Below are 144,179 nucleotides of genomic sequence, written 5' to 3'. Positions count from 1 at the left end.
CGGGATGGCCGAGGTACAGTACCTGGGCCACCGAGTGGGCTGTGGTAAGCAGAAGCCGGAACCCGCCAAAGTAGAGGCGGTATCCCAGTGGCCTACCCCGACGACCAAAACCCAGGTGTTAGCCTTCTTAGGGACAGCAGGGTATTATCGGAAGTTTGTCCCCAATTATAGTGCCCTGGCCAAACCCCTCACTGACCTGACCCGTAAAAACCTTCCCCGCCAAGTAACCTGGACCCCGGAGTGTGAGCAGGCATTCCAAAACTTGAAAGATGCACTGGTTAATGCCCCTGTCTTGGCCGCTCCCAATCCAACTAAACGTTTTCTTGTCCACACAGACGCTTCTATGTTTGGATTGGGGGCAGTATTAAGCCAAGTCGGGGCCGATGGCGGAGAACATCCCGTGGCTTACATCAGTCGCAAACTTTTACCCCGGGAAGTAAGCTACGCCGCCATCGAGAAGGAATGCCTGGCTGTGGTGTGGGCCTTGAAGAAATTGCAACCCTATTTGTATGGACAGGCTTTTTCGCTGCTCACGGATCACAACCCGTTAGTCTGGCTGAACCGGGTGGCTGGGGACAATGCCAGGCTGCTGCGCTGGAGTTTGGCGCTACAGCCTTTTGACTTTAACATTCAATACCGCCCGGGTAAGCAAAATGGAAACGCCGACGGGTTGTCGCGACAAACTGATCTGGAGAAATGATCCGTGAGCACCCCGGTCATCCCCAAGCCGATCCGTGTGGGATCAGACTGTGTATGCCGGCTTGTGGGCAAGGGGGAGCAGTGTAGCGGAATGCAGTAAGCCTGTCCTGCAAAATGCCTGTGTGACTGTGTCCGTATAATTTTTCCCTATGTTAAAATTGCTGTTCGTCTGTTTATTATGTGAATTATATGTTATTCGGTAGTTTCCATCCGTACTACATACTTATGGAAACTACCGAACGGAGGGGCCACCCCGGAGAGAAGTGTGCCAGCAATTAAGGCTCACATTCTTTCCCAAACCACAAGTTAACCGGCATTAACCTTGTGTCTGGGTGGCCGCCATTCGGCATGCGTACACGTGGCGGCGGCCATCTTACGCATGAAAATCCCAGCGGTGTTTGGTCGTCGAGTGCCTGGAACTCAAATCGGACACTCAGACAACCAAACACCGCTGAGACCTCCAGAGCTCCGTAACTGCCGAACGGAGAGACATAACGAATCCCCATTCGGTAGTAATAAAGTACCGAATGAGGGAATCACTATCTAGGCGAATGTAAATGTGGATGGCAATTGTAAATGTCTATTTTAACTACTGAACGGAGACCGACCGCAGGGCCCATTCTCATGGAACCCTTTTCGGATACCAACTCGTGTGCGGTCGGTCAAACTTCACTTGCCGGTAACTGCCGAACCCCTGGTCCGATCTGGGTGAATTTTGGATATTATATTCACCCAGATCAGGGCTACCCAGCGGTACCCTGATATTAAAGCTATATGATATTTTAGAGGTACATCCAAGTTTGGGGTAAACTACTGTACAACTTAAGGGGATTATGACCCACTCTGAGGGGAGGAGATGTGTGGGAGGTAACAAGAATGTTATTGGTTACTATCATAATTGTTGTAGTTCCCTCCCTTGCATGGGAGCAGGCTTTATAAGAAACCCTGGAATAAACGATTGCTAGTTCTACTCCTGAAACTGTGTGTCGTCCAGTTATTGGGAGTGCTGTGGGGATATTGCTGTACCGTTTTACCTGCTGGAAACTCTGCTGTGGATTTACTAAGGACTTGTTCCTGAGCCTTCCTTGGATCTAAAGTGGAGAATAGCTGCGAGAAATCAGCCCTCCGCTACAATTGTGTTATTACAGCTCATTGTATTATTACAGATTACTGTATTATTACAACTCATTGTATTGTTACAGATTTTTGTATTATTACAGCTCAGTGTATTATTACAGTTCATTGTATTATTACAGTTTATTGTATTATTACAGTTTATTGTATTATTACAGCTTATTGTGTTATTACAGCTCAGTGTATTATTACAGCTCAGTGTGTTATTACAGCTCATTGTATTATTACAGCTTATTGTGTTATTACAGCTCATTGTATTATTACAGCTTATTGTGTTATTACAGCTCAGTGTATTATTACAGCTTATTGTGTTATTACAGCTCAGTGTGTTATTACAGCTTATTGAGTTATTACAGCTCATTGTATTATTACAGCTTATTGTGTTATTACAGCTCAGTGTATTATTACAGCTTATTGTGTTATTACAGCTCATTGTATTATTACAGATTATTGTATTATTACAGCTCATTGTATTGTTACAGATTTTTGTAATATTACAGCTCAGTGTATTATTACAGCTCAGTGTATTATTACAGCTTATTGTGTTATTACAGCTCAGTGTATTATTACAGCTCAGTGTGTTATTACAGCTTATTGTGTTATTACAGCTCAGTGTATTATTACAGATTATTGTATTATTACAGCTCGTATTGTTACAGATTTTTGTATTATTACAGCTTATTGCATCATTACAGCTTATTGTATTATTACAGCTCATTGTATTATTACAACTTATTGTTTCAATACAGCCTATTGCATCATTACAGCTTATTTTGTTATTACAGCTCAGTGTATTATTACAGCTCATTGTATTATTACAGATTATTGTATTATTACAGCTCATTGTATTGTTACAGATTTTTGTATTATTACAGCTCAGTGTATTATTACAGCTTATTGTGTTATTAAAGCTCATTGTATTATTACATCTTATTGTGTTATTACAGCTCATTGTATTATTACAGATTACTGTATTATTACAACTCATTGTATTATTACAGTTTATTGTATTATTACAGTTTATTGTATTATTACAGCTTATTGTGTTATTACAGCTCAGTGTATTATTACAGCTCAGTGTGTTATTACAGCTCATTGTATTATTACAGCTTATTGTGTTATTACAGCTCATTGTATTATTACAGCTTATTGTGTTATTACAGCTCAGTGTATTATTACAGCTTATTGTGTTATTACAGCTCAGTGTGTTATTACAGCTCATTGTATTATTACAGCGTATTGTGTTATTACAGCTCATTGTATTATTACAGCTCCGTGTATTATTACAGCTTATTGTGTTATTACAGCTCAGTGTATTATTACAGCTCTGTGTATTATTACAGCTCAGTGTATTATTACAGCTCAGTTTGTTATTACAGCTCAGTGTATTATTACAGCTCAGTGTAATATTACAGCTCAGTGTGTTATTACAGCTCTGTGTAATTTTACAGCTCAGTGTATTAGTACAGCTTATTGTGTTATTACAGCTCAGTGTATTATTACAGCTTATTGTATTATTACAGATTATTGTATTATTACAGCTCAGTGTATTATTACAGCTCTGTGTGTTATTACAGCTCAGTGTGTTATTACAGCTCAGTGTGTTATTACAGCTCAGTGTATTATTACAGCTTATTGTGTTATTATAGCTCAGTGTATTATTACAGCTTATTGTGTTATTACAGCTCATTTTATTATTACAGCTTATTGTGTTATTACAGCTCAGTGTACAGCTCAGTGTGTTATTACAGATCATTGTATTATTACAGCTCAGTGTATTATTACAGCTCAGTGTGTTATTACAGCTCATTGTATTATTACAGCTCAGTGTATTATTACAGCTTATTGTGTTATTACAGCTCAGTGTATTATTACAGCTTATTGTGTTATTACAGCTCAGTGTATTATTACAGCTTATTGTGGTATTACAGCTCAGTGTATTATTACAGCTCAGTGTGTTATTACAGCTTATTGTGTTATTACAGCTCAGTGTGTTATTACAGCTCAGTGTATTATTACAGCTCAGTGAATTATTACAGCTTATTGTGTTATTACAGCTCAGTGTATTATTACAGCTCAGTGTGTTATTACAGCTCAGTGTATTATTACAGCTCAGTGTATTATTACAGCTCATTGTATTATTACAGATTATTGTATTATTACAGCTCATTGTATTGTTACAGATTTTTGTATTATTACAGCTCAGTGTATTATTACAGCTTATTGTGTTATTAAAGCTCATTGTATTATTACATCTTATTGTGTTATTACAGCTCATCGTATTATTACAGATTACTGTATTATTACAACTCATTGTATTGTTACAGATTTTTGTATTATTACAGCTCAGTGTGTTATTACAGCTCATTGTATTATTACAGCTCAGTGTATTATTACAGCTTATTGTGTTATTACAGCTCAGTGTATTATTACAGCTTATTGTGTTATTACAGCTCAGTGTATTATTACAGCTTATTGTGGTATTACAGCTCAGTGTATTATTACAGCTCAGTGTGTTATTACAGCTTATTGTGTTATTACAGCTCAGTGTGTTATTACAGCTCAGTGTATTATTACAGCTCAGTGAATTATTACAGCTTATTGTGTTATTACAGCTCAGTGTATTATTACAGCTCAGTGTGTTATTACAGCTCAGTGTATTATTACAGCTCAGTGTATTATTACAGCTTTTTGTGTTATTACAGCTCAGTGTATTATTACAGCTTATTGTGTTATTACAGCTCAGTGTATTATTACAGCTCAGTGTATTATTACAGCTTATTGTGTTATTACAGCTCAGTGTATTATATAGTTACATAGCTGAAAACAGACACGCGTCCATCATGTTCAGGCTTTCTCACATCTGTTTTTTGCTGTTGATCCAAAAGGCAAAAAAAAAAAAAAAAACTCAGATTGAAGCGCTTCCAATTTTGCAACAAACTTTTTCAGAAACTAAAGAGGTTTACATTAAATGTTCCATTCCTTTTATTAATTTTATAGCCCGCCTCTGCACTATTTCTAGTGCCATAATATCCTTCTTTAGAACAGGTGCCCAAAATTGCACAGCATATTCAAGATGTGGTCTTACCAGTGATTTATAAAGAGGTAAAATTATATTCTCATCCGAGAATGAATGCCCTTTTTCATGCATGACAATACCTTACTGGCCTTAGCCACTGCTGATTGACATTGCACATTGTTGCATAGTTTGTTGTCTATAACAATTCCCAAGTCCTTCTCATGTGTTGTTATCCCAAATATAATTCACTGCCATTTAGGGTGTAAGTTGCTTGTGCATTCTTTACCCCAAAGTGCATAACTTTGCATTTTTCTACATTAAATTTAATCTGCCATTTGAGTGCCCAGTCCCCAAGTCCATCTACATCCCTCTGCAGCAAAGCAATATCCTGCTCACATTGTGTTACTTTACAGAGTTTTGTGTTATCTGCAAACACTGAAACATTATTACAGCTCATTGTGCTTATTGTATTATCGTGGATTATTGTAATATTACAGCTCATTGTATTATTACAGCTCATTGTATCGCTACAGCTTATTATATAATTACAGCTCATTGTATTATCACATTTATTGTAGTATTACAGCTCTGTGTATTATGACAGCTTATTGTATTAGGACAGCTCATTGTAGTATTACATTTATTGTAGTATTACAGCTCTGTGTATTATTACAGCTTATTGTATTATGACAGCTCATTGTAGTATTACAACTTAGTGTATTATTACAGCTATTTGTATGATTACAGCTCTGTGTATTATTACAGCTTATTGTATTATGACAGCTCATTGTAGTATTACAACTTAGTGTATTATTACAGCTCTTTGTATGATTACAGCTCTGTGTATTATTACAGCTTATTGTATTATGACAGCTCATTGTATTATTACAGCTTATTGTATTATTACAGTATATATATATATAGATATATAGCACCATATCACAGAAAGGGCTAGTTATAAAGCAGGTAAGTTAAAAAGGTGTTTTAATGCACCCCACAATGTTGAAATATGCCATGACGAGATGTCGCTCTGAACTGCGTGGCACTGGTGGTGGGTCTGGAAACTATATGTGCAGTTAACTCCTGTTTGTAAATCTTATAGTGCCATGCCACCCATGGCATACTGAGAATAAGACCACAGCACCATCTAGTGGCAGAGTAAGGCAATACACAATATTGTTCTCAATCATTAATTTTTCCTCCATTAAGAAACTATTTAAAAACATAAAAAACACAAATAAGATTCACTTACTACATATTTGTGATTTGTTCATCTGAATAGGCTTTCTCATGCACATTAGCTGCTCTGATTAAGTGAAGCCTAGCCATAGCACACTGTGCACAGCTGAGAAGGATGGGTGTTAATAGATGTTGGGGTAGTGATGAGATGGGGAGTTTGGTAAATTAGGGGCATGGCAGGCGTTATAATACAGTGACCCCGACTGGGTACATTTACCCCTATGCTGGATACAGTGACCCCGACTGGGTACATTTACGCCTATGCTGGATACAGTGACCCCGACTGGGTACAATTACCCCTGTGCTGGATACAGTGACCATCACTGGGTACAGTTCTCCTCCACGCTGGATACAGTGACCATCACTAGATACAATTACCCCCCACACTACCTCCATTTGATACTGCTATATCACGAACGTTTTCTCTGCTCAGAGGCTGGATTCAGCATGTTATCTTGTGCCCATTTCTCTGTTATGACCAGGGCCGGACTGAGAAAAAAATTAGGCCCGGGCATTTTTCAATCAGAGCGGCCCCCTAAGAAGGCGGCGGGGCCAGAGAGGGTGTGTTTTGTCATCACTAATGACAAGCACAGCCCCTCTCAAAGTGAGCATGTTAGTTCAATGCGCAGAGCCCCACTGAAGAGCACTGGCATTAGAAAAAGGCCCTGAATTTGTTCTGCGCAGCGCAAGCAAATTTAATAACATGCTTGCGCTGAGTTGGCTTTTAAATTGTCTCGTGTCTCCACAAGTGGGATACCAGAGGACAAAAGGGCCAGTAAAGTGCATGGTGCATATGTTTGGAGCCTGCTTGTGGGATTGCGTGTGTGTTGAGTGAGCTGATTGTGGTGTGGTATTGTGTAAATAGGTCAATTTAATTTGTGTTTGCGGTGTAATATGTGTGGCATGGGGCTGTAGAGAGTGTGTGTGTATAGGGGGCATAGTGTTATAGGGGATGTAGCGAGTGTCTGCATTCGGGCTGTAGTGTGTGTGTATAGGTGACGTAGTGTGTGTAGGGGTTGTAGAGAGGGTGTGTTTAGAGAATGTTGTATGTGTTTGCTGACAAGGAATGTAGTGTGTGTAGGTGGTGCAGTGTGTGTGTAGGAGATCTAGTGTGTAAAGGACGCAGAGTGTGTATAGGAGATTGCGTGTGTGTGTGTATAGAGGATTAAGAGTGCATATAGGGTAAGGGATCTAGCGTGTATCTGGAGCGTAATGTGTGCAGTGGTGCAGTGTGAGGGGTGCTGTAGTGTGTATGCATATATATATATTTGGACGTATTGTACGTGTGAGGGGCGCAGTGTGTGTGTGTGTATGTAAGAGGGGTGCTGTGTGTGAGGGTGTTTTTATTTGCCGTCACATTCTAGGTTTCTAATTTTCTTTCTTTGTTAACTCACTGAGGGTTATTTTATATATATATATATATATATATATATATATATATATATATATATATATATATATAGTGTGTGTGTGTGCTGTATATGTGTGGGAGTGTGCTGTGTGTGTGAGTGAGGGTGCTGTCTGTCTGAGGGTGCTGTGTGTGTTTGGGTGCTGTGTGTGTCTGGGGGTGCTGTGTGTGTCTGAGGGTGCTGTGTCTAAAGGTGATGTGTGTGCCTGAGAGTGGTGTGTGTGAGGGTGGTGTGTGTCTGGGTGCTGTGTGTGTCTGAGGGTGCTGTGTGTGTCTGGGGGTGCTGTGTGTGTCTGAGGGTGCTGTTAGTGTGAATGTATTTTTTATTTAAATTTAATTATATATTTTTATTTAATAATTAAAAAAATATATATATAACCCCCCCCCCCTCCCTTTTTATCTTTAGCCTGGTGGTCCTAGTGGTGAGAGTGAACTCTAACCTGCAGGCTAGAGTTCACTCTCGCGAGATCTGAGCATTGCCGCGGTAACCACGGCAACGCTCAGAATCCCTCGAGAGGACCCGGCGGAGCTGCTGGCTAGAGCTCGCCGGGTCCTCTCCTCCCTCCCTTACACCCCAGCAAGTGGCCCCCTGTAACTGCCTGTGGGCCGGTGAGGGAGATCTTTGATCTCCCCACCGGCCCATGAAGGCACACAGCGGGGCCGGCGCTCGGGTAGCGCGGGACCTGCAATTGCCGGCTGGGGAGATCCTGTGATCTCCCCAGCTGGCCTCGGCCCCACGGCCATCGTGGCCCACCGGGCATTTGCCCCCCGGTATGCCCGATGGCCAGTCCGGGCCTGTATACCATGCACAATGACATGCAAATAAAATAAAACTATGAAAACCAATACCATTTAAATGAGATGTTATGTTAATGTAGAAGAGGCGCTCGAGGCACTGAGCCAGGGGTGTCAGGGAGAGCCCTGTTTTTCTCAAATTACCCCAAACTAGTTGGACAAAAAGAAAAATGGGGGATGGTACTTGTAGACCTAGAACACCATAACCACTACAATGAGCTGTAATGTGTTAGAGCGTCTCTTTAACAATGCAATCAATTGCACTAAACTTTCCCAACACAAAGAGGGTCATTCACCAAACTGGAAACTACAAACCGCCGCGGTAGGGAAAGGGCTCCGCTGGAGAACTGGGCTGTATCCGTGTACAAATTGGTGATTAAATCTGTGTACCCAGGCTGAGCTGTGATAGGCAGACACACGGCTTATTATTCTATAAACATGATGAATATGAAATAAATCATGGAATAAAGACGGAGCTTCGGGGCTGGAGCACGAGTATTGACGTCTTCTCTTTTATGGTGTTTTATCGCTCCCTCTCCCTCCATTCTCTGGGTGTTCTGCATGATAATACATCTCTCCATCTCTCCCAGCTTTGTGAATTACTGGAATGTGAGGGGAGCAGATGGTCTCCATTCACAGGACATCACGTCCCCCCCCCCCTTTCTCCTTCCAAGTCTCTGCACATTCCTGGGCTGGCTGCCAATGCTCCATCCATTTCATCACTTTCTCTGCATGTTAGAAGACAAAGTTTAAATCCTGCCCAATGCAGGGCGCCACACTCCACAACACTCCCAGAATGCCTTGCTAAATATGCAAATGAGCAGAGATTTCGTGTTCCCGTTTCTTTAGGTTACATTATTTATATTATTATTATTAGATATTATTATTTTATTATTTATATAGCGCCTGCAAATTTCATAGCACTGTACAATGATGTAGCTTTAGGGCCAAACAAGAGTCTAGCATTTAAATAAACCATTTATTCCACAGGCGGCCGCTTCACCCCGAGACTGAGAGATTCATCTAATATTGAGTAATATGATTCATTCAGCAGCCACATATTCCGACTGTGCTCAAACACGAATGAGTCCCTCAATGCGGGATGTTTTCTAGAATGGACCCAAACCCATCAAAGGGGAATCTTGCAAATCTTGTTTTTACTGCATGGAACTAATCATTGAGAAAAAATGCATTTTGTGAAAAATATTTCTAATGCCTTAAAAACCTGCCTATCATTCGCTGCAGAACCTACCTAGACGGGACTTACCTCCTCGTTACCCCTGTACCCCGAGAAACATTGAGGACAAATCTCGGGTCCGAAGCTTCTAGAAAAGACGGCAGGTTTTCTTTAAACTGTATTAGTTAAATGGCCATTTTAAGTATTATGTATCTCTTACAATGATGACTTGCTATATAAAGCTCAGCCAAACACTGGATCAGGCTGATTGCAGTTGCATTCCATGTGTTTGTGTAAGTGTTTATCTTACTATCCCATTACAGCAAATGTATATTTTAACTCCCACCAACCACAGCCAGAATCTAACTGAGCAGCATAGGAATTGTAATCCAGCAAAGTCCAGTCAATTTATTGCATTCGATTTGAGACACAAGTTTCCAAGAGTGGCCGGTGTGTTGTTGTTTTTGTGGGTTTTTTTTTCATCTAGGCAGAAGACAAGAACCAAAACCAATGTATATTTTTTCCTTAACATGAAGTTAGAGGAACACTCCGAACACCACAACCACTGCAGCATTCAATGTAAGGAGTCAGACTGGTGTAGAATGCTTTAACTTCTTAGCTGGAGTCCACTAAGTGCTGCGCCTGTCTCCACAACAGGGGAGCTTCCGTTAGTTGTCTTGAGCTAAGCTCTGCAATGCATCAGCTGCATACTCTCAGCCAGTGAGCTAAGCCCTGCATTGTATGGCTGATCACTCTCAGCCAGTGAGCTAAGCCTTGCACTGTATGGCTGATCACTCTCAGCCAGTGAGCCTAGCCCTGCACTGTATCGGCTGATCACTCTCAGCCAGTGAGCTAAGCCCTGCAATGCATCAGCTGGATACTCTCAGCCAGTGAGCTAAGCTCTGCAATGCATCAGCTGGATACTCTCAGCCAGTGAGCTAAGCTCTGCAATGCGTCAGCTGCATACTCTCAGCCAGTTAGCTAAGCTCTGCAATGCATCAGCTGGATACTCTCAGCCAGTGAGCTAAGCCCTGCATTGTATGTCTGATCACTCTCAGCCAGTGAGCTAAGCCCTGCACTGTATGGCTGATCACTCTCAGCCAGTGAGCTAAGCCCTGCATTGTATGGCTGATCACTCTCAGCCAGTGAGCTAAGCCCTGCAATGCATCAGCTGGATACTCTCAGCCAGTGAGCTAAGCTCTGCAATGCATCAGCTGGATACTCTCAGCCAGTGAGCTAAGCTCTGCAATGCGTCAGCTGCATACTCTCAGCCAGTGAGCTAAGCTCTGCAATGCATCAGCTGGATACTCTCAGCCAGTGAGCTAAGCCCTGCATTGTATGGCTGATCACTCTCAGCCAGTGAGCTAAGCCCTGCACTGTATGGCTGATCACTCTCAGCCAGTGAGCTAAGCCCTGCATTGTATGGCTGATCACTCTCAGCCAGTGAGCTAAGCTCTGCAATGCATCAGCTGGATACTCTCAGCCAGTGAGCTAAGCTCTGCAAAGTATGGCTGATCACTCTCAGCCAGTGAGTTAAGCCCTGCACTGTAAGCTCTGCAGTGCGTCAGCTGGATACTCTCAGCCAGTGAGCTAAGCCCTGTACTGTATGGCTGATCACTCTCAGCCAGTTAGCTAAGCCCTGCACTGTATGGCTGATCACTCTCAGCCAGTGAGCTAAGCTCTGCAATGCGTCAGCTGTATACTCTCAGCCAGTGAGCTAAGCTCTGCAATGCGTCAGCTGTATACTATCAGCCAGTGAGCTAAGCTCTGCATTGTATGGCTGATCACTCTCAGCCAGTGATCTAAGCACTGCACTGTATCGGCTGATCACTCTCAGCCAGTGAGCTAAGCCCTACACTGTATCGGCTGATCACTCTCAGCCAGTGAGCTAAGCTCTGCATTGTATCGGCTGATCACTCTCAGCCAGTGAGCTAAGCCCTGCACTGTATTGGCTGATCACTCTCAGCCAGTGAGCTAAGCCCTGCATTGTATGGCTGATCACTCTCAGCCAGTGAGCTAAACCCTGCACTGTATGGCTGATCACTCTCAGCCAGTGAGCTAAGCTCTGCAATGCGTCAGCTGTATACTATCATCCAGTGAGCTAAGCTCTGCATTGTATGGCTGATCACTCTCAGCCAGTGATCTAAGCCCTGCACTGTATCGGCTGATCACTCTCAGACAGTGAGCTAAGCCCGGCACTGTATCGGCTGATCACTCTCAGCCAGTGAGCTAAGCCCTGCATTGTATGGCTGATCACTCTCAGCCAGTGAGCTCAGCCCTGCACTGTATCAGCTAACCACTCTCAGCCAGTGAGCTAAGCACTGCATTGTATGACTGATCACTCTCAGCCAGTGATCTAAGCCCTGCACTGTATGGCTGATCACTCTCAGCCAGTGAACTAAGCCCTGCACTGTATCGGCTGATCACTCTCAGCCAGTGAGCTAAGCCCTGCATTGTATGGCTGATCACTCTCAGCCAGTGAGCTAAGCTCTGCAATGCATCAGCTGGATACTCTCAGCCAGTGAGCTAAGCTCTGCAATGCGTCAGCTGCATACTCTCAGCCAGTGAGCTAAGCTCTGCAATGCATCAGCTGGATACTCTCAGCCAGTGAGCTAAGCTCTGCAAAGTATGGCTGATCACTCTCAGCCAGTGAGCTAAGCTCTGCAGTGCGTCAGCTGGATACTCTCAGCCAGTGAGATAAGCCCTGTACTGTATGGCTGATCACTCTCAGCCAGTGAGTTAAGCCCTGCACTGTATGGCTGATCACTCTCAGCCAGTGAGCTAAGCCCTCCACTGTATGGCTGATCACACTCAGCCAGTGAGCTAAGCTCTGCAATGCATCAGCTGTATACTCTCAGCCAGTGAGCTAAGCTCTGCAATGCGTCAGCTGTATACTATCAGCCAGTGAGCTAAGCTCTGCATTGTATGGCTGATCACTCTCAGCCAGTGATCTAAGCCCTGCACTGTATCGGCTGATCACTCTCAGCCAGTGAGCTAAGCCCTGCACTGTATCGGCTGATCAATCTCAGCCAGTGAGCTAAGCTCTGCACTGTATTGGCTGATCACTCTCAGCCAGTGAGCTAAGCCCTGCACTGTATCGGCTGATCACTCTCAGCCAGTGAGCTAAGCCCTGCATTGTATGGCTGATCACTCTCAGCCAGTGAGCTAAGCCCTGCACTGTATGGCTGATCACTCTCAGCCAGTGAGCTAAGCTCTGCAATGCGTCAGCTGTATACTATCAGCCAGTGAGCTAAGCTCTGCATTGTATGGCTGATCACTCTCAGGCAGTGATCTAAGCCCTGCACTGTATCGGCTGATCACTCTCAGCCAGTGAGCTAAGCCCTGCACTTTATCAGCTGATCACTCTCAGCCAGTGAGCTAAGCTCTGCACTGTATCGGCTGATCACTCTCAGCCAGTGAGCTAAGCCCTGCACTGTATCGGCTGATCACTCTCAGCCAGTAAGCTAAGCCCTGCATTGTATGGCTGATCACTCTCAGCCAGTGAGCTAAGCCCTGCACTGTATGGCTGATCACTCTCAGCCAGTGAGCTAAGCCCTGCACTGTATCAGCTGACCACTCTCAGCCAGTGAGCTAAGCACTGCATTGTATGACTGATCACTCTCAGTCAGTGATCTAAGCCCTGCACTGTATTGGCTGATCACTTTCAGCCAGTGAGCTAAGCCCTGCACTGTATGGCTGATCACACTCAGCCAGTGAGCTAAGCCCTGCACTGTATCGGGTGATCACTCTCAGCCAGTGATCTAAGCCCTGCACTGTATGGCTGATCACTCTCAGCCAGTGAGCTAAGCCCTGCACTGTTTTGGCTGATCACTCTCAGCCAGTCAGCTAAGCCCTGCACTGTTTTGGCTGATCACTCTCAGCCAGTCAGCTAAGCCCTGCACTGTTTTGGCTGATCACTCTCAGCCAGGGATCTAAGCACTGCACTCAGGGCCGGATTAACATAGGGGCTGATGGAGCTGCAGCTCCAGGCCCAGGCCCATGGAATAGGCCCATTGATTTAAACATTTTTTTTTTTTTTACACACACTACTCTTAGGGTTGCTAGGTATTTCTCATGTATTTCTTTTGGTTGCCAGGTATTCCTTTGAAGTATTTCTCCGGTATTTGAGGCTGCCTAGCCGGTGCCGATATTGCAGTAATACCGGCAATACAAATGTCTGTCTCAGTATAAACAGAGATTATTCTGCAATACCAGCGCCGGCCAGTAGGGGTCGATGTTTGTGTGGAGAGAGGCAGGGAAGAGAAGTTACAGCATCTCCCTCCCTGCCTGTCTACTCACTGATCCGCAGGGAGCAGCTCTGCACAGAGAGTCCAGACAGCAGCTCCGAGCCTGCGAGACATGGGGACTGTGAGAGACTTGGGGACGCTGAGACATATAGGGACACTGGGGAACATGGGGACCCTGAGACACTAGGGACACAGTGACCCCATGTCTCCCAGTGGCCCCTAGCCTCTCAGTGTCCCCATGTCTCCCAGTGTCCCTGGTGTCTCTCGGTGTCCCTGGTGTTTATGTCCCCTAGTGACATTGGGACACTGGGAGACATGGGGACACAGACTCTAAGGGACACTGGGAGACATGGGGATACAAACACTAGGAGACACTAGGGGACACTGAGACTCTAGGGGACACTGAGACACTAGGGGACACGGGGAGACTTTGAGACCTGGGGGCTATCCCAGTGTTCCCATGTCTCCCAGCCAGTGTCCCTAGTATCTCCGTATCCCCGTGTCTCTCAATGTCCGTAGTGTGAGTGTTTTCTAGTCTCCCAAAGTCTCCTTGTCTCCCAGTGTCTCAGTACCCCAATGTCTCCCAGTGTCCCCATGTCTCCTAGTTTCTCATTGTCCCCTAGTATAAAAGAAAAAATATCAGGCACTCAATGTTTCGACCTGTCTCCAGTGTCACCTATGTATCACAGTGTCCCCTATGTATCAGAGTGTCTCAGTGCCCCATGTCTCCTAGTGTCCCTGGTGTCTCAGAATCCCCTAGTCTCTCAGTGTCCCCATGTCTCAGTGTTCCCTGGTATAGAAGAACAAAAAATCTCAGGCACTCACTGTGATAGATTTAAGCAGGTTTATTGGACAATGTTTTGACCTGTACCCAGGTCTTTATCAAGTCTCTAGTGTCCCCTATATATCAGTGTCCCCTATGTATCACAGTGTCTCAGTGCCCCATGTCTCCCATGTCCCCTCGTGTCCCAAAGTCAACCAGTGTCCCCATTTCTCCATGTCTCTCAGTGTCCCCAAGAGTCGGTGTCCCCAGGTCTCTCAGTGTTCCCTAGTATCTTGGTGTCCCCATGTCTCCCAGTGTCCCAATGTCTCTGTGTCCCCTAGTGTCCAAGTGACTTGGGGACACAGACACTAAGGGACTGGGAGGCATGGGGACACAGATATGCCCCCTTTTTGTGTATGTTCGCCCCTTTCGGCAGATTTGTCAGTGGCCCACCCTTTTACCCATAGACTTCCTTCTTTACTGGACACTGCTGTTAGGGGACAGATTAGAATAGGGTATGTGTTTTCTCATAGCTGCATCCTATGAGTTTCCCTCCAGCACCATCTACATCAGATACTTGACGCTTAGGAGGTAGGACTGTTTTAGTGCTTTTGGTAAATAAGATTTTGTAATTAGGCCCATCATAATTGTCAGCACCAGGCCCACTGGGCTCTTAATCCGGCCCTGACTGCACTGTATCGGCTGATCACACTCAGGCAGTGAGCTAAGCCCAGCAGTGTATGGCTGGTCACTCCCAGCTTGTCAGCTAAGCCCTGTAATGTGTCAAGTGATTACTCTCAGCCAGTCAGCTAATCCCTGCACTATATGGCTGATCACTCTCAGCCAGTGAGCTAAGCCCTACATTGTATGGCTGATCACTCTCAGCCAGTGAACTAAGCCCTGCACTGTATGGCTGATCACTCTCATTTTTTCCTTAACATGGAGTTAGAGGAACACTCCGGACACCACAACCACTGCAGCATTCAATGTAAGGAGTCAGACTGGTGTAGAATGCTTTAACTTCTTAGCTGGAGTCCACTAAGTGCTGCTCCTGTCTCCACAACAGGGGAGCTTCCGTTAGTTGTCTTGAGCTAAGCTCTGCAATGCATCAGCTGCATACTCTCAGCCAGTGAGCTAAGCCCTGCATTGTATGGCTGATCACTCTCAGCCAGTGAGCTAAGCCCTGCACTGTATGGCTGATCACTCTCAGCCAGTGAGCTAAGCCCTGCATTGTATGGCTGATCACTCTCAGCCAGTGAGCTAAGCTCTGCAATGCATCAGCTGGATACAATCAGCCAGTGAGCTAAGCTCTGCAAAGTATGGCTGATCACTCTCAGCCAGTGAGTTAAGCCCTGCACTGTAAGCTCTGCAGTGCGTCAGCTGGATACTCTCAGCCAGTGAGCTAAGCCCTGTACTGTATGGCTGATCACTCTCAGCCAGTGAGCTAAGCCCTGCACTGTATGGCTGATCACTCTCAGCCAGTGAGCTAAGCTCTGCAATGCGTCAGCTGTATACTCTCAGCCAGTGAGCTAAGCTCTGCAATGCGTCAGCTGTATACTATCAGCCAGTGAGCTAAGCTCTGCATTGTATGGCTAATCACTCTCAGCCAGTGATCTAAGCACTGCACTGTATCGGCTGATCACTCTCAGCCAGTGAGCTAAGCCCTACACTGTATCGGCTGATCACTCTCAGCCAGTGAGCTAAGCTCTGCATTGTATCGGCTGATCACTCTCAGCCAGTGAGCTAAGCCCTGCACTGTATTGGCTGATCACTCTCAGCCAGTGAGCTAAGCCCTGCATTGTATGGCTGATCACTCTCAGCCAGTGAGCTAAGCCCTGCACTGTATGGCTGATCACTCTCAGCCAGTGAGCTAAGCTCTGCAATGCGTCAGCTGTATACTATCATCCAGTGATCTAAGCTCTGCATTGTATGGCTGATCACTCTCAGCCAGTGATCTAAGCCCTGCACTGTATCGGCTGATCACTCTCAGCCAGTGAGCTAAGCCCGGCACTGTATCGGCTGATCACTCTCAGCCAGTGAGCTAAGCCCTGCATTGTATGGCTGATCACTCTCAGCCAGTGAGCTCAGCCCTGCACTGTATCAGCTAACCACTCTCAGCCAGTGAGCTAAGCACTGCATTGTATGACTGATCACTCTCAGCCAGTGATCTAAGCCCTGCACTGTATGGCTGATCACTCTCAGCCAGTGAACTAAGCCCTGCACTGTATCGGCTGATCACTCTCAGCCAGTGAGCTAAGCCCTGCATTGTATGGCTGATCACTCTCAGCCAGTGAGCTAAGCTCTGCAATGCATCAGCTGGATACTCTCAGCCAGTGAGCTAAGCTCTGCAATGCGTCAGCTGCATACTCTCAGCCAGTGAGCTAAGCTCTGCAATGCATCAGCTGGATACTCTCAGCCAGTGAGCTAAGCTCTGCAAAGTATGGCTGATCACTCTCAGCCAGTGAGCTAAGCTCTGCAGTGCGTCAGCTGGATACTCTTAGCCAGTGAGATAAGCCCTGTACTGTATGGCTGATCACTCTCAGCCAGTGAGTTAAGCCCTGCACTGTATGGCTGATCACTCTCAGCCAGTGAGCTAAGCCCTCCACTGTATGGCTGATCACACTCAGCCAGTGAGCTAAGCTCTGCAATGCATCAGCTGTATACTCTCAGCCAGTGAGCTAAGCTCTGCAATGTGTCAGCTGTATACTATCAGCCAGTGAGCTAAGCTGTGCATTGTATGGCTGATCACTCTCAGTCAGTGATCTAAGCCCTGCACTGTATCGGCTGATCACTCTCAGCCAGTGAGCTAAGCCCTGCACTGTATTGGCTGATCAATCTCAGCCAGTGAGCTAAGCTCTGCACTGTATCGGCTGATCACTCTCAGCCAGTGAGCTAAGCCCTGCACTGTATCGGCTGATCACTCTCAGCCAGTGAGCTAAGCCCTGCATTGTACGGCTGATCACTCTCAGCCAGTGAGCTAAGCCCTGCACTGTATGGCTGATCACTCTCAGCCAGTGAGCTAAGCTCTGCAATGCGTCAGCTGTATACTATCAGCCAGTGAGCTAAGCTCTGCATTGTATGGCTGATCACTCTCAGCCAGTGATCTAAGCCCTGCACTGTATCGGCTGATCACTCTCAGCCAGTGAGCTAAGCCCTGCACTTTATCGGCTGATCACTCTCAGCCAGTGAGCTAAGCTCTGCACTGTATCGGCTGATCACTCTCAGCCAGTGAGCTAAGCCCTGCACTGTATCGGCTGATCACTCTCAGCCAGTAAGCTAAGCCCTGCATTGTATGGCTGATCACTCTCAGCCAGTGAGCTAAGCCCTGCACTGTATGGCTGATCACTCTCAGCCAGTGAGCTAAGCCCTGCACTGTATCAGCTGACCACTCTCAGCCAGTGAGCTAAGCACTGCATTGTATGACTGATCACTCTCAGTCAGTGATCTAAGCCCTGCACTGTATTGGCTGATCACTTTCAGCCAGTGAGCTAAGCCCTGCACTGTATGGCTGATCACACTCAGCCAGTGAGCTAAGCCCTGCACTGTATCGGGTGATCACTCTCAGCCAGTGATCTAAGCCCTGCACTGTATGGCTGATCACTCTCAGCCAGTGAGCTAAGCCCTGCACTGTTTTGGCTGATCACTCTCAGCCAGTCAGCTAAGCCCTGCACTGTTTTGGCTGATCACTCTCAGCCAGTCAGCTAAGCCCTGCACTGTTTTGGCTGATCACTCTCAGCCAGGGATCTAAGCACTGCACTCAGGGCCGGATTAACATAGGGGCTGATGGAGCTGCAGCTCCAGGCCCAGGCCCATGGAATAGGCCCATTGATTTAAACATTTTTTTTTTTTTTACACACACTACTCTTAGGGTTGCTAGGTATTTCTCATGTATTTCTTTTGGTTGCCAGGTATTCCTTTGAAGTATTTCTCCGGTATTTGAGGCTGCCTAGCCGGTGCCGATATTGCAGTAATACCGGCAATACAAATGTCTGTCTCAGTATAAACAGAGATTATTCTGCAATACCAGCGCCGGCCAGTAGGGGTCGATGTTTGTGTGGAGAGAGGCAGGGAAGAGAAGTTACAGCATCTCCCTCCCTGCCTGTCTACTCACTGATCCGCAGGGAGCAGCTCTGCACAGAGAGTCCAGACAGCAGCTCCGAGCCTGCGAGACATGGGGACTGTGAGAGACTTGGGGACGCTGAGACATATAGGGACACTGGGGAACATGGGGACCCTGAGACACTAGGGACACAGTGACCCCATGTCTCCCAGTGGCCCCTAGCCTCTCAGTGTCCCCATGTCTCCCAGTGTCCCTGGTGTCTCTCGGTGTCCCTGGTGTTTGTGTCCCCTAGTCTCCCGGGTGTCCTAGTGACATTGGGACACTGGGAGACATGGGGACACAGACTCTAAGGGACACTGGGAGACATGGGGATACAAACACTAGGAGACACTAGGGGACACTGAGACTCTAGGGGACACTGAGACACTAGGGGACACGGGGAGACTTTGAGACCTGGGGGCTATCCCAGTGTTCCCATGTCTCCCAGCCAGTGTCCCTAGTATCTCCGTATCCCCGTGTCTCTCAATGTCCGTAGTGTGAGTGTTTTCTAGTCTCCCAAAGTCTCCTTGTCTCCCAGTGTCTCAGTACCCCAATGTCTCCCAGTGTCCCCATGTCTCCTAGTTTCTCATTGTCCCCTAGTATAAAAGAAAAAATATCAGGCACTCAATGTTTCGACCTGTCTCCAGTGTCACCTATGTATCACAGTGTCCCCTATGTATCAGAGTGTCTCAGTGCCCCATGTCTCCTAGTGTCCCTGGTGTCTCAGAATCCCCTAGTCTCTCAGTGTCCCCATGTCTCAGTGTTCCCTGGTATAGAAGAACAAAAAATCTCAGGCACTCACTGTGATAGATTTAAGCAGGTTTATTGGACAATGTTTTGACCTGTACCCAGGTCTTTATCAAGTCTCCAGTGTCCCCTATATATCAGTGTCCCCTATGTATCACAGTGTCTCAGTGCCCCATGTCTCCCATGTCCCCTCGTGTCCCAAAGTCAACCAGTGTCCCCATTTCTCCATGTCTCTCAGTGTCCCCAAGAGTCGGTGTCCCCAGGTCTCTCAGTGTTCCCTAGTATCTTGGTGTCCCCATGTCTCCCAGTGTCCCAATGTCTCTGTGTCCCCTAGTGTCCAAGTGACTTGGGGACACAGACACTAAGGGACTGGGAGGCATGGGGACACAGATATGCCCCCTTTTTGTGTATGTTCGCCCCTTTCGGCAGATTTGTCAGTGGCCCACCCTTTTACCCATAGACTTCCTGCTTTACTGGACACTGCTGTTAGGGGACAGATTAGAATAAGGTATGTGTTTTCTCATAGCTGCATCCTATGAGTTTCCCTCCAGCACCATCTACATCAGATACTTGACGCTTAGGAGGTAGGACTGTTTTAGTGCTTTTGGTAAATAAGATTTTGTAATTAGGCCCATCATAATTGTCAGCACCAGGCCCACTGGGCTCTTAATCCGGCCCTGACTGCACTGTATCGGCTGATCACACTCAGGCAGTGAGCTAAGCCCAGCAGTGTATGGCTGGTCACTCCCAGCTTGTCAGCTAAGCCCTGTAATGTGTCAAGTGATTACTCTCAGCCAGTCAGCTAATCCCTGCACTATATGGCTGATCACTCTCAGCCAGTGAGCTAAGCCCTACATTGTATGGCTGATCACTCTCAGCCAGTGAACTAAGCCCTGCACTGTATGGCTGATCACTCTCATTTTTTCCTTAACATGGAGTTAGAGGAACACTCCGGACACCACAACCACTGCAGCATTCAATGTAAGGAGTCAGACTGGTGTAGAATGCTTTAACTTCTTAGCTGGAGTCCACTAAGTGCTGCTCCTGTCTCCACAACAGGGGAGCTTCCGTTAGTTGTCTTGAGCTAAGCTCTGCAATGCATCAGCTGCATACTCTCAGCCAGTGAGCTAAGCCCTGCATTGTATGGCTGATCACTCTCAGCCAGTGAGCTAAGCCTTGCACTGTATGGCTGATCACTCTCAGCCAGTGAGCTAAGCCCTGCACTGTATTGGATAATCACTCTCAGCCAGAGATCTAAGCCTGGCACTGTATCGGTTGATCACTCTCAGGCAGTGAGCTAAGCCCAGCAGTGTATTGCTGGTCACTCCCAGCTTGTCAGCTAAGCCCTGTAATGTGTCAGCTGATTACTCTCAGCCAGTCAGCTAAGCCCTGCACTGTATTGGCTGATCACTCTCAGCCAGTCAGCTAAGCCCTGCACTGTATGGCTGATCACTCTCAGCCAGTGAACTAAGCTCTGCAATGCGTCAGCTGTATACTCTCAGCCAGTGAGCTAAGCTCTGCAATGCATCAGCTGTATACTCTCAGCCAATGAGCTAAGCTCTGCATTGTATGGCTGATCACTCTCAGCCAGTGATCTAAGCCCTGCACTGTATCGGCTGATCACTCTCAGCCAGTGAGCTAAGCCCTGCACTGTATGGATGATCACTCTCAGCCAGTGAGCTAAGCCCTGCACTGTATCGGCTGATCACTCTCAGCCAGTGAGCTAAGCCCTGCATTGTATGGCTGATCACTCTCAGCCAGTGAGCTAAGCCCTACACTGTATGGCTGATCACTCTCAGCCAGTGAGCTAAGCCCTGCACTGTATCGGCTGATCACTCTCTGCCAGTGAGCTAAGCCCTGCATTGTATGGCTGATCACTCTCAGCCAGTGATCTAAGCCCTGCACTGTATCGGCTGATCACTCTCAGGCAGTGAGCTAAGCCCTGCACTGTTTTGGCTGATCACTCTCAGCCAGTCAGCTAAGCCCTGCACTGTATGGCTGATCACTCTCAGCCAGGGATCTAAGCCCTGCACTGTATGGCTGATCACTCTCAGGCAGTGAGCTAAGCCCTGTAATGTGTCAGCTGATTACTCTCAGCCAGTCAGCTAATCCCTGCACTATATGGCTGATCACTCTCAGCCAGTGAGCTAAGCCCTGCACTGTATGGCTGATCACTCTCAGCCAGTGAGCTAAGCTCTGCAATGCGTCAGCTGTATACTCTCAGCCAGTGAGCTAAGCTCTGCATTGTATGGCTGATCACTCTCAGCCAGTGATCTAAGCCCTGCACTGTATCGGCTGATCACTCTCAGCCAGTGAGCTAAGCCCTGCACTGTATGGCTGATCACTCTCAGCCAGTGAGGTAAGCCCTGCATTGTATGGCTGATCACTCTCAGCCAGTGATCTAAGCCCTGCACTGTATCGGCTGATCACTCTCAGCCAGTGATCTAAGCCCTGCACTGTATCGGCTGATCACTCTCAGCCAGTGAGCTAAGCCCTGCACTGTATCGGCTGATCACTCTCAGCCAGTGATCTAAGCCCTGCACTGTATCGGCTGATCACTCTCAGCCAGTGAGCTAAGCCCTGCACTGTATGGCTGATCACTCTCAGCCAGTGAGCTAAGCTCTGCAATGCGTCAGCTGTATACTCTCAGCCAGTGAGCTAAGCTCTGCATTGTATGGCTGATCACTCTCAGCCAGTGATCTAAGCCCTGCACTGTATCGGCTGATCACTCTCAGCCAGTGAGCTAAGCCCTGCACTGTATGGCTGATCACTCTCAGCCAGTGAGGTAAGCCCTGCATTGTATGGCTGATCACTCTCAGCCAGTGAGCTAAGCCCTGTATTGTATGGCTGATCACTCTCAGCCAGTGAGCTAAGCCCTGCACTGTATCGACTGATCAATCTCAGCCAGTGAGCTAAGCCTTGCATAGTATGGCTGATCACTCTCAGCCAGTGATCTAAGCCCTGCACTGTATCGGCTGATCACTCTCAGCCAGTGAGCTAAGCCCTGCACTGTATGGCTGATCACTCTCAGCCAGTGTGCTAAGCCCTGCACTGTATGGCTGATCACTCTCAGCCAGTGAGCTAAGCCCTGCACTGTATCGGTTGATCACTCTCAGCAAGTGATCTAAGCCCTGCACTGTATGGCTGATCACTCTCAGCCAGTGTGCTAAGCCCTGCACTGTATGGCTGATCACTCTCAGCCAGTGAGCTAAGCCCTGCACTGTATCGGTTGATCACTCTCAGCAAGTGATCTAAGCCCTGCACTGTATTGGATGATCACTCTCAGCCAGTGAGCTAAGCCCTGCATTGTATGGCTTATCACTCTCAGCCAGTGAGCTAAGCCCTGCACTGTATGGCTGATCACTCTCAGCCAGTGAGCTAAGCCCTGCACTGTATCAGCTGATCACTCTCAGCCAGTGAGCTAAGCCCTACATTGTATGGCTGATCACTCTCAGCCAGTGATTTAAGCCCTGCACTGTATCGGCTGATCACTCTCAGCCAGTGAGCTAAGCCCTGCACTGTATGGCTGATCACTCTCAGCCAGTGTGCTAAGCCCTGCACTGTATGGCTGATCACTCTCAGCCAGTGTGCTAAGCCCTGCACTGTATGGCTGATCACTCTCAGCCAGTGAGCTAAGCCCTGTACTGTATTGGGTGATCACTCTCAGCAAGTGATCTAAGCCCTGCACTGTATGGCTGATCACTCTCAGCCAGTGAGCTAAGCCCTGCACTGTATTGGATGATCACTCTCAGCCAGGGAACTAAGCCCTGCACTGTATCGGGTGATCACTCTCAGCAAGTGATCTAAGCCCTGCACTGTATGGCTGATCACTCTCAGCCAGTGAGATAAGCCCTGCACTGTATCGGCTGATCACTCTCAGCCAGTGAGCTAAGCCCTGCACTGTATTGGATGATCACTCTCAGCCAGTGAGCTAAGCCCTGCATTGTGTGGCTGATAACTCTCAGCCAGTCAGCTAAGCCCTGCACTGTTTTGGCTGATCACTCTCAGCCAGTGAGCTAAGCCCTGCACCGTACCGGCTTATCACTCTCAGCCAGTGAGCTAAGCCCTGCACTGTTTTGGCTGATCACTCTCAGCCAGTCAACTAAGCCCTGCACTGTTTTGGCTGATCACTCTCAGCCAGTGAGCTAAGCCCTGCACTGTATGGCTGATCACTCTCAGCCAGGGATTTAAGCCCTGCACTGTATCGGCTGATCACTCTCAGGCAGTGAGCTAAGCCCTGCAGTGTATGGCTGGTCACTCCTAGCTTGTCAGCTAAGCCCTGTAATGTGTCAGCTGATTACTCTCAGCCAGTCAGCTAATCCCTGCACTGTATGGCTGATCAATCTCAGCCAGTGAGCTAAGCCCTGCACTGTATCATTGATCACTCTCAGTCAGTGAGCTAAGCCCTGCATTGTGTGGCTGATAACTCTCAGCCAGTCAGCTAAGCCCTGCACTGTTTTGGCTGATCACTCTCAGCCAGTGAGCTAAGCCCTGCACCGTACCGGCTTATCACTCTCAGCCAGTGAGCTAAGCCCTGCACTGTTTTGGCTGATCACTCTCAGCCAGTCAGCTAAGCCCTGCACTGTTTTGGCTGATCACTCTCAGCCAGTGAGCTAAGCCCTGCACTGTATGGCTGATCACTCTCAGCCAGGGATCTAAGCCCTGCACTGTATCGGCTGATCACTCTCAGGCAGTGAGCTAAGCCCTGCAGTGTATGGCTGGTCACTCCCAGCTTGTCAGCTAAGCCCTGTAATGTGTCAGCTGATTACTCTCAGCCAGTCAGCTAATCCCTGCACTGTATGGCTGATCAATCTCAGCCAGTGAGCTAAGCCCTGCACTGTATCATTGATCACTCTCAGTCAGTGAGCTAAGCCCTGCATTGTATGGCTGATCACTCTCATTTTTTCCTTAACATGGAGTTAGAGGAACACTCCGGACACCACAACCACTGCAGCATTCAATGTAAGGAGTCAGACTGGTGTAGAATGCTTTAACTTCTTAGCTGGAGTCCACTAAGTGCTGCTCCTGTCTCCACAACAGGGGAGCTTCCGTTAGTTGTCTTGAGCTAAGCTCTGCAATGCATCAGCTCTATACTCTCAGCCAGTGAGCTAAGCCCTGCACTGTATCGGCTGATCACTCTCAGCCAGTGAGCTAAGCCCTGCACTGTATGGCTGATCACTCTCAGCCAGTGAGCTAAGCCCTGCACTGTATCGGCTGATCACTCTCAGCCAGTGATCTAAGCCCTGCACTGTATCGGCTGATCACTCTCAGCCAGTGAGCTAAGCCCTGCACTGTATCGGCTGATCACTCTCAGCCAGTGATCTAAGCCCTGCACTGTATCGGCTGATCACTCTCAGCCAGTGAGCTAAGCCCTGCACTGTATGGCTGATCACTCTCAGCCAGTGAGCTAAGCACTGCATTGTATGACTGATCACACTCAGCCAGTCAGCTAAGCCCTGCACTGTATGGCTGATCACTCTCCGCCAGTCAGATAAGCCCTGCCCTGTATGGCTGATCACTCTCAGCCAGTCAGATAAGCCCTGCACTGTATGGCTGATCACTCTCCGCCAGTCAGATAAGCCCTGCCCTGTATGGCTGATCACTCTCAGCCAGTCAGATAAGCCCTGCACTGTATGGCTGATCACTCTCAGCCAGTCAGCTAAGCCCTGCACTGTATGGCTGATCACTCTCAGCCAGTCAGATAAGCCCTGCACTGTATGGCTGATGAATCTCAGCCAGTCAGCTAAGCCCTGCACTATATGGCTAATCACTCTCAGCCAGTCAGATAAGCCTTGCACTGTTTCGGCCTAGCTGAAACAAAGAACTTCCAGCTCTTTATGGTCAGTAGTGGAGGGGGAGAGGGGCACCCGGCAGACACCAGATAAAAAGCCAAAATATTATAAAATGGTTTGACTACATACAATGAGGATGGAGGTGGGGGGGCACCCTGGGCACTTTAGCCAGTAAGGGAAGCTGTAGTGGTTATGGTGCTCGGAGTGTTACTTTACAGTGTCTGCGATAGGGCTTCACGTGGATTCAATAAAATTCAGAAATGTGACCAGCTGTGAATTTTAAAATAAAAACAATAACTTTGCATCTCATTTGTTGGTATTTTTAATTGCTGTTAAAGGAACACTATAGTGCCCATTGCCCCCGGTGGCAAATAAAGGGATCCCAGCGCTGGCTCCTCCTCTGACGTCAGCCAATGGGGGAACCTAATGGACAGAGCGTAAAGCAAAGCTCAGAACCAATGATTTCCTGGGGGGATTTAGAAAACGCTGGATGTTGTCATGCACAGTGTGAGGACGTCCAGCATCGTTTCACACAGCTAAATCTCAGGAAGACATCCACTAGAGGCAGGATTAACCCTATAATGTAAACATTGCACGTTTCTCCCCAAATGGCAAGCTTTACATTGCAGGACTATGGGGAACCTGAACGTATCTCTGTATTACACACAGTATATGTCTGTATATTACAACCAGTAACATTGTATCTCTGTATTACACACTGTATCTCTCTGTATATTACAACCAGTAACATTGTACCTGTGTATTACACACTGTATCTCTCTGTATATTACAACCAGTAACAATGTATTTGTTTATTACACACTGTATCTCTGTATATTACAACCAGGAACAATGTATCTATTACACACTGTATCTCTTTGTATATTACAACCAGTAACACTGTATCTGTTTATTACACACTGTATCTCTCTGTATATTACAACCAATAACATTGTATCTGTTTATTACACACTGTATATCTCTGTATATTACAACCAGTAACAACGTATCTCTGTATTACACACTGTATATCTCTGTATATTACAACCAGTAACATTGTATCTGTTTATTACACACTGTATCTCTCTGTATATTACAACCAGTAACATTGTATCTGTTTATTACACACTGTATCTTTCTGTATATTATAACCAGTAACATTGTATCTGTTTATTACAATAACAATGTATCTATCTCTCTGCCCCCCTCCTGCCAGAGATAACTCAGTAAGAAGAATCCGCCAATCACAGAGTAGATTTCTAATGGTGGGAGGGGCAGTGTGGACCACGTGGAGAGAACAGTCTTGGTGGGAATGTCCTGAAAAGTTTGCTGGAACTTTGATTTTGCAGAGAAGAAAGACGAGGAGACCCACAACCACACAGCTCTGAGCCTCCACAACGTGCCCGAGCCCCCCTGGGCCAAAATCTCCATCTCTGACCTCCCAGGCTCCCCAAATCCAGCTGTGAGGGCCCACCATCCACCAGAGAACTTCTAGAATCAAGTACCCAGCTGTGAGGACCCACCATATATTAGAGAACTTCCAGAACCAATTACCCAGCTGTGAGGACCCACCATCCGCCAGAGAACTTCCAGAACCAATTACCCAGCTGTGAGGACCCACCATCCACCAGAGAGCTTCCAGAACCAAGAACCCAGCTGTGAGGATCCACCAGAGAACTTCCAGAACCAAGTACCCAGCTGTGAGGACCCACCATCCACCAGAGAGCTTCCAGAACCAAGTACCCAGCTCCTCAACCCATCCCAGGCTCCCTAGGACAGCCATGCCTTCCAGCCTGCCGAGTCCCTTCCCAGAACTTGACACCAACTTTTCCAATGTAAGGAACTAACTAACCTTGCAATACCTGTGTATTACTGTGCAGAGCCTTTTATTCCATGGGGTAAGCTGTGTGTTTGCAGAGCATTTTACCCCATGCAATAAGCTGTGTGTTTGCAGAGCATTTTACCCCATGCAATAAGCTGTGTGTTTGCATGGCATTTTGCCCCATGCAATAAGCTGTGTGTTTGCATGGCATTTTGCCCCATGCAATAAGCTGTGTGTTTGCATGGCATTTTGCCCCATGCAATAAGCTGTGTGTTTGCATGGCATTTTGCCCCATGCAATAAGCTGTGTGTTTGCATGGCATTTTGCCCCATGCAATAAGCTGTGTGTTTGCATGGCATTTTGCCCCATGCAATAAGCTGTGTGTTTGCATGGCATTTTGCCCCATGCAATAAGCTGTGTGTTTGCATGGCATTTTGCCCCATGCAATAAGCTGTGTGTTTGCATGGCATTTTGCCCCATGCAATAAGCTGTGTGTTTGCAGAGCATTTTGCCCCATGCAATAAGCTGTGTGTTTGCAGAGCATTTTGCCCCATGCAATAAGCTGTGTTTGCAGAGCATTTTGCCCCATGCAATAAGCTGTGTTTGCAGAGCATTTTGCCCCATGCACTAAGCTGTGTTTGCAGAGCATTTTGCCCCATGCACTAAGCTGTGTTTGCAGAGCATTTTGCCCCATGCACTAAGCTGTGTTTGCAGAGCATTTTGACCCATGCACTAAGCTGTGTTTGCAGAGCATTTTGACCCATGCACTAAGCTGTGTTTGCAGAGCATTTTGACCCATGCACTAAGCTGTGTTTGCAGAGCATTTTGACCCATGCACTAAGCTGTGTTTGCAGAGCATTTTGACCCATGCACTAAGCTGTGTTTGCAGAGCATTTTGACCCATGCACTAAGCTGTGTTTGCAGAGCATTTTGACCCATGCACTAAGCTGTGTTTGCAGAGCATTTTGACCCATGCACTAAGCTGTGTTTGCAGAGCATTTTGACCCATGCACTAAGCTGTGTGTTTGCAGAGCATTTTGACCCATGCACTAAGCTGTGTGTTTGCAGAGCATTTTGACCCATGCACTAAGCTGTGTGTTTGCAGAGCATTTTGACCCATGCACTAAGCTGTGTGTTTGCAGAGCATTTTGACCCATGCGTTGAGCTGTGTTTGCAGAGCTTTTTGCCCCATACGTTGAGCTGTGTGTATGCAGAGCTTTTTCCCCATGCGTTGAGCTGTGTGTATGCAGAGCTTTTTCCCCATGCGTTGAGCTGTGTGTATGCAGAGCTTTTTCCCCATGCGTTGAGCTGTGTGTATGCAGAGCTTTTTCCCCCCATGCGTTGAGCTGTGTGTATGCAGAGCTTTTTTCCCCCCATGCGTTGAGCTGTGTGTATGCAGAGCTTTTTGCCCCATGCGTTGAGCTGTGTGTATGCAGAGCTTTTTTCCCCCCATGCGTTGAGCTGTGTATGCAGAAATTTTTGCCCCATGCGTTGAGCTGTGTGTATGCAGAGCTTTTTGCCCCATGCGTTGAGCTGTGTGTATGCAGAGCTTTTTGCCCCATGCGTTGAGCTGTGTGTATGCAGAGCTTTTTGCCCCATGCGTTGAGCTGTGTGTATGCAGAGCTTTTTGCCCCATGCGTTGAGCTGTGTGTTTGTGTTGTATGTGCAGTTTATCTCCTGTATATTGCAGTGTGAGTCACATTGTAACCCACCCCATGTATTTGAATTTTCGCTGTTAGATAAGATTTGAGTGTTTGCTTCTAGCAGTTAAATAGTAACAGTAATCTAGGTTGGGGGGAAAACAAACTCATTAACCTTTAAACACCTCTTTTTATCCTGTTGATCCAAAAAAAGGTGAAAAACTCATTTTGCAGCGTTGCCCAATTGTCACAAAAATTGAGAAATTCCTTCTCAACGCCATACTGGGGATCAACAACCTGTTCACATGTTAAAGGGACACTTTAGTGTTAGTAATACAAAGCTGAACTCCTAAAACTGTAGTGTCCCTCCCCTTGCCGCCGCAGTTACTTACCTGTTTCCCCCGCCAAGGTCCCTCAGCTGGTTCTGTCTCTGCTTGCTCCAATGTCGGCATGATCCAAGTGCCATGCTTGCATTAGGCCTTCCCCCATAGGAAAGCGTTGACTCAGTGCTGTGATACGGGGATTTTGAAGACGCTGGATGATGCACAGCGTGAGGACGTCCAGCGTTGTTTCATGAAGTTAAACTCCGTGAAACTGCAGAAAGCGCCTCCAGTGACTGTCTGGTTGAGGGCCACTAGAGGTAGTCTTAACACTGCTTAACTCTGAAACCGTAATGTTTTACACTGCAGGGTTAAGGGGCCAGGGACACTGCACCTAGACCACTTCAATGAGATGGTGTGGTCTGGATGCCTATAGAGTCCCTTTAAATACTCCAACCACCATGACCACTTCTGCATTTTGAAGTGGTCATTGTGGCAGGAGTCTGGATGTGCACATCCAGAGTTATTTACACTCTGTGCCGGGGGCAAGTTGCACCTCCAGCACACATGACTTGGACAGCCATAAAATTTGTTAAAGGCTTCCTAATGTGAATTCTCTACACCCAGCGCTGGATTAAGGTAAGTTAAACTTTTTTTAAAAACTTAATTTTTTTTCATATAATTTGTAGGGGACACTGACAGAATAATGCCGATCAAACATTATTCTGTAGTAAACAAAAAAGGTTTGGAGAAAGAGTTTAATATATTTTTTAATGATTTTTTTTTTATTTTTATTAAAAGGCCTGATTAATTTTGTATTGCACCTATCCACTTTTTCTAGTGGAAAACACAGCATATCAGTATTCATTGATTTAGTAAAGAGGTAGAATTTTATTTTGATCAATAGCTGACTGGCATTGTTGCCTGGTTTGTTGTTGCCCCCATGCATTGAGCGTTCTGTTTTACGAAGTCATTTTCACTTAATGTTATCCCTGTTTACTCCCATTTCATGTTTAAAGGGACACTCTCTAGACCCCCCCAAAGCAATGTAGCTTGCTAAATATCTGTGTGAAGAGTGTTCTCTTCACAGTGTGGGCGGGGTTAGAAGGAGAGGGCTTGGAAGCTGTTTAGATTGACCCCCAATGAAAAAATGCATAATTAAAAGCATATATGTTCTATTTTGGGGTATATGTACTAAACAGTGAATTTCTATTAATTTAGTATTTGGGCAGTGAAGTGTCCCTTTAAGTTGCTGGTGGGTTCCTTATTCCAAAACCCATGAGTGCTTCTAGCAGATAAGTGTGAATAATTGACTCCAGAAGTTGAGTGTGTGATTATTTCTAACCATTCCTTTCAAACATTTTTATTCTGGACCTTCCTCTGGTTTCATGGAGTGTTGGACCGTTTTGTCACCTGTCTTTAATCTTCCCACTTATTCTCTCTCGTAGGAATGTCTTTCCCTGCGGCCAGATGTAAACATAAATCTGAACCCATGTATGAGGAGGAATCATAACTTCTTCTCCTGTCCCACCAACCTTAACAAGAATAAGACCACTTACGAGCAGCTGACTGACTTTCCACTTTGGTCACTGGAAAACCAGAACATCGAGATACTTCCTGCAAATTCCCTGCGACTGATCCCATTTCAGGCTGAGCGTTCTGTTAGTATGATTGAGGATAGCACAAAACAGCCAGGAGCCTCCAGACCACTGTCCTCTCGCTATAAGACCGAACTCTGCCGTACCTTTCATGAGAGCGGATCCTGTAAATATGGGTCCAAATGCCAGTTTGCACATGGGACAAGTGAGCTTCGTGGCCTTAATCGGCATCCCAAATACAAGACGGAGCTGTGCCGAACGTATCATACCATTGGATTCTGTCCTTATGGATCCCGTTGTCACTTCATTCACAATGCTGATGAACAGAGGTTCTGTGATGGAAATAGAAGGCCAGGTCCTCCTGCTTTGAGACAGAGTTTGAGCTGTTCTGGAATCCCTTCTTCCTCCTGTTCCTCAAATTCCATATTCTCCTCTGTTTCTTCCCTGTCCTCCTTCTCTCCCTCCACCCCAACTCAGAACTTTACATCTAGTCCTTTTTGCTCTTCTTCTCCCATTACACTGAGCCTATCCTCCATTCTTCAATCCATAACCCCAACATACCCCACTTTACAAAGCATGGAAAATGATGGTATAGTCCTTCATCTTACCCCTAGCCCAACAGAGGACCCAGGGCTTGCGGAAACCTGGAGCTGCTTATCCAAAGAAGAGCATGACGACAGAAGGAAAAAGGATGGTGATTCCACCAGTGTCACCTCTCAAGAAGCCAAACGTCTTCCAATTTTCAGTAAACTGTCAGATTAAATAAGGTTTAGAGATCTCTTCCATGTCCAGACATGGCCAGGTGACTTCTTGTTGTCATCCCAATACAGCAGAATGAAGGCTGATATGGACATGTGGGAAGGTCACGTGTAGATCTGGCTGGACTATCTTAGTGATATGTCTAAACTGTATGTTTGGCTCTGCATATTAGATGGGCTCAGCAACTAACATCCAACTAGTTTCTCTCTAGGCCGGGGTTAGGGGCCGTCCTGTATTAAACGTACCATCAGAGAAAATACTATCCAATGTTGTTATACAGGTCTTGAGTATTTAACTACTTCAGAAAAGTTTAGTATCACAAGAATCCGAAGAGCTTCTCCTTGGGATTTTTGGGATCTAACTAGGATGATGTAATTTACAGTCCTGCTATTATTGAATCTCGGATAGGCTGTCAATTTTTTATTTTATTTTAACTGGGGCAGTTATCCCACCAATCTTGTACCTGTCTTAATAGTGATCCAATAGAAATGTGAAGGCTACTGTGTGAATTCGGTCAGAAGTCTATGCTTCAAAGCCGAAATAAGGACTCTGCGACGTGGCTCCTTCGGTGAATGGTGCCCTTTTTGTTGGAGGAAGCGGCTTTGCAGAGTCTTTATATCTGCTTTACTGGTGAACCAGTTGCTCTAACTAAAAACATTAATTGTTTAACAAATGATGGCAATGAATTTAACACGATTTAGTTTACATTAGCTGCCAAATGCACAGAGGGTGCCATCCATGGGAAGAGTACTCTGTAATATAAAATGCCAAATACATGTTGTATAAACGGGCAATATGACGGGAGCATGGCTGAAATAGGGGGAAGTCCTACAACTCCAGCTCCCCCCACAACCCATAATAAATGGCCAAACCTTTTATAGCATTAGCATTTAGAGCCACCAAGGTACAATGATAGGGGCAATCCAGACCCTTAGAGGACTTAAGCTTGCTGAAATGCTTTGTGTGAAGAATGTCCTATTTTTATTTATTTTTTTATTTACAAAAAGTGTCCTATTAGGAATATGTCCTCTTAATTTTTATTTTACAAAGAGTTGCGATTTCAATTGAAATTGTCACGTTTGGAAATGAACCTTGTTACATACCCCTGACTTTCAGACAGCCGGTATTCTATTAAAAAAAAACAAAAAAACCCTAACTAGTGAAAATTCCTAACCCTGCACCGGAAGTGAGCCATATTGGCTGTAGATCGGCTTACCCGTGATGGGGCGCCTGCACCCCACCAAGAGGGGCTAGGTGATTCACCAAGTGCACACGTTTTAGTGCAGTTACACGTATGCATGCGCCAGCATCGGTTGTTTTGTGCGCTGTGAAGGGTAGGGTATTTTGATGGCGCTACCACAGTAGCAACTAATGCTGGCGCATGTGTACTTGCGCCGTAAAAATACCCTACCCCACTATTGGGCATGCGCATTCCTGATGTCATGGTGGCACGCTGTCGCTGTACAGCGCATCGGGAGAATCCCTTATCCCCTCTGGTGCACAAAGGTAAACCCACCTAAAGTTGATTTGGCTCACTTTACGGTCCCGTTACTTCCTGGTTTGTTTAGCTCAGTAGAGCTAAACTCAAGAGGCAGCCATTGCTCAGAGAACCTGAACTGCAAGTACTTCTCATTGAGCTGCATTGGGCAGTCTGTGATTGGACAGCCACAGAAAGTCTGGGCGGGGTTAGAAGGGGAGGGCTTGCAAAGGCTGCAGACGAGAGATCTGCTGTTTTTAGATATAGCCCCAATGAAACGAAACATAATTAAATGCATATGTTTTTATTTGGGTTACATCGACTAAATTATAAAAATAATAATTAATTTATTTTCCATTGGGTCATTACTTGAATATGTGCCACGCTCATTAAAGAAAAAAGTAATTGGAAGCCACTGCACACCTACATTCCTCATGGTTCTGTATTGCATCACTGGAAGTGGCTTTCGACCACTACACCTGGCCTTTTTTTAAGGGTTGTAGCTGGTTTTTAGTGTTAACATTTTTTTATTTCAGATTCACTTTTTAATGCCTAACAATTTATACATTCACTGAATATCCTAATCTGTGTGTGTGTAATTTTCTTTTCGTTCCAATTTTTACTTTATTGTGATTTTTTTTTTTTTTTTCCTTTTTCAAATTGTGAGGTACAGAAAAGGGGGGGGGGAGGGGGAAGGGGGCTTGGTAAACGTTTCAACGCCCAGCATGTGAAGGATTTGCAATGTATTCGCAGTAACAGTGCGCTAAGTCTCTCTCCTCGTTAACCTCTCTGTTCCCCTCCCTGTGTTTTTATTTGCAATTCTCTCTTCGTGCAACATTTGGGGCCCATCCGACACTATATACTGTCTGCCGTCCACAGATCGGTGGCTTTAAAATGGATATTTATATATTTATAAAACTCTGCCAAGAGTTCGACAGGAGTTCCCTTGTCTGTGCCATTTTATTTATTATCACTGGTAGCGAATCGTCTTTTTTTATATTTCTAACTTATCTTATGTGAGTGTTTTTTGTTTTAGTTATTGATTTTTTTTATTATTTGTAATGCTGTGTTTTTATTGTGTGCTTTAAATTATTTGCTTTACATTTAGTTCAACTTTTTTTTTTTTTTTCCTTAAAAAAAAAAAACTTTAATTTATATTAATAAATCTTTGGATAAAACAAAAAAATTACCTTGCATTTTGTGTTGAATTTGTCAGATGGGGAGAATGACACTGTTTAATGTTTTGGTGTTTGCGTTATGTGGGTACAAACACTGCGAGCTCTGGCTGTAACCGGCCAGAGAGTGATTTAAAAAAGATAAATGGGGACCGTCAAAGTGTGCAAATCCATCCGTTCAATCTGCATTTTATGGATTTTGCGAAAACGGACAGAAAACGGTTAGGAAAAAACACTTTGGCTCATCAGTTAGACCTTTCACACATCTCTGTTCCTGCTGTAGATCCAGAATAAGGTGAAAACCCCAATATTGAAGTAAATAGGCATAAAAAAAGTTAACATCCAAACCTTGCTGACTACAAAATGGCAATCTGCTTCCGCCTGGTTTTGCAGGACGATAATTTCCATATTAACGATTATATCTGGATTCATCTATTATTTTTTTTTTTAAGAACATCCAGATGGTTAAATATCTTTTGGTCACGTTCTTCCACCTATTTTTGTCTCCTTCCTTCAGGTCTTAATGGGAGGCCTCTTGTCCTATTAATGACCAAGTTACCGGATGGGCGGTCTGTACTGGCCCTTTATATATTTCTATAATGTTATCATATCTTCTCGGAGACACAAGTTCATGTTTTCCATATTTTCATCATAACTAAAATCGTAAATTTCTCTTATTTAAAGTCTCTCTGCACGTTTATAGATCCAGAACAGTTTAGTTTAGTTCTACTATTCGAAATGAATTCTGGGCGACATTGGTCCAGACATAAGTGTGTAAAAATGTCATGTGAGTGATAAGGGGCCTGTTTCAGCCCTGACACTGTACCTTCTCAAACACAGTAAAGCGAAGAATGGTGCATAGAGGTGCACTAGAAGGAGATAGTGCAGGTAGTGTGTTATAGGAGGCGTGAGGAGCTTGAGTAAGCCGGACAAGCCATTAGACCGCATTGGCGGCTGTTGCCTGGGCCTGGAGCTCTGGTTCTGGAGGTTCCTTGAGTTTTTTTACATGTTCCAAATAGCTGGCATTTTGTGGGCGCATCGGGGATCTCTAATAAGGGTCCAGTTGGCTGCTGTGGCCCTTAATGTGTGCCAGTTCCTGGCCCCTGTTGGTTTGCAGGTTCCGCTGCACAGCGTGCTGAGCTGAGAGGAAGCGATCACACTTCACATCACGAGAGCCATGCGGGGAGCGAGGGGACAGAAGTGGAACCCCCAGTCCACTCTTATCAACTCCTTGAAGACCCAGCCAGCCCCCACAGAATCCATCTTCTTACAACCAAGAGGTAAAGGAACAGGAACGTGGCTCAAATACGAATGGTGTGTGTGTGTGTGTGTACACACCATCCTCAGACTTCCCTCCACTCAACACTCAAATAGATTTCACACACAGGCTCACTCGGCCTCCTCCACACACACAACCCTCAGTCTCTCCCACACAAACAACCCTCACAGAAACAGAGTCCACGGCCTAAAGAGCTGGTCTCAATCTGGCATCCTGCTAGGGCCCTGGGGATTCTTAAAGGGACACTATAGTCACCAGAACCACTACAGCTTAATGCAGGCTTTTCAATGCAAATGTTGCCTTTTCAGAGAAATTGCAGTGTTTACATTTGTGCCTAGTAATACATCTAGCTGCAGTCACTCAGACGGCCACTAGAGGTGCTTTCTGGGTCAGTGCTAAACCAACTTTCAGTGTCTCCAGGATCTGAATGGAGGCGCTGAACGTTCCTTATAGAGATGCTCTGATTCAATGCATCTCTTAGAGGGGATGCTAATTGGCACAGCATGGAGGTTAGATGTGGAGACACAATAGCCTCCCAATGCTTTCCTATAGGAAAGTAATGGATTGGCTGAGATCGCCAACAGTGAGTGTGCAGCTCAGGTAGTGTGGGTTATAGGAGGTGTGGGGAGCTGCAGTGAGCATGCTGCTCAGGTAGTGTGGGTTATAGGAGGTGTGGGGAGCTGCAGTGAGTGTGCTGCTCAGGTAGTGTGGGTTATAGGAGGTGTGGGGAGCTGCAGTGAGCATGCTGCTCAGGTAGTGTGGGTTATAGGAGGTGTGGGGAGCTGCAGTGAGCATGCTGCTCAGGTAGTGTGGGTTATAGGAGGTGTGGGGAGCTGCAGTGAGTGTGCTGCTCGGGTAGTGTGTGTTATAGGAGGTGTGGGGAGCTGCAGTGAGTGTGTTGCTCAGGTAGTGTGGGTTATAGGAGGTGTGGGGAGCTGCAGTGAGTGTGCTGCTCAGAGTGTGTGTTATAGGAGGTGTGGGGAGCTGCTGTGAGCGTGTCGCTCAGGTAGTGTGTGTTATAGGAGGTGTGGGGAGCTGCAGTGAGTGTGCTGCTCAGGTAGTGTGTGTTATAGGAGGTGTGGGGAGCTGCAGTGAGCGTGCGGCTCGGGTAGTGTGGGTTATAGGAGGTGTGGGGAGCTGCAGTGGGCATGCTGCTCAGGTAGTGTGGGTTATAGGAGGTGTGGGGAGCTGCAGTGAGCGTGCGGCTCAGGTAGTGTGGGTTATAGGAGGTGTGGGGAGCTGCAGTGAGCGTGCGGCTCAGGTAGTGTGTGTTATAGGAGGTGTGAGGAGCTGGACTGATGGGAGTGCACAAAGCCTCCACAACCTGTGAACCTTAACAGTCATTCCAAGGGGCACACGAGGCGAGTCATTACTGGAAGTTTTTATTAGTAATATTGTATATAAGTAAGAGACAGACAGGGATATTACACTGTTAGCCAATGTGCAGTGAGAGACTGGCCAGTACCAGTCTGGAGACATGTAAGAGGGGGGATGAGACAGTCAGGGATATTGGGATCCAGGATTTCAGGCTAGTAAGGCTGAATGCCGACACAGAGCTTTACTTATTATCAGACATCAAAGTGAGCTGCACTGCAGGGAGCCGATTAACCTCTAGGAGGCGACAGATTGTTCTCCCAGCCCTAATCCTGCAGTTAGAGAAATAATATACTCTGATAATCCTGTTAGGGTCTCCCAGAACCCATTTAATGCCAAGGAGGATGAGAAGAGCGAGAAAACTGGGGTGTGGCTCCCAGGAGCCCTATTATCCAGGAGACTTCCCCCATGGTATGTTGCAGTAGGTTAATGTTTTGGACCAGGGCCCCTTAACCCCTTGAGGACCAAAATTCTGGAATAAAAGGGAATCATGACACGTCTCACATGTCATGTGTCCTTAAGGGGTTAAAGCCCTTTTGGCTCTATAGTTGTGCATTGTGAAAATATAAGACCTATGTTACTTCCACTGGAAGGCTATTCCCGGTATCTACTACCCTTTCTATATCACTGTTACTGCTCCCACTGGAAGGCTATTCCCAGTATCTACTACCCTTTCTATATCACTGTTACTGCTCCTACTGGAAGGCTATTCCAGGTATCTACTTCCCTTTCTATATCACTGTTACTGCTCCTACTGGAAGGCTATTCCAGATATCTACTACCCTTTCTATATCACTGTTACTGCTCCCACTGGAAGGCTATTCCAGATATCTACTACCCTTTCTATATCACTGTTACTGCTCCCACTGGAAGGCTATTCCAGGTATCTACTACCCTTTCTATATCACTGTTACCGCTCCCACTGGAAGACTATTCCAGGTATCTACTATCCTTTCTATATCACTGTTACTGCTCCCACTGGAAGGATATACCCGGTATCTACTACCCTTTCTATATCACTGTTACTGCTCCCACTGGAAGGCTATTCCGGGTATCTACTACCCTTTCTATATCAGTGTTCCCACTGGAAGGCTATTCCATGTATCTACTACCCTTTCTATATCACTGTTACTGCTCCCACTGGAAGGCTATTCCAGGTATCTACTACCCTTTCTATATCACTGCTACCGCTCCCACTGGAAGACTATTCCAGGTATCTACTATCCTTTCTATATCACTGTTACTGCTCCCACTGGAAGGATATTCCCGGTATCTACTACCCTTTCTATATCACTGTTACTGCTCCCACTGGAAGGCTATTCCAGGTATCTACTATCCTTTCTATATCACTGTTACTGCTCCCACTGGAAGGATATTCCCGGTATCTACTACCCTTTCTATATCACTGTTACTGCTCCCACTGGAAGACTATTCCAGGTATCTACTACCCTTTCTATATCACTGTTACTGCTCCCACTGGAAGGCTATTCCAGGTATCTACTAACTGATTATCCAGTTTACCAATCTCTGATTTATTCCTCTCTGGTCTAAGTGGTAATCCTGTTCCGGCCTGTTTGGGCTAAGAGGAAGAAGGGGCTGGCACGTTGGCCTAAGGGAGAGGGGGATCAGATTTTTGGGATGAGGGGGATGGGCGCTGCCATAGGCCATGCTTAGAATCTTTCCTGTGGTGGTGCCAGTTTATGCGAAAACATCTGTCCTCCACCAGAGACATCAACCCCCAGCAGGCGCAGGCATTGTCAGCCAGAGACCGGCAGGGGGTCCCCTTTTGTCACACTGAAAGGGGATGTAGGGCAGTCAGGGAGGGTCTCTGTGACCACCCCCACCTTCTCTGGTCTTGTTTATTACACCTCCAGCTGTGCCCTTTACAGCCAGGGTCCATTCACAGGGGGCTGGGACTGTTATTCCAAATAACAAAGTGTTTCCTCTCTATACAAAGTGTCCAGGAGCTCTTCACATGAAAATGAGGAATCTGAGGAAGGAGGGGACAGAGACTATTAGGAGATTATTCTACAGACTGGGGGGGGGGGGGGGGGAGGGGGGGATTATACGGAGAGACCCCCATCTTTACAAACTAGAAACTCAGAGTAGAGAAAACTACAAAGCTTAAAACAAATCACCCAGAACTTGTTTCACTCACAGGGATGAAAGAAAGCTGATCTAGGCCTCGATTTCATTTGTTTGGATCAACTTCAGAAATGGATCACAATCCGTTCGAAAAAACCTTTTTAAATGATTTAGCAAAGGCCTTGATTTAATATATTTAGATAAGCTTTTCCAGTGATTTGCTTTTCAAAATGTGATAATATAAAAAGATATATAATGTATCAATAAATATACCAATATATAAAAAAAATTCAAAACATTAAAATATTACTCCAAATATTAAAACATTTTAAAAGTTATATTAAATGGAATTATTTGAACCTTATCCAGATATATTCAATTGAGGCCATAGGCCTTCATTTAATTAATTTAAATGTATTTCAAATACATAGTAATCAAACAGTGTGATAATAAATCAAAATATAGCAATTAACTGTAACAATGAAATACACAATGAATACAGGGGTAAATGTGGGAAGGGATCCTCAGAAATGATTCTCACAGATTTAAACAAATCAAATCGAGGCGATAGATGTGAATCCCATGTTGTGGCCAATATTCAGATCTGTGCAGGGCAAGTCCATTTGTCACGTAGGCCTCGATTTTCGGATAATCTTTGCAAATGCTTGTAAACTGCTCAAACGACGTGTGTAAAAATATCCCCATAGACTTTTTCCAATGATTTTTTTCCCCTAATAAATTGAAATCATATGAAAAACGTACCTATAAGAATTAAATCTATGCCTATACTGGTTTTATGCAAAAAATCTTTCAGTATATTCTTCCTATGCATTATTGAACTAAAATTGAGTAGATGTGTCATTCTTTGGGTCCTACACCCTAAGCATTCAATTATTATTATTATTATTATTATTATTATTGCCATTTATAAAGCGCCAACAGATTCCGTAGCGCTTTACAATATTATGAGAGGGAGGGTTTAACTATAAATAGGACAATGACAAGAAAACTTACAGGAACGATAGGTTGAAGAGGACCCTGCTCAAACGAGCTTACAGTCTCCAATGTTCGTGGAGGGGAAAATCTAAACTTTCAAAAAACCTGATATGTATTTTTCAAACAACCATAATAAAGAAGTGCATGACCTTTAAATTTTCTGTGGTGATAAAAAAAAAAAAATCTATGGCATTCTTAGCCTTCTGCAAAATGGAGTATGTGCGTCCTGGCCTGGTGGCCATATTGGATCACATGACCAGTTATGTAAAATCTTGAAATCATTTTCTAAAATGTACATATTATTTCTCTCTAATTTATTTATAAAATATTTTACCAGGAAAGATACATTGAGATTTCTCTTGTTTTCAAGTATGTCCTGGGTCCACAAACACTGCATTGATACAGTTAGTGTACAATAATATACAAAAACAATATTAATACACAATATTTACAAAATGTAACACCGAACAGGTAGGAAATATATAATCAACCATGACAGGTGCATTCTGTTTGGAGGTATGTAGAGAGGGATCTCTTAAAGGACTTTAGGCTTGGGGAAGATTTTAAAGTGTGCGGGAGGTCGTTCCACAATTGCGGTGCTCGGTAGGAGAAGGAGGATCGGGCCGCTTTCTTTTTGTATTGATGTAGACTAAATAAAGTGCTGGTACTGGATCGGAGGTTATAGGAGGTGGGAACAACCGAGGAGCCTTCTGCTCAGGTAGGGCGGGAGCTTCCCAGAAAAGCTCTTAAACACAAGGCTGGAAAGATGAACGGTGCGTCTGGATTCCAGCGACAGCCAGTTTAGTTCTTTTAGCATGTCACAATTTATTTTTCTACGTATCGTATCTTGTACTATGTGGAAGCTGAAATGCCTAGCCACATTATTATTTAATTATTATTTTTATTATTAACACAAAGTGGCCCACTTTCTCCCGATTAGAAAAGTTGTAAAAGTTGTGATGGTTGTACAAAATTAGGCAGGGCATTCCCTCCCATTCCAGATATATACCAAAAACTGTAGAGAAACAAGTGAAAGGTATACCATAAATAGTAATAATAAGAATCTAAGGTTATCTAATAAAATATTATGTATAGATTCAATAAACTGATTCAATATTTTATTCACAGATTCCACAATGAAAGCATACATTTTAATTTACTTGTTTCCATTTAAAGAGCTTTATACACTTTCAATGTCATTTTTTCATGTATTATCTAAAAATGAAACAAACTGATACATCTCGTATGTATTAACCTAAACCACAAAAAATCCAACGCTGATCACTTTGGTCTGATCTGGCCGTAAGGGAGGTTAACGGGGAGATAGTGGTAAAACAGCACCCCCTGCAGGCCAGAATCTGGTTTGGTAATTCCGAGTAGGATTAAACAGGTAAATAACATTCATTTGTAGTTAATATTCTTTTTTTTTTTGCATGTACATATTATAACTGCGTCTTGGGAGATTCACCATTGGATTGGAAGATAGATAGACAGACAGACAGACAAATATATAAAGTATAGCTTGATAGATAAAGGATAGATAGACAGACAGACAGATAGATAGACAGACAGATAGACAAATATATAAAGTATAGCTTGATAGATAAAGGATAGATAGACAGACAGAGACAGACAGACAGAGATAGACAAGCAGACAGATAGATAAAGTATGCATAGATAGATAGATAATGGTATAGGTGAATAGATAAATAGATAGATAAAGGATAGATAGATAATGGATAGAAAGATGAATAGATAGATAAAGTATGGATAGATAATGGATAGATAGACAGACAGACAGATAGATTGATTGATAGATAGAGGATAGATAGACAGACAGAGATAGACAGACAAGCAGACCAATAGATAAATAGATAAAGGATAGATAAATAATGGATGACACACGATATGACATTTACACAATATCTCCGTACGTCCTGTGAGTACGGAGTCAGTCGATGTTGGTCGGGCTCTGTCCCAAGGCCAGGGTGTCTCTCTCTCTCAGTGATACATTCAGGATTACACGATTTCCAAACATGTTGTTTATAAAGATTTAGGGATGACTCATCCCTTAACCTCTGATAAACTCTCCGTGTCCGGGAGCCAGAGCATGTAACCCACAGGATCAATGTGAAGGCGCAGTAATATACACACCATAACATCAACACTATAACTTCTAAAAACAGACCAAAATAGCTGATCTTGGGACATTCTCCAAATCAGCGATGATTCCAGTTCGGCTAAAATGTGAAATTCGATTCGAAACCACGACATTTCTCACTTTAGTAATAACCCAGTAAGTGATCACTCAATATAGAAAACAGGACAAAAATAGGGAGCTTATAGAGAGAGCTAGAGAGGAGCACATATCTCCTAAAACACGGAGCTTATAGAGAGAGCTAGAGAGGAGCATACTTAGAAAATGTAGGTGACTTACTAATAACAATTTATACAACTAAAATGAGAACAATGTGTCTTATTTAAACGCATTTATTGTAGCTTAAAGACACATTACTGGGAGTATTATTGCTGTGGAGCTCTGTTATACACTCAGACACATTACTGGGAGTATTATTGCTGTGGAGCTCTGTTATACACTAAGACACATTACTGGGAGTATTATTACTGTGGAGCTCTGTTATACACTCAGACACATTACTGGGAGTATTATTACTGTGGAGCTCTGTTATACACACAGACACATTACTGGGAGTATTATTGCTGTGGAGCTCTGTTATACACGCAGACACATTACTGGGAGTATTATTACGGTGGAGCTCTGTTATACGCTCAGACACGTTACTGGGAGTATTATTGCTGTGGAGCTCTGTTATACACTCAGACACATTACTGGGAGTATTATTGCTGTGGAGCTCTGTTATACACTCAGACACATTACTGGGAGTATTATTACGGTGGAGCTCTGTTATACGCTCAGACACGTTACTGGGAGTATTATTGCTGTGGAGCTCTGTTATACACTCAGACACGTTACTGGGAGTATTATTGCTGTGGAGCTCTGTTATACACTCAGACACGTTACTGGGAGTATTATTGCTGTGGAGCTCTGTTATACACTCAGACACATTACTGGGAGTATTATTACTGTGGAGCTCTGTTATACACTAAGACACATTACTGGGAGTATTATTGCTGTGGAGCTCTGTTATACTCTCAGACACATTACTGGGAGTATTATTGCTGTGGAGCTCTGTTATACACTCAGACACATTACTGGGAGTATTATTGCTGTGGGGCTCTGTTATACAGTCAGTCACATTACTGGGAGTATTATTGCTGTGGAGCTCTGTTATACACTCAGACACATTACTGGGAGTATTATTGCTGTGGAGCTCTGTTATACACTCAGACACATTACTGGGAGTATTATTGCTGTGGAGTTCTGTTATACACTCAGACACATTACTGGGAGTATTATTGCTGTGGAGCTCTGTTATACACCCAGGCACATTACTGGGAGTATTATTGCTGTGGAGCTCTGTTATACACTCAGACACGTTACTGGGAGTATTAATGCTGTGGAGCTCTGTTATACACTCAGACACGTTACTGGGAGTATTATTGCTGTGGAGCTCTGTTATACACTCAGACACATTACTGGGAGTATTATTGCTGTGGAGCTCTGTTATACACTCAGACACATTACTGGGAGTATTATTGCTGTGGAGCTCTGTTATACACTCAGACACATTACTGGGAATATTATTGCTGTGGAGCTCTGTTATACACTCAGACACATTACTGGGAGTATTATTGCTGTGGAGCTCTGTTATACACTCAGACACATTACTGGGAGTATTATTGCTGTGGAGCTCTGTTATACACTCAGACACATTACTGGGAATATTATTGCTGTGGAGCTCTGTTATACACTCAGACACATTACTGGGAGTATTATTGCTGTGGAGCTCTGTTATACACTCAGACACAGTACTGGGAGTATTATTGCTGTGGAGCTCTGTTATACACTCAGACACATTACTGGGAGTATTATTGCTGTGGAGCTCTGTTATACGCTCAGACACGTTACTGGGAGTATTATTGCTGTGGAGCTCTGTTATACACTCAGACACATTACTGGGAGTATTATTGCTGTGGAGCTCTGTTATACACTCAGACACGTTACTGGGAGTATTATTGCTGTGGAGCTCTGTTATACACTCAGACACATTACTGGGAGTATTATTGCTGTGGAGCTCTGTTATACACTCAGACACAGTACTGGGAGTATTATTGCTGTGGAGCTCTGTTATACACTCAGACACATTACTGGGAGTATTATTACGGTGGAGCTCTGTTATACGCTCAGACACGTTACTGGGAGTATTATTGCTGTGGAGCTCTGTTATACACTCAGACACATTACTGGGAGTATTATTGCTGTGGAGCTCTGTTATACACTCAGACACGTTACTGGGAGTATTATTGCTGTGGAGCTCTGTTATACACTCAGACACATTACTGGGAGTATTATTGCTGTGGAGCTCTGTTATACACTCAGACACATTACTGGGAGTATTATTGCTGTGGAGCTCTGTTATACACTCAGACACATTACTGGGAGTATTATTGCTGTGGGGCTCTGTTATACACTCAGACACATTACTGGGAGTATTATTACGGTGGAGCTCTGTTATACGCTCAGACACGTTACTGGGAGTATTATTGCTGTGGAGCTCTGTTATACACTCAGACACATTACTGGGAGTATTATTGCTGTGGAGCTCTGTTATACACTCAGACACATTACTGGGAGTATTATTACGGTGGAGCTCTGTTATACGCTCAGACACGTTACTGGGAGTATTATTGCTGTGGAGCTCTGTTATACACTCAGACACGTTACTGGGAGTATTATTGCTGTGGAGCTCTGTTATACACTCAGACACGTTACTGGGAGTATTATTGCTGTGGAGCTCTGTTATACACTCAGACACATTACTGGGAGTATTATTGCTGTGGAGCTCTGTTATACACTCAGACACATTACTGGGAGTATTATTGCTGTGGAGCTCTGTTATACACTCAGACACATTACTGGGAGTATTATTGCTGTGGGGCTCTGTTATACGCTCAGACACATTACTGGGAGTATTATTACTGTGGAGCTCTGTTATACGCTCAGACACATTACTGGGAGTATTATTGCTGTGGGGCTCTGTTATACGCTCAGACACATTACTGGGAGTATTATTACTGTGGAGCTCTGTTATACACTCAGACACATTACTGGGAGTATTATTGCTGTGGAGCTCTGTTATACATTCAGACACATTACTGGGGGTATTATTGCTGTGGAGCTCTGTTATACACTCAGACACATTACTGGGAGTATTATTGCTGTGGAGCTCTGTTATACACTCAGACACATTACTGGGAGTATTATTGCTGTGGAGCTCTGTTATACACTCAGACACATTACTGGGAGTATTATTGCTGTGGAGCTCTGTTATACACTCAGACACATTACTGGGAGTATTATTGCTGTGGAGCTCTGTTATAGACTCAGACACATTACTGGGAGTATTATTGCTGTGGAGCTCTGTTATACACTCAGACACATTACTGGGAGTATTATTGCTGGGGAGCTCTGTTATACACTCAGACACATTCCTGGGAGTATTATTGCTGTGGAGCTCTGTTATACAATCATACACATTACTGGGAGTATTATTGCTGTGGAGCTCTGTTATACACTCAGACACATTACTGGGAGTATTATTGCTGTGGAGCTCTGTTATACACTCAGACACATTACTGGGAGTATTATTGCTGTGGAGCTCTGTTATACACTCAGACACATTACTGGGAGTATTATTGCTGTGGAGCTCTGTTATACACTCAGACACATTACTGGGAGTATTATTGCTGTGGAGCTCTGTTATAGACTCAGACACATTACTGGGAGTATTATTGCTGTGGAGCTCTGTTATACACTCAGACACGTTACTGGGAGTATCATTGCTGTGGAGCTCTGTTATACACTCAGACACATTACTGGGAGTATTATTACTGTGGAGCTCTGTTATACACTCAGACACATTACTGGGAGTATTATTGCTGTGGAGCTCTGTTATACACTCAGACACATTACTGGGAGTATTATTGCTGTGTAGCTCTGTTATACACTCAGACACATTACTGGGAGTATTATTGCTGTGGAGCTCTGTTATACACTCAGACACATTACTGGGAGTATTATTGCTGTGGAGCTCTGTTATACACTCAGACACATTACTGGGAGTATTATTGCTGTGGAGCTCTGTTATACACTCAGACACATTACTGGGAGTATTATTGCTGTGGAGCTCTGTTATACACTCAGACACATTACTGGGAGTATTATTACTGTGGAGCTCTGTTATACACTCAGACACATTACTGGGAGTATTATTGCTGTGGAGCTCTGTTATACACTCAGACACATTACTGGGAGTATTATTGCTGTGGAGCTCTGTTATACACTCAGCCACATTACTGGGAGTATTATTGCTGTGGAGCTCTGTTATACACTCAGACACATTACTGGGAGTATTATTGCTGTGGAGCTCTGTTATAGTCGCAGACCTGCCATGCATATTGAGCTCCTACAAAAGATGGACTCAGGAATATGGTCCAAAATAGGGACTGTCTTCCTAAATAGGGACACTTGGGAGTTATGGTAATGAAGAAGAGAACAGCCATTGAACACCACCTACCTTTTACAGAATAGAACTGAACCCTTAGTGATTAATCAGTTACTACTCTTTTCATAAAAATACAATTGAACTGTTGGGGTATCTGGTAACCCCAAATCCAGGACTGCTGCATAGGGGTCTGATACCCAGGGACTATGCACCCCCTAGGAGAACTAAAGAATGCAGATGTTTTCTATAATAAACTGTGAATTTGGGGGATTAGAAAACTGGCACCCAAACTTGAAGTTTGGTGTAAATTGCATCATTTGTTTTTATTAGGTGTGATTCACGGTTTTAAAAATAACACCTGAGACAGATGAACTTGTTGGATGTCATAGTGAATGATGTGCAATTATCTGGAAATCTTCATAATATGTACATGGCTCGCTTCCATGTATACAGGATATTAGCGATTTCACAAACAGGCCCGAGCAAAGCGACCCAATAAAATCAGACGGGGGTAGATTTGTTCTGTATAACATGGGGGGGGGGGGGGGGGGGGGGACTCTGGGTGCAGTTTGTATTTTATTAGTTTTTTGACAATAAAATATTTGGGAATTCTAAAAAAGTAAGACCGGTTTACGGGTTTCTCCCAGTTAATTTAAGTAACCCGGTCTCGCCCTAGAAATGTGAATTAATTAAATATAAAAAAAACAGGTAGATGAACACGCAAGCAAGACTAATGCGAAATGTTTTCATTGTTCTTTGCGTCTCCTCCGCTGATATGTTAAAGTTATGAAAGCTTCATTGAGACCGTAACCAACTCATTTAACACCTTAAGGACACGTGACACGTGTGACACGTCATGATTCCCTTTTATTCCAGAAGTTTGGCCGTGAACCCGTGGGACCTGTTGTCAGTCTCAGTCCGTGTGTCCTCTTTCTGTTTTGCAAAACTCTTTAGTTTCCATTGTGTAAAGTCTCCCTGTTTAGGAGGGACAGTCCTTATTCACATTAACATGATTTAGTAAATAAATAGAGGGTGGTCTGCTATTATACGTTCACATAAAGGACCAAACATGGAGAATGATCTGAGAATGATACAGCCCCCCCTACTTCTTACACCCACAGAATATATATTTAATAAAAGGGAGGAAAAACCCAAACAGGTTATGGTGGGGACCACCTGGAGTCTGTGGCTAGTTAATACAATGTTAAACAACAATCTGCGCCCCATTCAAGCCAGAAGACTTGCTTTCCCCACAGAAATCACAAATCCACCCAGAATCCTTTGCGGTAGTAAAATCACTGCAAATTTGTGATTTCTGTGGGGAAAGCAAGTCTTATGGCTTGACTGGTGTGCGGATTGTTATTTAGCATTGTATTAACTAATAAAAGGTAGTTGGGTTACACAGTCTCTCCTTCCGATATCCAGTAACAGTTAATAAAAGAACAGAAAGTGCTTATCAGAAAATCTCAGTTTTTGCCACAGGTATGCTCTTCATAATTCCATGTAATCCAGGAATTTGAGTCCTCGGCATTGAATAGAATATAAATATAAATGCATTTTATATGATCCATTCAATGACAGGCTGACAGAACCATTGGAGCCTGAATGGTGCCCAGTGTAACGGGCCCCCACAATCGAAAGGTGTTAGTCCTCGTGGGGTAACTGATGGGTTCTGTAAGCCTGTCATTGAAAGGATCATGTAAATATATTGAGCACAGTAATAAGAAACATCACAATCTAGTCCATCTCCGCTGCTTTTCTTACAGGTTCCCTGTGCACCCTGAAGGGGTCAACTGACAAATGTCAAGGTTAAACAGTTCTGTCTCAGCCAATCCTGCACGATGCACCCACTTTGGGTCAATTGTCCTTTTTCGTTTTTTTTTTCTGCGTTTCCCACGTCTGATCGAGCCGTAGGCGCAATGTGTGCCAAATTAACACTTTCTCCAAAATGATACAGCCAATGAACCAGAATGGGGCGTACTCTAGGGTCACGAGGCCAGCGTAGTTATACGGGTAGTGACTGTAGTCCCACGGACAGGCACCCACACATTGCAGAAGCCACCCAGAGCTGAATTCACACATATAAACCCACAAAGTGTACAGGAGCGCACGCGGAATAAATCCGCAGCGGGAGCGAAGCGATAAGTACATGCGCTCAACTCCCAGCATGGCTGCACCATAGATAAACAGCGCCCAGATGCTGGTTATGCCCTGAAATCGCCAATCACCGCTGCCAATGAAGTCAAGGGTCGCTGTGAAAAAGATCTCACACACATATCCGTGAATTGCGTAAATATAGAGGCGGGAAAGAACCCCGAGCGGCGCCGGCGGCTCCATCATACAAAATCTGCGACAGACGAGAGAGGAGAAAAACAGAGGATAATTTCTGATAATTGCCGGTTTAGTATATAACTCCCAGCACACACAGTTTTATATCCTGCACATAACGTAGTGATAGATTCACTAAACAATGTACCGTTGTGAGTTGGGAACAGAATTTTATCCAAAACATCTTCAACTTTGTATTTCTATATTGGCCACTCACACATTGTTTAATGAATAAATCGAACGTAAAGATAAGCACACTCATTGTCCTAATTCATTCTGCATTGTTTGTATCCTGTGAAATCACGTTAGCATTGGCATGCCAGCAATTGTGAATTGTGTTAGCCTGAGCTGATTTACTGAGCTGTGAATTTTGTTGTGAATTAAGTTAACATGTTGTGTGTTAAGTTTGGGTAAAATGCATTTCTGTGAGTTATGTGATTTATGTTTGTATGAATGGTGTTTGTGAGTTGTGTGAATTGTGTTTGTAAGTTGTGTGAATTGTGTTTGTATGAATGGTGTAGGTTGTGTTTGTGTGAGTTCTGTGAATTGTGTTTGTGCATGTTGTGTAAGTTGTGCTAGTGTGAGTTTTTAATTGTGTTTGTGTGGATTGTGTTGTTTGTGTTTGTGTCAGTTCTGTAGGATGTGTTTGTGTCAGGTGTGTAGGTTGTGTTTGTGTTAGGTGTGTAGGTTGTTTTTGTGTTAGTTGTGTATGTTGTGCAAATTTTATTGGTGTGAATTAAGTTTGCGTGAGTTGCATTTCTGTGAGTCGTGTAGGTTTAGCTTGTGTGAATTGTTTGTCTGAGTTGCGTAAGTTGTGTGAATTGTGTTTGTGTGTGTTCTGTAGGTTGTGATTGTGTAGATTGTGCTTGTGCGAGTTGTGCACTTTTTGTTGATGTGAATTAAGTTTTAAGTGTTCCATTTGTGTGAGTTGTGTGTTATCTTTGTGTAAATTGTGTTTGTTAGTTGTGTATGTTGTTTGTGTGAGTGGTGTTGATTTTACTTGTGAGTAGTGTAGGTTGTGTTTGTGTAAGCCTTGCAGGTTGTGTTTGTGAATAGTGTTGGTTGTGTTTGTGAGTTGTGTAGGTTGCATTTGTGTAAGTTGTGTTGTGGAGAAAAATCATACAATATGTTTTTGATTCTTACCAGCGATAGTCGGAGCTCACTGTGACACCTTTCCCAGGTATTCTCTTATTTATCTGTCTCTTCATCCTCCTCTTGTACCCACACACCCCACCCCTCCCTGCCCAATGTACCCACACTGCACCCTCCCTGTCTTGTGTACCCACACCTAACCCCTCCCTGAATCTTCTTTCCCAGATTCTTTGACTTTGTGCCAAACGGGCAGAACAGAAGTGACAGTCCCGGCACAGTATATACAGTACATACAATGTATACAGGTAATAGTACAGGTATGTGACAGTCCCGGCACAGTATATACAGTACATACAATGTATACAGGTAATAGTACAGGTATGTGACAGTCCCGGCACAGTATATACAGTACATACAATGTATACAGGTAATAGTACAGGTATGTGACAGTCCCGGCACAGTATATACAGTACATACAATGTATACAGGTAATAGTACAGGTATGTGACAGTCCCGGCACAGTATATACAGTACATACAATGTATACAGGCAATAGTACAGGTATGTGACAGTCCCGGCACAGTATATACAGTACATACAATGTATACAGGTAATAGTACAGGTATGTGACAGTCCCGGCACAGTATATACAGTACATACAATGTATACAGGTAATAGTACAGGTATGTGACAGTCCCGGCACAGTATATACAGTACATACAATGTATACAGGTAATAGTACAGGTATGTGACAGTCCCGGCACAGTATATACAGTACATACAATGTATACAGGTAATAGTACAGGTATGTGACAGTCCCGGCACAGTATATACAGTACATACAATGTATACAGGTAATAGTACAGGTATGTGACAGTCCCGGCACAGTATATACAGTACATACAATGTATACAGGTTATAGTACAGGTATGTGACAGTCCCGGCACAGTATATACAGTACATACAATGTATACAGGTAATAGTACAGGTATGTGACAGTCCCGGCACAGTATATACAGTACATACAATGTATACAGGTAATAGTACAGGTATGTGACAGTCCCGGCACAGTATATACAGTACATACAATGTATACAGGTTATAGTACAGGTATGTGACAGTCCCGGCACAGTATATACAGTACATACAATGTATACAGGTAATAGTACAGGTATGTGACAGTCCCGGCACAGTATATACAGTACACTAAATCCACAATTAAAACTCAAACTTATTGGGGGTCACATTACAGAAAAAAATGAAATTCTGAAACTCCCCCTAAATATAATTCTAATATAAACTCCACCTAAATCTATAATTCTAATACATATTTACTGTAAGTGAATGTGATCACTATATCCACATCGATGCGGTCACTGATTGGGGCGGCCGCAATATCAGTGTTGGTTAATGGAAAGTACGATAATTATTAATTAAATTTTTTTTTTTAAATAATGCATATTGATTCTTTTTAAGAAAATTGTCACTTTTTATCTGGCTGAGCGGCCATATTGGGTCAGATTCTACCGTTTTATATATATATATATATAGTAGAGACCCGATGACAGTTTTCCTTTAAGTGCGGATTGCGTGTGTCATTTGTCTGATAATATCTAATGGAGTTACGTAGAAATTATAAAGGTTTGGGAGTGGCTATGTTTTTGCAACATGGCCTTTAGCTGTCCACATATAACTTGTTATGAAATATTTGGATAATTGCTATTTAATTATTTGTCTGAAACATAATTTATTTTTAACTAAGCTACGTCCTTATACCTCCTGCTTTCTCAATAGTGTAATTTAATCTCTTATTCATTAGTTCCCGTACAAGTTCTTCTGGGTACGTATATTTGTATGGTTTTTATGTATTACGGCTTATGTGAACGTGGTAAGACGCCTGGATCACATCATGTAGGTATTAAAGGGACACCTTACGCACCATTGCCATCACAGCTCTCAGATTGGGAGATGGTTGAGCAGGCTAGCAGTGGTGGTGCCATTTAAGTGGGCCCACCAAAAATTGGGACGTGACCATGGCATAATATCACACCAGGCCTCTGTATTGGCCAGTCCCACTCAGAGAAACCTGTGCACAGGCCAGAATTCCGTTGCAGAGTATATATTTTGTACGCTAGCAGTGACGTACATACCACGGGCGCATGGGTCGCAGCTGCGACCGGGCCTGTCACTCCAGGGGGCCAGACGCCCTGCCGACCCCTGCGACCGGGTAACCGCCACCATCTTTTGCATGTTAAGGGGTCCATCGGGTGGCCCATGCTGTCAGGGCCACCCGATGTAGACAGATTGTCAGGGGGCCCGGTCAGTGCTGGGCGCTTTAACAGCGCTGACCGGGCCCCCTGTGATGATGTCAGACAGAGCTGGGAGGAAGTGACTGCACGTCACTCCTCCCAGCTATCTGACAGAGCCGCGCGGGAGGAAGGAGGAGGGAGTCAGAGTGGGAACTGTCTCTATGTATGTGTCTCTCGGGGGGTGTGTGTATCTGTCGGTATGTATGTGTGTATGTATGTGTCTGTCGGGGGGGTGTATGTGTGTGTGCATCTATGTATTTGTCTGCGTGTATATGCCTCTAAGTATGTGTGTCTGTATGTATGTGTCGGGGTGGGGGGGGAGAGCACGGATCGGGGGGGGCCCACGGATCAGTTTCGCACCGGGGCCCCATGTATTGTGTGTACGCCACTGTATGCTAGGGCTGCTTTTATGGAGACTTGGTATCTGGTGTCAGCATAATTGGAACACCAAAAACCAAAAGTGGATTACAGGACAGAATCCTGTATTTCAGACTGTCCCACCCAAAGCAAAGGGTTAGAAGGTCTACACCCCATCCCCTGATTTATTGTAGAACCATTAAGGAATGTTTTTTGACAACCAAAGAGCGCCCCCTTACTTAGGCATTGGTATTAAAGCACACACAACACGTCTGCGTTCTGAGTGTCGATTTCATCCAGTCTGGATGGTGACAATTGGCTGAGAGTGCTGAGTGGGCAGATTAGCTGGGAAGAGATTACGTTTTAGCCCAGCACTCTGACAAAATTAGCAATGATCATACCAAAATGTAAAATAGTCCATTATCAGTGCAGCCGAGAAAGGGGTGGTCATCAGAAAGAGCCACAGTCCATGCCATGGGACCTACTTTGAAAACACGTCTATGGAAATGGTAAAATGCCCTGTGTACTCCAAGTACATCAGCTGATGGTTTTCTACTTTGAATAACCCAAAATATATACACAGACTTGGCTATTTACTTACCCTGAGGGTTTCGAATCATTCTCACATACATTTTAGATGAATACCTACTGCATTGTCTAAGTTTGAGGTTTTTGACCCTGTCATAAAGAATGCAAACAACATGTCCAGAGCATGGAGTTCGTGTGAACTTATCTCCCCAAATAACAGAAAAAAAAGAGGTTTAAAAGGGATACAAAGGCATCTCAACAACTGTAACGATGGCAGGCAATTGAATCAGTGACAGGTCTCTGCCGAAAGGCTAAATAAATAATCACAGAGAACAGGAAAATAAATATTACTAAGTCAACAAGGAGGAGAATTTAACTCTCCTCGTTATTTTAGGATCGCTGCCCATTATCTTGCCATTGTCTCCATAGAACCAGGCTGTAGCCTTTATAACACCCCAGGCCTTGGGGAACGTCTTGAGATGTTTTCACCCACAAACCTGCTGTGAGCACCAACCTACCTTCTGTGTGGAATTCATGTCCTCAATCCTTGGTGGGTGTATAAGGTGTAACAATGCATGCTTTCACATGAAGAACCACACCAGCCAAAAACCTTCTCAAAATGTCAATCGTTAAATGGTTCTACTCCCTGGGCGTTCTGTGGCATTCATGCAGTAAAAGTAATAGTGATATAAAAGATATTGCTAACTCTGAGCTTTCCCAGCAAATTCATTACATTTAGACATGGGCTAAATTCAAAATTTTCCAGGACAAAATTCAACATTTTCCGGCAAATTGCATTTCGTCGAATTCACACAGGCAACTTAAAACTGGTGAATTTTATTCTGACGAATTCACAGAGAGCTTAAGGAAGAATAGACTTTACATGTAAGACTCATATAGAAATACCATCAATGTTACTATGGTACATGTCAATAAACATTTTCACTGTAGCACAATGTTGTATAGTAGTATTAATGCACATTACATTCACCAGCAAAAATATTTTTCAGTTTTCAAAAATCGAGGTGCGCAATAGATTCGATGGCGCATTAGATGAGAGTAAATACGGTATTCTTACGGTATACGGTATTCTTTACTTTTCCAAATAACCCCCAACAAACATCATCATCCCAAACTCACTATTTATAATGCTTAGTTAAACCATAGACACCAAAGGTCACATAACACTGAAACGCTAAACTCTCAGCTTCTTACTTACAATGTGAATAAAATGTGAATGTTCGAATATATTCTTCTACGATGCGCTTTCCGAAGTGTCTTTTACTTTGCTTCCTTTTCAAGCAAAATATTTCAGTTTTCATCCTGCTTCCAATCTCAATGATAACAGAATTAATTATAGGTTAGAATTTTACACAGGGAGCGATATTTAATACCACTGGGCTTTAATAAAATACACATTTCCTTTACAAATGCTGAAAAATATTGTAATAAAATAATGATAATAATTGTGTTACAGAGAGGTTATTAAGGGGGGGAGCCCCATGTTGCAACGTCGTCACGCACTCTGCAATTCTTGTACATCACGATTCAGAAATCAGAAAGCGGCTTTGTTTGTCCTTGGGCACCTTAATAAAGAGACACAAGTGTCCTGGGTTATCCTATTATTTTGGGAAGAACAAGCGTCCATGCGTCCTCTGTGTTAGTTTCTATCATATTATCCATTAGAATCTTATAGAAAGAAGCCTCTTAAATAACATATATCTCCAATATGTATATAATATATAGCCAATTACGTGCAAATGGGATCTGTACCTCGGTCAGCCCCAAGCCCACCAAATATAATGCTGATCTCCTCTCTAGTCTCCTGTCTCTGGTCTCTGGTCCAGCTCCGCATTTCACCTTGTTCCATCCTGTTTCCAGGAGTTGGCCTTACATTTGTCCTAATAATGGGATTTGCTCTTCTTTGGCTAAAATGGCACATTACGGTCTATGCTGCAAATTTGCTTGTATCCTTGCTGAATGAGTGAGTGGTGCTCTCCTCCATCTGTGAATTCAGGGTTAATATCTCCCCTCCCAACCTGTGCTCCACTAAAAATGTAATATCTATTAAACAGACTGTATGTCCTCTCAATAGTCTTAGACTCACCGGGCCACATTAATTTGCCTATGGACTTCTTACCCCAGTACACTAAGCTCCATGACACGGTATAGGCTCCATCAAATCTGTGATCCCATAACCACCGCCCTCAATAATAACTGCTCTCTCAGAATCCAGGGTTCATGGCTGACAATTCGGCATAAATCACAAGTGTATTCAGTGTATACGAACATTCGGCCCTCTATAACCAACACAGATGTCTTTACCTGTATGTCTCACTTCCTCAATTCCAACTCTCTCCTTGACCCTCTTCAATTTGGCTTTCGCCCCCTCCACTCTACTGAGACTGCTCTTATCAAAGTTACTAACGACCTAATCGCAGCTAAATCCAAAGGCCACTACTCCATACTAATTCTTCTTGACCTCTCTGCTGCCTTTGACACCATTGATCAAGCCCTCCTTCTTCAAACTCTTCAATCACTCGGTCTCTGTGACTCTGTCCTCTCGTGGTTTTCCTCTTATCTCTCCCAAAGCTCATTCAGGGTCTCCTTTTCTAATGATACCTCCTCCCCTCGTCCTGTCTCTAGTAATTTTCCACATGGATTATTGTAACTCTCTCCTAATTGGTCTTCCCAAAAACCATATTGCCTGCTACAGTCTGTAATGAATGCTGCCGCCAGACTGATTTTCCTCTCTAGTCGGTCCTCTCACACCTCACCCCTCTGTCAGTCCTTACATTGGCTTCCTGTATCCTATAGGATTCAATTCAAGGTACTTATCCACACCTATAAAGCACCGACCAATTCTAGCCCTTCGTATCTCTCCACAGATCCATAGGTATGCCCCTTATCGGTCTCTCCGCTTGGCCCGTGACCACCTCCTGACCGCTGCTCGCACCCGTACGGCCAACTCGCGCTTACAGGACTTCTCGCGGGCGGCTCCCGTCCTATGGAATAGCCTGACTACCGCCATTAGACTCTCCTCTAGTCTTCAATCGTTTAAGAAGTGCCTTAAAACCCATCTCTTTAGGAAAGCTTATGGCCTCCCAGATTAACCTTTACCTCACATACCTGTCTCTTGCTCTCTCCTAAAGGGCAGCACGCTACTCTCTCCTCCAGCTCTGCTTCACTCCCACCTTATTTGATTACTATCTCCTGTCCTATTGTGTTTTATACCACACCTCCTATAGACTGTAAGCTCGTTTGAGCAGGGTCCTCTTCAACCTATCGTTCCTGCAAGTTTTCTTGTAATTGTCCTATTTATAGTTAAATCCCCCTCTCATAATATTGTAAAGCACTTACGGAATCTGTTGGCGCTTTATAAATGGCAATAATAATAATAATAATAATTTCTGCCCTTGCAGAGCTATCGCTTATCTTAATTGCCCTCACTACAGAATAGGTCTGGAGATGCCAACACTGATCAATCCACGTGAAATCACTGCCGAGATTTTGATCATTTTCCATCACGAACAAACATGTTATTTGTGCATTTGTTTGTGTGTTTCTTCTTCCTGTATACTGTGTATAAACATGTTATTAATGTATCTGTTTGTGTGTTTCTGTATACTGTATATAAACATGTCTTACTTTCACACAACAAACATGTCTGATGAAGTGATGAAGAGACATATCTCTTTCATTAGCCAGTAAAGGCATCACTTATACAATTATTTAATTTTATTTATCTGATTAATACAGTATCGATAAAACAGTCATTCGTAAACCACAAATCTCAAAATCAATAACTGGAACGTCCACTAGGTGTCGCCATTCCTTTTCCGTTCCTCATGTTAGCACATGGTTAAAAAAAAAATTCTCTCTCTCTCTTTCTTTCTTTCTCTCCCTTCCTTCACGAACGATTGTGGTTACACAGCACGGGACACTAGTCCACATAGAGCATATCTCACGTGGTCACCGGGCGGGACACTCTCCTATTTTGTGATAATACTGAGATTGTGTTTGATTAAACTGTGACATCTATCTGTGTCCTGTTTTGGGAAACATTTCATCTCATCTTTGCGCACCATGTTAGATCATCGATGCCCTTCTCACAGCTGGCGCTTTGAGTGGGGGTAAATAAAATACGCCCTGGACTGTCCCTTTAAATACATTTTATAGCTGGCAGCAGCGAGTGTTAGAATAAAGGGAATTGGAATAATAAGAATAGAATTATGTGAACATTTTAAAAGTACAAGCAGTGAGGGAACCTTTTAATGTGGCAGGAATTGCTGCGGCTTGCGTTGTCAGGGAATATAAAACAAATGGCCAGCATCTGGCCACATTCAGCGGTATCCTCTCAAACTAACATCTGCGTTTCCCGAACTACAGAGGAAACTTCAGAAGACTTTTACAAAACTATTAACAAAAAGGGAAATAAAAATCTGTTTAACACAGCCTCATTGCATATCAAAGCCTAATTAAAGGGGCGTCCTAAACACCAGAAACACCTCGGTCGCGTGTAGTGGCTATGGTGTTCCGTGTCTGACCATATTCTGGCAGTTTGATTTTAAATCCCCCTGGTGCCGCGGTTCAGCCCCTCACTCGCATTTTGTTACTCCCGGCATTACACTTCCTGTAGATTGTAAGCTAGTTCGCGCAGGGTCCTCATCAACCTCTGATTCCTGATAAATGAAACTCTCCCCTAGTATTGGAAAAAGCCGCACTATATTGGCACTATATAAATGCCAGTAACAATATTTCATTAGGAATAGATCAGTTCTGTCTCTATTTGGATGGCATTCACTGGCTGAGCAATGGGCACTCTAAGCACTATAACCACTACATTCCAATGTGGTGGTTATGGTGCTAGCATGCCTGTAGTGCTGTCCCTGGCCACTCACTGCCATATTACTATTGTGTATGTGCTATTACGGAAGCTTTTTGCTCAAGCTATGGGCCCTTTCTCTATTAACAATATATTACATTTTTTGCCAGAATTCTTACTAGCGTTCATCTGATATTTTATAAACACTGCTAGTGCTTCCACTAAATATTACAAAGGAAGGTATTGAAACAGGAATATAATTAGAGGATGGTTTATAGCAATAAAAGGGAAAGTAAGCAGAAACTATTTGGGCCCAGATTTAATATTTTTGCATAGGTTTTTAAATGATTTTATAATTCTTCAACCATGGAGTGCCCTCAGACCAAAGGGTCTCACCCTGGAGCGCTCTCAGACCAAAGGGCCTCACCCTGGAGCGCTCTCAGACCAAAGGGTCTCACCCTGGAGCGCTCTCAGACCAAAGGGCCTCACCCTGGAGCGCTCTCAGACCAAAGGGCCTCACCCTGGAGCGCTCTCAGACCAAAGGGTCTCACCCTGGAGCGCTCTCAGACCAAAGGGTCTCACCCTGGAGCGCTCTCAGACCAAAGGGTCTCACCCTGGAGCGCTCTCAGACCAAAGGGCCTCACCCTGGAGCGCTCTCAGACCAAAGGGCCTCACCCTGGAGCGCTCTCAGACCAAAGGGTCTCACCCTGGAGCGCTCTCAGACCAAAGGGTCTCACCCTGGAGCGCTCTCAGACCAAAGGGTCTCACCCTGGAGCGCTCTCAGACCAAAGGGTCTCACCCTGGAGCGCTCTCAGACCAAAGGGCCTCACCCTGGAGCGCTCTCAGACCAAAGGGCCTCACCCTGGAGCGCTCTCAGACCAAAGGGTCACACCCTGGAGCGCTCTCAGACCAAAGGGCCTCACCCTGGAGCGCTCTCAGACCAAAGGGTCTCACCCTGGAGCGCTCTCAGACCAAAGGGTCTCACCCTGGAGCGCTCTCAGACCAAAGGGTCTCACCCTGGAGCGCTCTCAGACCAAAGGGTCTCACCCTGGAGCGCTCTCAGACCAAAGGGTCTCACCCTGGATCGCTCTCAGACCAAAGGGTCTCACCCTGGAGCGCTCTCAGACCAAAGGGTCTCACCCTGGAGTGCTCTCAGACCAAAGGGTCTCACCCTGGAGCGCTCTCAGACCAAAGGGCCTCACCCTGGAGCGCTCTCAGACCAAAGGGTCTCACCCTGGAGCGCTCTCAGACCAAAGGGCCTCACCCTGGAGCGCTCTCAGACCAAAGGGCCTCACCCTGGAGCGCTCTCAGACCAAAGGGCCTCACCCTGGAGCGCTCTCAGACCAAAGGGCCTCACCCTGGAGCGCTCTCAGACCAAAGGGCCTCACCCTGGAGCGCGCTCAGACCAAAGGGTCTCACCCTGGAGCGCTCTCAGACCAAAGGGTCTCACCCTGGAGCGCTCTCAGACCAAAGGGTCTCACCCTGGAGCGCTCTCAGACCAAAGGGTCTCACCCTGGAGCGCTCTCAGACCAAAGGGCCTCACCCTGGAGCGCTCTCAGACCAAAGGGCCTCACCCTGGAGCGCTCTCAGACCAAAGGGTCACACCCTGGAGCGCTCTCAGACCAAAGGGCCTCACCCTGGAGCGCTCTCAGACCAAAGGGTCTCACCCTGGAGCGCTCTCAGACCAAAGGGTCTCACCCTGGAGCGCTCTCAGACCAAAGGGTCTCACCCTGGAGCGCTCTCAGACCAAAGGGTCTCACCCTGGAGCGCTCTCAGACCAAAGGGTCTCACCCTGGAGCGCTCTCAGACCAAAGGGTCTCACCCTGGAGCGCTCTCAGACCAAAGGGTCTCACCCTGGAGCGCTCTCAGACCAAAGGGTCTCACCCTGGAGCGCTCTCAGACCAAAGGGCCTCACCCTGGAGCGCTCTCAGACCAAAGGGTCTCACCCTGGAGCGCTCTCAGACCAAAGGGCCTCACCCTGGAGCGCTCTCAGACCAAAGGGTCTCACCCTGGAGCGCTCTCAGACCAAAGGGTCTCACCCTGGAGCGCTCTCAGACCAAAGGGTCTCACCCTGGAGCGCTCTCAGACCAAAGGGTCTCACCCTGGAGCGCTCTCAGACCAAAGGGTCTCACCCTGGAGCGCTCTCAGACCAAAGGGTCTCACCCTGGAGCGCTCTCAGACCAAAGGGTCTCACCCTGGAGTGCTCTCAGACCAAAGGGTCTCACCCTGGAGCGCTCTCAGACCAAAGGGCCTCACCCTGGAGCGCTCTCAGACCAAAGGGTCTCACCCTGGAGCGCTCTCAGACCAAAGGGTCTCACCCTGGAGCGCTCTCAGACCAAAGGGTCTCACCCTGGAGCGCTCTCAGACCAAAGGGCCTCACCCTGGAGCGCTCTCAGACCAAAGGGTCTCACCCTGGAGCGCTCTCAGACCAAAGGGTCTCACCCTGGAGCGCTCTCAGACCAAAGGGCCTCACCCTGGAGCGCTCTCAGACCAAAGGGTCTCACCCTGGAGCGCTCTCAGACCAAAGGGTCTCGACATAAAGCAATATGTAGCGCTCTTTGACCAAAGTTTCTCGACTTGGAACGCGACATGACCAGAGATTCTTGACATGGGGCACTTTAAACTTGGCGCATTGCGATTTTGCAGAAAGCAATAAGATAGCTCACGGTGATAGTGTTGCTGTCTACCCCCAATATAGTTTTATCACTATTAATCTCAATGCCAGATGTACCCACACACACACCCTAATGTAGAGTCAATTTGTCCTCCACGTACCTTGTTAAAGCCTATTTGGGCATTCTGTCTAATGCTAAAAATCTTTTCTTTTTTATTTAAAAAATAAATAAATCACTTCATACAGCTAGGGAGAAAAGTGCATTTTGTACCCCTTTTTGGAAGTAGTTAGTAACTTTTACATGAATTTTAAAGGGTAATTTTTATTTGGGTGCACACATAACCCAATGCCTATAGCTCATATATCAATCTATATTTGCATAGCAGCTGGTTTTGCTCAAAACTGACATTGGTATGGGGGATGGGAGAATCAGTTATTTTATTTTGCGGCTTCTGCAAGAACCAGTTCCAGTCAATCTGTAGATATTTCTCTTTGCAAAGACAAGCGATCACTTTATTACGGCTGAAAATGCCAGAATAGTCTTCCCCATCATGCTGGAGATTGCCGAAACGTTGCCGTATATACTGAAAATACCCCCAAAATAAAACCAACCCCAAAAATAAAACCATATGAACGGACCAATTGTCAGCATTTATACACAATTATTTTTTATATCATGCCTCAAATTATGGGATTCCTCGCTATCTGACCCTACGAGGCTAAGATGTTACCGTAATCTTTAACTTTTTTACTTTCATCTTCATCTACGTTTCCCGAAGCTGACCATCATTCGCCACCACTGACTTTTTTCAGAGACAAACCAAAGGACTACATTTTGAGATACTTCTCATCGATCCTTATAACAAATTTTGAGCCAAGTTTTGAGAATTCATTTAAAAAAAACCAAAAAAAACATGTGGTACAATTTGAGCATGGATGTTCATGAACAATATCCTGAAACTGTAGATAGGATAAAGTGGGCCACAATAGTAAGGAGAATGGAAGATTTTGGTTATGAAGACCAGTCAGAAAAGATGCTTACAGAAATACTTGCGATCTGTTTATTATCAGGACTGAACAAAGGACAAGACGTCACACATTGAGACTTGAAAAAAGATGCTTTTACCTAGAGCATTAGAAAGTTTTTTTTTTTTGTAGGAAGAACATTGAAGATGTGGAGATCCGTACCTAAAGAAGTTATCAGATTCAGTATATTTCTTTTTTTTGGGTGTTTTTTTTTGGCAAAGGAGGATATGCAAGATGAATGCAGGTAAAATGTGAGTCACTTTGGAAACAAAAGGGATAATTTGGAATTTTTCTGGAGATTGCTTCATATTTGGCTTTCCTCCTTCATTTGAATCAAAAGATTTAAAGGTTGAGTTTGATGGACTTTAGTCTTTATTTCAACCCGTGTTGCTCTACGGGCAGTGTCGAGTTACCAAACACTGGGAAGGATTTGGTCATTGAGATGATGAGACAATATGAAAAATGTCAAATCAGATCAGAATGAGAAACCTGGGGAATTTTTACTCACAGAGGGGGGAAAATGATCTCTGCTTTTTAGAAATAGAAGTGGTAACATAAGATATATCTCTCTATAAGATGAGATACGACTCATGTAAATGCTCAACGCCATGTGCGGCCACTCAACTTGCTCTACTGGTTGGATCCAGGAGAAACGCTGCTGAGACTTCCGGGGGGCCAAGCCATTCTTTTTGGGCAGCTGTAGATTAGACTCAGAAAGTGTTAAATACTATTATACCAGCCCTGCACACAGCATATAGTTCATGTGCTATTAACCCTGTGACAGTAATCCCACATCCCTCGCATTCTGCGCAAAAAGAGCATCTCAGGGTTAGAGCTAATGGTGACGGGGACCCAAAGGGTAAATGTAGCTGAGAGCTGGGAGGAAGTAAACATAGGATTCTGACACATGGGATCCCTCAAGGGGAACATCTCTTGGGGCCATGGAGCCCTGCTGCATTCTCCGTATGAGCTGCAGGATGCATTCTGTATTTAAGGGACACATTTTGTCTGTTTACAAAGATCTCTGAGCTCTCTGTATAAGACGTAGACTAGCTCTATACAAAGGTAGCAGATTGTATGTGAGAACAGTCTAGCTCTGTGTATAAGGAGCAGTCGCACTCTCTCTGTGTATAAGGAGCGGCCGCACTCTCTCTGTGTATAAGGAGCAGTCGTACTCTCTGTATAAGCAACAGTCATACTTTCTCTGTCTATAAGGAGCAGTCATACTTTCTGTGTATAAGGAGCGGTCGCACTTTCTGTGTATAAGGACAGTCTGGCTCTGTGTATTGGGGCAGCCGCACTCTCTCTGTGTATAAGGACAGTCTGGCTCTGTGTATAGGGGCAGCCGCACTCTCTCTGTGTATAAGGACAGTCTGGCTCTGTGTATAGGGGCAGCCGCACTCTCTCTGTGTATAAGGAGCAGCCGCACTCTCTCTGTGTATAAGGAGCGGTCACACTCTCTGTGTATAAGGACAGTCTGGCTCTGTGTATTGGGGCAGCCACTCTCTCTGTGTATAAGGAGCGGTCGCACTCTCTGTCTATAAGGACAGTCTGGCTCTGTGTAAAGGGGCAGCCGCACTCTCTCTGTGTATAAGGAGCGGTCGCACTCTCTGTCTATAAGGACAGTCTGGCTCTGTGTATAGGGGCAGCCGCACTCTCTCTGTGTATAAGGAGCAGCCGCACTCTCTCTGTGTATAAGGAGCGGTCACACTCTCTGTGTATAAGGACAGTCTGGCTCTGTGTATTGGGGCAGCCACACTCTCTCTGTGTATAAGGAGCCGTCGCACTCTCTGTCTATAAGGACAGTCTGGCTCTGTGTAAAGGGGCAGCCGCACTCTCTCTGTGTATAAGGAGCGGTCGCACTCTCTGTCTATAAGGACAGTCTGGCTCTGTGTAAAGGGGCAGCCGCACTCTCTCTGTGTATAAGGAGCGGTCGCACTCTCTGTGTATAAGGACAGTCTGGCTCTGTGTATAGGGGCAGCCGCACTCTCTGTGTATAAGGACAGTCTGGCTCTGTGTATAGGGGCAGCCGCACTCTCTCTGTGTATAAGGAGCGGTCGCACTCTCTGTGTATAAGGACAGTCTGGCTTTGTGTTTAAGGAGCAGCCGCACTCTCTGTGTATAAGGACAGTCTGGCTCTGTGTATAGGGGCAGCCGCACTCTCTGTGTATAAGGACAGTTTGGCTCTGTGTATAGGGGCAGCCGCACTCTCTGTGTATAAGGAGCGGTCGCACTCTCTGTGGGAGTTCTTTAGACCAGTAGTAGTGATTCCCATGACATTAAGGTCCAGTGACTAATTCTAAACGTCCGAACGCTGAGAGTCTGCCTATAAAAGGAATGAGGGGAGAGATGGCCCCGGGGAGGCACAATACGCAATGTGTTACAATGTGACAAGCTGCTGGTGCCCTGGGAGTGGACACATGAAAAGAGAGAGGGATGTGTGTTACTGTGAGGAGAGGAATGTGTGTGTGTGTTATTGTGAGGAATGTGTGTGTGTTATTGTGAGGAATGTGTGTCTGTTATTGTGAGAGATGTATGTGTTATTGTGAGGGAGATAGATATGTGTGTGCTTTTGTGAGAACAGAGATGTGTGTTATTGTGAGGATAGGGGTGTGTGTGGGTTATTGTGTGGGGTGTGTGTGTCATTCTGAGAAGAGAGGGATGTGTGTGTTATTGTGAAGGATGTGTGTGTTGTTGTGAGGTGAACAATGTGTGTTATTGTGAGGGAGAGAGGGATGTGTGTGCTATTGTGAGGGAGAGAGCTATGTGTTATTGTGTGGGACGTGTGTGTGTTATTGTGTGGGATATGTGTGTTTTTGTGAGGTGAACGATGTTTGTGTTGTTTTGAAGGAGAGAGGGATGTGTGTGTTATTGTGAAGTGGCAGGTGTGTGTTAATGTGGGGGGGGAGGGGGGTTATTACATTATGACACAAAGAACCAAATTCAAAGAATCAGACTGGGTTAAAACAGGAGAAACAGAATGAGTATGGAGCAGAACCAGATACATAAAATCCGAATGAAACAGAACTGGATACATAGAACTAAACTAGAACAGAACTAGACTGGACCAGGCACACAGAACCATATGGGACCAGGACCGGGACCAGACAGACAGAACCAGACTAGAACAGAACCAGACTAGAACAGAACAAAGCTGGACCAGGACCAAGCCAGACAGAACCAAAATAAACCAGAAACAGATACAAAGGACCACACTAGAACAGAACCAGACTTGGCCAGGACCAAGCAGACATAACCACACTGAACCAGCACCAGGCAGACAGAACCAGACAGGACAAGGACCAGGCAGACAGTCCATACACATAAAGCCAGACTGGACTGGGACCATAGAACACAAAGAATTAGGCTGGGCAGGAGTTAGTAAACCCAGCTTGGAGAGGTATGGCTGCCATCAGAAGAGAAACCCTTGTATCACTTCTTCTGTTCTGCTTTACTGTAACTGATTGAATACAGCCAATCATAATGCAAAGGAGCAAAGCATGCTGGGACACTTGCTATATTCTCAGCCACTTCTGTACTGGCAGTCGTGCTTTGAAGTCCATATGAATGGCAGAACCTCGCTAAGTACTGTCCATTCCAAAGAAAAATAATGGGGAGCGATTACTCCAAAACATGAACTGCGACACCAGGCCAAACTTGTAACTAAGCATAGCTCGGCCAGGGAAGCAGTTTGCTAAGACCATATGATGGAAGACATCTCCAAGTTTTCTCTATTTGCCGACAAATATCACAAAAATTAGACAAACTGCATCAGTTGTCTTATCTTTCAAACTTCACTTTTCTAAATATTTGAACTACCTTGTGTGAAATAGCAAAACGTGGGGAGACAAATAGTCCCACCGTGACCGATTTCCTAATTTCTTAAATAATTCTCAATGATGACACGGGTCACTTGTTATACCACCCATGTTGTATATCTATTGACGCGTCTCCATGAGTAAAACTCTGCAAACAATCAAAGGCTAGGTCAGTAAACACAGCATTGTCCTGCTGAGAGGGGTGGACAGCCTTTCATCACCAGCCTCACCATTAAAAATTATGGTGACTCAACGTGAAACACAACCCAGGTGACATACGTCAATAGGAATCCATGGTGTCAATAGGAAGACATTGCGTGATTTCACTTGACCAAAATGATGTTTCATTATCTATAGGTGACTACCTTATGATGTCATTCAACCAATAGGAAGGTACTTCATACAGTCACTCAGCCACATGACATCATTTGTCCTTGATGATGTCATTTGAACAAAAAGAGGCCATTGACCACTTAAAGCAACTAATATTGAAATAGCATTCCCCTGCTGTTTGGGAACCGTTTAATAACGATTAAAGATGCTCATTTGAGGCCAAGTTATTATTATATATTTATCTTCTCTCAGACAGAATGTCAGAACGCTCGGTTTGTCTGAAAGTTTCCACGCGCTTTGCCAGCTCCCAGGATAGCTGTGAGAAGCCCAGACCGGGCAGACTGGTGGGTGAGGGGAGCTACCAAGAATCAGCCGAAATGCAAGGAGCGCAATAATCAGAGCTGGAATTAGTTTACAGTGGATTAAAAGTCATATCACCGATTAAAATGCAGCTCCTCCCATCAGACCCAGGACCAGCCACATCTACACAAAGCCAGAATAACAGGATTCATAGAAAGCATGGTCTTAAAGCTATGATTGGCCGAGATTAGAGAGAGAAGACAGAATCTAAGGAGAATTGAAAAGAGTTCTATTCGGTTGTTCTTGTCTCTCCCTAAGATACACATATTACATTATAAAAAACACATTGCAATAGGCCCAATGTGCACAATATTGTGTAAAACTAGTGTAACATTTTTTGTTTAATAAGATATCAAAACAAAACAATCGAATGTTATTGGAAATTACAAATCAGATAACCTTGCAGTAAGATTGATAGAACACAGCGAGGGTTATTCAGTAAGGTGTGAGGAATTGGGCATTTAAAGTGAATGTGAATTAGCCAAACTGAAAACATAGTTGACTTTGGGCTTATTTATGATCTTACGAAGGCACAAATGAGAGGGAGTGGAAAGTCAATCTTCATCTTGCAGGCGCCCCTGCACTGCCCGCAGGTAGGTTACCATCACATCTATCACCAGAGCGCAGTGCTTAAGACACGTGTTCCGGGGGTGTAACTCGCCAAAGCTGGAACGCTGCACATACAGATTCCTACCACCAGGAATACTTCTAAAAACACAGTCTTTTGCAAGATTTATATATCATTTTCCAATGTTACATTAATACCATTGAAAGCTAACTGTGAACTGGAATTAATTAAACGGAGAAATCGCTCTGACTGAGTGATTAAGGAAGAGTTACGTTGTTTCTTCTGTTGGGCAGTGAATACTACCAGCGATTGGCTATGTAAGGCAGATTTCAATGAATGCCAATAGAAGGATGTATGTAACATTACAGTGAATGTCTGACATCAGTACAACCGGTGACATCATCGCCCACCACTTGTGACCCAGCTACGATGTAACTAGAACTCGGTGTGTGTCCTCTGCAGAGAGAAAGGGCTAGTGAGATCGGGAAAACACAAAATGCATCAGCGTAAGAGCCAAACGAAATCTGGGGGACAGACTTTATAATAACCCCAAACCTGGGTATGGAATATATATTAAAACATGCAGTTTACAGACAAAATTAAAAATCATCACTAAGAAGTCTATCCGTAGAACTATCTCTTTCAACGTATGTTTTGTGTTTCTTATCTTTCTTGGGAATTGGCTGGTCCAATATCTTGCCTATACTGAAATAGAACTGCTTTTCCTTGTTCCGGTTCTAATTACGGGACCTGCAAGAAAGTTAACAGACATACGTCATCCAGGCATTACAGCCGATAGGGCTGATTTGATTAGTCCTGGTGGGGGTCCACCTCAGAGTTGCTGGCTTGGACCTTTTCTGGCTGATCTACGTGCCACTATTTTGTTTTCAAATATTTTTATTAAAGTAAATGCTTAAAAAAAAAAAAAAAAAAAAAAAAAGAGGATTATAACAATACATCAAAATAATACAGAAAAATAAACAGAGAAAAATAAATAAATAATAATAATATATATGCATTATTTCTATTAATGTTAAGAGTAAAGATGAAGATCTAGGAATGTCTGATTTAACGGATTATGGTACATTATAAGACAAATCCGTCTTACTTCCAAATGCCCTGTATGTTACTGTTAATACCTGCCTCTGTGTCATCATCCAAGTTTATTCTTAGTTTTATTCTCAGCCAGCCATCCTCTTCTTTAACCCTTTCCTCTAATTTAGAATTCCAGGTTTTCCAGAACTTGGACAAAGAATTAGTAGCCGAATATGCCATATATTCCATTTGACATATATTATAAAGCATTTTTAATAAACCTTGCATTGAAGGAACTTCAGTGCTCTGACAGTTTTTAGCAACGAAAGTCTTAACAGTCATAAAGAAAAGGGATATCAATCTTTTAGTTTGTAAGGGAATTGTGATCAGATAATTATTTGACAGTACTACCTCTAAAGAATAGCGTGCCACTATTTTGGGCCAGGTCTAACTCGGGCTGTTTGGTGGCAGCAAGAGAGACTTTTGTGGCTGGAGGGTGCGGCTCAGGGCTTGGTAGCAGAGATGGCGGGCGGGAATGACAGCGGCCAGGTGGCTGGGTTTTTCCCTTCTTGTTTGCGATGGCTGGTCTGGGGTGTCCAGTCACAGTCACTCGGTAGGATGGCCATGATGAAGATATCCCTTGTAGGTTTTTTGCTTCTACCTGGATGGCTGATGTGGACACTCAGCTGCAGAATAAGGTTGATTCAAAGAGAGTTGTGCACAATATGGAGGAGGGTGAGCAAGAAGCTCTAACACCTAAAAGTGGTATCCACTACACCACTTAAAAATAGATAATATACATACACACAAAAGATGGAGCTTCGGAATAATAGTTCAACAGATAGTCTGTAAAATAAAATTATACGACAATAGTGCAATAAAGTATTGATAAAAAGCTTGAAAAGTAAAATACAAGAATGGTGCCACTCACAAGCCTGGAGTCATACTCTCATGTGACTCGGATAGCATGCGCCTTTGGACCATTCCAGGATGTCAAGATCCTTCTTCTCCAGAGTGTTCTGTGCTTTTTTAACCCTTAACCAGCTCAAGAATATGCAGATGCCAGGTCAGAGAGATTTCTTTAAGAATAAGGTTGAGCCGCATCTTCTTGTGGGCTGAGGAGTGTAGTTAGTCCCTCAATGCCGCCACCCAAGTTAATGGAGTTATGTATTTCTACCGTTTATTTACATGTCTTGATGTTAATAAACGTGACCGGTGTTTGCCTTTACCGTCCAGCCTGGTGTCTCGAGTCATTTATTGATTGGGGTGCTAAAGAGAGAGGGGTTGGAGTTAGTGGGCTGGGAGGTTGGGAGTGTTTCATTATTCATAGAACATTATGAAATAGGAGATTACTCCTTATTTTAATTCAGAATTATTTATTTATTTACAGAAGTCGTAATTAAAGCCTATGGGGCTGTTTGGAGATAAATCATTTTAAAAATGTACACGGCTAAAAAAAAATTCAGTTTTAAATCATTTTGTTTTAATTAGTTAATTTTCAAATTTCAAGTCATCCAAGAATTGGAAATGATTGATTCAGAAAGAAAAAATGCAGAAAACTAAATTCAGACGCCATTATTCTCAATTATTCTAAAAGATGCCAAATTAGGGAACTGCTTAGCAAATAACTCCCGAACTTGGTATCCTTAAAAAGTAAACAGCTGCACGAACAATCAAAAGGGCTTTTCCCCCTTTTAATTATGACCTTTTAGCTCTCTAGTATATCGCTCCCTAATTTGGTATCCTTATGTGGGATTCCCAGAATCAAGGGTACTAAATATAGGGAGCTATCTACTAAACAGCTGAAAGGTAAAAATTAAGAGAAAAAGCCCTTTTTATTAAATTTGTTACTTCAGTTGCTTAAAAGATAACCTCTAATTTTCTATAGTTATGAAAACAAATGGATCCGAAAATGTAAAAAAAGCTTATTCCAGATTTGTTTGTTTTCTGTTCATTTCTAATGCTTGTGAATCGCCGTGAATTCGAAAGGAAACAAATTTCACATTTCTAAAAAATATTAAAATCGGGGCCTTTGTCAGGAATCACAAATAACAATATATAGAAGTGATAGAGTCAAACGCACGTTCATCTGCAGGGGAGTTGTAGCAAATAAGTAAAGAAATGTGGTGAAACAGTAGCAGGAAACGAAGCATAAATAGAAAAACTCTCTCGAACAAATCTCTCTGCTGAGTCAGACCGTCTATAGATAATTTAAGACAATGGATAGGGCAGACCTAGGCTCCCATTGATCTCTTGCCTGGGACATAACAGAAACCTTCATTAATATATGCTCAAGCTAACGAAACCAGCCCTGTGGCTTCTAACAGATTAACAAGTGGTTTCATTCGTGTCCATGAATGAAGCTACTTAAAAAATCTCTTAATCACATACCTCACAAACGGGGTACACTTAGTGTTCCTATTAAAAAAAAATAAGAGCCCAGGATTGACTGAGAATTCTCAACGATATCCTGGAGAGTAAAGGGTGATTACAATGGTATGTTTTATTGGACTTGTTTAGATGTTTTGATGATGCATTACAGAGCACATTCTCCATATACCGTGACGTAACGTTCTTAGTTTGCACTGAGGGTCAGCTCTGATCCATGCATTATATATAATATCATTATTACTGGAAGGTGGAGGAGAGCAAGAGCTGCCAGTAATGAAGGGGTGTAAGGGAGATGAAAGATGGAGTTTGAGAGAAAAGAGAAGACAACGAGAGAAAGAGAGTGAAATGAGGTTTGACAGAGAACAATAGTGAAACGCACTTGAACGACACATAGACAGGGCCCTCCTCGATACTAGATATTCTCTTACTGGAGCCTTGTCTCTGGAAATATCTTGCTGAGGCTTCATGAAGTCTGCCCAGAGCAGAGTGAAACCTGAGTGGATAACACAGAGAGAGAAAGAGAGAGAGAGAGAGAGAGAGAGAGAGAGAGAAAGAAAGAGAGACAGCAAAGGGGGGAGACCAAGAAATAAAGAGAGGGATAAAGAGTGGGCAGATTAGAGAGAGTGACAGACAGCGACAGAGAGTGTCAGATAGTAACAGACCGTAAAAGAGAGCATCAGAGAGTGTCAGATAGTGACAGAGAGCTTCAGAGAGCGACATAAAGTGGGAACAATCGAGAGTGACAGCAACATAGAGCATAAAACAGTGACAGACAGCAACATCAGACGGTGTCGGAAAGTGTCAGAGACTGACAGAGAGAATCAGAGAGTGTCAGATAGTGACAGACAGTAACTGAGAGCATCAGAGAGCGACAGGCAGTAACAGAGAGCTTCATAGAAACCGAGACGGTGTCGGAATGTGTCAGACAGAGAGGATCAGAAAGTGTCAGATAGTGACAGACAGTAACAGAGAGCGACAGAGAGTGTCAGATTTGGCACGGAAACAATGCAAACTCTGTAACACACACCAATTCACGTGTAACGTGCGCCACATCTCGGCAGACATAAAAAGGCACAGATGATGAAAATACTTTGATTTACTAATCTCGTTATTACAGACAGTTCTCCTTTCCAGGGCCCTCATTACATTTTACCAGATAGCCCTTATTGGTTAACATGGCGGTCGCTATCATAAGTTACCAGCAGCTATTTCCATGCGAGAAAGCGGCTGCTAATCTCCGCCTGACGAGAGTTTTAATGGCTCCCATCGAAGGCGAGGAGATATTAAAGCACAACTTACCGCCTTGCTTCCAGGCTAAACGCTAAATTTTACCAGCTGCCAGTATCTCTCCAGAATTAAACCTACCTGCGCTCGGGGAAACTCACATTAATCACTGTTAACGCTCCGTAAATCCTGAAAAACAATATACGTATTATGTGATTGTCAGTACATTTTACCCGTAAAACATACCCATAGCATATTAACCAGATTTAGAAAAACAAAGAAAGAGCCCAGGCACGTGTTACAAATTAAATAAATCTTTTTGTAAGTAAAGTGTGCGGGTCATTCAGATGAACAATTCACATAACAGTCTCTAAAGTTAATGTTGCTATCAGAGCTGCGTCAGGAAATGCAGTGGCCTAACACACGAAGGGTCAGACGGGATAAGAAGACACACATGACAGACCATATCACCAGCCCTGAGAGGTGACTTAACATGGTGACAATAATAGTGAAACGTCCTGAGGGCACTGCATGACCAGAAACAAGTTGAGGTCAAGGGATACGGAGTAACAGAACAATGAAAAGCAAGCCAAGGTCATCGAGAACAGAAATCAGGACAAACTGAACAATCTGGGTCAAAATGGACCACAAGGGATACCACAAGGGAAACTACGACAGGGCAGTGAGAGGTCAATGGGGAGGGTTTATATATGCATGAACGGCCTCTCATTGGCCAGCTTCATTCCTCCAACCATAGGATGTCCAAGCTTTATGGCCTGCGTCGTTGTGGAGATGAGAATAGAGCGATTTAAAAAAAATGTAAGAGTACAGCGTCCAACATCAGTTATTAAGGAAGAATGTTGTCCGGCGTCACAGCGAGCAGCATGGCAACAAAGAACAGGACGGACATCAGAAAGTATGTTGAGAGGCCCACAGGGAATCACAAAACTACATTTCAATCCAAGGTCAATACACCTAGTATGCATGCTTTTGGACATGTGCGTCAACCTTCATGTACAAATAAAGAGATATCTCCTGCGTCTAGCCTGCTGAGGCCAATCACAGGTGAACCTTTTGATACCATCCTGGTGTGGTTGCTATGGTGATGATTTAAGTGTACAATAAGAGGCAGATGGTATCTATAAGGATAAGTGGACATAGTCGCCCTCCACTAAATGTGGACCTGAAGGTTGGAAACCCATCGATATATATTTTTGCGGTAAATATCTAATAAACACCTTACAGGTGATATCGCTGGATACAAGATCAAAATTGGACTATTTATTGCCATTTTTAAATATATTTTCTCAATGTACATTTCCTTACAATATCCCATTATTTGTACCGTACCTTTATACATCAAAGATATATCTATAACGTGAATTCAACAGTTCATGTATCTTTTAGTCCATAACCAGTTATTAAAAAAAATATATATAAATTTAAATTCTATTCATTTGTCTAGTAAATTAAACAATTCATACACATATTGCATAAATGATTCCATTATTAATAGTATGTATTAATTTAAAAGTATTTACACAGATCATCATCAAACTAAAACCAATAACGGAGACCTAAACAAATAATAAATTAGCAGTAACTGCTTATACAATTCACACTGCACTCAGGAAGAGAGTGTGACATCGATGGCCATTTGGGACTGCAATACATTTGTAACTCAAACATTGATTACATTTTCCATATTATATATATTAAGTATTTGAACAGAGATATACTGTACATAGTTTTAAATAATGGGTTCTATTGGTACTTAAAATATCAATGTTTTAAAGTTTGAAATGGGTTCTATTGGTACTTAAAATATCAATATTTTAAGAATCATTTCTTTGATATTAGAATCGGTTTTGTTTCAATTTAATATTGTTAGCTTTTCAAATGATTTAATGCTTTTGGACAAACGTTTACAATTATTTAAAGGGACACTATAGTAAACAGAACCACTGCAGTAGTGGTTCTCGTGTATATAGCATGTCCCTACAGAGAAAAGGCAGTGTACACATTACTGCCTCTAGGTGCAGTCACTGAGATGGTCACTAGAGGTGCTTCCTGGGTCAATGCTGCACAATGCATGTTCAACTTCTCCAAGTTCTGCATAGAGACACTGGACGCTCCCCATAAATATGCGTTGTTTCAACGCATTTTTTTTCAGGAGATGCTGATTGGCAAAGTGCAGCGTTTTGTGGCACATGCGCAATAGCCTTCAAATGTTTTCATATGGGAAAGCATTGGATTGGCTGAGATAATCAAGATTGAAGATTTCAGCCACGAAAGCGGGGCCAGCCGCAGAGAGACCGGCACGGCAAGGAAGAAAAGGTAAGTTTAAACACCTTTTCAAAGCGATCTGAGGGCGACTGGAGAGCTAAACAATTAGTTGTCATTTAATATTATGAAAAATATTTTAATTGTCATTATTTTTATAAATATTGATATTTGTTTTTATATCTGATATTTGTTTATATTATAATATTTTGAGAAAATATATATTTTAAGTTTATCCAAAAATATTAAATAATAATGTGTTATATTGCATAATTGTGTTGCTGTGCATTATTATGAGTGTGCTATTGTGTACAACATTGTGTTCTACTGTGAATTGTTTTATTTTGCATTTATGTGTTACAGTGTATTTCTGCTATTGTGTATATTAGTGTGTTACTGTATATATTTGTATATGAGCATTAATATGTGTTACTGTGTATATTAGTGTATATTTGGCTTGCTATATATTTGCTATTGTGTATATCCAGAGAAGGATTAAAATCAATGGACCCTAGGAAGGTATGTGTATTACTGTCTGTATGTGTTATTGTGTATAGCAGTGTTTATACAGTATGTGTATTACTGTCTGTATGTGTTATTGTGTATAGCAGTGTTTATACAGTATGTGTATTACTGTCTGTATGTGTTATTGTGTATAGCAGTGTTTATACAGTATGTGTATTACTGTCTGTATGTGTTACTGTGTATAGCAGTGTTTATACAGTATGTGTATTACTGTCTGTATGTGTTATTGTGTATAGCAGTGTTTATACAGTATGTGTATTACTGTCTGTATATGTGTTATTGTGTATAGCAGTGTTTATACAGTATGTGTATTACTGTCTGTATATGTGTTATTGTGTATAGCAGTGTTTATACAGTATGTGTATTACTGTCTGTATGTGTTATTGTGTATAGCAGTGTTTATACAGTATGTGTATTACTGTCTGTATGTGTTATTGTGTATAGCAGTGTTTATACAGTATGTGTATTACTGTCTGTATGTGTTATTGTGTATAGTAGTGTTTATACAGTATGTGTATTACTGTCTGTATGTGTTATTGTGTATAGCAGTGTTTATACAGTATGTGTATTACTGTCTGTATGTGTTATTGTGTATAGTAGTGTTTATACAGTATGTGTATTACTGTCTGTGTGTGTTATTGTGTATAGTAGTGTTTATACAGCATGTGTATTACTGTCTGTGTGTGTTTTTGTGTATAGTAGTGTTTATACAGTATGTGTATTACTGTCTGTGTGTGTTATTGTGTATAGTAGTGTTTATACAGTATGTGTATTACTGTCTATATGTGTTATTGTGTATAGTAGTGTTTATACAGTATGTGTATTACTGTCTGTATGTGTTATTGTGTATAGTAGTGCACAGTAGTATACAGTATGTGTATTACTGTCTGTGTGTGTTATTGTGTATAGTAGTGTTTATACAGTATGTGTATTACTGTCTGTGTGTGTTATTGTGTATAGTAGTGTTTATACAGCATGTGTATTACTGTCTGTGTGTGTTATTGTGTATAGTAGTGTTTATACAGTATGTGTATTACTGTCTGTATGTGTTATTGTGTATAGTAGTGTTTATACAGTATGTGTATTACTGTCTGTGTGTGTTATTGTGTATAGTAGTGTTTATACAGTATGTGTATTACTGTCTATATGTGTTATTGTGTATAGTAGTGTTTATACAGTATGTGTATTACTGTCTGTATGTGTTATTGTGTATAGTAGTGCACAGTAGTATACAGTATGTGTATTACTGTCTGTGTGTGTTATTGTGTATAGTAGTGTTTATACAGTATGTGTATTACTGTCTGTGTGTGTTATTGTGTATAGTAGTGTTTATACAGCATGTGTATTACTGTCTGTGTGTGTTATTGTGTATAGTAGTGTTTATACAGTATGTGTATTACTGTCTGTATGTGTTATTGTGTATAGTAGTGTTTATACAGTATGTGTATTACTGTCTGTGTGTGTTATTGTGTATAGTAGTGTTTATACAGTATGTGTATTACTGTCTATATGTGTTATTGTGTATAGTAGTGTTTATACAGTATGCGTATTACTGTCTGTATGTGTTACTGTGTATATTAGGATATATATTTGCTTCTGTCTATATGGGCGTGTCACTGTGTTTGTGTAATTGTGTATAGCAGTGTTTATACAGTATGTGTATTACTGTCTGTGTGTGTTATTGTGTATAGTAGTGTTTATACAGTATGTGTATTACTGTCTGTATGTGTTATTGTGTATAGTAGTGTTTATACAGTATGTGTATTACTGTCTGTATGTGTTATTGTGTATAGCAGTGTTTATACAGTATGTGTATTACTGTCTGTGTGTGTTATTGTGTATAGTAGTGTTTATACAGTATGTGTATTACTGTATGTATGTGTTATTGTGTATAATAGTGTTTATACAGTATGCGTATTACTGTCTGTATGTGTTACTGTGTATATTAGGATATATATTTGCTTCTGTCTATATGGGCGTGTCACTGTGTTTGTGTAATTGTGTATAGCAGTGTTTATACAGTATGTGTATTACTGTATGTATGTGTTATTGTGTATAATAGTGTTTATACAGTATGCGTATTACTGTCTGTATGTGTTACTGTGTATATTAGGATATATATTTGCTTCTGTCTATATGGGCGTGTCACTGTGTTTGTGTAATTGTGTATAGCAGTGTTTATACAGTATGTGTATTACTGTATGTATGTGTTATTGTGTATAATAGTGTTTATACTGTATGTTTGTGTCTGTATGTGTTACTGTGTATATTAGGATATATATTTGTTTCTGTCTTTATGGGTGTGTTACTGTGTTTGTGTTATTGTGTGTAGTAGTGTGTTTATTTACATTGTATTTTATAGGGAAGGATACACTTTAAACCGTGTCCGGCACAAACAATGCAACAATACAGCGAGAGATGAGAACCCACAAATACATTTATATTACTATGGCTTTTGGTTGTGGTTTGTGTTATAGTGTTTAACGCACCAACACAACAATATAAACAGGAACCCACACTCACCACTTGATTTCCTTCTGATTAACTCTCTATATACAATGTATAACCTTTTTATAAACACTATACAGTAATGCACATATATGGCAGTATGACCGTCACTTAGCACATATGGTAACATACTAAGTACATAAAGCAACACAGCTAGCACTTACAGCAACATATGATATACAGACATAGCTGGCACAGTGCACATACAAACATAGGATATACAGTAACATACTTAGCACATACAGTAACATAGGTAATACAGACATAACTAGCACATACAGTAACAGGATATACATTAACATACAGTAACATAGGAAATACAGACATAACTAGCACATAGAGTAACATAGGATATACAGACATAACTAGCACATACAGTAACAGGATATAAATTAACATACAGTAACATAGGATATACAGACATAACTAGCACATAGAGTAACATAGGATATACATTAACATACAGTAACATAGGAAATACAGACATAACTAGCACATACAGTAACATAGGATACACAGACATAACTAGCACATACAGTAACATAGGATACACAGTAACATACTTAGCACATACAGTAACATAGGATACACAGTAACATACTTAGCACATACAGTAACATAGGATACACAGTAACATACTTAGCACATACAGTAACATAGGATACACAGTAACATACTTAGCACATACAGTAACATAGGATACACAGTAACATACTTAGCACATACAGTAACATAGGATATACAGACATGGCTGGCACATACAGTAACATAGGATACACAGTAACATACTTAGCACATACAGTAACATAGGATACACAGTAACATACTTAGCACATACAATAATTATGATATACACATACTGCACAGTTGAGAAAATATAGACAAACACTTGCGTTTACAAAACGAACAGAGGACCCTGCCCATGATCTTACAATCTAGGAATTACAGTTTTACAGTACAGTAACATAGCACATGCATACAATGACAAATCACATACAGTAAAATGTTTAGTACATACAGTAACATATCACATACAGTAACAACACATACAATAAGACATAATATACTTGGCACACACAGTGATATATTACATACGGTAACATGGATGGCACAGTACACACAGTAACATAGCACATACTGTAACATGACAGGTATATAGAGCAGCATAGCACATAGTATCTTACAAAGTAAACATAGAAACACAGTCACATTATTATAGCATGCAGTAACATAGTACATACATGTCACACATAGCTCACTGATTAACATAGAACATGCAGTAACATAGTACATATGGTAACACAGCACATACAGTAACATTGTACATACATAGCATTCATAGCACATAGAATATGCAGTAACATAATACACACAGTAACAACTCATACAGTAGCATAGTACACATAGTAACACATATAGTAACTTAGTACATACAGTAACAGAACATACAGTTAAATTGTACCATTGTTAAAACATGCATTTACATAGTGCATATGGTAACAGCACATAGATTAATATATTACATAGAGTAACACAGCACATACAGTAAAATAGTATGTACAGTACAAAACATAGTTACATACTAACACTGTTAACACGTACAGTAACATAAAACATACAGTAACACAGCACAAACTGTAACATGGAACATAACTACATAGCAACATTGCTAAAACATGCAGTAACATATTACATAGAGTAACAAAGCATGTAGATTTATATATTGCATACAGTAACACAGAACATACAGTCACACAGTACATACAGTTACACATAGAACATACACTTGCATGGTAACACTGTTAAGACAAACATTAACACAGAACATACAGTCACACTATACATACAGTAACAGAGTACATACAGTTACACGTAGAACATACACTTACATGGTAACACTGTTAACACATACATTAACACAGTACATACAGTTACTGGTAGAACATACACTTACATGGTAACACTGTTAACACATACAGTAGCCTAACAAACATAATAATATAGTACTGAGAGTAACGTAGCTAATATAGTAACACTAGCAGTTTAGAGGTTAAAATCAGCAGGAAACTTTTGACTTCAGAGTTTGTTAGCCTCCCCCCTTTTCTTAGTTGTTCCTCCCCCTCACCCCCCACCCCAGCTGTGCCTCCCCCCACTCTCCCAGTCCCATTCTTTCTCCCTCCCTTCCAGCCTGGCTGCAGAGTGCTTGCCCCTCACTTCCTCTCTCCATAGACTCTAGCCCTGTTCCCCCTGGTTGAAGCAGACACTCTGATTGTCAATGAGTCTGTCTTTGTCCTGGGAATTTGGAGAAAACCTGGATGTGAAGCTGGAATCCCATTCTTCCTCTGGGGTTTTGGAAAAAGCGGAGAATAGTGTGTCTCTTCAGGAATCTCCCGGACCAAACATGTGATATCTTTCTTTTTTTCTTTCTTTCTTTCTTCTGGAGAATCAGATGGCATCTCTGTGACCAGGGCATCTTTGGATAAGTGGCACAGAAGCCTGCAGAGATCGGGTAAGTCCTGAGGCCGCCATCCACAATATAAGAATATAATCAGAATCCTAAATGTGGAGAATGAAGAGTGCGAGCTGCAAGGCTCCTACACCATTTGATCTCATCTCATTGTGTTTTCAAGTTGGATTGGAAAGGTTATACTCAGCAGAGCTGCAGGGTTCCTCTTCTGGTCTAGTCCAGACACATTGTGGTGGCCCTGATAAACCTGTATTCAGCAGAGCTGTAGGATCCATTCCTCCTCTGGTATGATACAGACTCATTGTGTTTGCATTATAGGTGGCACTGGAAAGGTAATACTGAGCAGTGCAGCTGAGTTCTTCATTTGGCCTGTTATAAAGTAATCGTCTTCTTGTACAAGCTGATATATTTAAATTCCAAATTTTGTGATTTCATTCTCACCTTCAGATGTTTCTGGGATACAGTGACTTCAAAAGCTTTACTTTACATTCTCTCAGATTCACGTACTCCCCTCTTCAACCCGTGTACTCCGTCATTATTCCCATCTTCACCCCTTGTTGTCCAGTCATTATTCCCGTCTTCACCCGTGTACTCCAGTCATCATTCCTGTCTTCCACCCTGTGTACTCCAGTCATTATTCCCCTCTTCACCCCTATTACGCCAGTCATTATTCTCATCTTTATCCAGTGTACTCGAGTCATCATTCCTGTCTTCACCCCGTGTACTCCAGTCATTATTCCCCTCCTCACCCCGTGTACTTCAGCCATTATTACTGACTTTACCACCTGTACTCCGGTCATCATTCCTGTCTTCACCCCACTTAACTCCGGTCATCATTTCCATCTTCACCCCATGTACTCCAGTCATCATTCCTGTCTTCACCCCATGTACTCCAGTCATCATTTCCATTTTCACCCCATTTACTCCAGTCATCATTCTTGTCTTCACCCCGTGTACTCCAGTCATCATTTCCACCTTCACCCCGTGTACTCCAGTCATCATCCCGTCTTCACCCCATTTACTCCAGTCATCATTCCCGTCTTCACCCCATTTACTCCAGTCATCATTTCCATCTTCACCCCGTGTACTCCAGTCATCATTTCCATCTTCACCCCATTTACTCCAGTCATCATCCCGTCTTCACCCCATTTACTCCAGTCATCACTCTGGTCTTCACCCCATGTACTCCGGTCATCATTCCTGTCTTCACCCCGTCTACTCCAGTCATTATTCCAATATTCACCCGTGGACTCCAGTCATCATTTCCATCTTCACCCTCTGTACTCCAGTCATTATTCCAATCTTCACCCCGTGTACCCCAGTCATCATTCCCATCTTCACGCTGTGTACTCCAGTCATTATTCCAATCTTTACCCCGTGTACTTCAGTCATCATTTCCTTCTTCACCTTGTGTATTCCAGTCATTATTCCAATCTTCACGCTGTTTACTCCAGTCATCATTCCCATTTTCACCCAGTGTACCCCAGTCATTATTCCCAAAGAATCCCCCAACCATTGCTATTTGCTGTTAGTCTGACACAGGAATGAAATAAACACTGCAGTTTATATTCCCATTGTGAGGATCTGCTACGTAGTGACATGACCCCCAAGTGTAAGTCAGCCTATTAACCAAGCGAGTTACACTGAAAGTCAGGTGATGAACTGTATTGATTGAAGAAACCATCTGCCCCACAGTATGCACATCTTTTAACTCTAGTCCATCCATTGTACAGAACTGCGGAATTTGTTGTCGCTTTATTAATGATAATAATAGAGAACACTGCCACTCAACATGTACTCCTGTCCTGTGTGACCCCCCTGTATGTACTCCTGTCCTGTGTGACCCCCCTGTATGTACTCCTGTCCTGTGTGAACCCCTGTATGTACTCCTGTCCTGTGTGATCCCTCCCTGTATGTACTCCTGTCCTGTGTGAACCCCTGTATGTACTCCTGTCCTGTGTGACCCCCTGTATGGGCTACTGTCCTCTGTGACCCAACATGTTCTCCAGTCCTGTGTCACCCCCAGCAGGAGGTGAGTGGAATTGGGAAAAGCTAAGTAGGTGGTTAGATGATGCATGCAGGTGGTGAGTGGGATTGGGAAGCGGTCATCAGGCATTTAGGTGATGGATGCAGGTGGTGAGTTGGATTGGGAAGAGGTAATCAGGCATTTAGGTGATGGATGCAGGTGGTGAGTGGGATTGGGAAGAGGTAAGCAGGAAGTTAGGTGATGCACATGGGGAAGTGTGGGATTGGAAGAGGTAAGCAAGCTGTTAGTGATGGATGCAGGAGGTGAGTAGGATTGGGAAGAGGTAAGTAGGTGATTGACAGCAGTAGGTGAGTGGACTTGAGAAGAGGTAAGTAGGTGGTTAGGTGATTGACAGCAGGAGGTGCATGGGATTGAGAAGAGGTAAGTAGGTGGGTAGGTGATTGACAGCAGTAGGTGAGTGGGATTGAGAAGAGATAAGTAGGTGGGTAGGTGATTGACAGCAGTAGGGGAGTGGCATTGAGAAGAGGTAAGTAGGTGGTTAGGTGATTGACAGCAGTAGGTGAGTGGGATTTAGAAGAGATAAGTAGGTGGGTAGGTGATTGACAGCAGTAGGGGAGTGGCATTGAGAAGAGGTAAGTAGGTGGTTAGGTGATTGACAGCAGGAGGTGCATGGGATTTAGAAGAGGTAAGTAGGTGGGTAGGTGATTGACAGCAGTAGGTGAGTGGAATTGAGAAGAGGTAAGTAGGTGGTTAGGTGATTGACAGCAGTAGGGGAGTGGCATTGAGAAGAGGTAAGTAGGTGGTTAGGTGATTGACAGCAGTAGGGGAGTGGCATTGAGAAGAGGTAAGTAGGTGGTTAGGTGATTGACAGCAGTAGGTGAGTGGGATTTAGAAGAGGTAAGTAGGTGGTTAGGTGATTGACAGCAGTAGGGGAGTGGCATTGAGAAGAGGTAAGTAGGTGGTTAGGTGATTGACAGCAGGAGGTGAGTGGAATTGAGAAGAGGTAAGTAGGTGGTTAGGTGATTGACAGCAGTAGGTGAGTGGAATTGAGAAGAAGTAAGTAGGTAGTTAGGTGATTGACAGCAGGAGGTGCATGGGATTGAGAAGCGATAAGTAGGTGGTTAGGTGATTGACAGCAGTAGGTGAGTGGAATTGAGAAGAGGTAAGTAGGTGGTTAGGTTATTGACAGCAGTAGGTGAGTGGGATTGAGAAGAGGTAAGTAGGTGGTTAGGTGATTGACAGCAGGAGGTGAGTGGAATTGAGAAGAGGTAAGTAGGTGGTTAGGTGATTGACAGCAGTAGGTGAGTGGGATTGAGAAGAGATAAGTAGGTGGGTAGGTGATTGACAGCAGTAGGGGAGTGGCATTGAGAAGAGGTAAGTAGGTGGTTAGGTGATTGACAGCAGGAGGTGCATGGGATTGAGAAGAGATAAGTAGGTGGGTAGGTGATTAACAGCAGTAGGTGAGTGGAATTGAGAAGAGGTAAGTAGGTGGTTAGGTGATTGACAGCAGTAGGGGAGTGGCATTGAGAAGAGGTAAGTAGGTGGGTAGGTGATTGACAGCAGTAGGTGAGTGGGATTGAGAAGAGATAAGTAGGTGGGTAGGTGATTGACAGCAGTAGGTGAGTGGGATTGAGCAGAGGTAAGTAGGTGGTTAGGTGATTGACAGCAGTAGGTGAGTGGGATTGAGAAGAGGTAAGTAGGTGGTTAGGTGATTGACAGCAGTAGGTGAGTGGGATTGAGAAGAGGTAAGTAGGTGGTTAGGTGATTGACAGCAGTAGGTGAGTGGGATTGAGAAGAGGTAAGTAGGTGGTTAAGTGATGCATACTGTTGAGGGAAATGGTAGAGAGTGGATGCAGGGCCAGAATATGACTTTCCTTCGGTTTTCTTTGTCTTTTTTCATTTGTGTGTATTCGCCAGACTTACTTTCCCAGGTTCCGCTTCCGCATTACTTCCTCTGAGACAGATTAAAATGCCAGTTACTGGATCCAACCCAAAGAACAGTCGGCCTCGCTTGATGTGTAGAAATTTCAGATTTCCACCCTTTGCTACATTTAGAAATAAACATATTACATTCTCCGATTCTGGAGTAGATGAATCCTACCTTGGATGTAATTATAAGCCCTACCTGAGACTTAACTAATAATGCAGAACTTTCAATACTTTCCTTACCAGTTATTTCAATTAAAGGAGCAGTGTACATACTGCAGCAACTTACACTTATACAGAACTACTTGGTGGTGTCCATAGTCTACTAGTACCATAACCACTTTAGTGCTATTGGCACCACCCACTAGTTCTGTGTTAATCTGTTCTCGCAAGGTTTAGCTAAAAGTTTAACCCCTTAAGGACACATGCCATGTGTGACATGTCATGATTCCCTCTTATTCCAGAAGTTTGGTCCTTAAGGGGTTAAACACAGGATGCACTGTTAACATACACATTTGGATAAAACACCAATGTTATATATAGAGTACTTCTCACAGAAAGTCACATTATTTTAACTTTTTATTTAGTGTTTCATCCTTTACCGAAGCAGTGAGTATATTTTTTACATTTTGAATTCTATGACATCCCTTATCAGGATTATAAATATCAGAATTGAAGCAGATTCAAATACACACAATGACACAAAGGCCTCAATCTGCTAGACAAACTTTTTAAATGATTTATTTACAGAAAATTCCTATAGACTAAAATGTTTTTTAAGTACTTATCCAAAAGAATGAAATCAAGGCCGAAGACAGACATAGGAATGGTCGCACACAGTTTATGGGTATTTTCTAAGAATCTGCTGGTGTTTGTGGGAATGCAGCTTCCTGACATTGACACCAGCATAGTAAAATAATGTATGTACAGTTACACCAAGAATGTATACTACTCTAACAGCCTCAAAGTAGCTTTAGTGGTGTGTTCAGTTCAGTGCAGTCTGTCTTCCATTCTCTATGGCTGCTACAATGTAGTCATGAAGTTTGATAGCAAATGTTGCTGTAGAATGGAGGGCTACAATCCCTACGCAGGCATGTAAAATGGCAATGTATGTGTGGCTTTATCCTAAATTTAATGTCAATCTAAAGTTATCAGGGGCTGTGAGGGAAAGGGTTTATGCTCTTTACTTTTATTGTAACTTGATGTGACATCTCCCTATAATTATGGTCTCATCACACTTCACGGAAGAGCACAAATTATAACTCATTTCGGAAAAAAAAATCCCCAAAACACAGACTGTGGAAGCTTCTTCATTTTAGGTCTGTGTATGTTTATACTTCTATTTATTTATTTTTATGTGTGTATATGTCTGTATGCGCTTCATGTGTACACGCACCTGAATCTGTGTACATGTGCACTTATACGTGTATCTGTGTGTGCACATATTTGTCTGTGAATGTCAAATGATTGCTGTAGAAAAGAAAGTGTTTTGCTGCTGAATTCGTATTGTCCGGCTATGGGGAAGAAGGAGACATGCGGAGTGCAGGCTGTAATGAAACAGTTGTTTATTTTTTGCAGCCTCAGAATGTCGGCGATTGACAGGCTAATGGGTGGGGGTCATTCCAATAGAAATGCGTGTTTCTTGGGGTGCGCGTGTAAAGACGCATTGTAATTCATGGCTACCGTGCCGAGGTCACTCACAAATATTCTTTTTTCTTTTCAAAACTGGTCTTGAAAGTATTTTTGGAAACATGTCAGATTTTTTTGGAAGCTGATTGTTCCCATATTTGGGAGGGTCAGAAAGTACGGTTGTGTGCGTGTGTGTTTGTGTGTGTTTTGTGTTGGATACAAAATATGTAAGTTTATACGTGATGCTGTTTCATTATGTTTTAATGTATAATAATGTGTTTAAATACCCGGATATTACTCGCTGCACGATATACTGTATAAATACCCGGATATTACTCACTGCATGATATACTGTATAAATACCCGGATATTACTCACTGCATGATATAATGTATAAATACCCGGATATTACTCGCTGCACGATATACTGTACAAATACCCGGATATTACTCGCTGCATGATATAATGTATAAATACCCGGATATTACTCACTGCACGATATACTGTATAAATACCCGGATATTACTCACTGCACGATATACTGTATAAATACCCGGATATTACTCACTGCATGATATACTGTATAAATACCCGGATATTACTCACTGCATGATATACTGTATAAATACCCGGATATTACTCGCTGCACGATATACTGTATAAATACCCAGATATTACTCGCTGCACGATATACTGTATAAATACCCGGATATTACTCACTGCACGATATACTGTATAAATACCCAGATATTACTCACTGCATGATATACTGTATAAATACCCGGATATTACTCGCTGCACGATATACTGTATAAATACCCGGATATTACTCGCTGCATGATATAATGTATAAATACCCGGATATTACTCACTGCACGATATACTGTATAAATACCCGGATATTACTCACTGCACGATATACTGTATAAATACCCGGATATTACTCACTGCACAATATACTGTATAAATACCCGGATATTACTCACTGCATGATATACTGTATAAATACCCGGATATTACTCACTGCATGATATACTGTATAAATACCTGGATATTACTCACTGCATGATATACTGTATAAATACCTGGATATTACTCACTGCATGATATACTGTATAAATACCCGGATATTACTCACTGCATGATATACTGTATAAATACCCGGATATTACTCACTGCACGATATACTGTATAAATACCCGGATATTACTCACTGCATGATATACTGTATAAATACCCAGATATTACTCGCTGCACGATATACTGTATAAATACCCGGATATTACTCACTGCACGATATACTGTATAAATACCTGGATGTTACTCACTGCACGATATACTGTATAAATACCCGGATATTACTCACTGCATGATATACTGTATAAATACCCAGATATTACTCACTGCACGATATACTGTATAAATACCCGGATATTACTCACTGCACAATATGCTATATAAATACCCGGATATTACTCACTGCATGATATACTGTATAAATACCCGGATATTACTCACTGCATGATATAATGTATAAATACCCAGATATTACTCACTGCATGATATACTGTATAAATACCCGGATGTTACTCACTGCACGATATACTGTATAAATACCCGGATATTACTCACTGCACGATATACTGTATAAATACCCGGATGTTACTCACTGCACGATATACTGTATAAATACCCAGATATTACTCACTGCACGATATACTGTATAAATACCTGGATATTAATCACTGCACGATATACTGTATAAATACCCGGATATTACTCACTGCATGATATACTGTATAAATACCCAGATATTACTCGCTGCACGATATACTGTATAAATACCCAGATATTACTCGCTGCACGATATACTGTATAAATACCTGGATATTACTCACTGCACGATATACTGTATAAATACCCGGATATTACTCGCTGCATGATATACTGTATAAATACCCAGATATTACTCGCTGCACGATATACTGTATAAATACCTGGATATTACTCACTGCATGATATACTGTATAGATACCCGGGTATATTACTCACTGCACGATATACTGTATAAATACCCGGATGTTACTCACTGCACGATATACTGTATAAATACCCAGATATTACTCACTGCACGATATACTGTATAAATACCTGGATATTAATCACTGCACGATATACTGTATAAATACCCGGATATTACTCACTGCATGATATACTGTATAAATACCCAGATATTACTCGCTGCACGATATACTGTATAAATACCCAGATATTACTCGCTGCACGATATACTGTATAAATACCTGGATATTACTCACTGCACGATATACTGTATAAATACCCGGATATTACTCGCTGCATGATATACTGTATAAATACCCAGATATTACTCGCTGCACGATATACTGTATAAATACCTGGATATTACTCACTGCATGATATACTGTATAGATACCCGGATATTACTCACTGCACGATATACTGTTTAAATACCCAGATATTACTCGCTGCACGATATACTGTATAAATACCCGGATATTACTCACTGCACGATATAATGTATAAATACCCAGATATTACTCGCTGCACGATATACTGTATAAATACCCGGATATTACTCACTGCACGATATAATGTATAAATACCCGGATATTACTCACTGCACAATATGCTATATTAATACCCGGATATTACTCACTGCACGAGAATAATGTATAAATACACAGACATTACTCACTGCACAAAATACGGTATAAATACCTGGATATTACTCACTGCACGAAATACTGTATAAATACCTGGTTATTACTCACTGCAGGATATAATGTATAAATACCTGGATATTACTCACTGCATGATATAATGTATAAATACCCGGATATTACTCATCGCACGATATACTGTATAAATACTTGGATATTACTCACTGCACAATATACTGTATAAATACCCAGATATTACTCACTGCACAATATACTGTATAAATACCCGGATATTACTCACTGCACGATATACTGTATAAATACCCGGATATTACTCACTGCACAATATAATGTATAAATACCCGGATATTACTCACTGCACGATATACTGTATAAATACCCGGATATTACTCACTGCACGATATACTGTATAAATACCCGGATAGTACTCACTGCACAATATAATGTATAAATACCCGGATATTACTCACTGCACGATATACTGTATAAATACCCGGATATTACTCACTGCACAATATAATGTATAAATACCCGGATATTACTCACTGCACGATATACTGTATAAATACCCGGATATTACTCACTGCACGATATACTGTATAAATACCCGGATAGTACTCACTGCACGATATACTGTATAAATACCTGGATATTACTCACTGCACGATATACTGTATAAATACTTACTGCAACAATAAAATAAAGGTTTTCTGTTTGAGCACATTAAAGGGACACTGCAGACCCACTTGCTGTAATGCTCTGTGTGTGAAGAATGTGTCCTCTTTGTTCATTTGACAAATGTTCAGACTTCAAGAGAAATTGACACTTTTATAAATCAAGCTTCTTAGAACCCCCCGGCTGTCAATCAGACAAACGGTTCTGTTTAGCTCAGTGGAGATAAACTCAAGAGCCACCAATTGCCCAGAGCACCTGCCTTGCCAAGACTTCTCATTGAGCTGTGTTGGAAAGTCTATGATTGGACAGTCATGGGGGCAAGTAGCACAGAGGGTAATAGACTCAGGCAGAGATTTACCCCAGGACAGGAAGTACAGAGAGGGTAATGGGCTCAGGGTGAGATTAACCCCTGGGTCAGGAAGTACAGAGGAAAATGGGCTTAGGGTGAGATTTACCCGTGGGGCAGGAGGTACAGAGGGTAATGGTCTCAGGGTGAGATTTACCCCTGGGGCAGGAAGTACAGAGGGTAATGGGCTCAGGGTGAGATTTACCCCTGGGGCAGGAGGTACAGAGGGTAATGGGCTCAGGGTGAGATTTACCCCTGGGGCAGGAAGTACAGAGGGTAATGGGCTCAGGGTGAGATTTACCCCTAGAGCAGGAAGTACAGAGGGTAATGGGCTCAGGGTGAGATTTACCCCTGGGGCAGGAGGTACAGAGGGTAATGGGCTCAGGGTGAGATTTACCCCTGGGGCAGGAGGTACAGAGGGTAATGGGCTCAGGGTGAGATTTACCCCTGGGGCAGGAGGTACAGAGGGTAATGGGCTCAGGGTGAGATTCACCCCTGGGGCAGGAGGTACAGAGGGTAATGGTCTCAGGGTGAGATTCACCCCTGGGGCAGGAGGTACAGAGGGTAATGGTCTCAGGGTGAGATTTACCCCTGGGGCAGGAAGTACAGAGGGTAATGGGCTCAGGGTGAGATTTACCCCTGGGGCAGGAAGTACAGAGGGTAATGGGCTCAGGGTGAGATTTACCCCTGGGGCAGGAGGTACAGAGGGTAATGGTCTCAGGGTGAGATTTACCCCTGGGGCAGGAAGTACAGAGGGTAATGGGCTCAGGGTGAGATTTACCCCTAGAGCAGGAAGTACAGAGGGTAATGGGCTCAGGGTGAGATTCACCCCTGGGGCAGGAAGTACAGAGGGTAATGGTCTCAGGGTGAGATTCACCCCTGGGGCAGGAGGTACAGAGGGTAATGGTCTCAGGGTGAGATTTACCCCTGGGGCAGGAAGTACAGAGGGTAATGGGCTCAGGGTGAGATTTACCCCTGGGGCAGGAGGTACAGAGGGTAATGGTCTCAGGGTGAGATTTACCCCTGGGGCAGGAAGTACAGAGGGTAATGGGCTCAGGGTGAGATTTACCCCTAGAGCAGGAAGTACAGAGGGTAATGGGCTCAGGGTGAGATTTACCCCTGGGGCAGGAAGTACAGAGGGTAATGGGCTCAGGGTGAGATTTACCCCTAGAGCAGGAAGTACAGAGGGTAATGGGCTCAGGGTGAGATTTACCCCTGGGGCAGGAGGTACAGAGGGTAATGGGCTCAGGGTGAGATTTACCCCTGGGGCAGGAGGTACAGAGGGTAATGGGCTCAGGGTGAGATTTACCCCTGGGGCAGGAGGTACAGAGGGTAATGGGCTCAGGGTGAGATTTACCCCTGGGGCAGGAGGTACAGAGGGTAATGGGCTCAGGGTGAGATTTACCCCTGGGGCAGGAGGTACAGAGGGTAATGGGCTCAGGGTGAGATTTACCCCTGGGGCAGGAGGTACAGAGGGTAATGGGCTCAGGGTGAGATTCACCCCTGGGGCAGGAGGTACAGAGGGTAATGGTTTCAGGGTGAGATTCACCCCTGGGGCAGGAAGTACAGAGGGTAATGGTCTCAGGGTGAGATTCACCCCTGGGGCAGGAGGTACAGAGGGTAATGGTCTCAGGGTGAGATTTACCCCTGGGGCAGGAAGTACAGAGGGTAATGGGCTCAGGGTGAGATTTACCCCTGGGGCAGGAGGTACAGAGGGTAATGGTCTCAGGGTGAGATTTACCCCTGGGGCAGGAAGTACAGAGGGTAATGGGCTCAGGGTGAGATTTACCCCTAGAGCAGGAAGTACAGAGGGTAATGGGCTCAGGGTGAGATTTACCCCTAGAGCAGGAAGTACAGAGGGTAATGGGCTCAGGGTGAGATTTACCCCTGGGGCAGGAAGTACAGAGGGTAATGGGCTCAGGGTGAGATTTACCCCTAGAGCAGGAAGTACAGAGGGTAATGGGCTCAGGGTGAGATTTACCCCTGGGGCAGGAAGTACAGAGGGTAATGGGCTCAGGGTGAGATTTACCCCTAGAGCAGGAAGTACAGAGGGTAATGGTCTCAGGGTGAGATTTACCCCTGGGGCAGGAAGTACAGAGGGTAATGGGCTCAGGGTGAGATTTACCCCTAGAGCAGGAAGTACAGAGGGTAATGGGCTTAGGGTGAGATTTACCCCTGGGGCAGGAGGTACAGAGGGTAATGGTCTCAGGGTGAGATTTACCCCTGGGGCAGGAAGTACAGAGGGTAATGGGCTCAGGGTGAGATTTACCCCTAGAGCAGGAAGTACAGAGGGTAATGGGCTCAGGGTGAGATTTACCCCTGGGGCAGGAGGTACAGAGGGTAATGGGCTCAGGGTGAGATTTACCCCTAGGGCAGGAGGTACAGAGGGTAATGGGCTCAGGGTGAGATTCACCCCTGGGGCAGGAGGTACAGAGGGTAATGGGCTCACGGTGAGATTTACACATGGGGCAGGAAGTACAGAGGAGAAGAGGTTGAATGCCTTAGTGACAGAGGGAGAGCTGATGGGGGTATAACAGGGTCTAGATTGGAGGATAGGAAGGGACAGAGGACCCACTGAAATGTTTACAGAAGACAAATGAAAAATAGTGAGGAAATGCTTGGGTTTCAGGCTCCCACTTTGTCCAGATGTTAAGGGAAAGAACAATTTAACCCTTTGGCTCCATATATTCCATTCTATGTTCTGCAAAAATGTTCCTATTAACTCCTCGCCTGCTGCCGCCTGGGTATGGCTGGTATTTCCCCTGTCTCTCACAGCTGCCGGGTCACTATGTCATGTCGGCAGCATTCCTGTGCACAGCCCCCCCTACATTACCCCTCCATCCCCCACCATTAACCCTGCCTTACTGTGCCAAAAAGGGCCACATCTTCGCACAAGAGAAAACAATACAATATTAAGCAAAGGGTCAAAACAACAACAGCAAAAAAAAAAAAAAAAATGAAAAAAAAAAACAACAAAAAGAAAACCCAGCTTGAGGTTTTCGTTGTCCTGTTGTGTAACATGTGGCTAGGCCTGTAAAGTCTGGCTGGGTTTACGTCGGTTAGAGAGCCAGAAAATATTTTAGATGTTTGGAGATATTTCCTGGGACCACAATCATATAATACGCTGCGGTGAGACGCGTAAAAAGTCTTTCTCTGGGAGTGAATCAGTATAGAAGCAAATGATGTCATCAGGCGCAGAATGTGAGCATGGAGGTTTTGGGTCTGAGTGGGCGAATTCCCAGGAGGGATGTATCAAACAATTACATTCTCTCCTTGCGAAAAGCATAAAGAGTTTCACCAATTATTGTCTCAAACCCTCTAATAATCTATTACCGGCTGACAATCCTCGGGAATGTCTGACTGTAAAACTATGTATTCATTGATGTTTTCTCCCCGGACAACATGCTACAGCGCTGCGGAATACGTTGGCGATTTATAATTTCTAATATTAATTATTATTATGCTACACTGTATAAAGTTCTCAGGCCTCTATGAAAGGTAAAATAACTATTTTTCTGTCCCACAGGGCGGCGATACCTCATTAAATCACGATGCCGGAAGGAGCCTTGCAGGAGAGCAGAAAAAGAATAACCGGTGGGTACACAGCACCTTTCAAAAGTATTCACCCCCTTAGGCGCTTTTACATTTACAATCCGGAGTTAAAATGGGTTTTAACGCAATGTTTGTTTCACACTTTATCACTAACACTTTGAAGGTGCCAGATATTTTTAATGTGACACAAAAAACGTATTTAAAAGGAACAAGCAGACAGTGGTTGATTTCATTAGTATTCACCCCCCGGAGTCCATGCTTAGTGGAGCTACTTTTGGCTCCAGTTACAGATGTGAGTCTTTTGTGGTAAGTCTGCCCCAGCTTCGCACATCTGGATCCTGGCAACGTTTGACCATTTTTCTTGGTAAAATTGCTCTCTGTCTGTCAGGTTGGACGGGACGGTTGGTGAACAGCAGTTTTCTGTCTTCCCACAGATTCTCAATCATATGGGGGTCTGGGCTTTTACTGGGAACTTTCAGGTTTTGCTTTAAACCCCTCCAGTGGAGCTGTGGCTGTGTGTTTAGGGTCATTATCACATAACAGGTTTTCCTCCAGAATTGGCTCCATCCATCTTGTCCTTAATCCTGGCCAGGTTCCCAGCCGATGAAACGCATCGTCACAATGTGATGTTACCAGCACCATGCCTCCCCCGTAGGGATAACCTTCTCGGAGGATGAGCAGTTGTTTATTTGAGATTCGCGTCGAGGAAGATTTATCAAAGTGTTTGTAAAAGTAAAACAAAAATTTAAAAGGGGGGACTCACAAGTCAAGTGGAATATGTATGTCGGTTCCATTGGTTTCCAAAGTGATTGTATAACTCTTAGTACTTTGCACTAGATTTCAGAACATGATACTTCGATAAATCTCCCACTTGATGTTTTGTGTCCAGGCCAAAAATGTTAATTTGGGTCTTGTCGGACCAGAGACCCGATGTACGCATGTTTACTGCTTCTTTGCCGTTTGGTAAATTCCAAATGTGACGTGATTCGATTTTGCATCTTTCCTTTCACTAAACAACCATTAAGCCCATGGGACATTTCTGCCATCTAAAGAGTAGATCTCCCTGTCTCCTTCAGAGTAACCAAACAACCTGTATACGTATCTCTCGGCTAATGATCGCCTTACCCTGCCAAAGAGTTTTGTTGGATGGCCCTTCTACCAACAGAGTCGTTATAGTCTTTCCAGCTTTCACTAATTGGTTTGACAATGCTCCGGAGTTAACAAAGCTCCAATTTTATCGCAGACTTGTTTTGACAACTCCTTAGCTTTGTGATGTTTTTTTTTAATGTTGTTGAACTCAAACAAATCTGGAACTCCGGGAACAGGTGTATTTATTTTAAAATCATGCAACACATTCAGGGCTCACAGGCAGACTTCATTCAAATAGTTGAAGACAACTAGTTAACCAGGAGTTTATTTAAATGTTTCATAGAATCGAGAATTCCATATCCAACCAATAAATATCTGTTTAATTTTCTTTAAAGGGACACTTCAGATCACTAAAGCACTTCAGCTTGCTGAAATTCTTTATGTGTAAACAGTGTGTCTTCTTTTATCATTTTACAAAAAGCTCAGATTGTAATAGAAATGGGCACTTTTATAAATGAACCTTGTTACACCCCCCCGGCTGTCAATCAGACAACAAGTCATGTTACTTCCTGGTTTGTTTAGCTCAGTGGAGATAAACTCAAGAGGCAGCAATTGCCCAGAGCTGCAGGCAAGAGCGTCCCTTTAATTAATTTGTATTTCACAATTAAAATATTTTGCAGCTTCAAACTTTGAGATTTATTATTTGTTTTTACGTTGTATAACTCAAATGGTTTAAAATTAATTTGAATTCTGGGCTGAAACAGTACGAAATAAGAAAACCTCAGAGGGGATTAAAATATATGCAGTTTACCTATTGTATCTGCTGGAGCAAAATATCAACTGAGTATAGCAGAGTAGAATATTACTACATATATGTCCAGGAGCAATAACTATCTCAACTAAGAGTTAATATCCCAGAATTGGACCTTCGATAATGAAGATTTTCCCTCACTTTGTTGATAACCCACAGCAGGATTTAGGAAGGGTAGTAATTCCTAGATTCCTTTTTATATTGGAATGCTCTGCAGAATATGTTAGCATAATGTAAATAATGACTACATTCAGTAATGTAATATATAATAGATTATTCAATGATTAATGATAGATTATACCAACTCTGTATGGTAATAACAGTGTGATATAATATAAGATTATAATTGCATTGCATTCCCTAATTCTGATTAACATCTCACCGTGTGATACTACAAGGTTAAATAATACGGTTATTCAATGATTCTGGAAAATACCCCACAATGTTAAATAAGAAGCTCAGACAGAGAGGTTATTAACTGCCTACGATACAATAAAGCTAGATAATTTTCTCATTTGGTGCTGTTATATAATTGGGTTAGTATGTAAGGTGTAATAAAACTAGCTTTTAACCCCTTAAGGACCAAACTTCTGGAATAAAAAGATATGACATGTCACACATCATGTGTCCTTAAGGGGTTAAGGGTTACTCCAAGCACCATCACCACTTCACAGTTTTGAAATGGTTATGGTGCCTGGAGTCTGCACATACAGAAGATAACATCTCTGCTGCCAGAGGGGCAAAACACCAACTCTGGTTGTGTTACTGGGGCTTCACAACTCCATGCTGGATACAGGTGTATGGGTACTGGTGTATGATAAGAGGTGTATGGGTACCGATGTAAGGGTAGAGGTTAGTGATGTCGCGAACATCAAATTTTCCGTTCGCGAACGGCGAACGCAAACTTCCGCAAATGTTCGCGAACGGGCGAACCGGGCAACCGCCATAGACTTCAATAGGCAGCCAAATTTTAAAACCCACAGGGACTCTTTCTGGCCACAATAGTGATGGAAAAGTTGTTTCAAGTGGACTAACACCTGGACTGTGGCATGCCGGAGGGGGATCCATGGCAAAACTCCCATGGAAAATTACATAGTTGATGCAGAGTCTGGTTTTAATCCATAAAGGGCATAAATCCCCTAACATTCCTAAATTGTTTGGAATAACGTGCTTTAAAACATCAGGTATGATGTTGTATCGATCAGGTAGTGTAAGGGTTACGCCCGCTTCACAGTGACAGACCAAACTCCCCGTTAAACGCAACGCAAACAACCGCAAACAGTCCATTTGCACAAGGTTGGATACCAAGCTAGCCATGTCCCGGTCCTTGTCCTCACTGATGTCATTGAAGGTCTCTTCCTCCACCCAGCCACGTACAACACTAAGGGTCCCCGAAAGCTGACAACAAGCCCCCTGTATTTTTTTTTTTAAATGTACACTACTGTTACAACAGATATGAGTTGCACTGGTGTGACACTGTGCCCTGGCAGGCCCTGAAACGCACACGTGTGAAGGAAACTGACTGCTATTACATTACAGTCAAAAAAGATTTTTTTTTTCTTTTTTTTTAAATGCAAGCTATTGTGACACCCATTGGCGTACTAAAGGGGGGGGGGGGAAGGGCGCGGCGGGGGCAGTCCGCCCCGGGTACCACTCACTAAGGGGGCGCACTTTCACAGGAAAAGCATTTCGCCACCCGTGTCTTATGAAAAGGGACTGGTGTGCCGCGAGTTCGTGTATCAACGCGATTTCCCATCAAGCAGCAGTAGGTCCTGTACCCGCGATCCGCGAGAGCGTTGCCGCGGGTTGCCATAGCCACCCGCGGCAACGCTCTCACGGATCGCGAGAACAGAGGACCCTGCTGCTGCTGCTGGATGGGAAACGAGGATGCAAAGTACTGGGCCCCTATTCACTGCCACCGGACCACCAGTCGAGGAGGACAGGACGGGCAGGTAAGTGGCAGCACTTATTCCACACAACATGCACACACTATACACACACTGCACACAAAAAAAATGCAGCTTCAGAATTAATCTAAATTGTATGCTGTCTAGGAGGTGGGAGGGAGGGTCTGCTGCTGATTGGCTGGAATGTGTCTGCTGACTGTGAGGTACAGGGTCAAAGTTTACTCAATGATGACAAATGGGGGCGGACGGAACATCGCAGATGTTCGCCATCCATGGCGAACGCGAACAAGCGATGTTCGCCAGGAACTATTCGCCAGCGAACCGTTCGGGACATCACTAGTAGAGGTGTATGAGTACAAGTGTATGAATGCAACTGTAACCCCAATTCTAAAGAAGCCCAACCTTGAGCCTAACTCCCTGTCCAACTACCTTCCTATTTCGCTACTGCCTTTTGCGTCCTTCAAAGAGTTATGTATGTGAGATTGACAGACTTCCTTGAGTCCAACTCTCTGCTAGACCCTCTTCAGTCTGGATTCCGCGCTCGTCACGCTATTGAAACAGTTGTAACCAAAGTATCCAATGATCTACTCGCTGCAAAATCTCGTGGTCACTACTCTATCCTAATTCTCCTTCACCTTTCTGCGGCTTTTGACACTGTTGATCATCAACAGCTTCTTCTCATCCTCCGCAATATCGGTCTACAAGATATTGCTCTCTCCTGGTGCTCCTCCTACCTCTCCCAGCGCTCTTACAGTGTTTCTTTTTCTGGCTCTGCTTCTTCTCCGCAACTCCTCTCTGCTGTTGCCCCCCAAGGTTCAGTCCTTGGTCCCCTACAGTTCTCTATCTATACTGGCTCCCTTGGTAAACTCATTAGCTCCTTTGGCTTCCAATATCATTTCTTTGCGGATGACACGCAAATCTACCTGTCCTCTCCTGATCTCTCCCCATCCCTCTTGACTAGGGTCTCTGACTGCCTCTCTGCAATTTCTAACTGGATGGCTGCCCACTTCCTTAAACTTAACGACCAAAACTGAAATTCTGGTATTTCCTCCCTCAAGTGTCTGTCTCCCTCCAAGTCAACGGTGCTACCATCAGCTCCACCACGAGGCCTCGCTGCCTAGGTGTTCTCTGTGACTCCGACCTCTCCTTCACGCCTCATATTCAGTCTATCGCCAAATCCTGTCGCTTCTATCTCAAAAACATTGCAAGCATCCGACCCTACTTAATGCCAGATGCGACTAAGGTGCTGGTTCATTCCACTATCCTTTCTCGCCTTGACTGCTGTAATCCGCTTCTCAGTGGACTTACGTGCTGCCAACTTGCGCCGTTACAGTCCATAATGAATGCGGCGGTGAGGCTCATCTTCCTGTCCGCCCGCACCTCACCCTTCTGTCAGTCCCTACATTGGCTTCCTGTAAGATATATTGCTCAATTTAAAATTCTTGCTTTCAAATCTCTACATATTGCTGCTCCCACCTATCTATTCTTCATAATACACAAGTATGTCCCGTCTATGCCCTTATACTCTGCTGAAGATTTAAGTCTATCTTCTGTCCGTACTCCCACCTCTGATGCTCGCCTTCAAAACTTCCCGAGGGCCGCACCGATCCTATGGAACTCCCTTCCCTCCTCCGTTAGATGCTCACCCAGTCTCCACTCCTTCAAAAAATCATTAAAAACCCACTTCTTCATAAAAGCGTATTAATTAAACTGTTAATAGCTCCCGACTGATTCCTCTCTTGCAACTGTCACTAGTCTAATACTATCCTTACCTTTTGTGTCATTTTACCACACTCCCTCTAGCATGTAAGCTCATTGAGCAGGGCCCTCATCCCCTCTGTTCCTGTGTGTCCAACTTATCTGGTTACAACTACCTGTTTGTTCGTCCACCCACTATAAAGTGCTGCAGTATTTGTTGGCGCTATATAAATAATAACATAATAATAATACAGGTGTATGTGTACAGATATATAGGTAGATGTGTATAGATAGAGGTATATGGATACAGGTGTAGGGGAAAGGTGTATAGGTAAAGGTGTATATGTAGATGTGTATGGGTACAGGTAATTGGTAGAGGTGTATAGGTACAGGTGTAGGGGAAAGGTATATGGGTAGATGTGTATAGGTAGAGGTGTATTGGTACAGGTGTATAGGTTCAGGTAGAGGTGTATAGGTAGAGATGTATGGGTACAGGTGTAGGGGAAAGGTGTATGGGTACAGGTGTATGGGAAGAGGTGTATTGGTACAAGTGTGTATGGGTACAGGTAAATAGGTAAAGTATTATTGGTACAGGTGTAGGGGAAAGGTGTATGGGTACAGGTATATGGGTAGCGATGTATAGGTAGAGGTGTAGGGGAAAGGTTTATAGGTAGAGGCGTATAGGTAAATGTGTATGGGTACAGGTAAACGAGTTGAGGCGTGTAGGTAGAGATGTATGGGTACAGGTGTAGGGGAAAGCTATATTGATAGATGTGTATAGATAGAGGTGTATGGGTACAGGTGTAGGGGAAAGGTGTATAGGTAAAGGTGTAGGCAAACGGTGTATAGGTAAAGGTGTATATGTAGATGTGTATGGGTACAGGTAATTGGTAGAGGTGTATAGGTGCAGGTGTAGGGGAAAGGTGTATGGTTAGATATGTATGGGTACAGGTATATGGGTAGCGGTGTATAGGTAGAGGTGAATGGGTACAGGTGTAGGGGAAAGGTGTATAGGTAGATGTGTATGGGTACAGGTAAATAGGTAGATGTGTATAGGTAGAGGTGAATGGGTACAGGTGTAGGGGAAATGTGTCAGGTAGATGTGTATGGGTACAGGTAAACAAGTTGAGGCGTGTAGGTAGAGATGTATGGGTACAGGTGTAGGGGAAAGCTATATTGATAGATGTGTATAGATAGAGGTGTATGGGTACAGGTGTAGGGGAAAGGTGTATAGGTAAAGGTGTAGGCAAACGGTGTATAGGTAAAGGTGTATATGTAGATGTGTATGGGTACAGGTAATTGGTAGAGGTGTATAGGTGCAGGTGTAGGGGAAAGGTGTATGGTTAGATATGTATGGGTACAGGTATATGGGTAGCGGTGTATAGGTAGAGGTGAATGGGTACAGGTGTAGGGGAAAGGTGTATAGGTAGATGTGTATGGGTACAGGTAAATAGGTAGATGTGTATAGGTAGAGGTGAATGGGTACAGGTGTAGGGGAAATGTGTCAGGTAGATGTGTATGGGTACAGGTAAACAAGTTGAGGCGTGTAGGTAGAGATGTATGGGTACAGGTGTAGGGGAAAGCTATATTGATAGATGTGTATAGATAGAGGTGTATGGGTACAGGTGTAGGGGAAAGGTGTATAGGTAAAGGTGTATGGGTAAAGGTGTAGGCAAACGGTGTATAGGTAAAGGTGTATATGTAGATGTGTATGGGTACAGGTAATTGGTAGAGGTGTATAGGTGCAGGTGTAGGGGAAAGGTGTATGGTTAGATATGTATGGGTACAGGTATATGGGTAGCGGTGTATAGGTAGAGGTGAATGGGTACAGGTGTAGGGGAAAGGTGTATAGGTAGATGTGTATGGGTACAGGTAAATAGGTAGATGTGTATAGGTAGAGGTGAATGGGTACAGGTGTAGGGGAAAGGTGTCAGGTAGATGTGTATGGGTACAGGTAAATGTGTATAGGTAGAGGTGTATGGGTACAGGTGTATAGGTAGAGGTGTATGAGAAGAGGTGTATAGGTAGAGGTGTATAGATAGAGTTGTATAGGTACAGGTGTATGAGAAGAGGTGTATAGGAAAAGGTGTATAGGTAGAGGTGTATGAGAAGAGGTGTATAGGTAGAGGTGTATGAGAAGAGGTGTATAGGTAGAGGTGTATGAGAAGAGGTGTATAGGTAGAGGTGTATGAGAAGAGGTGTATATGTACAGGTGTATGAGAAGAGGTGTATATGTACAGGTGTATGAGAAGAGGTGTATAGGTAGAGGTGTATAGGTAGAGGTGTATGAGAAGAGGTGTATAGGTAGAGGTGTATAGGTAGAGGTGTATGAGAAGAGGTGTATAGGTAGAGGTGTATGGGTACAGGTGTACGAGAAGAGGTGTATAGGTATACCTAAGCTTTTCATAGAACAATCTGTTAGAAAAACGTTTTAGTCGAGGGGGCTGAAGATACTGGAAGTTCTACACCCCCATCTCTGATTAAATCTCTCTGCGTCTGTAATACATTGTAATATTACTAGCCCTTGTGTGGAGTACAGTCTAGAACACTCAATTCCCATGAAACATAGCTTAATTAGCCATTATTTCTGTCTCTCAATTCATTATTCTCATTTTTATCTCGTTTTCTCAGCTTCTTTCCTTTTATTATTAAATCCCATCTATGTAATTCTTTCTATCTTTCCTCCTCTTTTCCCAAGTGACATTTAGACTGCTATGTCTGGTTTCCTGAATGGGATCGGTAATTACATAGGACTTCCTCAAATTATCCGCATTCCCATTGCCACTGGTTAATGCTCTCTCAGTGACGATGCCATTTAACAATCTATGTACTGTAATAATCTATATGTCGCTTTCTATAATCCGACTCATTCAGTAATACACTATGTTGTTCTTTTCTGAAAGGGAACTTGTCACAGAAGGTTCACATGGTAATCCCCAATAGCACATAAAGCCATTAATACATAATTGATCTTATTATTATTAAGTGATAAATCCAACTGCTTCATGTGAGATATGAGTTTCTCCTCTTTAGTGCCCTGTGTCATCATCTTGATGGGTGTTACACTGATGTAATACCAGTCTCCAGCTCTGACCGGTTTCTCACCCGAGTCTAACATAAGTGGACTTGATCCAGTACATTTGTACCTGGGAGGCACAGCTCCTGTAGCTGATGTGGGAGAGTTGTCTGAAGAAGGGTTCTCCTGCTTCTCTCCTGTCACTCAATATTTGACATAGTAGTACTATCAGTATTAAGCTTGAGACTGGCTACCCTGGAATGTGATATTATTTGGTTAGAAACAATTATTTGTATAGAGGCAATATATTCCACAGCGCTGTACAATAGATTATAAAGTAATTCTCTGACTATGGTTAGTAACCTAGACTGTGATATAATATATTATAGGCATATGCTCCGGGTCTGGTTAGTAATCTAGACTGTGATAGGCTTGAGAAGGCTTTACAATCGTTCAAATGTTGCTTAGTGTTTCTTAATAAACTACAGGATAATATGTCTAACTAAAATCTAAATAAAGATTGTCAAAAAAATAAATTCCATTCCATGGTTTATTGGGTGACTCGTTCTGCTTTAGAATATAATAAAATGAATTTATAATATTACTTTCCTTCCTTCTTTCTTTAAAAATAAACCTATGGTGTAATAGTCCTTGACTTAGTATAATAGGTTAACCTTTTGACATGATTTAATATTTTGCATTTGTTTTTAATATTTAGAATTTTTTAATGTGTCGATATATGTTTTTACAAATGATACATTTTTTATTTTGAAAAAATATTTTAAAAATATTATAAAAAATGTGGCTATTGTAGTTTCTAGTTTAGTTTAACCCTATATTCACAGCTAACCTTTTATTTCTGCTTTTTTGTTATGCCAGCTGTCCCCAGGCCATCGTCTGTCAGTTCTCTGAGTGGCATCGTCGCCGGGATGTCAGGCAGCTGTACATCAGTTAATACAGTTTGTTCGGACAGTGACCGGCCGGTCAGCCTCAGCTCCTCGGCTTCCTCGGCCTCTCTGCAGGACAGCCATAGTTCTTTTGGCAGCATTGGAACTCTGGGATCTGCCCAATATAACAACCCATATACCCAGCAAAATGGTAGTGACATCAGTCTGGACCTCACTCCAGTGGCCCAACTGGAGGGTGAGCCTGAGGTTCTTGCTGCAGAAAATGTCTTCCTGGATTACCCATGGTCTCCCATACTCCGAAAAGCGAAAGATCCCAAAACCAAACTCTCGCATATGGACAGAGTAATCCTTGAAATTCTCGAAACCGAGCAGGCATATGTCAGGGACCTCAAGAGCATCGTAGAGGTGAGAGGTTTTCACTAAACTCTGGTCACTGAAAACAAATCATTTGTTTAACGTACATTATAGCTAATGCTTTCTCTAATCTATTCAATAACTGTCATATCTAAGACTTTCTTTAATCCATCCATCAATAACCATCATATCTAATGCTTCCTCTAATCCATCTATCAATAACCATCATATCTAATTATTTCTCCAATCCATTCAATAACAATCATATCTAATACTTCCTCTAATCCATTCAATAATTACCATCATATATAATGTCATATTAACTATACTAGCAAATATTTCCTCTAATCCAATCAATAACCATCATATCTAATACTTTCTCCAATTCATTCAATAACAATCATATCTAATACTTCCTCTAATCCAATCAATAACCATCATATCTAATACTTCCTCTAATCCAATCAATAACCATCATATCTAATACTTCCTCTAATCCAATCAATAACCATCATATCTAATACTTTCTCCAATTCATTCAATAACAATCATATCTAATACTTCCTCTAATCCAATCAATAACCATCATATCTAATACTTCCTCTAATCCATTTATTAACCATCATATTTAATGTTTCTTCTAATCCAGCAGTTCCCAAACTGTGTGCCGTGGCGTCCTGGGGCGCTGCAATAGGCACACAGGGGAGCCACAAGATATTTTCCCAGTGCTATGATCTGAGATGCTGGCAGTCGGCAGGGGAGGGAGAGAGAGTGGTCCTGGGGGAGCTCTAAACTGCAGCTCCACGGTAACACTCCAAATCTTGCGGGAGTGAACTGAACTCTAGAAGCTCCTGAGTTCACTCTCACCACTGGGACCACCAGGGCTTCCCCACAAGACCATCAGGGATTACAGGAAATGTCCCCCAGCAGGCAAAGCTAAGCAGGGGGACGGACGGACATGAAAATTATTATTTATAATAAAAAATTATATATTCATGAATTTGCCCTCCCACCTCCACACCACAAAATAAGTCCCTTCATACAATTACCCCCCATACACACAAACTGTACCCCTCACACAACCTGCCCCCACACACACTGTAACCCCTCATACAACCTGCCTCCACACACAGACACACTGTAACCCTCACGCAGAAGCTGCCCCACATACACATACACACACACACACAGTGCAGCCCTCACACACACTACTGCCCCTATACCCTTCTACAGCCCCTATCCGGGCAGATGCCAGGTAAGTTGTCAAACTGTTCTACTACTTACTCTGGGAGGCACTACGGGCACCATAATGGTTATTGTGCCTGGATTGTTTCTTTATATAATCTACCAGTGTCCCTCCCAAGATTAAGTTCTGGATCTGCGCTTGAACGGCAAGCATTTCTGCCGAACAGGGCCCAGTATATGCCGCTGCGCTGTACATATACAACCTAGGAATTGTTTTGACTTAGGGCGCCTTGGAAAAATATTAAAATATTAAGGGCGCCTTGAACCTAAAAGGTTTGGGAACCACTGCTCTAATCCATTCTTCCATTCTGCTAATTTAGAATTGCATATAAACTGTCTCTTTCCATCTCCTCATGTTTACTTTGTTTCTGTAGTAAGTTTGTCTGCTGGTAAATGTTTTATTGACATATAATTTACTGGTAACATCCAGGTTACAATGTTCAATGTAAATCTGCAAATGTAGTCCTTGATTTAATATTGTTGGATAAGTATTTCAAATTATTGAATCTTTTTAGATAAACTTTTAGAATGAAACAATAGGAAAAATATTAGTTAATATAGCAGTGACTGCTCGAATAGATCTGTACCACTGATTCAGCTGCGAGGGAGCACAGAATGTGATACGTAGTACTGTGAATGCTGCATGTTACACGGTATTACTGTGAATGTATGTGGCATGGTATTACCCAGACACTATGTTACATGGTATTATACAGGCTGTATGTTATACGGTATTATTCACACTGTATGTAACATGGTATTACTGTGAATGTATGTTATACGGTATTATTCACACTGTATGTAACATGGTATTACTGTGAATGCATGTTACACGGTATTATTGTGAATGTATGTGGCATGGTATTATACAGGCTGTATGTGGCATGGTATTATACAGGCTGTATGTTACATGGTATTATACAGGCTGTATGTTACATGGTATTATTGTGAATGCATGTAGCATGGTATTACCCAGACACTATGTTACATGGTATTATACAGGCTGTATGTTATACGGTATTATTCACACTGTATGTTACATGGTATTATACAGGCTGTATGTTACATGGTATTATTGTGAATGCATGTAGCATGGTATTACCCAGACACTATGTTACATGGTATTATACAGGCTGTATGTTATACGGTATTATTCACACTGTATGTAACATGGTATTACTGTGAATGCATGTTACACGGTATTATACAGGCTGTATGTTATATGGTATTACTGTGAATGCATGTTACACGGTATTATTGTGAATGTATGTGGCATGGTATTACCCAGACATTATGTTACATTGTAGCTTTGGTTCACTCAGTATTATCCAGGCTGTATGTTACATTGTATGTTGTATGTTATATTATTATATCTTTGGTTCACTCAGTATTATACAGGCTGTATGTTACATTGTATGTCGTATATTATATTATATCTTTGTTTCACTCAGTATTATACAGGCTGTATGTTACATTGTATGCCGTATATTATATTATATCTTTGGTTCACTCAGTATTATACAGGCTGTATGTTACATTGTATGTCGTATATTATATTATATCTTTGGTTCACTCAGTATTATACAGGCTGTATGTTACATTGTATGTCGTATATTATATTATATCTTTGGTTCACTCAGTATTATACAGGCTGTATGTTACATTGTATGTCGTATATTATATCATATCTTTGGTTCACTCAGTATTATACAGGCTGTATGTTACATTGTATGTCGTATATCATATTATATCTTTGGTTCACTCAGTATTATACAGGCTGTATGTTACATTGTATGTCGTATATTATATTATATCTTTGGTTCACTCAGTATTATACAGGCTGTATGTTACATTGTATGCCGTATATTATATTATATCTTTGGTTCACTCAGTATTATACAGGCTGTATGTTACATTGTATGTCGTATATTATATTATATCTTTGTTTCACTCAGTATTTTACAGGCTGTGTGTTACATTGTATGCCGTATATTATATTATATCTTTGGTTCACTCAGTATTATACAGGCTGTATGTTACATTGTATGCCGTATATTATATTATATCTTTGTTTCACTCAGTATTATACAGGCTGTATGTTACATTGTATGTCGTATATTATATTATATCTTTGTTTCACTCAGTATTTTACAGGCTGTATGTTACATTGTATGTCGTATATTATATTATATCTTTGTTTCACTCAGTATTATACAGGCTGTATGTTACATTGTATGTCGTATATTATATTATATCTTTGTTTCACTCAGTATTTTACAGGCTGTATGTTACATTGTATGTCGTATATTATATTATATCTTTGTTTCACTCAGTATTATACAGGCTGTATGTTACATTGTATGTCGTATATTATATTATATCTTTGTTTCACTCAGTATTATACAGGCTGTATGTTACAGGCTGTATGTTACATTGTATGTCGTATATTATATTATATCTTTGGTTCACTCAGTATTATACAGGCTGTATGTTACATTGTATGTCGTATATTATATCATATCTTTGGTTCACTCAGTATTATACAGGCTGTATGTTACATTGTATGTCGTATATTATATCATATCTTTGGTTCACTCAGTATTATACAGGCTGTATGTTACATTGTATGTCGTATATTATATTATATCTTTGTTTCACTCAGTATTTTACAGGCTGTATGTTACATTGTATGCCGTATATTATATTATATCTTTGGTTCACTCAGTATTATACAGGCTGTATGTTACATTGTATGCCGTATATTATATTATATCTTTGGTTCACTCAGTATTATACAGGCTGTATGTTACATTGTATGCCGTATACTATATTATATCTTTGGTTCACTCAGTATTTTACAGGCTGTATGTTACATTGTATGCCGTATATTATATTATATCTTTGGTTCACTCAGTATTATACAGGCTGTATGTTACATTGTATGTCGTATATTATATTATATCTTTGTTTCACTCAGTATTATACAGGCTGTATGTTACACTGTATGTCGTATATTATATTATATCTTTGGTTCACTCAGTATTATACAGGCTGTATGTTACATTGTATGCCGTATATTATATTATATCTTTGGTTCACTCAGTATTATACAGGCTGTATGTTACATTGTATGTCGTATATTATATTATATCTTTGGTTCACTCAGTATTATACAGGCTGTATGTTACATTGTATGTCGTATATTATATTATATCTTTGGTTCACTCAGTATTATACAGGCTGTATGTTACATTGTATGTCGTATATTATATCATATCTTTGGTTCACTCAGTATTATACAGGCTGTATGTTACATTGTATGTCGTATATTATATTATATCTTTGGTTCACTCAGTATTATACAGGCTGTATGTTACATTGTATGTCGTATATTATATCATATCTTTGGTTCACTCAGTATTATACAGGCTGTATGTTACATTGTATGTCGTATATTATATTATATCTTTGGTTCACTCAGTATTATACAGGCTGTATGTTACATTGTATGTTGTATATTATATTATATCTTTGTTTCACTCAGTATTATACAGGCTGTATGTTACATTGTATGTCGTATATTATATTATATCTTTGTTTCACTCAGTATTATACAGGCTGTATGTTATATTGTATGTCGTATATATTATATCATATCTTTGGTTCACTCAGTATTATACAGGCTGTATGTTACATTGTATGCCGTATATTATATTATATCTTTGTTTCACTCAGTATTATACAGGCTGTATGTTACATTGTATGTCGCATATTATATTATATCTTTGTTTCACTCAGTATTATACAGGCTGTATGTTACATTGTATGTCGTATATTATATTATATCTTTGTTTCACTCAGTATTATGCAGGCTGTATGTTACATTGTATGTCGTATATTATATTATATCTTTGTTTCACTCAGTATTATACAGGCTGTATGTTACATTGTATGTCGTATATTATATTATATCTTTGTTTCACTCAGTATTATACAGGCTGTATGTTACATTGTATGTCGCATATTATATTATATCTTTGTTTCACTCAGTATTATACAGGCTGTATGTTACATTGTATGTCGTATATTATATTATATCTTTGTTTCACTCAGTATTATACAGGCTGTATGTTACATTGTATGTCGCATATTATATTATATCTTTGTTTCACTCAGTATTATACAGGCTGTATGTTACATTGTATGTCGTATATTATATTATATCTTTGGTTCACTCAGTATTATACAGGCTGTATGTTACATTGTATGTCGTATATTATATTATATCTTTGGTTCACTCAGTATTATACAGGCTGTATGTTACATTGTATGTTAGATTATTATATCTTTGTTTCACTCAGTATTATACAGGCTGTGTGTTACATTGTATGTCGTATATTATATTATATCTTTGGTTCACTCAGTATTATACAGGCTGTATGTTACATTGTATGTCGTATATTATATTATATCTTTGGTTCACTCAGTATTATACAGGCTGTATGTTACATTGTATGTCGTATATTATATTATATCTTTGGTTCACTCAGTATTATACAGGCTGTATGTTACATTGTATGCCGTATATTATATTATATCTTTGGTTCACTCAGTATTATACAGGCTGTATGTTACATTGTATGCCGTATATTATATTATATCTTTGGTTCACTCAGTATTATACAGGCTGTATGTTACATTGTATGTCGTATATTATATTATATCTTTGGTTCACTCAGTATTATACAGGTTGTATGTTACATTGTATGTCGTATATTATATTATATCTTTGGTTCACTCAGTATTATACAGGTTGTATGTTACATTGTATGTTGTATGTTATATTATATATTTGTTTCACTCAGTATTATACAGGCTGTATGTTACATTGTATGTCGTATATATTATATCATATCTTTGGTTCACTCAGTATTATACAGGCTGTATGTTACATTGTATGCCGTATATTATATCATATCTTTGGTTCACTCAGTATTATACAGGCTGTATGTTACATTGTATGTCGTATATTATATTATATCTTTGGTTCACTCAGTATTATACAGGCTGTATGTTACATTGTATGTCGTATATTATATTATATCTTTGGTTCACTCAGTATTATACAGGCTGTATGTTACATTGTATGTCGTATATTATATTATATCTTTGGTTCACTCAGTATTATACAGGCTGTATGTTACATTGTATGTCGTATATTATATTATATCTTTGGTTCACTCAGTATTATACAGGCTGTATGTTACATTGTATGTCGTATATTATATTATATCTTTGGTTCACTCAGTATTATACAGGCTGTATGTTACATTATATGTCGTATATTATATTATATCTTTGTTTCACTCAGTATTATACAGGCTGTATGTTACATTGTATGTCGTATATTATATTATATCTTTGTTTCACTCAGTATTATACAGGCTGTATGTTACATTGTATGTCGTATATTATATTATATCTTTGTTTCACTCAGTATTATACAGGCTGTATGTTACATTGTATGCCGTATATTATATTATATCTTTGTTTCACTCAGTATTATACAGGCTGTATGTTACATTGTATGCCGTATATATTATATTATATCTTTGGTTCACTCAGTATTATACAGGCTGTATGTTACATTGTATGTCGTATATTATATTATATCTTTGGTTCACTCAGTATTATACAGGCTGTATGTTACATTGTATGTTAGATTATTATAGCTTTGGTTCACTCAGTATTATACAGGCTGTATGTTACATTGTATGTTGTATGTTATAGTATTATATCTTTGTTTCACTCAGTATTATACAGGCTGTATGTTACATTGTATGTCGTATATTATATCATATCTTTGTTTCACTCAGTATTATACAGGCTGTATGTTACATTGTATGTCGTATATTATATTATATCTTTGTTTCACTCAGTATTATACAGGCTGTATGTTACATTGTATGTCGTATATTATATTATATCTTTGGTTCACTCAGTATTATACAGGCTGTATGTTACATTGTATGTCGTATATTATATTATATCTTTGGTTCACTCAGTATTATACAGGCTGTATGTTACATTGTATGTCGTATATTATATTATATCTTTGTTTCACTCAGTATTATACAGGCTGTATGTTACATTGTATGTCGTATATATTATATCATATCTTTGGTTCACTCAGTATTATACAGGCTGTATGTTACATTGTATGTCGTATATTATATCATATCTTTGTTTCACTCAGTATTATACAGGCTGTATGTTACATTGTATGTCGTATATTATATTATATCTTTGGTTCACTCAGTATTATACAGGCTGTATGTTACATTGTATGTCGTATATATTATATCATATCTTTGGTTCACTCAGTATTATACAGGCTGTATGTTACATTGTATGTCGTATATATTATATCATATCTTTGGTTCACTCAGTATTATACAGGCTGTATGTTACATTGTATGCCGTATATATTATATCATATCTTTGGTTCACTCAGTATTATACACTTTCATTGTGCCCGGTTCTCCTCTGTCATTGCAGGATTACCTGGGCTGCATTATAGACTGTGGGCATCTCCCACTCAAACCAGAACAAGTCAGCACTTTATTCTGCAATGTTGAAGATATTTATGAATTTAACAGGTGAGTGTATATTTTATTTGTACCTGTAAGTGAGTCTGTGCTTGGTACTGGTTAGCGAGTCTTTGCTTGGTACTGGTTACTTAGTCTGTGCTCATAACCAGTGAGTCTGTGCTTGGTACTGGTTACTTAGTCTGTGCTCACAACCAGTGAGTCTGTGCTCATAACCAGTGAGTCTGTGCTTGGTACTGGTTACTTAGTCTGTGCTCATATCCAGTGAGTCTGTGCTTGGTACTGGTTACTTAGTCTGTGCTCACAACCAGTGAGTCTGTGCTCATAACCAGTGAGTCTGTGCTTGGTACTGGTTACTTAGTCTGTGCTCATATCCAGTGAGTCTGTGCTTGGTACTGGTTACTTAGTCTGTGCTCATAACCAGTGAGTCTGTGCTTGGTACCAGTGAATGAGTCTGTTCTCATTTCCAACCAAGGAGTCAGTGCTAGTTGCACGCACGTGTCTGACATAAATGATTGTGTGCCCAATAATATTTGTGAGTGAGTGAGGTGTATTTGTGGGTAGCTCCATATCAGGCTTCAATAAATCAGAGCCCAGTGACCGAGTCCATACTCGGGAAGTCATTGCTCAGTATGTCAGTGAGCTAGTGCCTAATGAGTTAGTCTATGCTCAGTTCCATTTTGCCAGTGCTCAGTGAGTGAATGGTCAGTGAGTCTGCACTGTCCGTCTACACTCAGCGAATGGCTCTAGCTGAGACCTTATTAAATATAATAGTGATGAGTCTTCATTCTATCTGTGTTTGAGGTAATTGCAGGCTGATAGGTGGGGGGTTTCCATAGTATGACAGGGGTGGTCCAGAATGTCTGAACGCTGACCCCCTCCCCCCAGTCTTTACAAACAGGATGGCTCTGGTTTCAGAGAAGGTTTAATAGAGTCCAGTGCCTGGGTTTAAAAATAACTCCAGGCCTCTCACTGCACATCTGGAACCCGTTCTGCTCACTAAGGGTCCACGTTCCCACAGAAACTCAACATGTGGAAAGGGTTAAACCACGGCTGACATCACTTCCATAACATGTTCTGTGCTAGACAGTCATTCAGCGAGACTGTAATGTCTATCACACAATAGCTACCAATCTTTTCATTAGCTACTAGCCAAATTAATTGTTTGCATGATGGCAGCTCTGTCTGACCGATTGATTGTCTGTTTTAGATATATAATCCCTTTTATGGCTACAACAGTCCTCCATGATTGTCACTCTGACAGTCTCTAAATGTGTAACTCCTGATACAACTACAACCATCCTCCAAGATGGCTGCTCTGTCTAACCGTCTCTCTAAATGTGTAACTCCTGATGTGGCTACAACCATCCTCCAAGATGGCTGCTCTGTCTAACCGTCTCTCTAAAAGTGTAACTCCTGATGTGGCTACAATCATCCTCCAAGATGGCTGCTGTGTCTGGCCGTCTCTCTAAATGTGTAACGTCAGAAATAGTGGCAGTTCTTTTCTGCTGTGACTGGCTTCATAATGGCGGCTCTGTCCAACCTTCTATCCAAATGTGTGACCTCTGGCTACAACCGTCCTCCAAGATGGCCACTATGTCTGGCTGTCTATCTAAATGTGTAACCCCTAATATGGGGGGCTGCCCTCCGCCAAGATGGACACTCTTTCTGATGGTCTATTTTATATGAGTAAACCCTGATATGGCTACAACCGTCATCCAAGATGGACATTCTGTCTGATTATCTATTCTAATGCCTGGTAATGTAAGCGAATGTCCCTCTCCTTCCTGCCCCAGATAGTGGTTATTCAGCATTTTGGGGCAAACTGTGCGGAAATAATAATACATGGCTTCATAGACAAACTTAGAAATAGATTTTAATCTAGACATTTGATAGCAATTTGCCCTGCACAGTGCGTACAGATTCCACTGATGCTATGTAATGTTTAAACGTATGTTTTATCGCCCCCAGAAATCATTATTCCATTTGAAAATTATTTTTGAAAAAGCAGCTACAGACAGCAAAGACGGTGATGGCCATTAGGGATCTCCATCACGTTCTACCAGCTAGGGAAAAGTGTTTGCCCCTAAAGTGAGAGGACTTCATTATTTCATGTAGGGCGACACCTTAATGATCTTCTCAAGAATCCTGGTGACCAGGTGGCAGAAATATAGCCCACGTCTATATTTGATAGCCCCGTAGCATCCGACTTACACCACGTACTAACTCCAATCCTAAACACAAAAGTGTTCTATAAATCACATTGTGACAACATTTAGAGTATAAACTCCACCCCTTCTGTATTAATCGCAAGCCGTGCTGTATTAACCCTTTATTCCGGTGATGAACTGAGCCTTGTCACGTGTTCTTGGAGGGGCCTGTTTGCCAGCCTCTTGCCAAAAGACCAGGTCAGCGACTGTAAAGATCCATGTTTTATTCCCCCTGGTTCGACATTTTCCATAGAACCGAACACTAGCTCACTGCCGGACCAAAACCGTGAATAGACTTCAGGGGTACTTAGCCGCGAATGCCCTGGAACTATTTTCAGCTTGAAAACTTTGCGGTTCCTGGTCGGTCCCCCAGCGGCACTTAGCCGCAATTCTATGGAAGGATTTTGGGCATGGGACCATGCGTGTGGTCGGCCAAAACTATGACTTCCAGGAAATTCCTGAACCCCTGAACCGATCTGGGTGATTTTCTGATATGTTGTTCACCCAGATCGGGACTATCAGGAGATATATATATTTTTTTTGGGGGGGGATTTTGTGTGTTTTAAGGCACTTCTGGGGTGTTTGGAAAATGTGTGTTTTTTGTGTTTGAGTTTAGTATAGTGCTTGAATTATCTCCAATTATCTCCCAGGCATAGGGGAGGGATTGACCAATTTGTATGGGAGAGCCGATGTGATTGTGTATTTACTTCTACTGCTGTTTACTCTCAGGTCCAAGGGGGAGTGCCCCTTGCATGGGGACTGTCATAAAAGGCCAGTTGTGGCTACCAATAAATGAGATTCATTTGACCCTTAATGAAGTCTAGGCTCATGTTTGGGGGATTGGAGAGCTATATTCACACTCTTGGGATTGCTATAAACACTATACTCCCATGGATCACAACACTTGCTCTTATAAGAGCAGCCTGCTTCTCTGGACTAGGAGAGGTCTACCCACTGAAAGTTGGATCCTGGTCTTGGGTGGAGGACAGTGAGACCCCAACCAAGCTGCGGCGGTTTGTGGTAGGAAGCGGCGATTGACAGAGTTACCTGGTCGGGGTGTCAGGCGGTCCGTCACAATTCCACTGTATAAGTCCTGTACCCATAGCAGTACCCAGAGCTTTATAATGAACTCCAAATATGGGGCATGAAAGTGGTACGGTCGTTACTTATATAATTGTAAGTGGTTTTGTCTCAGAGTTACAGGGGACTCGGGACGAACAATGAAATGTTGCCAAAGTGAAACCCATGTTTTTCAGGATCTCACTTCTCATTCCTCACTAATAAAATAATGATCTGGTTGGCACCGAATGCTTGCTGTTGATTCTGGTGCCTGTCCTGCGATAGAGGTATCTTGCCTGCAGTTCGATAAAGACAGTGCTGATCCCATTCTCCCATACCTAAACCCCCACAACTCTGGACAACGTGCTCCTTTGTAGCTTTCACAGCTCGTAAGCTTGTTCCGTGATATTTTGGTTATTATTGGTATTGAACTGGCATGTCATAGGCGGAATCTTAGATCGTATATGTATACATACATTTGTATGTGTTCATTCTCCCTGGTCTTCCACTTTCTGACTTACATGATTAGTTGGCTTCTGTGAAGATACCACAGAGCTCCACAACAATAGCACACATAATAATCTGTGGTGTGTATGCGTGTATCACAGAGCTCCACACTATAAAACTCAGTAATGCGTGATGTGTATGAGTGTATCACAGAGCTCCACACAAATAAAACTCAGTAATGTGAGGTGTGTATCAGAAACACAAGAAACAAACCAAATGAACCGAAAGTCAGTATGTATCTGAATTCCAGCTTTTGTTAAAATATAAAATAAATATAGAACTTTGTGATACGTTGAATCATAAGATACAAAGAAACAGCTCCATACTCCCCTAGCCTGGGATATGCTGATAGTGCCATTCTTTCTCCATTTGATAATGTGTACGCTGTAGCAGTAACCCTATATCTTGTGTTGCAGTGAGTTACTCGAAGATCTGGAGAACTGTGAATCCGCCCACGGGATTGCAGAGTGTTTTGTCATGAGGGTAAGATGCCCCCTGCTGGGCAAATGGTTTCAAGCAGAGTAATGTTGTTGCATATTTTTAAGAATTCTATTTGTGTTATTCACAGAGCTTCAGATAATTTTAAGGTATTGGTAAATGTACTTTGGATTAGCTGTATTTTCTATGCAACAATCAACTAAATTTAGTATTGACAAATCCACATCTAAACTGAATATTATTCAGATTAATACAAGATGGCCCTGAATGCTCCCAAAATAGCTCAGCGAGATGGGCCAGCTAGCTCAAAATCTATTTAAATTAAAAAATAAAACAATTTTCAACTCACTATTAGCCTTGTGGGGAGACCCTTCAGTATGGCTTCCTGTCTTCCTCACACAATGGAAGAATGGGACAAAGTGCACTGCCTCCTCTATTATTATTATTTATATAGCACCAGCAAATTCCATAGCGCTGTACAATGGATGGACTAACAGTCACGTAGTTGTAACCAGACAAATGGACGCACAGGAACAGAGGAGTTAAGGGCCCTGCTCAATGAGCTTACATGCTAGAGGGAGTGGGGTATAGTGACACAGTAACAGAGGGATTGAGGGCCCTGCTCAGTGAGCTTACATGTTAGAGGGAGTGGGGTATAGTGACACAGTAACAGAGGGATTGAGGGTTCTGCTCAGTGAGCTTACATGTTAGAGGGAGTGGGGTATAGTGACACAGTAACAGAGGGATTAAGGGCCCTGCTCAGTGAGCTTACATGTTAGAGGGAGTGGGGTATAGTGACACAGTAACAGAGGGATTGAGGGCCCTGCTCAGTGAGTTTACGTGTTAGAGGGAGTGGGGTATAGTGACACAGTAACAGAGGGATTGAGGGCCATGCTCAGTGAGTTTACATGTTAGAGGGAGTGGGGTATAGTGACAAAGTAACAGAGGGATTGAGGGCCTGCTCAGTGAGCTTACATGCTAGAGGGAGAGGGGTATAGTGACACAGTAACAGAGGGATTGAGGGCCTGCTCAGTGAGTTTACATGCTAGAGGGAGAGGGGTATAGTGACACAGTAACAGAGGGATTGAGGGCCTGTTCAGTGAGTTTACATGTCAGAGGGAGTGGGGTATAGTGACACAGTAACAGAGGGATTGAGGGCCTGCTCAGTAAGCTTACATGTTAGAGGGAGTGGGGTATAGTGACACAGTAACAGAGGGATTGAGGGCCTGCTCAGTGAGTTTACATGTTAGAGGTAGTGGGGTATAGTGACACAGTAACAGAGGGATTGAGGCCCTGCTCAGTGAGCTTACATGTTAGAGGGAGTGGGGTATAGTGACAGTAACAGAGGGATTGAGGCCCTGCTCAGTGAGTTTACATGTTAGAGGGAGTGGGGTATAGTGACAGTAACAGAGGAATTGAGGGCCCTGCTCAGTGAGTTTACATGTTAGAGGGAGTGGGGTATAGTGACACAGTAACAGAGGGATTGAGGGCCCTGCTCAGTGAGTTTACATGTTAGAGGGAGTGGGGTATAGTGACACAGTAACAGAGGGGTTGAGGGCCCTGCTCAGTGAGTTTACATGTTAGAGGGAATGGGGTATAGTGACACAGTAACAGAGGGATTGAGGGCCCTGCTCAGTGAGTTTACATGTTAGAGGGAGTGGGGTATAGTGACACAGTAACAGAGGGATTGAGGGCCTGCTCAGTGAGTTTACATGTTAGAGGGAGTGGGGTATAGTGACACAGTAACAGAGGGATTGAGGGCCCTGCTCAGTGAGCTTACATGTTAGAGGGAATGGGGTATAGTGACACAGTAACAGAGGGATTGAGGGCCCTGCTCAGTGAGTTTACATGTTAGAGGGAGTGGGGTATAGTGACACAGTAACAGAGGGATTGAGGGCCCTGCTCAGCGAGTTTACATGTTAGAGGGAGTGGGCTATAGTGACACAGTAACAGAGGGGCCCTGCTCAGTGAGTTTACATGTTAGAGGGAGTGGGGTATAGTGACACAGTAACAGAGGGATTGAGGCCCTGCTCAGTGAGCTTACATGTTAGAGGGAGTGGGGTATAGTGACAGTAACAGAGGGATTGAGGCCCTGCTCAGTGAGTTTACATGTTAGAGGGAGTGGGGTATAGTGACAGTAACAGAGGAATTGAGGGCCCTGCTCAGTGAGTTTACATGTTAGAGGGAGTGGGGTATAGTGACACAGTAACAGAGGGATTGAGGGCCCTGCTCAGTGAGTTTACATGTTAGAGGGAGTGTGGTATAGTGACACAGTAACAGAGGGGTTGAGGGCCCTGCTCAGTGAGTTTACATGTTAGAGGGAGTGGGGTATAGTGACAGTAACAGAGGGACTGAGGGCCTGCTCAGTGAGTTTACATGTTAGAGGGAGTGGGGTGTAGCGACACAGTAACAGAGGGATTGAGGGCCTGCTCAGTGAGCTTACATGTTAGAGGGAGTGGGGTATAGTGACACAGTAACAGAGGGATTGAGGGCCTGCTCAGTGAGTTTACATGTTAGAGGGATTGGGGTATAGTGACACAGTAACAGAGGGATTGAAGGCCCAGCTCAGTGAGTTTACATGCTAGAGGGAGTGGGGTATAGTGACAGTAACAGAGGGATTGATGTCCTGCTCAGTGAGCTTACATGCTAGAGGGAGTGGGATATAGTGACACAGTAACAGAGGGATTGAGGGCTTGCTCAGTGAGTTTACATGATAGAGGGAGTGGGGTATAGTGACACAGTAACAGAGGGATTGAGGGCTTGCTCAGTGAGTTTACATGCTAGAGGGAGTGGGGTATAGTGACAGTAACAGAGGGATTGAGGTCCTGCTCAGTGAGCTTACATGCTAGAGGGAGTGGGATATAGTGACACAGTAACAGAGGGATTGAGCCCTGCTCAGTGAGTTTACATGTTAGAGGGAGTGGGGTATAGTGACACAGTAACAGAGGGATTGAGGTCCCTGCTCAGTAAGCTTACATGCTAGAGGGATTGGGGTATAGTGACACCGTAACAGAGGGATTGAGGGTCCTGCTCAGTGAGTTTACATGTTAGAGGGAGTGGAGTATAGTGACACAGTAACAGAGGGATTGAGGGCCCTGCTCAGTGAGTTTACATGTTAGAGAGAGTGGGGTATAGTGACACAGTAACAGAGGGATTGAGAGCCTGCTCAGTGAGTTTACATGCTAGAGGGAGTGGGGTATAGTGACACAGTAACAGAGGGATTGAGGGCCTGCTCAGTGAGTTTACATGTTAGAGGGAGTGGGGTATAGTGACACTGTAACAGAGGGATTGAGGGCCTGCTCAGTAAGCTTACATGCTAGAGGGAGTGGGGTATAGTGACACAGTAACAGAGGGATTGAGGCCCTGCTCAGTGAGTTTACATGTTAGAGGGAGTGGGGTATAGTGACACAGTAACAGAGGGATTGAGGGCTTGCTCAGTGAGTTTACATGCTAGAGGGAGTGGGGTATAGTGACACAGTAACAGAGGGATTGAGGGCCTGCTCAGTGAGTTTACATGTTAGAGGGAGTGGGGTATAGTGACACTGTAACAGAGGGATTGAGGGCCTGCTCAGTAAGCTTACATGCTAGAGGGAGTGGGGTATAGTGACACAGTAACAGAGGGATTGAGGCCCTGCTCAGTGAGTTTACATGTTAGAGGGAGTGGGGTATAGTGACAGTAACAGAGGGATTGAAGACCCTGCTCAGTGAGTTTACATGTTCGAGGGAGTGGAGTATAGTGACACAGTAACAGAGGGATCTAGGGCCCTGCTCAGTGAGTTTACATGCTAGAAGGAGTGGGGTATAATGACACAGTAACAGAGGGATTGAGGGCCTGCTCAGTGAGTTTACATGCTAGAGGGAGTGGGGTATAGTGACACAGTGACAGAGGGATTGAGGGCCCTTCTCAGTGAGTTTACATGTTAGAGGGAGTGGGGTATAGTGACACAGTAACAGAGGGATTGAGAGCCCTGCTCATTGAGTTTACATGTTAGAGGGAGTGGGGTATAGTGACACAGTAACAGAGGGATTGAGGGCCTGCTCAGTGAGGTTACATGCTAGAGGGAGTGGGGTATAGTGACACAGTAACTGAGGGATTGAGGGCCCTGCTCAGTGAGTTTACATGTTAGAGGGAGTGGGGTATAGTGACACAGTAACAGAGGGATTGAGGGCCCTGCTCAGTGAGTTTATATGTTAGAGGGAGTGGGGTATAGTGACACAGGAACAGAGGGATTAAGGGCCCCGCTCAGTGAGTTTACATGTTAGAGGGAGTGGGGTATAGTGACACAGTAACAGAGGGATTGAGGGCCTGCTCATTGAGTTTACATGTTAGAGGGAGTGGGGTATAGTGACACAGGAACAGAGGGATTAAGGGCCCCGCTCAGTGAGTTTACATGTTAGAGGGAGTGGGGTATAGTGACACAGTAACAGAGGGATTGAGGGCCTGCTCATTGAGTTTACATGTTAGAGGGAGTGGGGTATAGTGACACAGGAACAGAGGGATTAAGGGCCCCGCTCAGTGAGTTTACATGTTAGAGGGAGTGGGGTATAGTGACACAGTAACAGAGGGATTGAGGGCCCTGTTCAGTGAGTTTACATGCTAGAGGGAGTGGGCTATAGTGACACAGTAACAGAGGGGTTGAGGGCCCTGCTCAGTGAGTTTACATGTTAGAGGGAGTGGGGTATAGTGACAGTAACAGAGGGATTCAGGGCTTTTTACATACTAGAAGGAGTGGGGTATAGTGACACAGTAACAGAGGGATTGAGGGCCCTGCTCAGTGAGTTTACATGTTAGAGGGAGTGGGGTATAGTGACACAGTAACAGAGGGATTGAGGGCCCTGCTCAGTGAGTTTACATGTTAGAGGGAGTAGGGTATAGTGACACAGTAACAGAGGTAATGAGGGCCCTGCTCTGTGAGATTACATGCTAGAGGGAGTGGGCTATAGTGACACAGTAACAGAGGGGTTGAGGGCCCTGCTCAGTGAGTTTACATGTTAGAGGGAGTGGGGTATAGTGACAGTAACAGAGGGATTGAGGGCCTGCTCATTGAGTTTACATGTTAGAGGGAGTGGGGTATAGTGACACAGTAACAGAGGGATTGAGGGCCTGATCGGTGAGTTTACATGTTAGAGGGAGTGGGGTATAGTGACACAGTAACAGAGGGATTGAGGCCCTGCTCAGTGAGCTTACATGTTAGAGGGAGTGGGGTAAAGTGACACAAAAGGTATTAGTAGGGGCAATGAAATAGGTTGCTAGAAAAGTATTCACTGAGAATTTAGGTTATTTTTGACAGTTGCAGGTGCTTGGGAATGGGGGCTACATAATAAATGAGGGGACTCAGCAGACCCCAAATCAATATCAATTGGAAAATCCATTCAAACCACTTGAATTGAAATGCCAGCTCACAGTCAATAAATCTCACGGATTCCTGTAGGGAATTGCCACATATGCCCTTACTTTAAAGGGACACTGTAGTTACCCAGAACATTTCATCTTATTGATGTTTGAGGAAAAACTGCAATTAATATATTGAAGGGTTAAGACTGTCTCTAGTGGCTGTCTACCAGAAACCCACTAGAGGCACTTCCTCTTTGTGAAATGTCGCTAGACGTCCTCACGCTTTGTCTAGCGTCTTCAATGGGGCATGTGGTGCTCCCTGCGTATGTACATTCGATTTCTCCAACCAGCTGACGTCGGAGGAGGAACTCGAACCAGAGCCAAGGGACCACGGCGCTGCAATCAGTTACGTGTAAAAAGGGGTTAGAACTGCTTGACCCCTGGCCGGGATGGGCGAGCAATACTATAGTGTTAGGAATATAGTTTTATATTCCCAACACTATAGTGTTCATTTAAATTTTTTCATCTATGTCTCATCTTTCTTTTAAAAGTTGATCAAATAATCAATTAAGGCCAAAATTTCACTCTGTGGACTTTGCCTCTAGAAACAACAGCTTAGATCGTTAAAATAAAACGCCAATGCCCAAATTAAAATACAAACATTAAATAAAAATCACTGTTTAATAGATATAAGCCAAATGAAAACATGCATGCATTTAATTGTGTCTTTTTTTTCATTGGAGTCTAAAATATACATCTAAAAACAGCTTATAACCCAGTCCAGACAGCTCAATGAGAAGTCTTTGCAAGGCAGGTGCTCTGGGTAATTGCTGCCTCTTAAGTTTATCTTCACTGAGCTAAACAAACCAGGAAGTAACAGGACAGGTTGTATGATTGACAGCCAAGGGAGGTGTAACAAGGTTAATTTATAAATGTAACAATTTCTGTGGAAATCTGCTTTTTCATCTGTAAAAGGAAAAAGAGGACACACTCTTGGCACAAGCTAAACTGCTTTAGGTGATTGGAGTGACCTTTTAAGGACAACATCCTGCTACGTGATTCCCTTTGATTTAGGTTGCCCACCGTAATTTATTTATTTTTATTTTTTATGGGGGACATGTTTTTGGATTGAGAGCCTGCTAAAATGATATCAAACTTTCAGCAGAAAGCATATCAATTTCTCCAATAATTACTGTAGTACTATTGTTTGCCGAATTGCATACAAATAAATCATAAACCAATAAAACTCACATTTAGCAGAATGTGAAATTAGTTCTAATTGTTCTGTTGTTTTTTTCTTTTTATTCACAGAGTGAAGAGTTTGACATATACACCCTTTACTGCATGAACTACCCCAGGTAACCTGCAATATCTCCTACTACTCCTTAATCTACCTTGTCCCCCTGAATCCGCAGAATGGGAATATAGGAGATAAGTTCAGTAAGAGAGGGCCTGGGTGTGATGGAGAACCTAGAAGAAGGGCCACGGAGGCTATAAATCAGAAACTATTACCGTCTCTCCTAGTCACTCAAAATAGCACATGAAGCCCTGCGGAGGCTAATGCTAGGGTTGGGTTTGCCAGGAATTTATAATGATATGTTCTGTCTTGTTTCATGTAATAAAAGTGATATAAAAGTAAATTTGTAATTTTACAGAAATAACATTAAATATGATAATTTGGGACTATTGATTCACGCATCGTAACCACAAATCATAACTTTAATAGCAGATGTTTGGATTAATGTCAGAGAGGCGGTGAACCGGCCACTTGTTGGGAAAAAAAAAGCTTCATAATGATTCCAGAGTCACTTCCCATTCAGCAGAAGATCCAACCAATAATGAGAGACCCAGTGAGCTTACACTTCAGTGCTCCTTGTGTGAAAATATTACAGAGCTACACTCCTACCTGAGGGACGCTGGAGATACTTCCTCTCCAAATCAGCTTCCAATCCAGCCTCCAATCCAGGTTCCAGTCTAGCCTTTGATCCAGCTTCCAATCCAGCCTCCAATCTAGCCTTTGATCTAGCCTCTCATCTACTTTCAATCCAACCGCCAATTTAGGTTTCAATCAAGCCTCTGATCCAGCCTCTAAACAAGCTTCCAAACCAGCCTCTGACCCAGCTACCTACCCAAGCCTTCTAGGTTTCAGTCCAGCCTCCTGTGGAATGAAATCAGAGAGTTAATTGAGCAAGTTATCATGTATCAAGCACTGGCTAAATACTCTAATAAGGCAGGTCTTGGCATCATTGGCATGGTCTATATGGGACAAAAAAAATAAACAATCATGCTAAGGCCAGTTTACTGAAGACTATGTAGAAACACATTATCTAGAAACCATTGCATCAAGGGGTAAAATCCAAAGTTCAGCTGCTGATAGACATTGATTGTAGATGCAGATCATTTTAGAAGGCCAACAGCCTGAATGCCATTGCTATTTTAAGCTGCTGCTTTCTAGCATCTAGTGATGAAATGCACAGATAGATCAGCCCAGAGTAACACTGTTTTCTGCAGTTATAAAATGTTTTACATTCTTCTTCCTAGCTCAGTGTCTGTCCTGCGAGAGTGCATGAAGAGTGACGTTCTGGTGCAGTTCTTCAAAGAGCGACAGATGGTCTTATCGCACTCCCTCCCACTGGAGACTTATCTTCTCAAACCTGTGCAGCGTATAATGAAATATCACCTCCTCCTGCAGGTGAGGCATGGGTTGTCCTTTCCACTGAGAAAGGCCCTCATTCTGCCACCTTTTATTGACTATTTCAGACTATACCCTAAGATTTGACCACTTGTGTCGCCATTTTCTAGGGGTCTCTGTGGCATATCTCCTAATACCAGACCATCTCCGTAACTGTATTTTAGATCTTCCTGTGGCATATCTCACCTACCTCTTCACTGTGTTCTAACACATGTCCTCTGGCCACTGGACATTCGAAGAACTGACAATTCCCTGAGATTTGACCGTTTCTGTCCAATGTTCTAAACCGGCTTGTGAAATATCTCCTGATAATTGACCATGGCCTCAATCTAATTCTTTGGGATAAGCTTTTTAAAATGATCACAATCTGTAAGAACATTTTTTTCAAATAATTTGTCTAAAACAATTCCCATAGACATTAATGATATATCTACAGAACTCACCATTAAGTGGATGTGTTCTAAGCCATTTTCTGACATTATGTTTGACATCTATCCCATTTTTGTGACCCTATTTCTGGTATGTTCCTTCCTACCTCCCTACGTTTTGAGTGTCCTGCTGGCACTGTCCCTGGTTCTGCCACCCCATCTCTGTCCTGCGAAAGTGTGTCCGGCAGCTGGACTACTTCAATTAGCAGGTTCTGAGCCATCTCTTGATATTTTGTCCTGACATTTAACTCTTAGTATTAGGTTACTGAAATCTGACTACATGTGTGCGTTCATCCTTGCTCTTTGCTATGCCTTGTCCCCTGAAAGTTTAGCATTCCCGTCTCTTGCAGGAGTTAGCCAAGCACTTTGATAAAAATGCTCCTGGATATGAGGTGGTGGAAGAAGCCATTATTACAATGACTGCAGTTGCCTGGTATATTAATGACATGAAGAGAAAGCAGGAACATGCTGTTAGACTTCAGGTACAGAGTATGGAGGTAAATGAATATCGGTTTTTCCTCTGTTGTATTGGCTCTGCTAATTCTCGTTTCTTTTCAGGAGATCCAGAGACAGTTGGTTAACTGGCAGGGTCCAGACCTGGGTGGGTTTGGAGAGCTGGTCCTGGAAGGGACATTTCGAGTACAACGTGTGAAGAAGGAGAGAGCATTCTTCTTGTTTAGCAAAATGATTCTCATCGCCAAGAAGCGAACAGATCTTTTTATCTATAAAATGCACATCTTTGTGAGTAACTTCATCCTGGCATCACCACAAGGCAACGTACATGCTTCCTCCACTGATTGTAATTCATCTGATTCCCTGTGCCATGAGACAGCCTGAATTCTAATTCTCAATATTCCCTGTGCCATGAGGCAGCCTGAATTCTAATTCTCAATATTCCCTGTGCCATGAGGCAGCCTGCATTCTAATTCTCAATATTCCCTGTGCCATGAGACAGCCTGCATTCTAATTCTCAATATTCCCTGTGCCATGAGGCAGCCGGCATTCTAATTCTCAATATTCCCTGTGCAATGAGGCAGCCTGCATTCTAATTCCTGATATTCCCTGTGCCATGAGGCAGCCTACATTCTAATTCCTGATATTCCCTGTGCCATGAGGCAGCCTACATTCTAATTCCTGATATTCCCTGTGCCATGAGGCAGCCTACATTCTAATTCCTGAAATTCCCTGTGCCATGAGACAGCCTGCACTCTAATTCCTGTGGAAATAATACAAATAAATGATGTACAGTTGGTGGAATGGTCACATAGGTCTATTTTCTACCCTTTGTGCAATAACTAGTAAACTGATGATGTGATGTGTTTTACCATTAATTGTCTCTCTCCCTCCCAGTGCTGTAACTTGGCTCTTACGGAGCATCTCAAGGATGCACTGAGTTTCCGGGTGTCAGACTTAACTATTCCCAAACATCAGCAAGTGATCCAGGTGAGAGCTGACGTAACCAATCCGTGTTTAATATTAATTGCACACTGATAAAGTACATTAGGAGTCTAAACATTAACAGCCTATTGACATCCTCTGCCGGTCAGCACAGACATTGTGATACAAATGTATGTCACCAGTCTGTGCTCACAGGCAGTCAGTGTATATCAGCAGAACAGTTTTATTGCCATAATGTCAATCAGTGCACACTGTCAGCTGATGTATAAACAGTCTGTGTTCACCAACGCATTGTACACACACGGTCAGTCCATATTTAAGCAGTCTGTACACACAGATTCAGACAGTACAGATCAGTCAGAATAAGTACACACTCCCAGGGACAATCAGTACATGCTGTAACCGGACTTGTAACCATTTCCAGGCTAGAAACCAGGAGGAGAAACGGCTGTGGATTCATCATATAAAAAGACTGATTGTGGAAAATCATCCAGCGTCCATCCCTCAAAAGGTAACCGTTATTTATGTACACACTATGGTATATACACTGTGCTAGGTAAACACACCGTGCGAGGTACACACTACGGTATATATTATTATTATTGCCATTTATATAGCGCCAACAGATTCCGTAGCGCTTTACAATATTTTGAGAGGGGGGATGTAACAATAAATAGGACAATTACAAGAAAACTTACAAGAACAATAGGCTGAAGAGGACCCTGCTCAAATGAGCTTACAGTCTATAGGAGGTGGGGTATTAGAAACATTAGGATAGGAAATATCAAGTAGGAGTGAAGCAGAGCTGGAGGAGAGAGCAAAGCACGGTCCCATAGGAGAGAGCAAGAGACAGGTATGTGAGGGAGAGATTACTCTGGGAGGCCATACGCTTTTCCTGAATAGATGGGTTTTAAGGCCCTTCTTAAATGATTGAAGACTAGGGGAGAGTCTGATGGCAGTAGGCAAGTTATTCCATAGGAGAGGAGCCACCCGTGAGAAGTCCTGCAACACTGTGCTAGGTAAACACACTGTGCAAGGTACACACTTGTGACGAACTGAGTCACGTGTTCTTGGAGGGACTATGGGCCCTTTAAAAATCCATGTGAACAGACTTGGTTCATGGGAATTTAGATTTGGTTCGGGAGCAGAATAGCTGCACGAACCGGAGACCACCCTGGAGCTTGTTAAGCCTAATTGCTACTTTGTAGAAATTTCCACCACAGGGTTCTAAGTGTTTGTCTGGGTGGCCGCAATTCCTATGGACAACCACTAGGTGGAAACCATCTTGTTCCCGCGAACGTTGGCATCGGTGTTTGGGGCATGAATCTCATGGAACTGAGATCGGATACAGAAACTCCTGAACACCGCTGGATTTCCAGCATCGCCTGCATTCGGTTCTACAACACATAGGGAGACACTGTTCGGTGGAAACGTTCCCACGAACAAGGGCATCAAGCTCCAGGGTAAGACTATTGACTCTGTTCGGTAGTTTGTTCGTTTTTAAGCTACTGAACTAGACTGACCGCAAGCCCTGATTCTCTGGAACTGTTTTAGGCATGGGACCATGCAGCCTGTCGGTCAAATTATGACTTCCAGGAAATTCCTGAAGCACTGAACTGATCTGGGTGATTTTTGCATATGTTGGTCATCCAGATCAGGGCTGTCAGGGGATTTAACTTTTGTGGGGGTTTTGTGTGTTTTAAGGTAATTTGGTTTTTTTGTAAAAATGTATGGTTTTCTGTGCCTGGAGCTAATTGAGTTTACAGTGGCTGACTATCTCCCAGGCATAGGGGAGGGATTGACCTATTTTGTATGGGAGTGTCCTGGACCCGAGAGCCAATGTAATAGTGTATATGTTTTTACTGTAGTCTACTCTCAGGTCCAGTGGCGGAGTGCCCCTTGCATGGGAACCTGCATATAAGGACAGCTGTGGCTGCCATTAAACAGATTCCTTTTACCCTTCATAAATTCTAGGCTCATGTTTGGGGGATTGGCAAGCTATATTCACTCTGAGATTGCTATAATCACTATACTCCCTTGGATCACAACGATTGCTCTTGTAAGAGCACTTGCTTTGCTCTCTGGACTAGGGGGAAGTATACCCACTGGAAGCTGGATCCTGGTCTTGGGTCCAGGGTGGGTGGAGGACAGCAAGACCCCAACCAAGCTGCGGCAGTTTGTGGGGTTACGATGGTTATGGTGTCTGGTGCGGTGCTTATGGTACTCAAGGATTACTAGGAAGCAGCGATTGACTCGGGTTCCAGCCGGTCCGTCACAACACTATGATGGCACACATTATTGTATTTACATCCCTCTATCAAAATCCTTTTTCTCTATTTTTTTGCAGGCAAAGCAAGTTCTTCTAGAAAACACCTACCAACGTAAGTAATATCTGTCTGTCTAGGTCCTGATTTACAACATTAAAATGCAATTGAGAGACATATGTCAGACTTGATTCTTACAGTCCTATCACTCACTCTTTACTTTTGTTGTTACTGGGGCCTATCTCTGGGTGTATATCTTAGGGCTATCTTTGTTGGCTATATCTTGGGATTATGTCTTGGTGATAGCTCTGACGGTTATCTCTAGGGGCTCTCACTCTCGAATGCCGTTTCCATTGTATATAATGAATTTGCGAAACGTTACATCAGGTCTAAAAACGTCCACGTCACCTAGGCAACCCCGTTCTCGTACTTTGAGTCATTTAGTGCACATATGAAGGACTATCATCTATGGAGAGGGGAGGAGGCAGATACACAACCATGCAAATATAAATAAAAAAAATAATAGATTTTTATATAAGTTAAAGCATGCGTGGGATAGGCATAAGGCTATCCTAACTATAAGATAAGGCCAGAGACTAATGAAAGTATTTAGAAAACTGGGCAGACTAGATGGGCCGAATGGTTCTTATCTGCCGTCACATTCTATGTTTCTTTTTTTTTTTTTTTTTTTTTTTTTGTCAATCTTTCTTTTATTAGAGGCAAATGAGATAGGGTACAGAAGAGAAATTGGGGGAAACGTTCAAATGAATTACAGTATTGAGTCAGTACAGCAAGTTTAAATTACATTTCCTGAATTGCGTTGCCTCAATTTTTAAATTTTTGTCGTTAAAACTTTAGTTAGAAAATACAGGCTATGGATCATAAGATCCGGTTGGTAACATGCTAAAATATTAGAAGTCATACAGTTGGTTACACGTGTGTTGACAAGAAGCTCACAGTTTAGAGATACAGTGGTTAAACATTAGGTTAAATGGTATGGGTGCCGATCAGTGAATTAAAACATTAACAACGTGTAGTTATATTGCATGCAGGGTCCTATTCAGTGTAGAGTACTGCTAAGTTACAAGTTGTTGCACGAAAAGAGGCAGCTTTAGGCCAAGTAAGGTCCTGGAAACTCAGAGTATAAGATGATAAGCTAGGTGGCTCGCATGTTTTGTCATTTTTATGTGTCGAAAGTATGCAGTCATCTCCACTTGAAATACATGTAAAATCGTGTGTGGCTTTAAGCATTTGGAAACTGTTAGTTGTAAAATGATAAGCAAGAAAATACTTATTTAGCTCTGCTGACCGGAGTGGTGGCAGGGAGAGAGGCTACTGCAAACCTTCACCCTACGCCACTGGTGTGCTGGAGCAGGTAGTCCATGCAGTGACTTGTCATATTGCCTTGAATCCGGTCATCCGTGTTGGGGACCCGAGGTGAGGCAGGATGTTGTGAGCTTTTGGACCTTGGTACTGCCAAATGGTGGTGATGGGAGTAGCTGTCCCGGGAGTCCGTGAGTCTAGTCATGTGCCTTCTTTCAGCCCCTGATTGCCGTGATGATCGGGTCTGCTGCTTACTTGGCGGAGAGCACGGGAGTGTTGACCAGTAGACGGTCCGGGGTGTGCCAGTCTGCTGGTTCGGAGACTTGGCCTGCAACAGTCTGCTTGGGTGCTGGAGCTGGCGCCTTGATTGGGCTTTTTCCCGCTTGTGTTTTCGTGGAGGGGGATTCCCGCCTAATTGGCGTCGTGTTGCCGGGCGGATCCATGCTGTCACCTCCTTTATCGCCCTCGTGTAGGCCGGTCTCTGGGTGCTTAGCTTGGTCCACAGGTTGGTACACATCTTGACATAGAACACCCCTATGTGCTGGGGTGGCATGTGGAGTATGCGGATCGTGTTAGACTGTGCCTGTGCCGCCATCTTGATCGGGGCCTGGCTGCTTCTCCTCGTTTTATTCGTTGTCTCTCGTGCTGGTCGTGGTGTGGGGGTAATCGTCCCCAGCGAGGACCGGGATGACCCCCGCCGGTCCAGAGGGGGGGGGTTGGAGGTGAGCACTGTGTGGGTATCACCTGCGAGGTTACCATCCAGGAGAGCGGCCGCCTCTCCCTGGCTCGATCGCGGGTAGGCCTCAGACCGGGATTGTGGGGACCTGATGGGTTGCGGGTGTGTGTTTAACACCAAAACGATTCCCTGGGTCTCCCCCACTCAGTAGGCACCTTCCCAGCGGTGAGTGAGCGATGGGTCGGGGTATATCCCCGGTTTTAGTCGTCGGTGTGCAGGAGCACTCGTGGAGCACGTCCACCCTGCTAGGAAGCCAAGCTCCGCCCCCACATTCTATGTTTCTATGTTAAAAACAGACTGATTTAATAAATGAAAATCACACGAAAGCATATAACATAACGATCACAATAAAACAACATATTTAATCACCTATAAAACATATTAAATTAAACATGCATATAAAACAGCAATATAGCAGCACAAATGGCAGCTTTAAGTTCTTAAAGCAGCATAAAATTCCAAGTTCCCCATGACAGGCGCTGTGAAAGTCCTATACCCACAATAGTAAGGGATACAACGTATCATAACAGCTGTCCTATTCAGAGAACCTTCAGGGGGTCCCGCACAGGTCAGGATTCCTGTCTTGTTCCAGTCTCCTTTAAGTCCCAATTCAGTGTTGGAGAGTTTGTGCCCAGGTCATTTCTCCAACTGCTCCCTGTCAAAGTCTGAAAATGTCAGTAAGTCTTTAAAAACCAAACGCATTTCCCCTATCAATGGCTCAATCTAGATTTTTCTCTCTATATTTCTCCTCCTGCCTCAGCCTCCATTGAATAACAAGCCTACATAGAGATATATCTATCTATCTCTCTCTCTTGTTTAGGCCCTTATTCAATGCCCTTTCATAGTTTCTACCTTGCGTTCAGCAAGTCTCTCTTGTCATTTTGATATTGACCTGGGCTTGTTTATTGACTTTGTGCACTTCTGGAATCCTGAGCCGGCTTGTTAATTCATATATCTGTATTTCTATAATTCTGATCCTGGCAATTTCTGACTTTGTATTTACCTAACATTAAGAACCGGACACTAAAGCCTGGTACTTATTTGATCCTCCATTAATGGGGTTCCCATATCCTGTAAGTTAGGGTAATCACCCGTGACACCATGTGACACAATAGCCCAGGGGGTGCAGGCGGAACCCAGGTTCCAGATTCCAATATTCACTATTTATCTCCATTGGTGACAAAAACTAAAATAGAAGAATCTACTCTCTGCCGCATTCCTGGCATCAGGACAAATCCATCTATTTTGAGATTTTATTTTTAACTCAACACATTTTGTAGAAATTATTTTGAGCAGTGTGTGGGAACTGGGTTCTTTTTTGTTGTTGCCATTTCTTGTAATTTCTATCCATATTAGTGTTGTGCTATATAGAGAGAGTATCAAAAACTGACATTTTTCATTTAAAACACAAAATACAATCTGTATGAGTGAACTCAATGACAAAGTGTGAAATTACAGTGCGGCAAAAAAGTGACAAAATGTCAAACTCTATATGGAAACTGGGGAAATCTCACTAACAAAGAGGTTTATCATTCAAACTGCACTATACCCGTGAAACACATCCAAACTGGGTGACAGCTGTCCTACAGTAACCAATTATAGTGAGTGTATGCATGGGGAGGAGGCTCACAGTAAATGTGTGTGTGCAGTAATAATGATACCCATTAACCCCATACAGATTCTCTAGATTTGCGAATCTCCCCAGACCCAGTAAAATCTCCCAGAATGGATGATTTGTGGACTTTTCCGCGGAGCCGTAGACAATCAGGTGAGGATTTGAGTTTATCCATTGAGACTTTGGTCTTCTTGTATGTAAAGTCTTTTACATAATATGATACATTTTATTTTTATCAAGGAGGAATAATACTATCTTTATGACATCTTGAATTTTCCATCACAGTACAATCTCCAAACTGCAGTCATTCGAGAATGGAATTCCAGAATGTGGGCACAAAGTGCTGATTTGGCAGAATTCCCTAACCCAGCTGCAGACACAATTTAGCCTCCAGTTTATTAGAATTAGTGAATAAATGATAGCGTGCATGTTAAATCTTTAATTAGATATGATCTGATTGGAAGAGAAATGGAGGTAGAATGTTCGGCGTAGGTAGGTTATACTCCATGTGATGGTGGCACCCTCCATGTTCTCACTACATTTCAAGGTTCCATATATGTCATTCACAGAGCCACCCCAGTACATGTACAGTCCCCAGAGGACTAAGAAATCATTCACTTTATTGAGTCTGAACAGCAGTTCCCCCCATCGCCGTGGACGCAGACTGTCTGGTGAGTGAGCATACACAGAGGTAGACAGGTTCACTGAGTGACCACTCACTTCTAAATGTTGCTTTTATATCCAATAGAGCCAGCCAAGGAAATCCAGGAAACACTGGAACATAGAGGTAAGTGAATGCTCAGTATGCTCACTTTGTACAGCATTGCTGCAGAGGTACTATCACATAGTAATAGCACATCTATTCTGTTTTAGCCTACCTCTCGCTACGTTCTCTACTGTTACAGCGTAACTCTCACTACGATCTAAACTGTTACTATGTAACCCTCTCCATGCTCTATGTTATAGCGTACCTCTCCATATGACCTGTACGGTTATAGCGTACCTCTCCATATGATCTGTACGGTTATAGCGTACCTCTCCATATGATCTGTACGGTTATAGCGTACCTCTCCATATGATCTGTACGGTTATAGCGTACCTCTCCATATGATCTGTACGGTTATAGCGTACCTCTCCATATGATCTGTACGGTTATAGCGTACCTCTCCATATGATCTGTACGGTTATAGCGTACCTCTCCATATGATCTGTACGGTTATAGCGTACCTCTCCATATGATCTGTACGGTTATAGCGTACCTCTCCATATGATCTGTACGGTTATAGCGTACCTCTCCATATGATCTGTACGGTTATAGCGTACCTCTCCATATGATCTGTACGGTTATAGCGTACCTCTCCATATGATCTGTACGGTTATAGCGTACTTCTCCATATGATCTGTACGGTTATAGCGTACTTCTCCATATGATCTGTACGGTTATAGCGTACCTCTCCATATGATCTGTACGGTTATAGCTTACCTCTCGCTATGCTCTAGTTTCATGCCTCTCACACTTGCCCAGTCATTATAACACTATATCTGTTGGTTTGTTTTCCAGGTGCGGCACCATTGAAGGTAAGTTTCATTCATTCATTTTGGCTGAAGGATCTGTCAGACTGAATGTCGCATGTTGGCATGCATTTAGGCTAAATCAGGATTATTGGTTTTTTGCTCATATAAAGCTCATCAGATGAAATGCACACACAATGATCCATTTTTATGGATCTGGGATAGAAGCAGACGTTCAAATGAATTTATCTCTGGGGTGGTGAACAGTGAACATGTTGGTAAAGCTGCTCGCAGGCTGCACACTAACCTTAGCAATGCAAACCCACAATGCCAACGAGTAGCAATGGTAACATGGATCTTTAGATGTCATTTGTAGAGGGGACCGGATTAGATTAAGAATAAAGATGATGACCTCTCACTGTAACGAATAACCAGCACAAACAGCATGTTTCTTAAATAGAGTATGTTACGACCTGCAGTGGTTATGGTACTGTGGTCTTCTATTCCTTCCCCAATAGCTGAGCATAAGTGATTATGGCTGCATTAGGAGGTAGAGGAATAGTGTAGATGAATGCAGCTTCCAAGATGATTCTCCCCAGCAAATAGAATATCCCCCAAACATTAGCCTAGACTTCATGAAGGGTGTAACAGGAATGAAGTTTATTGAAAATTATTGAAAACACACTGGCTTTTAGGAGAAATCCTCCTGCAAGAGGACCTCCCACAGTAAACAAAGACAATAACCAATCAACATACAGATTTACAGTAACCCCGCCCTCTCTCTGCCTGGGAGATATTGAGATAAGTTAAGGAATAAACGAATTATCTCCAGGCAGAGGGCACACAATTTTCCCAAAAGGTGGAACACCCCATTTCCACACAAGGTATCCCCACAACATATACATATACATATCCCCTGATAGCCCCGATCTGGGTGACCAACATATCCAAATTTCACCCAGATCGGTTCAGGGGTTCTTAAAAAGCATGGAAGTCACAAGTTACCGACCACACATGAGGCTTCTGCCCAAAATAGTTCCATGAATTCAGCGTGTGCGGTCGGTCAATTCAGAAAAAGGCAAAAAATGAATAAAAGTCCCGAATGGATCCTCCTGGCTCATAGGAGCGATTGCTCCCCTTGTCCGTATGAACAAAACTACCGAATGGCGCTCTCCTGGCTGTTCGGCAACTAAAGGAAGCAGGCGTTCAGTAGTTTCAGCGGTGTTTCGGGAGGTCGAGTGTCCGATTTTAGTTCCAGACACTCGACGACCAAGTCCCGCTGCCTCCTTTCATGCCAACAAGATGGCCGCCGTTTTCTGTTCGACATGGCATTCGGCTATACGCACAGCGGCCGCCCAGAGAGCGCTTAATAGATGGTTCCTTTGAAGTGAATGAGCCAGGAGGGTGGTCGGTGTTCGGTAGTTTTAAACTACCGAACCAATAGATTCAACATGCACAAAATACTGTAGAAAAAGCCCGAACATAGGAGAAAATACCGAACTAAGTCTATTTTCTTCACAGAGTATATCCTCAGTTACTACAAAAAAGGAAAAGATTCTGCCTAGAATAGCCTCCACCCACCATGTCAGGCACAAAAACACAGGGCAGACAAGGAGAGGACAGTAAGTGCTAGAACTTGCACCAGTAATCAGAATAATGTATGCAGTCACTCACAAGCAATGACAAGACAGGAATGTAGGTTGTAGGCCAGAGATAAAGCTATAGTTCCACCTATTGGGCATGAATCCATTTAATGCATGTTACACACACACTGCAAGGTGATCGAGCAAGAGGGGAAAAGATTGGGCCTGTTCTACGCATACAACAATCCCCATATCGGTTTATCGTGTGACAATGAATCTGTATTCCCATGTTCTATGCATAGTATAAGGTATGTCGTGTGACAGCAAAGTCGTATTCTACATCTGTTTTTAGTAAACCATTATCTCACGCCCAATGCTTTCCTCTACAGCACGCAGGCAGTGAAGGAGAGCTTTTTCCTTCCTCGGGCTCTCTCAAGTCTTCTGACAGTGTCTGTACCTTGGAGTCCAGCATTCTGGAGACAGCAGGCGAAGTCTGTGAGGAGACCATAGAGGAATCTTCTTTCTGTTTGCCAGAAGATGCCTTGTCTGGCAGCCTCTCTATCACAGAAGAAATCATGGAATTGCTCAACCAGAGGGGATTGCGGTCTGATGTGAAAGACATGGAGAATTGCAATGATGATCCACAGAAGCAGACAGTTCTGCCAGAAGCAGAGGAGCAGGTAAAAATGGCGGCTTCAAAGACCTGGACATACAATAAGCAATAGAATTATTACAGATGCTTTGACTTATATCAATAATTTTGAGGTTTATACGTGGTCTATATGCTTAATCTCTAGGAATGTTAACAATATATAGCATTTAACAATGAACATAGCTCTGTAACTTGATATTATTAATATTTAATTTATTTTATCTGTAACCAGCTTACTACTGAACCAAAGATTATTGGACCACAGGAAGATCTGATTGAAGCAAATAATAAAGACTCTGCGTCGTTAGAGGAAACTGGAGATGAATTACCGGATACTCTTGTGGCCGACACAAACTCAGAAGATTGCCCAGGGCACACAGCCACAGGAGAAGGTTGTGTGGAATCTCCGACATGCCAATCACATTCCACCAGTTATTGCTCAGAGGAAGGGAAGAAAAAGAAGGCCAGCAAGGAATGCCCTCTGCATGTATTAGAGGAAGAGGATTCTACAAATTGCGTAGTAGAGGCTCCCAAACACAGTGAATTACAAGAGGAACTCTCTCCTTGTGTGGTGGAAGACAAAACACACATTAAGAGTAAAGAGGGGCAGAACAAAACAGAAACTAAGGAGAATGGCAAAACGGAGCAAGGAGATCTGGAAAAGGCAAACGAAGGTCAGATTGAAAAATGTGTGAAGGTCAAGAGAGACTCCACCCTGACCCATGATGACCGTTTGCTGATTGAAAGAATCAAACATTACTATGAAACCGCAGAGGCTGGGGCTTCGTTTCTGGGTAAGGAGGACAGCATCTGCTACATCCCAACTGGGGTAGTGAAGGACTCAATTTTGAGATTCAATTATATCCTACAGCAGGAGGTAAAAAAAGATAGGGAAAGGAGTTTATGTGAGAACAATGGCTGTACCATCAATAGTAAGCAGACCAGTCCACCAAGGAAATTACAGTCATGTATAGATAAGGAGTGTGACCGACCCAACACCCTTCTGGGAAACACTAGTTCTGTAAAGCTTCCTTTAGAGCAAGATTCAGAGTACAAATCCTGTGCTGAGATCCGGAAAGCCTGGAAAGAAAAGGAGAAACCAAACAATCCAGAAAGCCATGGAGTCCTAAAAAGGCATGGTAGACATGAAGATCAAGACAATGTGCTAGTCATTGTGGAGGAGTCTGACCTTGAAACTGGAACCCAGGTGCTCAAAGAAGATTCTGTGAAAGAAGTCAAAAAGGAGCAGAAGAAAACCAACACAGAAGTAAAAGTTACAAAACAGAACTCTCACCAAAATTTGGAAGCAGACAACAAAATTGCATTCTGTCCTTCTAGTCTGAGCCTGTATGAAACAGAGGATATTTGCCTTATTGAAAACTCGGAGAAGATCATTAACAAGGTACAGCTGCTGGCAAAGATGTACAGTGAGAAGATCAGCAGAATGAAGACTCAAAAAAGAAATGGTGACAAGAGGTCAGTGATGCTGAATAAGGCAATAACGAGAAGTCTACCGCAAGTCATTGAGGACAGACCAAGAGGAAGAAACATGGCAGGTGAGTAGAGACATTTGATAATGGCTACAATCCCGACAGTGATCATTTTATTGCTGTTTGGCCCTCTCTCGTGTGTAAACCATTAATAAAAGGGATATACTAGGTTACAAAATGTACAAATAAAATCACTCCCACTACAACATTGCATCATAATATATAAAAAAAAACAAAAATCTACTTGCATAATTTTTATTTCCTTTGGAGAAAATACTGAATATTTAGACCAATGAACAGTGCATTATACCGCTTGACAGTTACCCAAATGGATAAAATTATTATGAAATATAAACATGCTTCATACAACAGGGCTTGACAAATTTGCTTCGAATCTAGAAGCCAGCAAAAAAAAAAAGTTAGGAGCCAGCTTTTTCAATGTCAAAAATACAATTCTTAAAGGGACACTATAGTCACCAGTACCACTACAGCTTAATGTAGTTGTTCTCGTGTCTATAACCTGTCCCTCCACACTTTTCAATGTAAAACCTGCCTTTTCAGTAAAAAGGCAGTATTAACATTGTTGCCTAGTAACACTTATAGTGTTACAGACGGCCTGTAGAGTGCATCCTGGGTCAGTGCTGCATGGAGGTGCTAAATGTTCCCCATAGAAATACATTAATTCACTTCATCTCTATGAGGAGATGCTGATTGGCGCAGCATGGCGTTTTGACACACATGCGGAATAGCCTCCCAATGTTTTCCTATGGGAAAGCATTGGATTGGCTGAGATCATCAAGATTGCTGATCGCAGTCATGGTGACCGGGCCACCGATGGTGAGAGCAGCACATTATGGGGGAAAAAGGTGATTAAAAACTCTTTACCTGTGTGATTGGAGGGGGACCGGTCACCTAAACACACACTCACTCACTGACACACACATACTCTCACTCACTCACTGGCACACATACTCACATTCTGAGTCACTGCAATAACACACACTAAGGTGACCACCCAGCCTCCCCACCTGGAACTGGAGTGGTTCGGCTTTCCCTGGGGTCCAGTGGGGCGTCAGTCATCTCCCTACTCTGCTCCCTAGAGCGCTGTTTAGTAATGCCGGGGCCGGAATTACGTCATATTCCGGCTCCCAGCATCACTGGATGACGCGCGAGGGAGCAGAGCAAAGAGGTTACAGCTCCCTCACACGCCTGCCAGTCTGATTCAATCTTCTAGGAGCCTCCCGCACGTGCACACACCGGACGCTCTCCCGAAGCAGGATGACCGACTGCATGCCCATGCTCTCCATCAGCTGGTTGGCCAGCCGGCCGACCGCAAATGCTCTCCCTTTAGCCAGGCGGGCGGCTGACCGCATTTCCATGCTCTTTATGAGCCTGCCGGACGCCTTCACTCATAGGCTGCCGACCACCTCAGGGCCTGTATGGGCCAACAAATCCCAGGCGCCAGGACTAAAATCCTAGTTGCCATTGTGACCTGTGATTTGTCAAGCCCTGTCTTACAAGATGGTTGTGATACTGGCATATTATGTAATTTAGAACATAAAAAAAAGCCACTAATTTTTACAAGATTGGCAACAAAGAAATAAGCTCGACCCTCAGCTGAAATAATGACAATAACTGTGAAAACAAATAACATAAAATTAATCTGAAACAGAGTGTTAGCCAATAGCTGTGTAAACCATCAGGACAAAAAAAAATATTAGGAAATAAAGTAGATATAATGTATGCAGATAATATAAGGAATATTAAAACAGTGATAACACAAATCAGAAGCAAATATGTAAATTAAAGAAACAACAAAGCAGAGAATCAACAAATCGTAATATTTTAAAGAAAATATAGAGATCTGATCCTAACCAAGGAAACAGCATAGATTAGCTAATACATGCAATGCTGCTGGTTTAAAACAAGTTTCAGAGAAACCAGGTTTCCTAGACAGTCACCGGTTTACACTGATACAGCTTGAGATGGACGTAAGCCAATGTTCCATGATAATAATTAGCTCTATATCAGGGGACTTAATACGTAAAATGCCATGTGCATCTTTGTGTATAAATAAAGCTTTTATAATTATGGACATTTTTGTTCCTTCACAGAGCCTCAGCAGTATGGTCATGTATTGGTCAGCGAGACACTTCTACATATTAAGTGTGTTCAAGAGAATGGTCTTCTGTTGACAGCCCCCCGTGAGAATTCGTCAGACCTGTCCAAAGAGGACATGAAAATAGAGACCTCCATGGCTGAACCTTCAAAATGTGAGCGAACTGCAGAAGCTGATAAATCAAGAGACGAGTTACCTCTAAGCTGTGGGTCAGAGAAACCATATTTAAACCACCTTTTCGAAATGCCAAGTGAGCATATTGAAAGTGCGGAATGTTCAGTTAAACAATGCACGACAGTAGCCATTGAAAACACATCAATTACCTCTGTGTCCGTTCTGGAATGTTTACCGGCTACCAGTATTCTGTCTACTTGTGATAATGGGACGACTGACATCTGTGGGCCTACAGACCAACTGTCAGAGGTAAAAGAAGGCAGTAATGCTGGAGTATTTTCTGAACACGTTGAAGAGAATAAGGAAGTTGCTGATGTGTCAGGTGAAATCAGTCAACAATGTACGGAATTATATTCAGCCAATGTTTCAATACCAGATGATGGTACATTATGGCCACCACCTACTGAAGATCAAAACTTCAACAATAATAAAGAAGAAGAAAATGTCACAGAGGTAAAATTGTATTTGGATGGGACAGAACCTACATTGACTTCTAATTCTAAGTTTGAAAACATCTTCAAGAAGAAGAATGACGGGGAACACAAACAACTAGAGACAATAGATAATCCAAACACAAAGGGGATTCCTAACCTACCACAAACAAAGGTCCTTGAAGACTGTCCAGCAAATTATAGTTCCTCTGTCAATGACCAGCCTAACACTGAAGGGAGGACTCCACCCCTGCACGCCATAGAAAATATCTCAAGTTTACATTCTGAAGATCAGAGTGTTCACACGTGCCTTATGACTGCAGCTAAACCAAAAAGGCAGACATGCTCACCTTCAGTGGTGGATGTTATGCAGAGATTGCAACTGGACTCCTCATTTTCTATCCCATCAAAAGAAACCAACTCAAAAAAACTGAATCTGGCGGCACGTTCATCCTCTTTCAAGAGCAAGACTGCAACTGCTGAGGATTTCCAGGACAGCCTCCAGACACCATTACATCATACCAAACATCAGAAACCTGAATTTGGAGCTACACCAAAAATCCTCATACCTTTTGCTTTTCAAAGGAAATTGTCTAGTGCCATAGCATTATCTAAGTATTTGCCAGAAACCCATCAAGGCCAATGTCTTACAAAGAAGGCACCAATGACAAAGTCAAAGAGCTCAGATGTAGAGCTGCAGACTCCACCAAGACACGAAGCACAGATGAAGATCACTGATTCATCACCATATGCACAGCTAGCTCCTTCTACTTTACCAGGAAATGAGAACAAGCCCAGAGCTTTGAAAAGTAAACTTATGCGGGACACAAAAGAGGAAGAAGACCAGAAACAAGGTGACACCAAATCAACACAAACTCTTACCAAATGTAAGGATATAAATAGCCCCACTACTTTGTCTTCAACTTGCCAGCAAAGATATTTTGGGGAGAAGGAAAGCAAACTGCTGGATAATCCTGTCTCTTGGTCTCCATGCAATGCTGTTCTTATTGCCTTTCCTTGTCCTTCATCAATGAAACCAGCCCCCACTTCCACAGCATCTGAGCCAAATTCACGAGTCCAGTCCCCACAGACAATACGTAACCGAATGTTTTCACCACCTCCCCATTATAGCACAACAACGCCAAAGTCTCCTCGAATTCCTTCCTTCTCAAGGTCTAGACCTTGCTCATTTACTCCTCTCTGTTTTAGCCATATTGAAAGATCATCTTCATCATCAGCCAATTCTACTCCAACATGCACAAGCCCTCCTGCTCTGCCCTCATTTTCTAGTCCTCAGTCTGAGCCCTATGGCTTTCCTCTTCATACCCGGAGATCCCGGGGGAACAGCATCCATAGTGGAGAAGATGAAACTGGTTGCCAAAGGAGTGCACTACATTCACCGAGTTGGTCTGCAGATGAAGATAGCCAGTCAGGCTGTACCAACCAGTCACCTTCATTCCTGATCCCTGAAGTACATTCACACACAAGTGGTATTAGTTCCCATGAACTAACCAGCATTCAGTGGCCGGATGTACGCGAGCTACGCTCAAAGTATGGACCTCTTAAAGCCCAGAAGATAACCACTTATCAAAAGAAATCTGATATAAAACCATTAATCTTAATGAGATCCTCAAAATCTCTTGGTGATGAATCAGACCATTATCTGAAAAGAATGGGGTCTCTGGATGCAACCACTTTACCCTCCCGCCAAGAAGAATCTCTGAAAGAAATGTCACATTGTAACAATGCTGATAAGTTTGAAGCCCCTGATACCAAAGACAAAGGCACCTTAAAGGCAAGTTATTCCACCACCGTTAACATTCAGATTGGAGGAAGTGGCAGAATATCATCTTTCAGCACAGCTCAGGTGAGCCTAACCCATCCTTTACTTCATGCCCCGGAGTCCCAGGCATTAAGGAAAATCAATGTTAAAGGAAGCACCTTGGAACCAATGGCAAAGTCGTGATTTGTGTTGGAGGAGAGGTGGAAAGCCCAGCTAACAATGAAGATACAGTAAATGCTATATGAAGTCAGACTTTGTGATAAGAAATAGACTAATGTTACTGGATATAAAAAGGGAACAATCCAATAGGCCACAATTTTCACATTTTAATGAGAAAAAGCAATTTGCCAGTTTGCACTTTTCTCCTATTTAGTTTCTTATTATTTTAACAATATTCAGATGGGACCGAACCATAAAAAAACTGCTCTTATCCTCTTAGAGGCTCAATGAAACTGCACTTTGAAAGTATTTACATTTGTCCTAACAAATGCCAGTGTTATTTGTATTGATCGTGCGATGAATGGACTCGCCACATGTAACTGTCATTCATTGTGTGATTGAATTGTGTATTGTATGTAGGGAACAGCCACTCCATGGGAAGATATGTATTCTGCGGTCAGTTTACTTATACATGGTACTAGTACGTGATTATTTAGCTCCTTGTCATCAGTTAGGGTCACTAAAAGCAGAGGTGACGAAAATGATTTATTGGGCACATTCTCTAATCTTAAAGTCTAGGGAAAGTTATTATTAAATGTGTACATACAGAGCAAGCTCTGCTTCTGTGCATTTGGAAGATATCCATTGGCATGGTATGGAAGAGGGGGTGCAGAACATGGCGTGTAAGAGAGGGATCCCCTTTAAAGGTATAGAATGTAAGTGAGAATTCGCTCCTTATGGTATAGAAAGTAACAACAGGATCTGCCTCTGACGGTATAAACAGTAAGAGGGGGATATGCAGTTGACGGTATGAAATGTAAGAGGGGGATATGCAGTTGACGGTATGAAATGTAAGAGAGGGATATGCAGTTGACGGTATGAAATGTAAGAGAGGGATATGCAGTTGACGGTATGAAATGTAAGAGAGGGATATGCAGTTGACGGTATGAAATGTAAGAGAGGGATATGCAGTTGACGGTATGAAATGTAAGAGGGGGATATGCATCTGACGGTATGAAATGTAAGAGAGGGATATGCAGTTGACGGTATGAAATGTAAGAGAGGGATATGCAGTTGACGGTATGAAATGTAAGAGAGGGATATGCAGTTGACGGTATGAAATGTAAGAGGGGGATATGCATCTGACGGTATGAAATGTAAGAGGGGGATATGCATCTGACGGTATGAAATGTAAGAGAGGGATATGCATCTGACGGTATGAAATGTAAGAGGGGGATATGCATCTGAGAGAGTATAAGAGAGTATAAGAGTGTAAGAGAGAGTATATGTGTTTAAAGGTATGAAGAAGTATAGAAAGGAGACCTGTTTCTAAAAGTATGCAGGGGAAGAAAGACATCGGTACTGATGATACAGACTGGTAGTACGGAGTTTGGGGATCGGCACCTTACGGTATGTTTATTTTCCTGGGGATGTTTGATATATCAGTTGTACCAGAACACGTCTTAACGACAGGGAAGAGAAAGGTATATGTAGCATCAGCAGATAAAGTTTAAATAGCCAAAGTTTCATTTTAGGAACATGGGAATGAAGCTGACAAGAAGAAGCTTTTGAAAGACATAAGCAATATGTGGCATTAAATTAGAATAGTGTAGCCTGGCCGAAATATATCATTTTAATGACGTGCCTGTATGATCACACTTCGACCATGGTACTTTGTAACTTGGTATGAAATATTAACACGTACGTAATCAAACTCGCTGTGTGCACAGCAGGAACTCTGCACACAAAAACCCATGGTACATTGTAGCTTGGTATCTTAAATATAAAGAAATCACTGAGTGCACATTACAGACTGAGCGAAAATGCACCGTGGTACATTGTAACGCAAGGTCACAGAGTTTCATGAATGTTAAGATACCCATCAGTATGCACACATACATTAGTGGGACAGTCAAAGTCATGTTTTATCTGGTTACTGTATTGTTATATCTAGAACATTGCTTCTAAACTCCTGGGTGAGAATCCAAAGTTCGATCCCCAATGGTCACAACCCATGCAACTGCCCACAATGCATTTTTGCTGTAACAGCGGTGCCAAGATTAAAGAGCCCTCGGACACAGAGAAGAGTCCAATACAGGTTCTTTTAGCAGAATGGTTTTCAAATATATTACATTACAGTTGAAGAATGGGTTGGTGATTCATTTTTCCAATGAAAGAATGGGTTGCAAACCTACTGCATTAATCGGGATCTCTATAAAACAAAATTGTTATGAACCAGCAACCTTGTGCATAGTCACATGGAAGATTGTGGTCTCAGTCTATAAGTAGTGTGATAATCCAATGTTTTATACCCAAGGCACTCTATTTTATTTATACTAGACTGTGTAAGATAAAGGTGGGAGGAAAGTCCTCAGTGTAAATATGCGATAGACAATGGCAGTTATTATTAATCATGTTTACCTGTACGTGTAATTTGTGTAAACCTTTTATGTATTTTTTCTTATTTTGTCAATAAATTCCCATTTTGAGAGGCTATTACACAATTTCATTTTGAGCAAAAGGAGATCTCTAAAATGATATTAAAATGTTCAATTACAAAAAAACAAAACAATCCATTTGACTGCACTGTGGGAGTTGATGTAATTAACATGGCATGCTATGGGGAGAGGGAGGGATATGATGGAAATTATAAATAGTTTTACCTATGGTAATCTCATAGGTCAGTGTCAGTTCACAAACAAAGAACACGTTACATAAAAACAGTACTTAGAAAAGTAGGAAAATGGAAATGAAAGCGGGAAGAAGAGAGAAAATTGGCGTTGGCCACAATGAATAATCCTATTTTAAAGCATCTCTGACTGCAACTTAAACTCAGGCTCCTTGAATGCTCGAAGTCCAGGCTGCCACATTTTTAAGGACATCAGATATAATGGAACAAGAACAGGACGTCTCACACCTGGAAAGGTCATTATTGCTGTATGTACAGCAGTAGAGAGGCTTGAAAGGTGTAAAGGTGCTTACAATACCAGGTGACGAGGAACCAGCGGTAGGAAGAGAGCCTTCATAGAGTAATCAGACAATGTACCAGGTGAGGGACCATGAGAAGTAGCAGCAAAGTACCAGGGGAATGATCATCCCAAAATGTGTTCATGCAATCTAAACCAGGGGTGCCCAAAAGGTAGATCCCCAGATGACTGAAAACTACAGCTTCCATGATGCTTTGCTGTTCTAAAGGCATGCAAAGCATCATGGGAATTGAAGTTCTACAACATCTAGCGATCTACCTTTTGGGCACCCCTTATCTAAACCCTCAGGGGCAGGCATTTCTGTCATAATAGTCAGGAAGGAATGTCAGGTAACCTGAAGTCAGCAGACAAGGGACTAGGAAAACAAGAGAAAGAGAGAGAGAGAAGGTGGAAAAGCTGGAGAGCAGGTAGAAAAGTTCTGGAGCAAAGATTTGAGAGTCTCGGGTTTTTAAAAAAACATGTCTGGTGCATGTCTTATCCATCATAGGACAACCTTCATTAGTGAAAAATGTCACAGTGTACATACATTCTAAAACTCCTATAACTAAAACCATGGAAAAAATACACACACAAAAAAAAATAGAACAGAGAGAGGACAGGCACCTTGTCCATAGATAGCACTCCGATATTATATCATGGAGGATATGCATTGTACATGGCAACTAGGAACCCAAGCTAAGAGCCCAAAGCTGCAATATCCTGTTGAAACACTTGATGGCGCCATTAAAGTGTGATATTCAGGCTGGGAGGGTAATTGGAACACGGTGTGGTGTGTGAGGTCAGATTGTTGCAGGTGGAGTGTGGCTTGAGGAACTATAGACTATCAATTCAGAACAGAGTGCAGGACAGGTGAAGCTGTAGAATATATATAGGAATGAGGGGGACACATCCAGAACATCAACAATAATCAGCGACAACATTCAAACCACTGACATGTGAAATGAGTAACATGGATTATATTGTACCTTGATGTCCTAATTTCTGGTTTCCCTGACTCACCTAGTCCCTGACCATTCTTTATCTATTAAACGTAAAGCCCAGCCACTCTAAGGACCGGTATACTTTAAATGTTTATTATCATTTATACTCTGTGTGTTGGGTCACTTAGACATCTTTACTTGATGTTGATTCCCTTTATGTATTTAAATGTTTCTATCATATCGCCCCTGTCTCGTCTTTCCTCCAAGCTATACATGTTAAGATCCTTTAACCTTTCCTGGTAAGTTTTATCCTGCAATCCATGAACCAGTTTAGTAGCCCTTCTCTGAACTCTCTCTAAGGCATCAATATCCTTCTGGAGATACGGTCTCCAGTACTACGTACAATACTCCAAGTGAGGTCTCACCAGTGTTCTGTACAATGGCATGAGCACTTCCCTCTTTCTACTGCTAATACCTCTCCCTATACAACCAAGCATTCTGCTAGCATTTCCTGCTGCTCTATTACATTGTCTGCCTACCTTTAAGTCATCAGAAATAATCAGCCCTAAATCCCTTTCCTCAGATGTTGAGGTTAGGACTCTATTAAATATTCTGTACTCTGCCCTTGGGTTTTTACGTCCAAGATGCATTATCTAGGGATCGACCGATATTGATTTTTTTAGAGCTGATACACATAATCTGTGAACTTTCAGGCCGATAGCCGATAACTTGCAAATATTCTGTACATTTACCATTTTGAAAAAATAAACTATTTTTAAAGGTAAATGCACAAAATATACATGCCACGTGTAGTGGATGCAGTGCGTTTAGACAGGGGAACTGTGTGTGTTCGTGTAGTGTGTACAGTGAATGCAATGAGTGTTTGTGTAGTGTGTATATAATGAATACAGAGTGTGTGTTTGTGTAGTGTGTGTATAGTGAATGCAGTGTGTGGTATGTAAAGTGAACGAAGTGTGTATGTTTCTGAATGAATGTAACTTGTGTAAA

At 42.8% G+C, this 144,179-nt stretch overlaps 2 protein-coding genes across 2 annotated transcripts; both read left to right on the top strand.

Annotated features, from left to right (window-relative positions):
• Positions 1-26,460: 26,460 nt before the first annotated feature.
• On the top strand, positions 26,461-32,973 carry LOC134572318 (mRNA decay activator protein ZFP36L1-like). The gene is made up of 2 exons (XM_063431208.1): positions 26,461-26,954; positions 30,350-32,973. The coding sequence occupies exons 1-2, from the start codon at positions 26,901-26,903 to the stop codon at positions 31,259-31,261; spliced, it is 966 nt and encodes a 321-aa protein (XP_063287278.1). The 5' UTR covers positions 26,461-26,900; the 3' UTR covers positions 31,262-32,973.
• Positions 32,974-78,597: 45,624 nt separating this feature from the next.
• On the top strand, positions 78,598-140,510 carry PLEKHG2 (pleckstrin homology and RhoGEF domain containing G2). Its single transcript, XM_063431207.1, has 19 exons — positions 78,598-78,924; positions 91,695-91,762; positions 101,121-101,554; positions 109,307-109,407; positions 113,549-113,615; positions 120,217-120,263; positions 121,447-121,597; positions 122,376-122,507; positions 122,584-122,766; positions 123,376-123,468; positions 123,848-123,934; positions 125,771-125,804; positions 129,425-129,514; positions 129,931-130,032; positions 130,110-130,148; positions 130,923-130,939; positions 132,846-133,136; positions 133,341-134,664; positions 136,713-140,510. Exons 2-19 carry the CDS (start codon positions 91,720-91,722, stop codon positions 139,286-139,288), a joined length of 5,811 nt encoding a protein of 1,936 aa, XP_063287277.1. The 5' UTR covers positions 78,598-78,924; positions 91,695-91,719; the 3' UTR covers positions 139,289-140,510.
• The last annotated feature ends 3,669 nt before the right edge of the window (positions 140,511-144,179 follow it).

The sequence above is a fragment of the Pelobates fuscus genome, chromosome 9 (genome assembly GCF_036172605.1).
Source record: "Pelobates fuscus isolate aPelFus1 chromosome 9, aPelFus1.pri, whole genome shotgun sequence".
Classification (NCBI taxonomy): Eukaryota; Metazoa; Chordata; class Amphibia; order Anura; family Pelobatidae; genus Pelobates; species Pelobates fuscus.
Note: the sequence above shows the minus strand (reverse complement) of the source record. Positions and strands in the feature narration are given on the sequence as shown.

Coding starts and splice junctions, on each gene's coding strand:
- LOC134572318 (XM_063431208.1), top strand. CDS start 26,901: ATGCCTTCCAGCCTGCCGAGTCCCTTCCCAGAACTTGACACCAACTTT. Junction 26,955..30,349: donor TTGACACCAACTTTTCCAAT/GTAAGGAACTAA, acceptor TCTCTCTCGTAG/GAATGTCTTTCCCTGCGGCC.
- PLEKHG2 (XM_063431207.1), top strand. CDS start 91,720: ATGCCGGAAGGAGCCTTGCAGGAGAGCAGAAAAAGAATAACCG. Junction 109,408..113,548: donor GATATTTATGAATTTAACAG/GTGAGTGTATAT, acceptor CTTGTGTTGCAG/TGAGTTACTCGAAGATCTGG. Junction 125,805..129,424: donor TCTAGAAAACACCTACCAAC/GTAAGTAATATC, acceptor AACCCCATACAG/ATTCTCTAGATTTGCGAATC.